Genomic DNA, 106557 nt, shown 5'->3' on the forward strand with positions numbered 1-106557 from the left:
TACATACCCCTGAAAAGTCACATTTATATATTGTCAGATACCCCACAGAGGGGTTGTTTTCAAATCCCTGCTACAGCACTACAGCCATTTGGGCAGAGGAAGCCCAAGCAATACAGATTTGTTTTAGTCTGTCTTGTGTGGGTGAGATGGCTAAGGGTGTCTCCCCCTCATTGTCTAAAGCAGTCAGCTAGGCACCTACAGGGCTGTGGGTGGAATAAGACAAATTCTGCACTCCTTCGGGAGTTAAATGAGCCAATGAAGCTTGCCGCATATAAAATAAAAACAAGTGGGTGCTCAGAGAATCTAGAAACATGCATATCTGAAAAGGTCTGGGCCTGTTTCACTCCTCCCAAGTTGGTGTATATAATTTGAGGAGGAGATATTAAGAATTAGCCTAATTGACCATGACTAAATGGAAAGTTAATGCCAGTAAAACAAAAATAAATAATTGTGAAGCATTGCTTTAAATTTGTAATAATGTCCAGTCAGATCTCTTATCGTTCAGGATTACAGTCGTTGCACTATAAACCCTTAGTTTATACACTGAAAAAACCTTCCTGGAAACCTGTGCATTTCCTGTAAGGCAGCATCATTAGGCAAGACAATGCTGTGTCAACACAGGGTCTTCAGAGTCTACAAATTTGGGAATGGAGGGCTGAAAGTAGGTCAGTAAATCCAGATGTCTGGTTGTGGATGTCCATTTGAGTTATGAGAATTTGACTTTATGCAATGTTTCATTTAATACCCCTACTTCATCTTACAAGGCATTTCTTCCAATTTAAAAGGATCATGTTTGTTTTACCTGCACCTCCCAACATCTTAAACATTCGCTCATTTAGCAGACACTTTGCCCCTGAAAGGAACTTACAGTGATCCATAACTATCTAGCTGAGAGTTATTCATTTAGCAGACTCTTTTCTCCAAAGAAATTTCCAACAAACACACATGCTTGTCCTGAGCAAAGTCGCGGTGAACTGGAGCCTAACCCGGCAACACAGGGCGCAAGGCTGGAGGGGAAAGGGACACACCCAGGACAGGACACCAGTCTGCCACAAGGCACCCCAAGCAGAACTCGAACCCCAGACCCACTATAGAAAGCCACCACAACCCCCTACATGCACACACACTACCAGCAAATGAGAGTCACTAGTTGACCTGTAACACGTCTTTGTGGGAAACCCACTTGAACAACGACAGAACACGCAAACTTCATGCCCACTGAGCAGGGATGACATGACTGTCCAGTCACACAGGCCAGGCAATGTGAGACAACATGTTAGTTTGTGAAATGAATACAAATTCATTTGCATTGTTTCTATACATTTTTTTTATCTTTAGGTTTTTATTTCTATTAAAGGATTATTTTATGTTTAGCTGACACTTTTCTCCAAAGCACCTTACAGTGTTAAGGTTATAATTATTTACCATTTATAGAGCTGGGTAATTTAGGATAAATACCTTGCTCAAGGGTACAACAGCTGGAGAACAAACCTGCAATTTTTGGATCCAAAGGCAGTAGCTCTAACCACTACACTACCATGTACTGTAAGGCAAGGGAAGACCGCATCACTCAAATGGCTGATTCATAAGATATTCACGTTCAGGCATTAAATAAACAGTCTACATACAGTACGTATGGTCGTTATCCACAAGTGTAAATTACACACACATTGTCTGAACTGCTTGTCCCATTTGGGGTCGCGGGGAGCCGGAACCTAGCCTGGCAACACGGGGCGTAAGGCTGGAGGGGGAAGGGACGCACCCAGGACTGGATGCCAGTCTGTCACAAGGCACCCCAAGAAGGACTTGAACCCCAGACCCACTGGAGAGCTGGACCCGGTCTAACCCACTGTGCCCCCCAAGTGTAAATTAATATACTTCTAATAACATAAGAAAGACTTAGGGGGTTAGCTCCACCTGGTCTCACCAGGCTCAAACATTTATTTATTCATTGAAAACTTTATGTTGAATTGAATTTTTTAAAAGCTATTTTCTCAACTTTTTATAGTAGCTGGTAGCACAATGGTTGCTGCTACTACCTTTGGACCCAAACCAAAGGTCATAGGTTTGAATCTCAGCTCTGGCTTTAGTACCCTTGAGCAAGGTATGTACTCTAAATTGCTCCAGTAAACAATTACCCAGCTGTATAAAAAAAAAAAAAAAATCTGTAAGTAGATTGTCAATTGCTTTGAGAAAGGCTAAATGGATAAATATCACATATCGCCTGCAAAGAAAAAGCGACCCTGCCTTACTTCACCCAGCCATTAGGTGGCAGTAAAACACTCAGAAACAGGACAGAATACATCTCGCCTTTAAATAATTAGTCTTTAATGACAACTGCATTAGCGTATGAAAATTCATACTTTTTTCACAATAGTCTTGGTATGCAGTCCTAATTAAGCATTTCCCCTGTTACACCATGTGATCAGTTGAGGTGGCCACATGACAGCAGGTTTTCACACACCTGATAAATTTTATTTGCAAATTCAAAATGAAGACGTAATTTTTAACAAGTGATGTTTTTCTCCTCAAGAAAATGACGAGTGTATTTCTGTCACAACTCGTCGGCTATCCCAAAGTCCCATCAGAATACTTCGCAACGGCTTAAAAGAAAAACATTGCAAAAAACGTTTCCGTAACGTTACGCTGCAAACGTCAGAGAACCCGGAAGGCACAACATTGTTGTGGCAACAGGAAACGAGCCGTGTCACGTGACTAAACCACAAGGGCCAATCAGAGGAAAGGAAGCTCGGGGGTCGTGGCACTTAGCGAGTGTTTAGCGTTTCGCTCCATTACTGGTTCGGCTGTGTCACTGACATAGAGGGAAGTATTAAAGCTTGGCAGTAGCGCTGCAGCAATATATTGAATAAAGCTGAAATTTTATTTTTTAAGAAAAAAAAAATGCATACTGACGCTTCAGCCAAGGTACAGGAGTTTTTCTTGAACTGTGAATGAGTTGAGTATTGTTGCGCGTTTGTGTTGAAACACAGACGGGAGTGACTGTCAGTGTGAGTTACTTTTCGTTCGATAAAACCGCCGCCGGCGCTGGTCCGATCCGCGTAACTACGTGACACACAGACAGAGAGTGTTACAACTTTTGCAAATGTAGCGTTCCACAAAGAATGGTGTGCACAAACTAAGACTTCACTTCTTGAGCACCTTTGCCAGCTTTGCGTCACGGTACGGGTGAATTAGCAACTCGCCAAGGAAGGATCTTGTGCACGCGCATTGCAAAACACACAGCCCGGCGCGTGCATCCGGAAAACTCGTCTTGACCGTTAATAACGGTAACTTGGGGGCGAGATACGATTGAGTGGTTTTTACTCAATGAACGACTGCGGAGTATTCCTTTCAGTACGTTTTTGAGGTTAGAGCTGATGGGGGCAAAAACGTATGGCGTGCAAAATATGATATAGTCAGTGGAAATGTAATTCTGTCTCTCTCCTCTCGTCCCGCAGCTGGAGTTCGCGGTGCAGATGACGTGTGAGAGCTGCGTGGATGCCGTTCGGTCCGCTCTGCTGGGGGTACGAGGTACGGGCATCACAGCAGCGCTTCGCACCGCACCTGGCAGCTTACTTGGGCTCAGTACAGCGAGCAAACTGGGGAAACTGGAAAAGTTACACTAACATGATTTATTGCACTTTTTTCCTCCAAACAAAGCGCCGCACACCTCAGAGAACAATACAAAAGTGCATGATTACATGATGAACAGGAGAGATTTAGATGCAGACACGTGATTGTACAGTGGTCAACGGATCACATACCGTATGAACCAGTGTACGTTGTACCAGTAGCTGCATGGATGTTTATCCATTATTCAGCAATTCCTTATGACAAAATTAAACACATAGATGTTTGTCATGCATATAAAAGATCGGGGGAGAAGTGAGTCTGAAAGAGTTTGGTGTTGAGACCCTTCTTCTTCTGTATGCAGTTTTTTTTTTTTAATTGGTTTTACTCATTCCTCTATAGTTTATATACCTTCTCTTTGTTTTAATACATGTACAGGTGGCACAGTGAGTAGCACTGCTGTCTTCCTTCACCTGCATGGTTTGAGAAAATGTGGGTTTGATTCCTGCTCAGTCTGTATGTTCTTTCTATGTCTGTGTGGATTTCTACCCACAGTCCAAAGACATGCTCTTCAGGTTCCCCTGTAGTGTGTAAGTGAGAGAGAGTGTTCCACTAATGTATGGATGAGTGACCCATTGTAAGTAGTGTATCTAGCAGTGTAAGTCACCTTGGTGAATAAGGTGTGTGGGCTGGTAACACTACATAGAGTTCATTGGAAGTCGCTCTGGGGAATACACACACAGGCTGAAGCTGCTTGTCCCTAGTGGTGTCGTGGCAAGCCAGAGCCTAGCCCGGCAATGCAGGGCGTAAGGCTGGAGGGGGAGGGGACACACCGAGGATGGGATGCCAGTCCATCACAAGGCACCCCAAGCAGGACTCAAACCCCAGACCCACCAGAGAGCAGGCATAGGCCAAACCTGCTGCGCCACCATACCCCCCGTTGCTTTGGGGAATAGCGTTTGCTAAATGAAGTAACGTAATACATTAAGCTGCATGAACTGTCAAATTGCTACCAACTTTTAGTTTAAATTTTTTTTTTTTTTTTTTTATTTCTCTGGTAAGCTTACATAGGTCATTAAAGCTAGGTACATACAATGAAGCTGTTTTCGTATAAGCACCACAGTTTGTGAATGAAAATGATGGCAATTCTCTTGCTTTAATGTTTTATAAAGTAATTCATTATTGCAGTGGTTAATGCCACGTGAACAATGAAACACATACGTTTTTACCTGTACTTCCATTCAAAGAAGCACCCTTTACATGTGTGAGCAGGAGTGCACTCAGTGGAGGTGGACCTCGCACGGGAGCAAGTTGTGGTAGAGTCTGTGCTGACATCGCAAGAAGTGCAGGCTCTTATTGAAAGCACAGGGCGGCATGCAGTGCTGAAGGGGATGGGCAGCACAGAGCAGGGTGAGCCTTCGCAGCTCTTTTCTGGACAACATGTAGAATTCTGTTCTTTTGGATTAAAACATTTGGGAAACTGTCACATTGTGCCTTTGGTGTGTATGTGTACCTTTGCAGGTATATACAGCTATTTGGGAATGGCTACGTTGTGTGTGTTTTCCAGACCTTGGTGCAGCTGTGGCAATCCTGGATGGAGCAAGTTCAGTCAAGGGGGTAGTTCGATTCTTGCAGAGTTCACCAGAGTGCTGCCTGATCGATGGGACTATTGATGGCTTGGAACCAGGCCTCCATGGCTTGCATGTTCATGAGCTGGGAGACCTGACATTGGACTGCCTGAGGTATCCCCAGAGAAATTTTAACATTTGTGGTTGGCGTCAGAGACATGTCAGTGGTATGAATGATCTTACTGTAGTGGTAGTTTAAATTTATAGTGTGAGTATACTGAGCTGACTTTTTTTTTTCCCAAAGCAACTGAGTCTTGAGCTACTTACAGTGATTTACTAATTTTTACAGCTTGGTAATTTTTACATGAGGAATTCTGAAATAGTGCCTGGTGAAGGATAACAAAAGGGGACTTGACACGGAATGTCTGGAAAAAGGGTGAAGGAAGGGCATGCTGTCTCGCTTCCCATTGGGCTGCACAATCATACACAGCTTTAGTAACAAATAGCCTTACAGGAGCATAAAAATGCTTGTCTTGGAATCAAATGGAAATCATGTTGTCATACATTTGTCTTCATGCATAAAAATACCTTTGGTTTTGATTTTTAAATTAATTTTAGGTGGCACATTTTTCATCTGATGGAGGGGTGCGGTGACGCAGCGGGTTTGGCCTGTGTCTGCTCTCTGGCGGGTCTGGGGTTCAAGTCCTGCTTGGGGTGCCTTGTGGTGGACTGGTGTCCCATCCTGGGTGTGTCCCCTCCCCCTCCAGCCTTACACCCTGTGTTGCCGGGTTAGGCTCCAGCTCCCGGCGACCCCAAATGGGACAAGCAGTTCAGACAGTTTGTGTGTGTGTGTGAGATTTTTCATCTGACACTTGATCCCTCCCAAAAGAAATAATGTCACCTCATAATAGGATTTTGTGTAATGGGGTGATTTCATTGAACAAATTAACCCTGTTAGTCCAGTAATGGGATTGTTCACTTTTTTGTAGCCATAGCCTTCTCTTTACATTGTTCCTGCTTTGAAGCAGTACAGGCACCAAAAAAAAGCTGCTTTTCTAATTTTAGAATTGATTTTTGATTCCTACAGATATGCTAAGCTGCTCTTAAGTAATGCCTGATAATCCTCAATTAAAATAATTCTGCTGGTGTTCATGTAGTTTTACTTGCTCAGTTGCAGCCACTCAGAATGAAATGAAAAAGCTTCCAGCAGGTCCATGAATGTATTTGTGACCCACCAATCTCACCACACTCAACCCATAAGACTGACAGCTGTACCTTTGATCAGCCTGGTAATGGGATAACAAACCCAAGGGCAGCCTGTTCTACAATAGATGTAATAAAAGCAGACATTGGGGAAGCGGAGAAGATGGTCCTACGGGTACAATTTGGTGATTGACATTGTGTTCTGTTTGTTGTGTTGCCTTTCTTGTATTATTAACTTGTTTACATTTTAATTGAAATATGAGACGAGTTGCAAATCCTCCCACATTTGTTCCCTGCTTGGGAACTATTTTGACCTGGCTCTCCCTGGCATGCTCCAGCATAATTTCTTAATATAATGATGATCTACAGTGTTTGAGTTTAATTGCCAGCTGTTGATGGCAGTCACTTGTGTTTTGCATAGAATAAGTTGCAAGTACCTTTAATGCAAGAAAGTCAGATAGTGTTCTTGCATAGTTTATGTGGTGCTTATTAGAACTTTGTGAAGCTGGCTACCTCTACAAACACCTTAAACGGAAAAAACCTAATGATTCATTAGTGCTGTGTCTATTTTGTGCCATTAAAATTAGAATCGGTGTCGTTTTTGTTAAGGCATGAGGAAGTTTTTTATTTTGCACCCAGCCCCCCGCAACGGCTTTGATACTCAAAGTCTAGTGTATTCTTCAGTGCTGTGTTTGTGCTGTTCAAACCGTAATTTTCTGTTTCACTTTTGAGATGTTAATGATTTTTATTAATGTTGTACAGTTTACATCATGATGTCTTCAAGAACAATTAAACTTTTAACAAAAGTAAAGTTCAGATTCGTTTTTCGAAAATGTACAAATGGACTCTATCCAACGCCTATATTTTCTTGTAAATCAATGCCAGTCAACAAAGAAGAGCTTGCTGATAAAATACTGTTTACATTTTTTCTATGTAATTTGTAGTGTTGATTATTGATTGATTAATTTTATTTTTAAATAAAGTTCCACTGGCTGAGAGGTAAGTGGGATAACCTTAGACGGATAAAAGTGAGCAGTCTGACTTGTCTGGAAATCATAAAAATGAGTGTCTGGAAATGTAAAAGAGATAGATGGTTTCTTGGCAATAGTACAAATGAAACATGAGACTTTTTGTTTTTGCTATGTGCGGAGGGCCAACTTCACAGGGCTGAATGATGTCAACGTGTCATAATCGTTAATATCTTAGAAAGTACAAGATAGAATCATGGCTTTAATGGCACAATTACAACATTAAAGAATGAGCCCAAATCCAGGTGTCAGTGCCATCATAGCAGATCTGGGTGGCATCATAGCCTGGCAAAATAATTGTGGATATCTTTAAAACAAAAATGGTACAAATTATAATTTTCATGGCACAACACGGGACAAACAGCACCAATAAAGTATTTTCAGCCTGAGGGTTTTCTCATTTGTTCTGTTTGTAGGGGGGTCAATTTCATGAAATCGTTTACTAAAAAATTGGTTTCTACATATGTTTGTAAACCATCTCAAAATTTCAATACTATTTTCAGTTGTATCAAATATGCAAAAAAATCTGAATTGGACAATGTGAAACTGGCAGTTTAAGTCAAGAGAATATCTCTGTAAATTTTGAACATTTGCCTTGCTTAACCAATATCATATTAAATATTTTCTGCTCATAGCAATAAGTTGAGCTCTAGTTTGTGCTTAATATATTTAATTTCTGATTATGTTTACAAGTGTTTGGAAGTGTCTTATGTAAGAACAGTTATGATGTTTTTTTTAGCATTACTTCTCTGAAGTTAGAGGCGGAGAGTGTATTTTGGTGTACAACTGTGGCTTTCATCTACCTTGTTCCGCAGCTGTGGAGAGCACTTCAATCCATTCAAGAAACAACATGGAGCCCCAGAAGACTTGGAGAGGGTACAACAAGCATATCTTTCTTTAAAGCTTATATTTTAAAGTCTTTCCATCCAATACAGTACATTTATATTGCACCATTGTATCACTTGAATTTTTCAGTGTTAATACATTTTGGTACAGTTTTGCGATGTGAAATATACAGTATCACTTCACTGTAGTAATTCAACGGTGTTTGATTTATGCAAAATAAATTTTTAGCTTCTTGTTTGTGCCTTTTAGAAACATGGAAAACTTTGGGGGAAAATGCTTGTAACAACTCTGTTGTTTATGCCTGAAACAGTGTTTGAAAACATGTGTATGTTTCAGCATGTAGGTGACTTGGGCAACATCCTGGTAGGACCAGATGGCAGAGCGTCATTCCGGTTAGAAGACAATCAGCTTAAGGTAGAATTCTCTAATGTGCAAACTTAATAATAAATCTATAATAAAAATCTACTTTATTCCATTGTGCCTTGTTCAACGAGGTACAGAAAATTACTGAGCTTAGATCTAACGTATTGGTGAAATTGTAATTTGTTGAAAGGTAAAGGGGAGACACAATAAATCCATCGTCAATATGCAGACACTCATGTGGGTACTGACTTATCCAGGTGTAACAGCTCTATACCCTGTCATTCAGACTTTTTGGTGCATCAAGTTCAGGGTGAAAAGTCTTTGATCATGCAAATATATTTGGCTACCTGCTCAGACTGGTAACTGCTATCAGTGGAAGAACACACAACAGGATGTTGGGAACAGACATCATGATCATGGCAGTTTAAGTTTACGTGCAGCATTGCATTCTGTTTTTTATGTATGTTTTCATTGATTTTGGCACTTTTTAATTTATTTTTTAAAATTGGTCTTGTGCTACTGTATTTGTCATTCTCATAAAACTTGCAGTTTGCTAGTACAATACCCATAACACCATTAGTGCTTTATGAATGCTGACAAAAAAGGTTTCATATTAAGTGTTCCTTATGGTTTAGAATAATGTTATTAGTGCTTGTTAACGTTATAGGTAGTTTTTTTTTTCTTTTTCTTTTTAAGGAAACCCGTTCAACAAATAGCTATGTTTTTTTTCTTCCTTAAAAAAAAAAAGAGTAGCTGCTTCTGTATCTGGACATTTACAGTTTATTTTTCTGACAGAAAAATGGGCTATAGAATTAGTGGAAAACCCATGTACTTCAAACTATTTTTGAGTATAGTGTACATAATGCATATGTAGTAAATTGACCTCGTACTGTTCTGTGGTGTTGCTTGTTCTCTCTTTAAGGTGTGGGACATTATTGGGCGATCTATAGTTGTGAGTTCGGGGGAGGATGACCTGGGCAAAGGGGGGCACCCTTTGTCTAAAGAAACTGGAAATTCTGGGGAGAGGTGAGGTGAAACACAAAATCATTCCATTGCTTTGCTTCACAGTGCTTTCTATGCATATGAGGCAGCTGGTAGTGTAATTGTTAGAGCTGCTGCCTTTGCACCCAAAGGTCACAGGTTCAAATCTCACCTCCAGCTGTAGTACCCTTGAGCAAAGTACTTTCCCTAAGTAGACAACCAGTCTTGGTCTCTCTCTCTTTTTTTGTATGTAGCTTATGTTCATGTCTGTCTCCTTTTGTTTAGGCTAGCATGTGGGATCATTGCGCGCTCAGCAGGCCTCTTTAAGAACCCCAAGCGGATCTGTGCTTGTGATGGAGTTTCTCTCTGGGAGGAGAGAGCGCGCACTCTTTCAGCCCTTGAACGCAGGGAAACCCAGACACCAGCAGCCAATCTGTGAAGAGACTGCTTTGCTGTAAACTGATTGGTGATAGACTGGAGACCTGCATTAAGAGTGATAAAATCCTTGCTGATACTCATCTAAGCTGGTGACAGTGATGGAGCTTTTGTACAGGTTTTCAGTATGACCAAGCTGGTATTTTCATTCACTTAAGCCACACTCAGATTTTCATTTGGATAATCTATGAATTTCATAACTAAAAAAGTAAAATAATTATTTTAAAATGTAGAGTTCTTGACTGTTTCTGGTTTGAGATACTCCGCAGCTTTGAGTAATATTCTATTACTCTGTCCTAATGAAAACAGATCAAAGAAGATTGTGATGCCTCGTGACTAATAATTTATACGTTAACGTTTCAAGCTGTAATAGCTGTGAAGAGCTTATTTGTTATTTAATTATCCTGGCATGGTTCTGAGACTGTTTCCCTTATGTGTTGACGTAAGGGACGCATCACTGTTTGCATCTTATAGAGATGAATGCTTTGACATATTCTATTTCTATTTCTTTTTTGAGCCTTTATACACAATTACTTTTAAGTGTCTTTTTAATATCTCTAATTCTTAATAATGAATAACTGAGCAATAATTAAGGCAAAACCTCATTTTCAGCAAGCAAATCAAATCCATCTTCAGTGTCAGAAACCTGGGCACAAAGGAGATGTTTTAGCTTCTTAGTTAACAGTTGGATGGGCTGCTACCTGCTGATTATCTATCAGGAGTCTGAAGTGATAACCTAGGAGTCAGTTCTCTAGCATATAGAAACAATTTTCGATGAGCACTACCATGAACTGAACTTGGAAATACAGCACTGGTACGCCCACCATCACCGTATCCATGAGTCTTGGCCCCCCCTCATAGCCCCATCTTTCTAGTGCTTATAGACCAATCTTTCCCAGAGCCTATTTAATGTTCACATTGCTTCTATATCAAACATTTCATGCTATATGTGAATCATATTAATACCATGCTTCTGGCTGCTGTCAATTCTGCCCGGTATTACCAGACAGCTTATTGCATATCGGGAAGAGATGTATCCATTTTCTGGCAAGCTTATCAGTATTTAATGAGACAGGGGCACTTGTACAGACAGCTTCTGGATCACTACTTTGCATAGATTGCGATAGTTGCGGTGTTTGCCTTTCTGTTGCTACAATGGCCGTGGGCATCTGCTCCTGTCTGGAGGTGTTTAACTTTCTGAAGGATAATTTCTTGATGAACAGCCTGATCCACTGACAGCTTCTGCTACTTAAGCTCAATGTCAGCTATACCCAGATAGCTGCGCAGATGGTGCGGGCTCTGGTCAAGGTCTATGACTTGTTTTTCTTTCACATAAGTGGTTGAACTCATGTGCGTATGATGCTCTAGTGTATGTCTCAGCAATACCCCAACCAACTGAAATAAAATTACGATGATGGTATGTTGCACAAAGCCATTAATGTCAATGACGTGCACATTATTCAGGATAGAGCTCTGCCTGCTGAACACAAAAAAGGCACGAGAGCATTGCATTAATTAGACTGAATAAATTTTAAGAATTCTATCAGTTATGACATGTTCCAGACTCTGTCTGTATACGGTGGCTTCAGAAAGTATTCGGACCCTTCCACCTTTGCGTTGTAGACTTATTTCAGAATGGACTCAATTCTTTTTTGCCATCTATGAACACACAAAACCCTCAAGCCACAATACAGCTCAGTCACTTTATCCTCACATACCTTTGCAGTGTACTGATCAAAGCTCTTGCTATGAATAGTTTCACAATGTGTGAACATTGTACTCTTTGGCATCAGCAAGCTGCTGCATTCAGATCAAGCATTTGTACACTTTTAAAGTAAAATAGTAATCCTGGGGATAAGGTGTCATCGGGCATTTGAGGACATTGCTGTGTAATAGATGTATTTACTGCATAACTTAGTCATTAGTGTGCTGTTAGTGCTAGTTCACATAATGCATAATTACAGTATTTAGTCACGGCTTAAAACCCACTCATTCATCATGTGGGCCAAATATTTGACACCCTCTGTTCTAAATTTTCTGCAAAGAGATTAAGGAGTAATGTGATATACAGCATGGACAAGTTTTACGTGTGCTGTCCCAGTCGGGAGAAAGCTTGATTCTGGAAATAAAAGACTGTTACAGGCCACACTATGCAGATCACACCATGCAAAGTCATACAAATTTCAGCTGTACTGTGAGATACAGTTCATGGAGATTAGAATGTTGCATACAGGACTCTACAAGCGACACACACCACGAATGAAAGTAACCAAGTCACTGGCTTGGCATAAGATGGAAGAGGCAGACAAAAGGAGTTCTTGCTTGAAGATAAGAGAGAATGGCTCTAAGATACCCAGATTATTTTGAACTGAGCTGTGAAGAAGGCCATAAATGCCCAGGAAGCATAGGATTCAACTGATAATGCAATAGCTGTCAAAGGACTTTGTGTTTCAGAGTTTCGTAGCAAATTATAGCAGGGCACTTCCATTTTTCTAGTCTTTTCCATGTTGTTATTGTGGCCACTCACTGACAACATGCAGCCAGTGGTGGCCGTAGGCCCAAGTGATGCCGTCTACAACGCCTGTGCAAATGAAATAAACAGCTTCTTGGTTCCAAGACCAAAAAAAAAATAACTCCACACTGTGCCAAAAATGTGCATTGCCTTTTTTAACATTGATGTTTTGCATAGTATAATATAGCTACTCTGAGAGTGTGAAAACCACTACATTTTTGGGCTCTCTGGAAGAAGGGTAGAAAATGGTTGTGAAGTGAGTGCAGCAGGCCCAGCAATCATGTCATTACGCATATTCGCCTGTGTGGGATGGCAGTTTGATCTGTACGATACAAGTCCACAGAAAGAGAAGTTACATAGCCAAGTGACAGAGTACTCACTAAAGGTAAAATTAGAAGTTCTTCAGCAAATACTTTATTTAGTTTTAGGTGGACATTAAGACCACCTGCCATCACCTTTATCCTTTCTAATTGCATTGCTTTGGTACAGTGGACCAACTACCTGAAAAGTCATTATCCAGAAAAATAAATCAGTGATGTCCACAGCGTACACTCTCCACACACTGCTGCACAACTGTTGGTATTAACATCTCTGTTTTGACTGAAGTGCTCATGTTTGGGAAATACCGCATGTGATGTGTTTCAGGGGTTGTTGAACATGCAGCTTCTTGGTATCTAATCTAAAGTGATGGATGTAGCTGTGCTCTGGACAATTGCTAACTGTCAGACAGTGAAACAGGGGAAATAGTGCTCTATAAAAATAGAAATATGTAATAACAGCCCCTGACACTGGGAGAAATAACGCTAGACCTCGACTGAATTTATGACCATAGTTGCTGATAGCATTCAAGGGGATGCTTAGCTTGATGTTCCGAAACTGCAAATGTAATTAGACACGTTGTCAGTTCTATTGTTTGAATTGATTTACTGTTCTGCAGAATTTCAACTGATGTTATTCATGACTTATGATCATGTTGTTCATCACACTTGCAAAGGATGCACATGCTGATCTTAATGTGCATGTGTGCCTTATGGATGTCCTGCACCTCACGCATGCCTGCATGTCCCATTTCCGTCCTTTAATACAGCTGCAGAATGTCTTCACTTGTACCCAAAAGAAAAACTGTCTTTTACTCTTTTGTACTCGCTGGTGGAATTTTATCAAACTGCAGTGGTGATTTCTTTCTAGAACTTTCTTCAGGTATTCATACAATGATGAAGAGAACCTAAAATAAACTTTGATGCTATTGGAAGAAATGTTGTTTGAGTCATATAGAAAAATGCAATGTTTCTTTGACTTAAGTTTCAATTCAGGTTGGTATGTAATGTGAAAAGATGTTTTGTAGATGAACTTTGCAATTACAAAATTTGTTTACTGTCCAGGTGATCCCTGACTTAGAACTGAGTTACATTCCGTGAAACCCATCGTAAGTTGAAAACATCATAAGTCGAAAATGCATTTAATACACCTAATATACACCTCTGTGTGACTGAATAGGAGATGCGAATCGCTGTCGGTGCCCAGCATCGCGAGAGAGTATCGCATTGCATATCGCTTGCCAGGTGGAAAAAAAAAAAAAAAACAAAATCCAAAATTCCAAGTATAGTTTCTACCAAATGTCTATCGATAGCTCATCACTGTAAAGTCAAAAAAAATTGTAAGTCAAACCATTGTAAATCCGGGACCACCTGTATTGTAGATTGTCAAAATCAATTCATTATGTGATGTCAAGTAGAACATAAGAAGTGCTATTTTGATAAAAGTTTAATGTATAAGGTTTTGTAGAGTTTTCTTCTTGATTTCAGTCATGCTCAACTGCACTGTTCTGCAGCCCTCTTCTATCAAAGGTGTTGCCTTATGCACACAGTTTTTACATAGCCACAAAATGAGATTATTCTCCTGCCTCCTCATAAGGGTAAGAATTGGTTCCGTTCTGAGCTGCAGTGAAAAATGCTGTTTGATTTGCAAATGATGCTTTTGGTTGAAACGAAGAATAATACTTCTTTATGTGCTCATCACATCTACACTAAAGCATACATAAATGTGAGTAAGGATGTTATTTTTCATGTGTAAAGTCTGTATTATGTATGTGTACATATTTAAAATAATGTGATAAAAAATACGCCTTTTTTTTTTTTTACATGGATACATTTTATTGCACCATAAACATAAACATCAGCAACATTTCAGTGATGACAAAATGGTTTAATGATCTCATTTATCTGTCATTACAAAGTAACTGCTGAAATACTTTTCATGAGAAGAATAGTGGCATGTACATATTACATTGCATCGTGGCGGTGGTTGTTCTGCCATATGCACAGCAGCTTTACAGTCCAGCCTAAGCCTATGTTTAAAAAGTAAAACTGATGATAAAAACATCAATAGATTCTGGTTCCCTACAGTAAGCACCTTAACCATTGGATGTATGCTGCTTCCGGACAGTGACTTTGCCTTGGAAATGGGTGACCATGATAACTTATCTCCTGTGCCATGAGGTGACAGCTTAACTTTGTCTGATGTGTCTGCTGTTCCAGCAGGTCCTACACAGCAGTAGGACACACACCTGGTGCAGAACACTCTGGTGGAAGGATTCAGATGGACTTCACGCTCTTATACCTCCTTTTACCCTACATTTGATGCATCGGTTGCTCCATGTCTGATAAGAGTACTGATTCTTTGGATGAATTCAGTTTTTTTTTTTAATTCAATTGTTTTATTTTTCCTTTGATTTCATTCATTTGTTGACCAAGTGGAGGTTTTGTTTTCTCAGCCTTCGTGAGATCTAACTCTTCTAGGTGGTCTCCAGGGAGAGGTCTATTCCAGATGGATATGTGGTTCTCTCACTATCTCCTGCTTTCTCTCAGCTTAGTCTGGGAGTGTCCGATGGCTGAAATATTCAGCCAGAAGTTCTCGAAGTCCAGTGAACCGTTTCCATGGAACAAGTCACGACTCCCAAATGACATTCGGCCGGACCACTACTTCCTCTACATCCACCCTGAACTCGCCTCGGAAACCTTTATGGGACGGGTCCAGATCCTGGTGACGGTGCTGAATGACACCAACATGATTGTGCTACACAGTAAGGGGTTGCGAGTACAAAGCGTCATCCTGGAGGACCTAACATCTATATTGCTGGAAGAGCGGAAGCTTGCGCTGCACATGGTGGAGTCTCATTCCACAGAGCAGTTAGCCTTCCTCTCCAAAACAACCCTGAAAACAGAACGCAAGTACCAGCTTTCCATCACCTACAACAGTACCATGTCCAGCAGCTTCTCTGGCCTCTACAAAGCCTCCTATCTGATGCCCAACGGTACTACCAGGTGGGCTGGTGGATGGAGAGTTAGTACAGCAACAAACTTTATCATCTTTTCTTTAAGCTAAAGGTTTCAGTAAACCTACTTCGTTTTGCCTTTTACCATTGCTACCAGGCAGTGTTCATGTTTGCTCTTACTACATGTTCACTTTGACTGCCCTGTAATTTCCCGTGATTAAGAGAGTAAAATAGTAACACAAAGGAAGCAGGATAACCGGATGTTTGCATGCACACTGACAGAAGGGGTAATCTTCTTTCCTGGCACTTAGGACCCTTGTGGCGACCCATTTCGAACCCACGTCAGCCAGGAGGGTTTTCCCTTGCTTCGATGAACCCAGCCTGAAGGCCGTGTTCTCTCTCGTCATTGTTCGAGAGAGGGAGTACATCACTCTCTCAAATATGCCCAAGGTGAGAAAGGAATGGGTCCTGGGACCAGGCACAGGGTAAGCTTTTCATTTCATTCAAGCAGCCACCTTCTCCTTCAGTTGTTCCAGTGGGTAGTAACAACCACTTTCTTGCCCAACTATAAACAACTTCTTTGCTTCCAGTATGCAATAATACTTAGATGGTAAAATGACACAGAGATTGATATGAGTAAAAAAAGCTATAAAACGTAAACCTTTGAAAGCTAGACGCTACAGTAAAAATTTGGAAGCCCCATTCAGTATTTAGATGCAGCTATAGTTTTAGCTAACAAGGCAGATGTACCTTTAAACCTACGTTGGATACTGCCATTTAAAACAGCCTTACATCTGTGATGATTTTTTCCACGGAACAATAACCATCTTATAACAAATTTTTAAAATTTTTTGCATGGAACTTCAACATCAGCAACCAAAACACATCTGTCAGAAACAATTCAATAAAAGACTTAAATTCAATACATCAATAAAAGATTTTATAATAGAACATATGCTAGATTCTCAACTACTCGAACACAACTGAGGCCTGAAGTCTGTTCTCAACTTGATTTGTTTGAAAGTCACTTGGTTTAGCTTGAAAGTCATTTTTACCACATCACCATATATCCAGCAACTGCTTGTCCAGTGGAGGGTTACAGTGTCTGCAGCCTCTACTGAATGTATCCTCAACAACATTACAGCCACAAATCACTGCACGACACTTTAATTTAAAATTATAGTTCATTTAAGCTTCAAAAATACATAAAAATTAAAACTCATTTAAACTGACTGAAAATAAAAATGCGTCATATCCACATCTCATTCAATGCCATTGACCTCACATGAACATTGACGATGTGCGTCAGCTAGGAGTTACTTTCAACTTTATCACCTACACAATCGATACATGCTTAATAAAACTGATATTTCTCAGTATCTGCAAATATATTGGATATCGCACTACAAAATAAAATTGCTTTGTAAGACATAACATTTTCATTAACTTTGAGCTACACTGAAGCTGAAACTAATTGTAAAATGACTGAAAATAAAAACGCATCCCCTTGACAAACCCGTATTCAAAGAAGATTGTTGGCCACTGTTTATAGTGTTGAACACACAGCAAACACTGCAGCAATGCATGGAATCAAGGCAGTCCTTTACCTCCTCGGTTCCTGTACCTTCGTGGTGTTTTTTTGCTACCAACTAGTGGCAGCAAGTGGAAGGGGTCATATTCACTCTGCAACAGAGGAATTTCTGAGAAAATTTTAGAGTGAAAGAAAAAAGCATTTAAAAATAAATACATACACTGGACAATGTTCCAATATTGAAAGATTCACAACTCAAATGTTCATGACATGAGTTATGTGGAAGGTTAAGGTTCCTTAAAATGAGCATCTTCATGGTACCTTCAAATACATTTCAGTCCTGTTCCCCAACATAACACACTGTGTAAAATTCAGTCTTCTTTAGTTACATGTAATTCAACCAGCACTTTAACAAATCTTGCATCCCTATTATCCATCCATCCAAGTTCAATAACTACATTTTCTGAGCAGGGTCATAGTGAACCTGACCCCATCCCAGAAGTATTGAATGTAATGCTGACAGGGGGTACACTGGTCCACTGCTCTTGCATCCCTATTACATAATTTCTAATTATTGTTTTTATTCTGATCTTTCAGTTCGGTGTTTCCAATATTACACACGCACATTGACTGAAGCCGCTTGTCCCAAGTAGGGTTGCAGCAAGCCAGAGCCTAGCCCAGCGATGGGGGAGGGGACACACCCGGGATTGGATCCCAATCTGCTGCAAGGCACCCCAAATGGGACTTGAACCCCAGACCCACCAGAGAGCAGGCACAGGCCAAACCTGCTGCACCACCACACCACATCACCATACCCCCCCCCCCCCCCCAATATTACACATGTGAGAGATATATAGTAGAGGCAGCTGGTAGTAGAGTGGTTAAAAGTGCTGCCCTTGTATTGAAAGTGTCAGCTAGATGAATGAATGTGGTCAGTCTGTGTTGATGCTCATTGCTTTTCCAGCAAAGATGAGGCACTGACACATTATACAGTGTTTATCTCTCAGCCTTTTCTGTTCTGTATCTCAAATAGTTATTTTCTTTCAAATATGTATATTTAATTCATGCAGTCCCAGCTTTAGGCAGGCACACTAGATTTTTTCTTGCATTAAAAATACTAATCATCTCACGTGTGACAACACAGTCTCAGATAAACTCTCAGTGACACAAGGTACAAGAATGGAAAATGACTGGAGTATTAATATTACTTACGGACAGTATTGTGTACATTGGTGTTCGTCGGCCTCTTTTATTTAAAACGTTTCCATTTCTAATTATTAGATGTCCTGTTATTGTTTCATGTTAACTCAAGCCCCCCCGTAGTGCATTCTGCAAGATTTATAAGGTGTACTGGACAATAAGTTTTTTTGTTTTACACACCATGTCATTCCCTCCATATATTGCAACTCCAAAATACAGACACATATATATAATACCTCCACAATGTTCTGTCCTCCACTCATGTCCTCAGGATTGAAAGACTGTGTCTTCTTTTTCCTCACACCTTCACAAGCATTATAGCCTTTTCAAGAGAATCCATTCTTCTCCGGGTGTGTCAAAAGTATGTTAGAATTACATTTACATTTACATTTATTTATTTAGTAGACGCTTTTCTCCAAAGCGACTTACAATGGATGCATGGATACATTGGTTTGTCCTTCTAACACTAAAAGTTACACAGAAAGCAAATTTCTCATACTTGACAATATTTTCTGTTTACTGTGCCTCCTGTTAATTTTTCCAGCCTTGATCCTGTGATACCTGACGATGTGAGAAATTTTATTATTTTTTGAACACACCTACTGTCCCTTACTAAGCATAACCCTTATAAATCTCAAACCGCAGGAAGGCTCAGTTCTTCCTGCTCCACTTAGTCAAAGTTTCCAGATTTGCTCCTGGCTGAAGCTCATGGCTTGTCAACCTTTTATACGAGTACTCTTTTAATGCCAAAACTTGAGTTGTGTTCACCATAGTAAAGCTAGCTGTGGAAGAAGGTGCTCACCCTTTAAGTTGCTTATATACAGTAACAACTTAAGTTACTGCTGATGCCTCACTTTATGGGAACTATTTCTGCTAGTTTCAGTCTGAATTTCACAGGGCTCATGCCTTATGGAACCGACTTTGTGAAGCAATGATAAAACTAATATTGTCTCCTACAGGGATCCATAAAATCCCGTCCAGATGGGCTCCAAGAAGACCACTATCTGACAAGTGTCAAGATGAGCACCTACTTAGTGGCTTTTGTGGTCTGTGACTTTTCCTTTAGCACTGCGGAGACAAAACGAGGACTGAAGGTGACTTGTGTCTGTGATGCTATGCTGTCCTCAAGGTACTATCAGATCCACTGAAAAGCACCAAGTTAAATGGCAGTGGCGTCACTGTGGTCTGTCATTGGCAGGTGTCCGTGTTTGCCCCAAGCCACCAGATCAACCAGACTTACTATGCTCTTACCACTGCTGTAAGGACTCTGAACTTCTATGAAGAATATTTCCAGATTCCATACCCTCTCCCCAAAATAGGTAGGGTATAAATGTCTACCCCGTAAGCGTGCTTGTGTACTGCAAGTAAAAACTCCCGAGCAACTTGTTCAAAAGTAAAATAGCTACATATTTCAGCAGTGCTGAATCTCCTAATAGTCTGCTTCCACTGATAACATTTCATTTAATTCATATCAGATCCATCAGAAATCAGATCCATCTATCTGTGTATTAGCCTGTCTGACTCTCTTTCAGTCTAAAAGATTCAGTCAAAAAATGAGAGCTACGGTTATCTGTTTCCATATCTCTTCATATGTCTGTGTATCTATAGTACTTACTATCAAACAAAATATCCATCTATTATTCACAACTGCTTGTCTGAGTCAGCATTTCTGTGACCCGGAGTCTATCCCGGAAGCAGAGGACGTGAGGCAAGGCACACATATGACAGGATGCCTATGCATCACAGGGCAATCACATTCAGATTCACTCACATAGACACATACTATGAGAAAGTCAGAGCCACCAGTTCAGTGGAGCCACATCTTCGGACTGTGTTAAGAAACCAGAGGCCCCGCTGGTAACTCACATGGACATATACTAAACATGTAAACTCCACAAAGACTGCGCTGATTTTAAACCCACAACCTAAGAAATGCGAGGCTCCAGTGCTACTCACTATGCCACCAAGCTAAGAATGAAATACAATGATACAACAAAAGGAAAACATGGAAAGATAATATCAGATGGAGTTCTAGCAAAGCCTTTTGGTCACGAATGTCATAGATGGCACTGCTAGCGATATGAACGTAAGTGTTATGATGATGCATTCTGTGTTTGCTTTTACACAGATCTGGCTGCAATCCCTGACTTTGAGGCAGGAGCAATGGAGAACTGGGGGTTGCTGACTTTCAGGGAGACATCCCTGCTCTATGAGCAGGAGACCGACACGCTAAGGAGCCAGCTGTGGGTCAGCCTGGTGACAGCCCATGAGCTCGCCCACCAGGCACTGACACCCCTTTTCTTTCTATGTACTCTTTCCTGATGTGCTTTTCAGGTATAGGCTGTGTTGTTCCTGCAATGCCACAGGATTGCTATTCAGCAAAATCCATAAATACATAAGCTGTGCCTAAATTAGGTGGTTATCATTATCCATATATCTCCAGAAAACCAAGTTTCCTTCCCCTCTATGGTGCGGTACTAGGGTTAGTTCACATCAGCTGCACAGCACATATTGAAACATGCAGTGTGTGGACTATGAACAAATTTTCCTTCCCATTGGTTCATTCTCTACTTAATATAAACTTCATCAGCCACCACCCCAGCTTTCCAAGTTTTCCAAATAAGTGATTGTGGGAAGACTAGATGGGGGCAGCTGGTAGTGTAATGGTTTGAGTGTTTTCTGTTAGAGCCAAAGGTTGTGGGTTCAATTCCCATCTCCAGCTGTAATACCCTTGTACAAAGCACTTACTCTGAATTGCTCCACTGAAAGTTACCCAGCTGTGTAAGTACCCTAACATCATACATCGCTTTGGAGAAAAGTATCAGCTCAATGAATAAATGTAAGACTTTCAATCCATTTTGCTCAAGAAATGGAGTTTCTTAGGACTGCTGTATCCTCTTTGTCCATCTAGTGGTTTGGTAACCTGGTCACTATGAAGTGGTGGAATGACCTATGGCTAAACGAGGGCTTTGCCAGCTACATGGAGTACACAGCTGTTAACCAGTTAGAGCCTAGCTGGAAAGTGGTGAGTTAGGAGCCCACTCTTCTTCTTGAAGATCTTTATATCTCCTGGTTTGATACGTCATTTCATTACTGCAACTTCTATTTCATGTCCTCCAATCTGTTCTGTAATTTATCACAGGAACTGATGTTGGTTGTCCTAGTAATGCATGCAATGTATCTGAAATGTGTGTTTGCTCTACAAAAGGAGAATGAACTTCTCGTCGTGAATGTGTTCAGAGCTCTAGAGAGGGACTCCTTCATAACTTCCCACCCCATCTCTGTGTCAGTGAGTGATGCAGAACAGATTCGACAGATGTTTGATGTCGTCTCCTATTCCAAGGTTAGGAAGACCTAATTCAATGCATTCCAGATGAAAATAGTGCTTTCACAGGACATTTTTATATTGCTTCTCATAGGTCTCTAGGTTCTCAACTTTTTCCTTCTTGACAGTTTGTGTACATTAAATTTACTATGAACTCCACTTTACAAAGTTATAAGCACTTTGCCAGACATTTGGTAATGTACTTCAAAAAATGGAATGGTGCCCAGAAAAAACGTATATCAGCTGATTTATTATTTCTGTACAAAAGATGCTTGCTGTGACATGTAGAGGAAAAGAGTGTTGTTCTCCAACCCATTTCCAACGACTAGTTGTGATGTTGCATGCATTTCTTCTGACGTCTAGAAAGCAGGATAAACAACACTAATGGACTGTTGTATTTTTCAGGGTGCAAGTGTAATCCGCATGCTTCGAGACTTCTTGACAGAGAGTGTGTTCATCAGTGGGATTCGGTACTACTTGCAACAGCATCGATATGGCAGTACTCAGCAGGATGACCTGTGGGTGGCCCTGTCCCAGGTATGTGGTAACTCTTCCCCATGCACAATATGCAGAAATCAGTCACATTTCACAAGGCAGTGCTTTGGTTTTCAGATGGCACTGGTGGTTGACAGGGTTGTGAATGTGAAAGCATTAATGGACACATGGACCACGCAGAGGGGTTATCCCATTGTATCCATCAAGATCCAGGGGACTAGTATTCATCTGCACCAAGAACTGTTTACCAAAAGCCCCCAGAATGACACGAGGTACTGAAATTAACATTTTAATTCCTATGACCTCTCTGGTATATTCTGTTTTCATCACTATATTATCCACTGAAAATCTCAGCAATCTTGACTTTTCTGTATTTCTCATCAGGTCACTCTGGCAGATTCCATTCAGTTTCTACACAAGCAATTCATCTAAAGCCATCACTCATTTAATGACCAGTAAAGAAGGTGACTCATGTGCAGACAAATCACTTTTATAGTTTTTTTATTTGCTTAGATTACACAGAGAGATTTTCATCAGTCAGCATCAGGGTACTTATTTTGCTTGAGTTTTAAGAGTTTTAAATCTTTTTATGGTTTTATCTTAATTTGGTCTTAAAAAGTATTAGTTTCAATTTTTTTTTTCTCATCTTTAACCAAAACTGAGTAACGTTGCAACCAAAGGTCACATGGAGTTGATTGTCTTTCAGAGGTCATTATTCTTGAGCATGAGGCTTCCTGGATCAAGGCCAACGTAAACTCCACTGGCTTCTACAGGGTGTTCTATGAGGAAACCGCTCTGTGGGCTTTGGTTGCCCAGTTGCATCGAGAGCCGAATGTCTTCAGCGGGGCTGATAGAGCCGGACTTCTGGATGATATCTTCCATCTAGCTGGGTAGGACATCCAAATAGCACCATACCTTTCTCTGGCACTAGTACAACTTATTTCTGTAATTCTGTAATTGAATTAACTGCAGATTTTTTACTTTATTTCTTTAATTTCAATAATTCTAATATTGATTATATTAGAAATCCTTTGCTTTTCAGACCTTTACTTTAAATGATTAATTGAAAAGCATTAAGCACATAGTTTTTAGTTTTGCTTTAGGACAAATAAAAATAAAAGAAATTTGTATGTATTGTGGCACTTCATTTTTATAGACTAAGATAAATCACACTTTTGAAAAAGTCTGTTGAGTCCTTCACGTATACATTTTGTTCTGTGAGGTCTGAATTATGTGAATAAACTAGCAGTTATAATTACCAACCAACCAACATTAAAATCAGCAAAACAGTGGTACTACGAGGACCAGGGTCAAATGCCCCTGCTTTAGATGAAATCTTTTGTTCAAGAAGGAGCTTCTTGAGTGATTTTTGTTTCTGATAACTGTATTCTTGCAGTCAGGGCTCAGTGAAGCACAGTGCAGCCTTCAATCTCAGCCTGTTCCTGAGGAACGAGAAAGAATTCCTTCCAATAAGTGTTTTCTTGGGTCACATGACCAACATGTTGGTCAGATTCTCCTTCAGTAGACAACCCTGCACCGTACGTCTGCTAAAGGTAAAAAAAAAAAAATCTTAAACCTTAATAAATGTCATATTATTATATCAAACATAACATTGTGATGATTAGTAATTTTATAGTGCCTATTAATAGTTCCTTCTAATTATTTTGAAGAGAACACTGAACAAACTGAGTTGTTGCCTTGCATCAATGATATTGTAGACTGAAATCTGGTTGTCATCAAACCTACAGTTTGTGACCAAACCTGAGTGAGTGTTTTACATTGCTTTGCCACATAAATGGGAGAATAATAGCAGGGAGTGCGATCTGTCTAGCATTGTAAATCACCTGGGACAAAGGTGTCAACTATATATCAGCATATATATAAAGCGCTCCATGTATCTCCTCTACTCATTTCTCTGCACTGGCTTCCTATAGCTGCCCGAATCAAATTCAAAACCCTGGTTACTTGTACAAATGCATCAATAGAACTGCTCCCAGCTATTTACAAGACTTGATCAACCGCTACACCCCAGCCAGGCCCCTTCGCTCATCTACTTCTGCTCTCTTGGTGGTCCTGTGCAGGAAAGGTAAAGCATGGAGGTTCTTAGTTCTGTTGTGGTGGAATGACCTTCCCCTGTCACTCAGAACTGAGAAAACTCTGTCTACTTTCAAGAAGGGTCTGAAAACTCACCTTTTCCAGATCCACTTTGCCCAAGATCTCTCTAGCTCATTTACGGTGTAACTGTTCATGCATTGTAACTCCATAAGAATCCCCAGGTACAACCTTTATTAGCCATTACTCTGGCATTATACTTGCTCATTTGTGTATCTTATAATACTTGGAAAAAAAAAAAAAATTGGTGGGAGGGTATCTGGATTTGTTTATCCTGTGTCTTATGCACCTACTCGATCGATCAACCTCAGTTCAGCAAGTGGTAGGTAACAAACTAGGTTTACTTGAGTCACATGTCTGCAGATATGTCTCTTTCTCTTAATGTAATGCATAAATTGTACTTTTGCTGAGATGTATGTTGCTTTGGACAAAAGCGTCTGCTAAATGAATAAATGTAAATGAATAAATGTAAATATCAGTTAATAATAATCTCTTTGGAGAAACCTGTCTGCTAAATAAATAAATTTACAGTAAATGATGTGAAATACATTAAATTTATTCATTTTGCTGACACTCTTCTCCAAAGCAACTTACACTATTAAGCTAATTACAACAACTTCCCATTCATATAGCTGAGCAATTTTACTGGGTCAGTACCTTGCTCAAAATTACTACATCAGTAAGTAAGATATGAACCAGCAACCTTTAGAGCCAAAGGTAGAAGCTTTACCCCCTAAACTAGAAGCTGCCCTGAATTGATAGTGTCAAACTGCATCCTCCGACAATTTCCACTGGACATGTCACTCCGTCTCCTTTATTTTAAACCATTCACAAACACACAAACTCATCTAACGCATTTGGTTAACAACAAGAATGGGATTTGAACCCACACCTGCAAAACATAATAGAGCCCATTGCCTTAACCGCTTGGTCATCTCATCACAATGGCCTCATATGTTATATGGTTCATGCTTTTTCTTTGTTTTGGATTACTGTGGCTCTGAATAACAGATTACGGATAACAGATGAATGTATGTATGTGCCGTTTTTTTCGAGGCATTTCTTGTTTTTGGCTGCTGTGTGATTGCACATGTTTGTCTCCTACCCTAGGAACATGTGTGGAGCATGCTGGGAAAGCTGGCACTGGCCCAGCACTGGGAGGACGGAGGCTCTCCATCAGACGAGAACAAGAGAGCCAGACTGCTGGCCCTGGCCTCCGGAGGGCCCTCTCGAGCTACAGGACGGCAGGCATTGCGTCTCTTTCATTTCTGGATGGCAAAGGATGGGAACCATCCGTGAGACATGTGATTTCTCTCTGGGGTGACAGAAGGGAATGCCACGTAATCGCTCACATACTTCAGTGCTAGTTATTTTTGCCTTGATTCTAATATTAAATATATTATCTTGCTGAAATTCAGCTGAATGTTGATATTCAAAGGTGTGGCTTTCACCGCATTAAGTTTGGGGGGTGCAGAAAATGTATTCTAAGAGAGAATGTGGAATAAGATGATGAAATAACGATTCAGCAATTGTTCGTGTTGTCCATAAGTGGTAAATTTTGCACTGGAAGATAGTTTTTAACTATGTTTTATCAGGATGCAAATCATATAGCAAGTAGTATTCGAAGAATCGTTTAAGAAACATCCATTCAGTTTCTGTCTGAATTTTTTTATGTGGCAAAGTCCGTTACTGCAGGGTTAGTCCATACTGTAAATGCAGAAGAAGAAGTGGAAATTTCTTGACCAGGGTGACAGTATCTCCAGTGGGCGTTACTGTCTTTTCCAAGCAGTGTGACTGTCATCGATCTGCAAACTAGTGTCTCTTGGGGGCGGGATGTCACCACTACATCCAAAATGCATGTCGGTCATTTTGTTATTTTACAGTCTACCCCGGACTCTGAGGGCCCTGATATTCCGTGTGGGTATCAGGAAAGGAAGCCACACAGAATGGAACTTTCTGCTGAAAAAGTACCAGCAGGCTGTCTCAAGCAAAGAGAAGCTAATCATGCTAAAAGCGCTCTGCCAAACCTCCTGTCAAAAGAAGAGAACATGGCAAGTAGCTCACTCTACACTCTGTACACCTATGCCTGTGGGGGAACCACACTAATGTTCCCTGTCAAGTATAATGATGACTCTGAATGTAGCTCATACAGTACACTTCTGTTCAGCTGGCCTGGACCGCTAAATCTGCATGACATTCGTCTCTGAACTATATAGACCTATGTTACACTCTTCTCTGCACTCTAAGGATCTACTTGACATCAATGACACTAGCATATTCTATGATATTTGAAAACATCATTTCTAGTTTGTCCGTTGATGTTATATTTTCAAGAATTTTTTTCATTATTGATAACCGCTTGTCCGATGCTGAGTCCGAGTTCTGGAGTCTATCCAAGAGTATATGGCATGAGACAAGGTACGCCCTGAATGGAGACATTCTGATGTCAGCTCATGGATGCTCACAATAAAAAGAAATAAAGTTCTCAAGATCACTGCTATGTCATGCTGCAATAAACGCAGACACTTATACTGTTGAGGCGCTATTGTAGCAGTTTGTTATTGTACAGAACCCTGGTGTACAAAGGGTGAGTCTATATATAGGAGCTGTGGCTGGCTGTGGGGCAGAAGCAGTCACGATGGCTGGACTGAAGGCACCGAACAGCATGGTTTTCCAGCCAAAACAGAACTTATTGTTAAAAACGCAGTGTCCAAAGAAAACAAACATGGCAACTTCAGCAAAAATATACCCCTTAAAATCAAATGCTCCCCAAGTCTTTAGGCCAGTTGTTTCCAAGTCCTTTAAATCCTCCTCAAGTGGATGCAGCTGGCTGTCATTATTCATTTAGGGTGGAGTGGGTCCTTGAGAGCAGCAGCTCCTGCCTTGAGTTGCATTGCCCACCCTCTCACACATCCCCTCTCTCAGTTTCAGGCCCACCTTGGCCTCAAGCAACTTCAGTACTGAGTGGGTGGGAGGTCAAAGTCTTTCCCTCCCAGTCTGGTGGCTCCTCTGGCATGGGGATTCTTGCCTGATCTCCCACACATGCTGACTCACAGTTCAGCTCATTGGGTTCAAGGATGCCAGTCAGGTCACATTCTGGAGGCCTGAGCCCCTCACTCAGGTTCAGCTCCAGAGACTTGTATCACCCACCCACTCACATTATATACACTGGTTCCTCAATTTATGAGCACAACGTGTCTCTGAATCTGTGACAGTGCTTTTTTCCCAGGTTGCTAAGAGCAGCTCTACGGAATGATATAATCAAGACCCAGGACCTTGCTATTGTTGTGGAGCAATTAGCATATCGCCCCAGCAGCAGTGAGCTTGTGTGGAAATTCTTGCAGCAAAACTGGGACACTTTGCTGAAGAAGTATGTAACTGTATAATAAACTGTGTACATATATATCTTGATTAGTTTGTTGTTTTGAATTTGGAGAAAGGGTTCTTAACCTAGGATGCATGGACCCCTTGGGGTTGGGTAGATGGACTTCAGGAGGTTCATGAAGTACAAGCATGCTTCGAAAAGAAGTCTCACTAAAAAAAGTAAAAAAAAAAAAAAATTAAATGAAAATTTGATTATGCCATTATTACATAATCTTAACCTGTGTGATGATAATGAATTTTCAAAGGGGTCCATGGCCTAGACAAGGCTAAGAACCACTACTTTAGAATTAAGTTTACATCTATTCACTTAGCTAATGCTTTTGTCCAAAGCAACTTACTACACTGAGCTACCTTACTTATTCAGTGCAACTACAGCAGGAAGTAGGTCTCAAACCTACAACCTCCGAGTCCAGAGGTAGCAGTTCTAACTATTGTGTCACCTGCTTAAACTTCCACTTGGAAGAGAACAAATAGTTAACTGAAATTTCATAATGAGCATTTTTAAGTTACTAACACGGCATCTTTACATTGTTAAAGATGCTAATGAATTCTGCAGCAGAATGGTCTTTTACAAGTAGACATTGTTAGTATCGACACCAACATCTGTAAATCATGGAAACAAAATTTAAATTTAGACATTTATAGTACATGTATAGCATTGGTTCACTTGTCAGTTTTTACTACTTGTCAACTTTTACTTAAAATGTATTTCTGTAGAAATATGGTTATTTGCTCAGCTTGACAGTACTTATAGTAAATTATTATACTTCCATAGGCACAGCATGTTTTCAATTTAATTTTACAGGAACAGTTTCTGACTTGGCACTTAATGCTAAATATTGTTTTTAACCATTTCTCATTCTTGTCATCCAGGTTCTCTTTAGGGTCTTCATATTTGTCTAGTACTGTGACATCCATTACATCAAAATTTAACTGCCTTGAGAAATATAACGAAGTAAGTAAAACAGATTCAGTGACAGTGTCATGCATAGCATATGATTAATTACAAGTTGAAAAATAAAAAAAAATATAGAAAAAAGTGACTCCTTGTTTTTCACATAATTGTGATTGAAGAAGAAGTCAATTTTTTTTGCATTCATGCTTCTGCTCTTTTTCTGTCCAGGTGTATGACTTCTTTGTCATTCAGAAGCGCCTTGGCCATATGTCCTTTGTCAAACTCTCCCTAGAAATGATCCAAATCAACAAGCAGTGGCATGCGACGCATGCCAGACCCATTCAGGCCTGGTTACAGAAGGTGTACACCAAAGCTTTCAAGGCATACCACCGCTGCCCGAAAGAAGTGACCTATCGCTTTAAGTGGGGAGCTACTATACGCTTTCACCTGTAGCTCTATAAACATACCACCCCATCCCCTTAACGCTGTTACATGCTTTCATCTGTATACAATAATATCAAATTAATGAATAAAAGGTTATAGCAATAAATTATATTGATAAAATAGGTATTTGATTTTATCTGAATAAAATTATGTCATTATTTATACATCAAATACAATGAAAATTGTTGAGAAACGATATAAAAATTTAATACTGAAAACTTTCTTTGAATAAAATTATCCAAATTTAACAAGGGATTTTGTATTTTCTTGAATTTTTTTTTAAGGAAGCACTTCCCTCTCCCTCCCTACAGCTATGTATGTACCCTCCCTTCTTTCTTTATCTACATCCAACTATCTTTCAAAAAGCCATCACACTTTAGGTGGAGCATTTGTACTCTGCACTCATGCTATGACTCACACGAACGAACGGTAAATACTGAGTCACTGGAATTTAAAGCTTTGAACACGTACAATTTCACAGAATGCCAGGTACAGTTGCACCTTGTGTATACACATCAGGGTCACCTGTAGACACTTTTTTTGTAGGGCTGCTCATTGCAGCTTTTGGTGCTAACCTGTAGATGCTTATAAAATGTAAGAGTACATTTTGTGCCTTATAGAACTGGAATAGTTTCCCAAATAATAGCAAAAATCTCAAATTTAGCAGCTACAGGGTGGAGCCCAGTTTTCAAGTCAACGTAGACAATAGCTGCTGATAAAAGGGTTCAACATAAGGACACAAATGCATGCTAAACTGCAATTCCTCAACCCATCCTTGAGCACACTAGGAAGAAAAAAATTTACTATGTTCTTGTTTGTTTGCATGTTTGCACTGAAAATATGCCATCACAGGGGCTGTGGTAGTGCAGTGGCTGTGGTGGTGCAGTGGCACAGTGGGTTTGACAAGGTCCTACTCTCCAGTGGATCTGGGGTTTGAGTCCTGCTTGGGGTGCCTTGTGACAGACTAGCATCCCATCCTGGGTGTGTCCCCTCCCCCTCCAGCCCTGTGTTGCTGGGTTAGGCTCCAGCTCCCTGTGACTCTGCATGGGACAAGCAGTTTCAGAGAGAGAGTGTGTGTGTGTGTGTGTGTGTGTGTGTGTGTGATCACAGACCAAAAATGACATCTTTCCCATAAAGCTAGTACACACTGCCATCTGTAAGCAGCAGCATCAACTGTGTTCCTTGTCCTCAGCATAAGCTGATACAGTACCTACCTGGTCCAAGTGCCCTTTACAGCTTATTCTTGTATATTAGTTGATTTACCACTGATAATTTCTACTTTTCTTGTTTATCACCGGCACTGTTGCAGGTAACAGCAATATAATTTCAAAGAACAAAGTAGCAAGATAGACTTTTAAAATGTAAAAATCAAAAGCTGCTTCTAAAACTGAGCCCACGACATGGTTTTTTGCAATCCAGCTTCAAGGTTCAAGGGTTATTGTCATAGGTACAAGTATCATGTACAAGTACCATGAAATTCTTCTTTGAGTGCTTCTCCACAGACTATGAACAAAACACACACACAAAAAAAGATAATACTGTACAAAACAAAACAATAAATGATGCTAACAATAACAAATACAGTAACAATAAATAACAGGAAATAAAAATAAATAACAATAGACAGCCGGAGTACTTAAAACTGAGAATACTTAAAGTGACAGTGCAATGTGCCGATGTGCTCGGAGGGAACAGTCCAACTTTAGTTACAAAAGTTTGGTGGCACATGGTGGGTGTTGTATCCAAACTGTATCATTATTAATTTATAACCACATATATATATTCATTTGTGTGTGTTTGTCCGTCCTTGTAGCAATTGCCATGGGTGCGCACCTAGGCGACAGGTGGACAGGTGCCTTCACCTGACAGCTGCCACGCCCACTTCAGGTGAGCGATATCCGCACGGCCGGGTGTGCGCGCTCTACCACACGTGAGAACGCGCGCAGAGAGGGAGCCGCGTGCTGTGTTTTCCGCACCTTCCTGGCCTTCTTTCAAATTCTTCCGTTCTCTACTTGCCTGCTGCGAGACCCTCCACCTATGATCCGTTCTGTGTTATATTTACGTTGTTATTATTGTATACTATTTATGAAGAGGAACACTTGAAGCAGGAAGGGACGAGCACCACGAAATAGTTCGGACACTTGGGTTGGGCTGGAGCACACGCTACACTTGCTGGAGGAGTTTCGTTGCGCAGCTTTTTCTTCTTCACTCACGGTCACCAGCGGGGGGGTCTTAGGACGGTTTGGATTTCGCACCTTCGCACAGCGTCACGTGGAGTCCGACTTCGACTTGCCGAAATGGAGCGAAGCGGCCCCCAGAGGCTCCATGTGAGCGAACCGCCGGGCAGGAGCGAGAAGGAGCGCTCGACGCGCGCTGAGCGCCGGCTTCCCGACGCCGTATTCGGCAAGTTGGCTGCTGACGAAAATGGCTCGATTGCCTCGGTCGACTTCTCGGACTTCTCGGAACCCTCCGAGGGGGTGTCCACGCACACGGACACGTCCTCCTCGGGAGAGCTCGCGCACGCATTGATTGAGGGTCGCGCGCCTGCCTGGGGAGAGTTCGAGGCGCGGATGGACGGCAGGACTGCCTTTCTGGGAAGGTACATCTTAGCAGAGACCCAGTCCGTCACCAGATTTCTTTTCATTCCTTAGCTTAGATGATAAAAATACCAGCAGCTTAATCGCTCAGTCACAGTACATCAAGTGGAGGTGCTTTGCTATTTGTCATTACTGAAGTAGAACAAGAACAACATACTATTATATAGCATACTATTGTATTCATAGAATCTATTATGAACAAATAAAAATATAAACATATAGTCAGAATGAGATGGAAACATTACTTTCATGGGTAGGTTTCATATACTTGAGTGAATTGATTTTTATTGGTTGTTTCTCAAGTGGCCCACTGAGATTTATTGTAGTGTAGCCTACTGTACTTCTGTATTTTAAGCACATGAAGTGGGGCAGCTGGTAGTGTAGTGGACTGGTTTGAATCCCATCTATTGCTGTGGTGTGCTTGAGCAAGGTACTGGCCCTAAATTACTCCAGTAAAATTACCAAGCCATTTAAATTGGTAAGTTGTTGCTGGTAGTGTAACAAGGAATGTTTCTTTGGAGAAATGTGAAGTATATTAATGAAGTAAACTTTTTTTTATTTTTATTTTCTAAGTGGGGGGGTTTAATGGTCTCCTAATTTCTCCCACCGTGTGGTTTTTGATCACACCTCAATGGACATTATAGTGGTGCAAATGACTAATATCAGCACCTCAGGCTATGATGTTCTCTGAGATATTTATGCAGTGTTAATGGTAAATGTGCTTTGTCTGAGTGGTAGATGTTTAACTGTGATTAAGACCTGGGTTTTTGGGTGTCCTTTTTTCATAACTGCTTACATACAGTATCGTTCCGAATAACTTCAAGCTTAGTGTTGGATACACTGTCATGTTATGAAGCAGTGAACATCTTGGGTGTTTATTGCATGGTGTTTGCCATTGAAACTGCATTCTACACCCGCTCCAGGAGTCAGGAGCAGCTGGCAGATCTGTACCAGCAAATCCATTCTTTAGCAGACACCTCCTTGCTCCAGCAGTATGAAGCACTGGTCGAAGCACTGGTGTGTGAGAGCAAGGACCACTTCCTGGAGAGACAGCAGCTGAAGGGTAGCCTGAGAAGGTAAGAAAGTGGGGCAGAAAGGCAGAACTTACTTAATTTTATATTTTATGCACCAGGTTGGAATGAAAAGTTTGAGCAGGTGTTTTAAGTAATGGCTCTCTAGAGTTACAGTCTAGTTGGGTTTTATGTAGGGCAATGAATCACCAGAAACGCATCTGGTTTAATGATCATTGCGGTGTTGTCATATGCTTCAGTTTAAAAAGCTATTATAAAACTGCTCATCTTGGTTCTCAAAAATGAACAGCTTTCTGGAGAATTAAAGGGAAGGGGTCTGGAAATTCAGGGTTGCCCATAAAACTTGTCTGGCCTGCAAACTTACTACTACAATGAGTACTGAACTGGGGCATTCTGTGACAAGAACTGGCAAATCATGAATGAGAAAAGTGCAAAGCTGACCACAGCTTTTTGTGAAATATTAAAACGAAGCTTGTGTAGATTTAAACGGATTGCGTCCGTACTACATGGGCAACCTGGTTTGGGACTGACATGGTCAGGCTGTCATAGAGCACAGAGTACATAACTAGTTGAAAGTTGCTTGCTGAGGTGTTCGCTGGCTGTCAGGATGGAGGAAATGACTTCAGGGCAGCTACCAGAAGTGGAAGAGGACCTGCAGCAGCAGCTCATCTTGGCTGAACTGAAAGTCAGGGAGGAGGTGAGAATCAAAGGTGGAGAAGTTTCGGATTATACTACACTGTTCTTCAAACTCGTTCCAAAGTAATAAGTACCAATTGTAAGAGTAATAATTCTCATTTATGGTCTTATGGATTGTGATTAAATATTTTTGCTTTGAAATAGTCTTAGGATATCAGTTTATGATGGGTTTTTGGGTGTTGTAATTCACAAGATGTGTATAACAGTAGGATTGATAGTATTTTTTTTGTCGCTTGGCAATATAATGGTGACCAGGAGAGAGATTCCAGGACATTCCTTACGGTAGCAACGGTCACCCAGTTCATGCAGTGCACAGCGTTGTACATTTCGCTGATGTGGCTGCCTCAGTTTTCACAAAGACTTCCTTTTAAAGTAGTGTAAATAAATCCTGATGTGTGGATTCCGCAGCAACAGGAGTGGCAGAAACCAGAGTGGACCACTGCTACACTTGAGAGGAGAAAAGAGAGTGAGGCAGCACACCTGCAGTCTGCTGTTGAGAGGCTTAAAAAGGTAAAACCAGTGGTGTCAATTTCTTGTTCAATGAATGGACTCACTAGGTTTTGGGATATTACGACACATTATCCCTTAGGAGTTCCTTTCATAAATGTTGCAATATTGCCAGTGATCACATGGAAGAGCCAAAATGGCATAACAGCACTGCCGTTTTAATGCCGCAACACCAAACTTTTCATAAAAAAACTTGGTAGGTGTGGTTTTGCTCAGAAAATGCCCTTACATTGAGTCACTTGTATGGCAAAATTTACATTTCCAAATGGTTTACAGAAGTAAGTGTGCTGAAGCAGTTCTGCTGTGAGTGCTTGGCTTAGTTTGAAGGGAAAGGAACAACAGGATGCTTAGTACTTAAAGCTGCTGCCTTTGCACCCAAAGGACCCAGGTTCAAATCTCACCACCTGCACTAGTACCCCTGAACAACTGTTCTGCTAAATAACCTGTGGACCACAAGTCCCTCTGTAGAGAAACGCTTAAGGTGTATAATTAAATGTTGACACCTCAATGATTTACTTACAACCTTATTTCTTCGTTTCCTTCCTAAAATAACTCTGACGAAAGTTAGGATTGTAACGTCGTAAGTTGATTTGGAGTCCGCTAAATGAATGAATTTAAGTGAATATGTAAAAATATAAAATGTTTTCAGTACCAAGAGGAGTCTTATAACGGTGATCTGAAACAGGATGCTTACCAAGTAAAAAGTCAAATGCATGAGTTGACACAGGTAAATTGAGAATGAATGTTAAAAAAATGAGAAGCTTGCTTTTGTCACCACCACAATCTATCGCTGGGTTGTTGTCGGTGCTAGCCATAACTGCCTGTTTCTTCCCAGGAAAAGGAGTACCTGCAAAGCTCTCTTACCAAAGCACAACTGAGTATGTCATTTCTACAAACTGAGCTGGACAAGATGAAAAATGAATCTGCAAACCAGAGGCTACCACAGGAATGGTGATTTATTTTTATTGCTTCACAACAGTTCTACATATGACCTTAAATTTTGTAAAAGGGTTTGAGCAATGGGCTTGAAAGTGCTTTAAAGCACAGTTTTCATGGAACTTGAGTCTCTGTTCTTGACCATTATACTACCTTAATATGTTAGATCAGTGTGTTTTTGTTTCCAAAACTGCCATAGAGGTGGAGAGTTTCTCTAATTTGGCATTGACAATGTCCAGCTGAGTTTCCAGTGTTTAGCTTCCTTAGCTTAACTTTCATACAGTTCAGTAGATAAACATCTTCCATAACACTTACAAGGGTCACTTAACCTTCTGAGAATTAAAGCATGAAGGTGTTACTTTAAAAAAGATCTAATTCCTGCTCCAGTGACATCACTGTCCTACAGTGAGTCACTGATATTTTCTCTTGATTGCAAGGTGTTATAAAACTTGACATAAACTTGTCATTTAAATATAATAAATGGATATTAACTGTTTCTCATGGAATAAATCTGCTCTTTTCTTCACTTTTAAAGCTGATGCCAAAGCATTACTCTACTGACCTGTTGTCTTTTAAGGGAAATGAATAGAAAATTGTATGATGGCAGTGATGACTTGCATTCTGCTCTTGCAAATATGAGACCAAATAGCAGAAAGGTAGGTGTCGGTGTGTTTCTCACCATTACTGAAAATGTCGAGACGGAAGCAGTTCTGTTTTGTTTAATCCTTCAAATTCCCTTCCCTGTAGCTGTCCCCCAGACTGGAAAAGTCAAGGCGGATGCCCATTCGACAGAGCACCCTGAAGAATATTAGGTGTGTCTCTATGAAATGTTTGTTTCTGTGTATATGGTCTGTGTCCAGATAAGTGTTAATTTTTACTAACTAATGTTAGCATGTAGAGTAAGCAAGCAGTTTGCTTTGGAACCTCAGATGGTTATTTTAACTCCTATGCCTTGAGAGGTTCCCTTTCTGCTATTCCCATGTGCTTATTTTTAACTGTAAAATATAATAATAATAATAATAATAATACAGTTTACTGCATGCCTCTGTGCTGTTTGCATCATTTCTTCACAGCACAACTTTGTGGAAAGGGCACTTCAGAAACAGTTACATAATTGTACTAAATTATGTACTGTGGGTGCTCATGTGCCAAAAAGCACTCATTTTTCTGAAGTGGCTGGGCAGTGTATCTGTCAGATGTGACTGATTAGGTGGAGAGTACTTTTGGTACCACAGTATGGGTGATGACAATTTCTACTGAACTGCATGGTTCAGTATTTATTGTATAGTGCAGTGTGTTAACTTTACCGTGTACAGTGAAATTTTCTACCTTAAAATTAACTCAACAAAAATCTTAAAAGCATCCATGTTTGTAAATATAGTTGAAAGGCTGCTGTTGGTGCTTATACTGACCAACGCTACCTGCGATGTAATTCTCTGACTGTTATCAGCGGTGCTTCAGATTTTTCAAACATTTGTTGGGTTTCTTTATTATTTATCAGGTGAGCAAAGCCATGGATAAAGAGAATTCACTGTTTAACATTGGAGTAATAGTCAAATGCATTTTCACTGACAGTTTCATAGATGAGGTAGACCTGAGCACTATAGACTCCAGAAACGAAAAGTATTCTCACGTGGCCACCTGGGCTGACAAGTACCTGGACAGTGGAGTATCGCTCACTATGGACCCAGCAACAAACTCTGACGAAGAGTACAGCAGTGATGGTGAAGACCCTAAAGAAACAGTGCACTGCAGTTACTCCTACATGCCCTCAGATGTTGAGGTGGGGACAAAATTATGGTTTTTCTTCATGCCTGTGCTGCCATTTATTTATTTACTTTTTGCCTTTTAATGCTTGCTGTTTCGGGCACAGGACCTAAAATCAGAGGCTACAGTTTCTCTGGCTCCCAGGCAGGATAGCTCCATTGCATCCTCCATACGCAGACGGCTTTCTGCTTTCCATTCTAAGGTAAGTCAGCCATGTCAAAGGACAAGTGATGTTAAGAGCTGAGTGAATCTTGAGCAGTTAGTAGAGTATTGTAACTGTAAAACACAGTTAACATGCTTGGAACAGAAGGCTATTGCTTTATAGCAACAACCTGAATTTCCCCCCCCCCTCTCTTGAATAAAACATGGCATATGACAAGTTTCCCTACCCCCTCTGTGTAAGCACTCTCTTGTGCTGGCAGATTATGTATTCATTGGTCTATGCTGTTACTAAATCTGTTATTCATTTTGGAGTATTCTTCACTCAAAAAAATTCTTAGTCATTAATCTGCTCTTTGGTTCAAGAGAACATGCATCATATACTTAGTTTGTGTGGATAGGTGTGTTACATGTGCACAACTGAACTCCCACCTTTCTTATGCAAGTACTTTTTTTTGTTTTTCTCTTTATTTCCGTATGAATAAGCTTTAAACAATAGGACAAGTCCACAAATGCATCAACTATTTTAATTCACCAGGGGCTGATCTTAGTATTGGTGATTTATTCAATGAATAGTTCACTTGAGGAATTGGGGGAATAAGCATACCAGAATCAGGATCTTCTGTCAAAAAAAAAAAAAGTTAAGGTTGCTGAAGTATATCTTTAGTTCTATTCATGAAATTTCCTTTTTGATATACATACTTAAAACTGCTGAAAAGAAGTTTTTCAGACACCTTCAATGGAAAAATAGTATTGGTTTTATTAGACAATAAAAAGTCTACAGTGCAGTGGCCAGTGAAATGACAGAGCTGACACTGAGTGGTTAAGGTGGCATCAAAACTCTTGTGGCTTCATACGGGAGCCATCGATTCTGAACTCATTATTGCTGTGAAGATGCTGCTGTTTGTATTTCATAGGCTATTCAGAGGAATTGCTTATTTAATGATTTCTAATCATAACAAAGAAGCAGTAAGTAGAAATGGTAAGGTGTAATGGTAACACTTGTAGTTTCAGGAAAAAAAAGTGAATTGCAAGCAAACAGACCTTGCTTAATCATGAAAGCACAACTGACCTAGCTCTGATTTATATAAGGTAACATTCGGATTATTAATTTTTAACTTGGCACACATTTGAACAATGTATTTAAAATAAAGCTTAACTCAGCATTATGTGACTATATGCACCATCTTTACTGGAAAAGGACTGTGTTTGTGTTGACAGCAAGTGGATCCAGGTGTCTATGATCTTGAAGGACCTGCCCCTGTATACAGATTGGTTTTAGCTGGAGATGCCGGATCAGGGAAGTCCAGCTTCCTACTAAGACTGAGCAAGAATGAATTCAGAGATGATATTCCTACAACACTTGGTAAACTAAGCTTTTTTTTAAAATTCATGTGTAATTTTATTAGTCTGTACTGTACAGAAATTGAAAGCATTTTTGTGGATTTCCTTCATACAAAATCATGTACACTGCTTTTTAGGAGTAGATTTCCAGATGAAGAAGATGTTGGTTAATGGGGAGAAAACAAGCCTTCAGATCTGGGACACAGCTGGACAGGAGAGGTACAGTATATCATGTTACACTAAATATAAAAGCACTTGAAGATCCTTACTCAGTCTTCAGCCGATAACTGTCAGATGTGTTCTCCACTTTCTTGTAATAGGTTTCGCAGCATTGCCAGGTCCTATTTTCGTAAAGCCCACGGAGTGCTACTTTTGTACGATGTCACATCCGAAATCAGCTTCCTCAGTGTACGGGAGTGGATGGACCAGATTCAGGCATGTTAGATATAATAATGAAAATGAACTGTCTCTCCACTGCTTAATGTAAGACCCAGTAGGTCAGAAAATGGTTATTGCAATTCCAACCTCCTGATATCCTTGTAGAAAGTGTTTACTGTAGCTTCCTGTATCTTTTGTATCATGCCATCTTATTTTTGGGAAAATTAAGTGTAAAATAAAACTTTACATCCACGTTTCTCTCATAGATGTCATTAGACATGGGGATTCATTTATCAGGTATATACTAAGTTTACAGTAGTTGGTTTGTTTATTTTCTCAGGAGTCCACAGATGAACCAATACCCATGTGTTTAGTTGGGAACAAAGTTGACCTACGTACTGAGCAAGTGGAAGGCACCTGTGTCAGTGCCGCCCATGGGGAGAAGTTGGCGAAGGTGGATTTTCTTATTGTGCTGCATGACATTGAACTAGGTTTGAGAGCTTAAGGACCAGTTTGGACTTATTCAAAACTGATCAATTGTTCTCTTGCAGACCTACAGTGCACTTTTCTGTGAAACAAGTGCCAAAGAAGGAACCAATGTAGTTGAAGCTGTCCTTCACCTTGCAAGGTATAAGAAATCCTCTAGCCCTTTGTTCTTCAGCTGGTTTAAGTGCACTAAACATGAAGCTTGGCTCAGAAAACATGAGGGTAGCCCCTACTGAACATTATATAAAATACAGTAAAAGCCCATTTTAAATGGCCTGTGAAAGTCAGTCCACTAATCATGATTCCCCCATTTGTATTTTATTAAAAGGGAGGTGAAAAAGAATGCAAGACTGAGGCAGAAGTCTGAACCATGGATGAGGGTGAAGTTGAGCATGGCAGATGGGAAGAAGGCCATCAGCAACTGCTGTGGAGTGTAGATGGATAAAGTGATTCCTCCTATGGAAGGAATTTCATTACAGTTACAGGATCCAACATTTCAAGACTTTAAAATTGCTGTACAATGTTTTTACTGTTTTCTAACTTAAATTTATGGGTCTATTTTTTTTAAACTCTGTAAACCTTGCTTCTATTTTAAGGCTACTGTCGATGAATCCTAGTTGAAAGATCATTCTGAAATGCTAAATTTAAAGAATATTCAATGAAATACATTTGTTACAAGTCAAAGGACAATCATAGCCATTTTGCTGGTTAATATTTTGAACATTGCTCACAACTAGGCATGTATTTTACAGAGGTTATCTGACTGAATTTTATATGTATATACATCTGTACTGTACAAGTTAATATAAATTTGTCTTAAATAAAATATTTTAATATCAGCAATTTTTGCACTTTTTATCCACCCTTAAGAGTGACTTCTTGAGACTTCTACATTGGACACTTGTAAACAAGCCTTTTGTCATTCTTGCTGTCCTTTGACTTCCTCTATGTCCCAGTCCTCTGCTACCTTGATCTTGTCTTCTCTAGAAGCTGTGATTGTCCTATCCTCTCCATGAGCCTGCTTCATGTTTCTGACCATTTACTCATCTCTTTCCAGTCCTTGCTGCTAACTCATCTTCTGCCTCTGCACCTGTTAGCTGCAATAAAAAAAGGAACCACCTCTATATACAGCTACTCACATAGTGTATGCAGTCTCAATGGTAGTCAATAAACTGACTGTACTTCAAGAATTGCGTGTCTGCATCTTTGTCTCTTGGTTTAATGCATGTTTTCTCTGACTTGTAGGTTGCTTTGGAGAAAAACTGCCAAACAAGTCTAAAATGTAAGTTCCCAGTGTGCCAGGTGGAGTCATAGTTTGATCTAGTAGCCTTGTTCTTATCCAGTTTCATTCTTTCTTTCTTCAGTTGTAGCTCCCTGGGGCTTATTACGTACCCGCCGGTTACACAATGTCATTCAGGTTACGTATCAGTCAGTTGATATTTGCTAGTAGCTGTTTGCTGAAAGAGATGTAAATGCGAGGTTTTATGCTATTCTTTCAAAGATGGACGTATGGAAATCCTTTCCAAGGAAAGGTCCGGATGTAATGACAGTTAATACACGTGATGTATATTTGTGCAATATATACAAGCAATTATCAGACATTAAAAACTATGCAATCAAGATGCGTACCCTGAACTGATACAGTAGTAGTTACCCTGCTGTAACTGGGTAAATAATCAGAAGTAGTTGTGTGCAAACCAAAAATCGCAAGCGACAGAGCTAATCTATCAGACCGTGTATCGTTTTTTTTTTTTTTTACTGTAAATGACATTTAAACTTTTTTTCCTAACTTTTTTTTTTTTTTTTTTTTTTTTTTTCCCCAAAAAAAATCTCCGTCAGAACGGTTTTGATCATTTTGATAATTTCACTGAAATTTTCAGCTGTGACTAGGGAGTAGCGATTACCACGGAAAAGAAAGGCTCTAAATAGCCAATATTCTCGGTTTTCGTTCAGACACCTTGACTTCATGAAGCTGGACTTGAAATCTAAACTTCAAGCCCTTTAAAAACTGCGTTGGGTAAATGGTATGCATCAACACAGACATCATTGATTACAGGAAGTAATTTCTCACCTTCGTCCGCCACAAATAAAGTTCCCCAGTACAACAAGGGCTCCACGCCATTTCACTTACAAAGTTACAATGATGTATAAATTAATATATTTAAGTAAATATATGAATTGAGAACAGAATGCTAAAATAAAAAGGACTGAGCATTTAAAATTAATTCTATCTCAGCAAAGAAATGAGGAGTAATAAGCTGAAATTGTTTTAGCAGGTTTCTAAAACTATGTTCGCAGACTATTAACTAGAAAAAGAATAAGGCAGGGAACAAAAGTCTAACTGGGCTCTAGCTGATTATCCGCACCATTATATGTAGGGAATCTGCCTGACATTCAGTGGATCATTTGTGTTTCCCCCCGAGTCTACGTACGTGACAGGACTCATTAAGTAAGCTTCAGTTGATCGATTTTAAAAAAAAGAAAAAAAACTGATTCAGCAAAACACAGAAACACGTCAAACAAGCCAAAGGTATCGTGTTTGGTTTTATTTCCAATTTCAAATTTCCCAGGTGTCCACCAACGGGGAAATGTTTCAACAAGTTTTAAGTTGTCGGTTTGTAACAAACTTTCTCCTGCCCTAGCTATGGACTCTTACATCAAGTTGGTAAATCAAAGTCAGGGGAGGGATCGTGTTTTCAGGTGAGCTCGCTGCCATGATGATGTAGCTACCTGCCTCCACCATTCTCATAAACAAAAGAAAAGCAGCTGCTTCATCATGTTTCGCAAATCGTCCGTCACTGCTTTGCTGGCTGGTGGTAGAAGTTGCGCTATGCCTATGGCTACTTAAAAACTACAGTACTGGTGCGGTTGGCCAAGCTCACGCATGTGCTCCTTTGCCGCAGAGCAACGCAGTACGCTTGTGCGCTTCTCCGACACCTGCTCAGAAATCATGCAGCCAGGAGAGAAGTGCTGGAAAAGCTGCGACGTGTGGAATCCAACATGAGTTCGGGGAGAAAACGTGAGTATTGATATTGTAGCGCGCGCTACGCTCTAGGTTCGGATGAATGGGCCGAAGAAAGACGCACGGACACCGCGCTCATTACAAGCGGTTATTGGAACACAAGGAATGAACAGCCGCCGGCCCTCGGTATTCGCGAGGGACTGGGGCGCAGCCCTCTCCCGACTCCAAACATTCCTGAATAATTTTTTTTTAACACGTAGTCTTCACTTTTTTCTGTCTCTTGGCATCACTTTTTCCTGAAGCTTTAGGTGCACTACGCTTTGGACCCATGACTACAGTTCAAAGTTTCTTGCACGAAGTTCACGGCACAATCTGGGCGGCGCGGTGGTACAGCGAGTGGCGCTGCTGTCTCTCAGCGCCTGGGTGGTGCGAGAGGACGTGGGTTTGATCCCCGCTTAGTCTGTGTGGGGTTTGCATGTTCTCCCCGTGTCTGCGTGGGTTTCCTCCCACACGGTCCAACAACATGCTGTTCAAATTCCCCAGTCACAGTGTATGGATTGAATGTGTATCTAGCAGTGTAAGTCAAGTGGTGAATAAGGTGTGTAGGCTGATAACGCTATAGAGTTCATTGGAAGTCGCTTTGGAGAAAGAGTCTGCTAAATAAATAAATGTAAATTGCTGCGAGAAACGCGAGATCAAACGGCCACTTCGGTCACTGCGAAAGAAACACGTGACTGATGTAGCTGCTGAGAGAGTCACGCGGCGACCACCAATCGCGTAGATCCCGAAATTCTGTACCGTACGTTGAGCTTTTAAAAATCTTTTCTATAAATCACGAATTTCTGTATAATCAATAGGAACATGTAATACTGTATACCCTATCCGATATCCTATGCTTTCATGATTTACTGAACGTTTTAAGTTTTTACATGATTTTGCTTTGCGTCGTCTACTGCAGTTTTTCGTATTCATTGGGCAGCAAATCTTAAATATCTTTAATACACTTTCGTACTGTATACACTGATAACCAGCTGGTTTTATCAATTGCTGAACGTTTCTTTACATTTTGTAGCCTGCTAACCTCTTCTGCGAGGTCGCCAAAAAGTCCCCAAAAAATTCCCATTTAATTAGTCTAGAGCAACTCGCGAATAATCAAATTTGCCAGTATGAAACTCGCGAATTGGAGGGCCGACGGTTATGCTCTCGATGGAAGACCCTGTTTCCTCAAAGACCAGCTTCCCAGTTTGCTTAGTGCTCGTCAGGCTTTTTCATTCGCCAACACAGTCAACGCCTTATTCCCCAAGAGTAAAATTCCATTTTACCCACAATTCAACTGTTTGCAATAAGATCATTTTCCCGCTCAAACTCGCAGTAACTGGGTCGTTACAGTATGAATGGTGACAGCGATTGAGGACTGATTAAGTAAACAGAATAACATAATTCTCTGCTTGTTTAATGATATTTGCAGGAAATCCGTTGTTTGCAACAACTCCATCTTTCATTGCCATTGTTTCTTTGTGCAATGTGCAGCCTCTTTAAGTTCTTGCTTCTTGGTCAGGTTTTCTCTCCTCAGATGGGTGACTTACATTTATTCAGATAGCTGACACTTTTCTTCAAAGCATCTTACATTCTTAATCTCGCTACAATTATTTATGCATTAGTACAGCTGGGTAAGTACCTTGCTCTAGGGTACTTCACCCAGAGGTGGGATTTGAAGCAGCAACACTAACCACTATGCTACCAGCTGTACCCTAATTGATTTGGCCAATTTAAAATGTTCTGATAAACATCCAAGTTTTAAGTTTTTTTTTTTTTTTTTTTTTTTTTTTTTTTTTTTTTTTTTTTTTTTTTTTTTTTTTTTGGCTGTCCTGCTGCATTTGAAATCAATATCTGTTTTTATATATAGTTTTTTTCAGTGCTGCCAGCTTCATTTTTTTAAGCAATAAAAAAAAAAAAAAACAACCATGCATTCCCAAACTGATACTACCTCCACCATGAATGAATGAACAAAACTTTATTAATCCCAGAAAGAAATTTGCTTCAACTACAGCAGCATACAATATACAACATACATACACGCATGCAACGTGTCTGGCTCCGATGTGGTGGAATGACCTCCCCCTCTCACTTAGAACTGTTGAATCTCTACATTTAAGAAGAATCTCAAAACATACCTCTTTTGGACTCACTTCTCCCTTGATGTCATAAATGTTCGATAACCGTGTGGGTGTTCACTATGCTTCTTTTTTTAATAACACTTTAACTGAAAACCCTATATGGAGCTTCTGGTGTAATGTATACCAGTTCATCTGGTGGTTTTTGACAAATTGACTTTACTCAAGAATCATGTGTCTGCATCCAAATCTCTCCTTCTGTTGATGTCAAGAACTTTTGTATTGTTCTTTGAGATGTACTTTGCTTTTGAGAAGTGTCTGCTAAATGAGTAAATGTGAATATAGGTACATTTTGTGCATACATAGCTAAACATACTATTTAGTGAGTCAAATAAGTTTTTTTTTTAAAAAAAAAAGTGCATGAATACACAAACATATTTAAATGCAAGACAGGAGGAATGGATTGAATTGAGATGATGAATAAAGTAAGTTGGTGCAGGGTGTGATAGGGTACAGAGAAAGCTCACTACCTTGTCATTAAGAGGTCATTGACCTGGCAGCATGAGGACTTATTGTCGAGCCTGATGGCTGCTGGTAGAAATTACCTCCAGTAGCTCCTTGGAACACCACAACTTGACCAGTCTGTTGCTGAAAGTGTTGTTTTACTACAGTGGCATGCAGAGGTTGTGAGTCATTGTCCATGATGGACTGGAGTTTGTTCAGAGTCCATCTTTGTGTGACCTCCACCAAAGAGTCCAGATTTGCTGCCAGGGTGGAGTCAAATTTCCTGATTAACTTACTTACTGAGTCTGCTGATATCTCCTGTGGTAATGCTGCTGCTCCAGCATTCTACTATAAAAAAGACTGCACCAACTACAACAAACTGGTAAAACATCAGCATCAAGGACCTGAGCCACTTTATAAAGTAAAGGTGACTGTCCATTTTTGTACCGAGCATCTCTGCTGTATGTCCACTCCAGCCTGTTGTCCAGGTGCACTCCCAGGTACTTGTATTTCCCCACCATCTCCACTTCCATTCTCTCAGTCTTTGCAGGGCATACAGAACTTTAGGGCCTCCTGAAGTCCACCACCACCTCGTTTTTTTTTTTTTTTTTTTTTTTTTTCCTTCCTCCTTTCAATATTGAACTGTTCCTGGTTCAGTTTACACCACTCAAGTTATTCACGAGGTTTCTGGACTTGTTCTCCTACCTTTTGCTGATGGACCTAACAATTGCTGTGTCATCTGATAACTTGTCCAGTCTGAGAACTTCTTCAGATGACACAGCTTGGTGTTGTACAGGAGGGATGCAGAAGTGGGACAGATGTTCTTTGGAGGTGCAGTAAGGCATGAAGGGTAGAGAGACTGGGATAACAGAGGAGATTTCCATGGAGAGTAATGGTGTAGACAGAGGTGAAGCTGAGGGAGAGGATATCCAGAAGTGATGGGTAGGGACTTTGGTAAAGTGCATTGCTCTAAGGTATGAGGTTGTGGACTGTAGAACTGCTAAGCTGAGGGCCCTTTGTCCAACCTTTTCTGTGAAGTGTGTTGGTAGTGGTACTTTAGATTTGCACCTCCACACTAGAGAAATTTTTCTATACAAACTTCCTGAGTACTCAGTGATTATTGGCTATTTTGAACTCTTGGACCAATACTCAGGGCACGTTATGTATAATTTTCCAGTGCATGCAGCAAGATATCAAAAACATGTCTTATTAGGTTATAGAAGCATATACATATATCCTTGAAGGCATTCTAATCTGTTGTCTAAAGCTCTATATGTTATTGCTCAAATGCACCATAGTCAAGGGTCTCAAACCAGTTTTCAACAGGTTCTGTGTGTTTGGTGTCAAATTAATTCCTTCCCTGGTTTAAGAAGTCAGTTTTAGTGCACCTGTACTCTTTATACAGACTCTTTAAAAACATTGAAATACATTTTCTGAATACGTAGAAGTGCAATATTCAGAAATCGTTTTTTTTTTTTTTTTATTTATTTAAAGAAATGTATGTAAATTACTGAATGAATTTAATGAACATATGTAGGATGTTATAATAAAAAGTGCATAAATAAAATTGGCCCGATGGATTTTAGTTTGGGATCCATAGAGTGCGAAGTATCCAAAGTGTGATGTTGTTAACATGGTGACAGCTTCTCTCACAGTCCCCATTTCTGTTCTGTCTCAGTGTTCAGACTAGGGAATACAGTGAGCTCCATCAGTGCTGTCAAGCAGACGATGCATCTCTCTGACCCCATGCTGCAGTTATGCTTGACGTCCACCCACCTCATCCGTGCCCTATACTTTGTCTGTGATAACATCCTTTGGGCCCAAAGTGTGGGGCTCCTTCACAGCATCAACAAGGAATGCTGGAGTCGTGCTGCATCCCGCTGCTACCTCATCTCACTGGTTCTAAGCTTGGCACGGGATGTGTATTTTTTTGCTCAAGTAACAGCATGGGCTGCACAGATGATGGAGCACCAGAAGAAGCCCCTGCAGCCAAAGAGCAAGGCTGGAGAGGCAGCTTGCTACCCCCTCCTTGGGTCTTGTATTCCAGCTCTCATTTACAAAGGATTGAAGAATAACCCACCACTCATCCTGGATGCACTGAAGAACATTTGTGATCTCTTCATCCCACTGGACACACTGGGCATTTATGAGACCAGTCCTGGCATGGTGGGCCTGTGTGGTCTCCTGTCCTCTTTCATAGGAATACTTACATTGCTGAAGCCCAACCTGAAGCTGACACCTTAATATAAAACTTTTCAGTTTAGTGGAATGGCTGCTAAAGTACATAGTCAAACACTGTGGTGACATACACTACTGTACCTTCAAGAGTTACTGGGTACCCTTTACTGCTTAAAAGGAAAAAGTGTTATTAATGGAAACTGTTCATTTTCAAAAATAGATTTTTTTTTTAGTAAATATAATTGATACACAACAGTAATAATTATAAGAATTCAGTGGTTGTAATGTTTGAATAGTAAGGGTGAAAAAACCATTTGCTGTAGCCTTTAAAAAAAAAAAAAAAATCACTCATATGGATGTGTAGATTTAAAAGAAGTTTATTTTTAGTTGATTGATGTAGAAAATATCCACAGCTGGACTAAATTAGATTAAAAGGTCTGCATTCTTTGCACATGCTTCAATCCAGGGCAGCTTGAATATTTAATGGGGAATATTTTACTCACAGGGACACCAGTCTTGGTTTACTTATACACTGTATTGTTGATTAATTTGAAAGTGCTACAGAATGCACTGTACTAAACCAACAAGTAGAAGGTAATTTCTGCATTGGTGATGGTGCTGTAAATATTCAGCGAAAAAATTTTCGATATAAAAAAACTGACAAGACATGCACAGTAGCAGCATCTATTAAACAACAGCATTCTACATTTTATTGTGGGCTTGTGTGTGTGTGTATATATAAATACACATACATGGGTTTTTCTAGAAAATTAATGAAATATAGTTTTTTTTTTTTTTTTTTTTTTTCTTTTTTTTCAAATAGGTGAAATAATTTGGATTAGTTTTACAAAAATATTTTCCATGGCTTTGCTTGTAGTACAATCAGTTTTGTTGGGTTATTTTTGTATTTATCAAGAAGGGTGGTAGAAGTGTAGTGTACTGGGATCCTGGTAGTAAATAGTGATGCAAACAATTGTCTTCCTCAGTGGATGTGCATCTTCACAGAAAAAAAATATTAATGTAAAAAAAATACTGCAGTACATTTTGCACCCATTCTCTACATAAGGTCTCATACAATTAAAAATCCTTACAGCTGCTTATAAGAACATATACAGTACCATTGTCTGATATAATGACAACGTGTTGTGTCTTTGCCAATATTGCGTAAAGAACATATATGGAAATTAAATGACAGCATGTGGCTAAAAATGTACTGAATTGTGAGGTCAACAGTTTTAGCCATATGCTGTTCTTTAATTTCAATATATGTTCTTTGCGGAATAGTGGCAAAAACGCAACAAATTGTTATTGTGATTTCCCATGACACAACCCTCATCCCCAGTTACTGGTTCTGAGCAGTCCTTTAACACAAGATAAACATGCAATAAACTGACATTAAAACATTTAGTTGAGGGGCAGCCACCTAGGGCTGCTTATTAACAGCGGCATTACCTGTCTGCTTCAGTCTTCCAATATACTTTCTAATGTTTTTTTTTTTTTTTGTTTATTGTGGGTTTAAGTACAAAGTAGTTGGATATGCTGTCTCACCAATGTGTAAGCTGGCCTAGTCTCGGGAACAAGTATGGTTGGTTAAATGGGACCCTCTGTTTCAACGAGGACTGCAGAACCCAAAATGCCCCCCGCCCTTTTTTTTAAACTATTATTTGCTAGAATATAAGAGAAATGATGTATGAATGCATGACAATGGCAGTCTTTGACCTTGTTGTGCCAGGTGGAGGCGGCTGACTGGTACAGTAGCTCAGTTTTAACTTTTTTCTTGTGTCTTTTGACTGCTGCTGAACACAGCCATACCAGCTGTGTTTATTTTTTCCATTCACAATGAACACAGAATGGCTGTGGAAATGGTTTATTGTTATTTTGACAAAGGACATATTTGAGGGATTAGTTGCTAAATAAAGTACATAAATACAATAAAACATTTGACAGTTTCTTAGAACACTTCACAAAAAAACACGAGTTACAGCTCTAAAGCAGTTTACAATAAATAATACCATTTAAAAATGACAACAGCAACAGAATGTATTATTAATGAGCACTTGTCCAGAGCCTTTCCTGGAAGCCTGTACATATTTCTAATTTCCACAGAGCTAACCAGGCCAGTGGTAAAGTGCTGAATTTCTGGAGATCAAACCCTTTTGCCGCTGGTATGAACCCGATGTCAATCATTGCAAGTAATCTGAGAAACGAGTGCAGAGAGGAAGATGGATGAGTGCACAGTGAGTGCTGAATATAATGAGGTGAAGGAGTCAAAGGACCATTTGAATGCCATGAATGAGCAGCTGCAGAAGACTAAGGCCTGTTGTGAGAAAAAAAGAGCTCTGAGGGAGAAAGGAGAAGCTGAGTGCAGAGAGCCCAGAGGCAGACTGGTTCAGATGCAGGAAGTACATGGAAGCCCACTAGCGGACCAACGCCCTCCTCCCCACCTCTTTCCGCATTCTGAACTGTGGAGGAGATGAGGTGTGCTCACCTTCAAGAAGCAGAAGTGAGGGAGCATGACATGGCGAATTCTGAGGCAGCCATCTCAGGCACTTGCACCAATGATGAAATCTGTCCAGCACTGCTCCTGGCTCTTCAGTCAGGAACAAAATGGGTGAACGTGAAGAGACATACTCAGGGATATGTTACTGCATATCCCCACAGAACCTGAGAAAGTGCGCAAGTGGTCCAAGGAGTTGCCACATCCGAAGAAAGGTGGTCTGAAAACAGAGTAAGAACTGTATAGACTTAAGAACCTATATGGCCTACATCCACTAGATGGCGTACAGCTCCTCATAGTTATCACATCCAAGCTACAGAAAAAAAAGCTGCAATGGCTTGTGTCCACAGCACTGGAAGAAGATCCGCAGAGGTGGCTGACGGATGAAAGGCTTAAGGGGTGGTTGCTGGAGTACTCCCCCACTAACATTTACTGGAGAGAAGTTGAACCATGTTAACAAAAAGCCACTGAAGAAGTCCCTGACTTTGTGGAATATTTTAGGTGTGGTTTGAACATTTTGGTGTTTCTGAGATTGCACCAGACAACATTTACAGCAGCTAGCATGGCCCTTTCAAGAAAGCCTTTTGTCTATGGTCTCAGACCTGAGATGCCGAAGATGTTGAAAATCATGAACCTGTAATGGGATGAATGAAGCACAACATATACACAGTTGGTTGACTTTGCCAGTCGATTGGAGAGGAACATGAACTCCAAGGTCAGAAAACAAGCTCCAAGGGTCCACCTGGCAAATGCCACTATTGTGGACAAATGGGTCATCGAGTAAAGATCCGTAAGGACACATCAGGCCAGGCTCATGGAGCAAACATGATATTCAATGAAACCAAAACCTTCACGTATTTCCAATAGTTCACCCATGATCAACAAGAGCAAGTCCTTACAATGGCAAAAAAAAGAGTAGGCACATCACTGTAGTCCCTGCTGGCACTGATCCAGTAAAAGAAGGATGGCCTGTACAGTGCTACTTGAAAGCATGTAAAATCTTTGTGTCCCTTATTTTTACCATGAAACCACTATTTACAGAGAAGCAGTCTTTCTAATCTTACACAAAAGGTGTGAAATGACCAATTCCATATGTTGGTTAAGACAAAATGATGCGTGTCGTCGAAAAACAGAAGCAGTGCATGTGAACCCAAAGTTGCATTGGTTAAACCAAGTATGTAAGTACAATCAGTTGTCTAAATCATAATCATTTATTTGTATCATAAGTTTATTTTAAGATTTAAATTTTGTAAGTTAGTTTTAATATTTTATACAGGAATAATGGCCATTCCTATGGGGTTCACATACTTTCAAGCAGCACAGCAGATGTCACACAGTTAAATGTGTGACATCTACAATAACATTGACAAAGTAATTTATTTCAAACTAAAAGACCTTAAAATGTCCACAATGTTTTTTTTTTTTTTTTTTTTTAATAAAAGTTCACTATTGACCATTGAATTTCACTTCCACTGTTTGCATCTTCCTGAATTCTCAGGGCAGGTGGAAAGGATGAACTGAGTTGTCATTAATGAAAGACTGTCAAAGTAGCACCAAGAGGAGACACAATGGGTTCAACCACTAACAACTGTATTCAGTCAATATGAGATCATCACATGGAGAGGCCTACAGTATGTCTCTCCGTGGCTCCACTAATGTAAGAAACGCAGACCTTAACTTAGCTAGTATCGATTTGGTGACCTGCTGCATCCGAAGCCAGGAGTTATTCATCTGATATGTTTGTCCAGCCCTACCATTCTTATGTTTTTCTGTCACAGCTCTTTGTTTCCCTGACCATTACTGTACTCACCAGTTCTTTTCTTCCTCCTGTTTTTCTTAGCACATTACATCACCTTTGGGAGCACCAGAGTCACTGAAGAAGCCTGTGGTTGGACCTGCATACCAATTCTTCAAATCGAACATTCCATACTTGGACTCGATGACCACTTTACGCCATCTACTGGATTAGGCACCTTAGGACTGAACCATAATTTTTTTCTTTATAGACAGTATTTCTGTGTTGAATTTTCAAACAAGCCTTCCTAAAACAGCGCCATTGTAATAGACTTAAGTGCTTTGGAGGGGTGGGCAACTACTGTTACTTGAACTCCCAGAGTGTTTTTTTCTCCCTTTCTTAATCATATTCATAAAGCTGGAATATGATTTGTAAGATGCCAGAAGTAGTTTTTAGCCTTAGCTAGAGTTAATCTTGAAATGTCAAGTATTAGGATTTTAAAGCAGGAACTGGACATATTCCAGGTTTTTAAATTCAACAGTCCACTAGGCTGTTTAATTAAGCACTCCACTCTGTGGCACTGCTAGAACTGGCACTTATGAAGTGACTGACTCATATTTCTAAATCTTTTCCTTTGGATTTCAGATATTTGAAGAAAGCTCACAAACATTTCTTTAAAAACGTCTGAAGGGCTGATCTGCTGACAAGCAATGTAATGCTGTATCAGCTGTCAGTTAATTGTCTTTAGTGACTCTAAACAGGGCGATTTCAGTACCGTGGCAGAGGTGAGAACCAGATTGAAATACTGTAATTTGTCTTTTGTGGCTAAATACAAGAGGGCCTGTTCAGTGACAATCCTTTTCAGGGTTTTAGAAATAAAATGTTGTTCTATAATTATTGAGAATGGAAGGATCCAGGGTGGATTTCTTCAGAAATGCAGTTTTCTGACTTCATTTTTATAGCTGCGGTTTTCAGCTGTTTCAGCTACAGCTAAGTCCGGAACCATCACAGATGACAGAAAAGTATTAATTATGCTCAGTATAGGCTAGAGATGTAATTGAAGATTTTTTTTTTTTTTTTTTTTTTTAGTTTTATGAACAGGGCAGGGGCACAGTGTGAGCACGGGGGCAGTGAAACCCAAGGCAGGAGGTGGGAGCTCCATGACGGACGGCTTTCAAAGCCCTGCCCCTGCCCTCACTGAATAATTATGTCCAGCTGCGCCCACTTGAGGGGAATTTAAAGGACTTAAAAGCAGCTGGGCTGAGGATAAGAGGAAAATGGCTTGGGGGGGTGGGTGAAGTTTTCCTGTTTTGTACAGCTGGTAGCGTAGCAGTTACAGCTACTGCCTTTAGAGCCAAAGGTTGTAGGTTTTGATTTCCACCTCTGGCTATAGTACCCTTGAGAAATATACTTATCCTTAATTGTGCCACTAAAACTGCTAACATGGGTAAATAATTGTAAGCACCTTAATATTGTAAGTTGCTTTGAAAAAGTGTTGGCTAAATGAATAAATGTAATGCAAATGGTTTAGTGTGTGAGGGTTTTTTTGTTGGTCGCCGGTAGAAATGGCCAGGGCCCTATCATAAGGTCCTTTGACCCTGTTTAGTTAGAAAATAAAATATTTTGTTGTGGAAACCTGCTGTCCTGCACTTCTGCCCCACAACCAGCTACATCGAAATGTAAGAGAAAGAATCAGTTCACATAAATTTCACACTGCACTGTTACAACTCAAGCAGACCATCACACCATTATCATTGCAACTTATCTCCATGCTTTTGAAGCATTTTGCTTTTTCAACTGGATCTGACATCATTGCTTCTACCAATTAAATCTACTTACCAACCCAATGAAGCCTCTTAAAATGTCAGCTACTTTATTAAGCTTACTTAAGCTCTTATATTCAAATCCTTCGGCACAGGCTGATACAAACAATTTTATGTCTTATTCTCTTTGGGAAGATCATGCCAACAAGACTGTTCTTTTTCCCCTTTACTATTCACTTACTGTTAATATTTATTGTATGACTGAATCTTCTGCAGAAGCTATAAGGAGCAATAAAGATATAGCCAGTATAAGAGTAGGAGAAGAGGACCATTGTATTCCTCTCTATGGACATATTCAGTACTGGGGAGGTAACAACTCCAGTCCATCTGATTCCAACCACAGTCACTCTGAAGGCAGAGTCCCAGCTATTAATTTAGTTGCTCTAGCTACACATTGGCCTATGGGTGGTTAACAGGCATAAAACTAACTGATACCCCAATCCAGACCAGAAGGTGAACAGTGGATCCCTATCTGACACATTGTCCTCTGGCAGACAATCAAAACATGTGATTAATAGCGGTGGGTAACCCCCTGCAGGTTATCAAATGGTATGCTCTACAAACGCAGTTGGATAGTGCTGCAACTGTGTGAACCTGAGAGATCCGTGAGGAAATCCATTGAGACAGGAAACCATGGTTTATTGGGTATGCAGAGGGGTTCCAGCAGCTCCACCAGCTGTTGTTGGAGTATGCTGGCCTCAGCCCAAACCTCACAGATTGCAAGGAATGAACACTGATGTCCAAGGTAGGATTTTACTCACCTCTGGGTGTCCAGAGTTAGAAAAGTCATATATCTTGTGTAGTAGAACTGTTGTCATGTTCTTTTCCACATATTCCATGGTAATGGGTTGATTTTCAGAGCTCAGATCCTGATCCTGGGCTTCTAGTGGACAACTGCTAGAAAGCAGGAGACAGGTAGGATAGTATTTAGCATGTTCCTTCCCAAATCTGTGTAAAAAGATAGTGTCAAAGACTTCAACAAGATTCAAAGCAATGCAAACTGTGCTGCCGATAGTACCTTGACTGGTAACAAAAACTTCATGTGAAAATGGCAAGCTCAATGTTCAAGTAACACTCAAACCCTTCTTGCCATGTTATAAGGAATGAATGATTATGTAGTAGATTACAAAACTCAACAGAACTAACATTATTTGCAATATTATTCCAGTTCTTAGGTCCTTACATTGGCTCAGAGTGAGATGTAAGGCAGTTTCCTAAAAAGGCTATTAAAGGTTTAGCTTCCATTTAATTATTAGAATTCATTTAACTGCTATGGAGGGGGGTGTGGTGGCGCAGTGGGTTGGACCGGGTCCTGCTCTTCAATGGGTCTGCGGTTCGAGTCCCGCTTGGGGTGCCTTGCGATGGACTGGCGTCCCGTCCTGGGTGTGTCCCCTCCCTCTCCAGCCTTACGCCCTGAGTTGCCGGGTAGGCTCCGTGACCCCGTATGGGACAAGCGGTTCTGAAAATGTGTGTGTGTGTGTGTGTGTGTGTGTGTGTTAACTGCTATGTACAGGATGTAAAGCATGCTCATATCTGCTTCCTGATAATTCCTAGAATAAACAAATCAGCAGGATGGGTTGACTTATTTTCTTTTTCCATTGTAGCTCCAATGCCAACAAAGTTCAGTATGTGTAAAAAAAAAAATCAACCCAAATCTGCCCATTTCACGAATATGAATATTTGTGATAAAATGTTAAGGAAAACATTCCAGCCTGCATATCACAGCTTTATATTTACATTTACATTCATTCATTTAGCAGATGGTTTCCTCCAAAGTGACAGACATCTCTGAGAGCAAAACTTTAGCAATCAGTCCAGGGATTAATGAACCCATTGGTGTTCCCCTGGAATGCTGTTAGACATGGCCATTCAAAATGAAATGTACCCTAAGATGCAGGTCAATAAGTGCCATCATGCTGCTACAATGTATTCATTTTTCCCCTTTTGACCCATCCTTCAGCAAATGTTCTGAGACTGAGCATTTTGGTGAGTTGTAGGTCAGCTTGTATGAAAAGGGATGTGACCTTAATTAATGCCATTTTCGTCAACCTGTATGTTCTCCAGTTTGGACAGGACCTGAATCGAAGAAGGGACCAGATGTGGACAATCTAAAGGCAGATGTTTGAGGTGCTTAAGTAAGTCTTTGGAGAAGTTGTACATGGGGGTTCAGGTATTGAAACAAAGGATGTCTTCTCTGTGACATCTGGTGAGATCTACAACAAAAAAAAAAATAGCTGCAAGAAGTCATTAGTCGTTTTTGTATTTCTTTTGGGGGCGCGGTGGCGCAGTGGGTTGGACCACAGTCCTGCTCTCCGGTGGGTCTGGGGTTCGAGTCCTGCTTGGGGTGCCTTGCGATGGACTGGCATCCTGTCCTGGGTGTGTCCCCTCCCCCTCTGGCCTTATGCCCTGTGTTGCTGGGTTGGCTCTGGTTCCCTGTGACCCTGTATGGGACAAGCAGTTCTGAAAGTGTGTGTGTGTGTGTGTGTGTGTGTGTATTTCTTTTCATTTGCATAAGTACATCCCAGAGGCTCACATATTAATCCCTCTGTACTGCTAAGTGTTGAAGAAAACAGGCTGCTGTCTTATTGTCACCTACTGCCTCCTTGAGCACATCATAGTCAGTGTTACCAGTTCACTTGTAATGTGACCCTGGATGTTAATTTTAATTGCTGCTGTCTGCTGTGTACAGTTCAGTAACTTCAGAAATCAAGGTGACAGCCTACCCCGTGTAGCCTGCTTATTCGGCAAAATAGTTAAAAAAAAAAAAAAAAAAAAAATATGAATGCTTAGATTAAAATTAATCTGTCCATATTTTTAGAATAATTTTTTAAAGAATTTGTACATTTGTAACCTACGTTTCAGATAACAGCCTTTTTCAGTTTTTAATTATGTTGTTTACATTTATTGATTTAGCTAACACTTTTCTCCATATATATAAAGTCGATTTTGTGAATTTGAAGATCTGAGGTATGAAGTTTTTTCTGTTGGCACTTGTCTGGGGGTCAGTATGTAGCCAGGATCTTAGTGTTTGGATATTGTTAATAACCCAGGTCACTCCCATTTAAAATCTGTTTACAGTCATGGCTCGGATTCCAGAGATTCCAGACAATATATTGACATGTTCTACAGCAAATAAAATTCTATTGGTCTGCTGACTTAATGAGCAGCATACAAGTTACATTCACATTGAGTTAATGTACCCTACTCTAGGTTATACTCTTCTATAACCTTCGTGGAATTCTAATGTTATGGTTTCATTGTTTCATTGCCTTAAACAAATAATAAGACCTATAATATCTGATGAACAAATAAAACTGATGTATAACTAATATCTTGCCATGAACCGTAGTTTTGTTGCTTCAATCTCCAACATTCATTACTTCAGTGTAAATTCCAAGCCTTATTATCGAAAGTTGCCACTGTGCCATTTATCAGCCCCCCACTAGCAAAGTTATGTGGTATGAGTTTGAATGATTTGGCAAATAAATCTGTGCTTTTTAATGCTTCATAATCCAAGTCTCATCTGTTACTGTATCCCAGCATCCATCCATGAAGTCATCAGCTCTGCTCCACAAGCTTAGCTGTTGCTATGGTGACTGTACAAACATGGGTTGGAAGGGTTTTCAGTCACTTTTGAGAGCTCTCTTAGCATCACTGTAACAGAAATATATTTTCTCAGCATGAAATTCCGAGCAATGTTTGGGCCACAGATTGATTGCCGTAAGCTCTGTCTGCTAGTATGTCCTAATAATCATGAACAGGCAGTTTGGTTACAGATTTTGAAGTAGATCAGCCTATCAGGACTCTTGTGCTTCTAGTCAAGTCTATGTTAATGCTAATCAGATTGAACTAGCAGTGTATGCTTCTGTCAACAAATGTATATAACCTCTACAAGATGTGGTCACACCCTGACGATGCTTCGAGCAAGAGAAGCGAAACGTTGGAACCAATGTCCCATACGCGGTTTAATGCAGAAGAACAAAACCTCCAGTCAGTTGACTCTAACCGCGGAAGCCTACGGATTTTGATATACTACATAATGTTCATTTTGTGAGCAGTAAAGCTGTACTGGTTGACAATGCTGTCACTGACAATAAAATACATATCCTTACGTTGTTGGAAACATGGCTTGAACCAGGTGATGCTATTCTGCTAGTTGAGGCCTCCTATTGTTCTCTACCTCCATAAGAGCACTTGCTGTGACGGAGGGCTGGCTGTTATTTCTAAGGACTGTATCCAGATTCCTGAAAAAATGGATTGTCACTTTCCTTATTTCAGATTAATCTCTTTTGTCCTACAATCAAATGTATCTATTACTATGTTGCTTATTTATACTGTAGTCCATCAGGACCTTACACTGCATGTCTAACAGAGTTTGGCAACTTTCTTGCTGATTTGATAACAAACCCTGATAGTCTTGTAGTTCATAGTGACTTCAATGTTTACACTTGTGGAATCTGACATATATGGGAAATCCTTTGTGCGTCTTTCGTATTCTCTGGGCCTCTCTCAACACATCACTCGTCTAACCCACAACTGTTAACTACATACTGTATTTATCATCACCCAGGGCATTACTGTACAGAATCTGTTCATTTCTTCCACTAGTGAAAGAATTTTGGATCAGTGCATTTGATTCGATCTCTGCCTGCCTTCTACTGCCACCAGTCCCAACAAGATTATTAATTATGATTCTTAAACACAGCCAAAATATAGGCTGGTTTAGAGGTAATCAATGTTTCAACATTTCACTGTGGTGATGATTGGGGGATGTGGTGGTGCGGCAGGTTCAGCCAGTGCCCGCTGTGTGGCGGGTCTGGATCTTGAGCCCTGCTTGGGGCGCCTTGTGACAGACTGGCATCCTGTCCAGGGTGTCCCCCCTCGCCCCCTCGGCCTTGCGCCCTGTGTTGCCATGCAAGGCTCCGGTTCACCGCAACCCCCCTTGGGACGAGCAGTTGCTGACGATGGATGGACTGTGGTGATGGACTTTTAGTGTACCCACTGACAGGAAAAAAAATTGTTTTTGAAGGTAAATCTTCATGATATAATGCCTCTTAGAACCAAAATAATTGCAGTTAAAAGGCTATGCCATTGGTTTAATGAAGCAACATGCTTGCTTAAATGTGAATGTGTTCCCTAGAGTGTCATTGGAAATCAACAAAAAATCAGCTTTGGGACTCAAGGGGAACTGTGGCTTAATGCTTTGGAGCTGTCAGTTATGATGTGGATATTTTCGGCAGACTAGATGCAACAAACATTGTTGGGTTGCATACGCTAGATGAGTTGGGTTGGATAGGGATGTTCCACAGGCAAGATAGAAGACTAGGGATACATGAACTGAGCTGGGGTTTCACTGCCCTGAAACAGATTGTTTTTGGTGCTGTCAGGCTGAGTCAGTCTACTGAGCCTCAGAACCACTTGGTTGCAGGGACTCTTCTCCGTGCTATTTCTTGTCTGTGATTTTTCAGGGCTTTAAAGAATTGGGGTCACTCATTTGTATGTGAACTCTTTTTTGTATTTTGATAAGTCAGGGTATCAATTCAACCCTGCATGCATTGTTAAATGCCTTCCTGAGCAAAACTCTGCATACATACTGTAATTCCAGTTGCATTTTTCGTCCCATTTTTCAAATTCCTGATTGATACGTGGAGCCCGCACTTTGCTGCCTTTTTCACATGTATAGTTTTATAACAAATCTGAAGTTTGTTTGAAAGCCGCACCTCTGCCTTTTCACCAAGTATGAGAACCTTTGGTCACCCATTTAATGTAGCCTTAGTGAACCAACCTGAGTTTTAACTTTTGTTGAGCAAACTTCCCAAGGTGGCATAGTCAAGTTAGGCGTGTTTATCTGTTTTAGTTATTGCTGTCCTTTTATTTATTTTTGCTTACACAAACACAGCTTAGGGCAGGGAGTGGCCCAAGGTGTCAGGCCACATTCTATCTGCAAAGCACTTGCCTCAAAATATTTAAAAGTATATCAACAATATATGGTACAGCACAGTATTGTATACCATGAATAATATAATTATTAAATGCAATATTCTATGTGTTTCAGAACCGACATTTTAAATGGTGCTAAAACATATACACCCGTGAGGTGTCATTATGCGTGGGGAGTGGGGTCTATTTGACATTCGTATTTCATATAGGTAAAACTGTATGTAAATATGAAAATGTGAAATTTTAGATAGTATGTTCTAGCTTTCTCTACAAATGTTTTATTTAGTCACTTTGCTGTTAGGCAGTCATTATGGAAGTGCTTGATGTGAGTGAATTGGTTTAAAGCTATAACCGTATTTTACAAAATATGTAGAATACAGTCAGTCCAGTCAAATAAGGTAGCATTTGTGAAGAAAGAAAGAAAGAAAGAAAGAAAGAAAGAAAGAGTGCTTCGAGTGTCGGCCCCCGGGCTGGATGTCCGCAGTCTGCAGTGTGTGCTCTAGCGCGCGCGCGGACGACGACACAGCGCCACGCCACGGTCCCGCAAAGCATAAGAAGAGCAGCAGTGCAGGGTACATGTCACGTCAACCGTACCCACGGCCAACGGCATCGTGGCAAGCTGCCTGCTAAACCGCCCGAGAACCGCTTTAGCGCTTTAGCACCCACCCCAGTACTTCAGAAAAATCTCACAGTGCGTGGACATGCCACGAGCGAGGGAAAACGGTGTCTCGCACCCTCTCGCTTCCGCAAGAACGCCGTCGGGGAGTCTGCGTGTTCCGGCGTCCGGGTGGCAATGTGTCAGACCTGTCAGGGGAGAGTGCTTCGGACGCTTCCTTTCCATTCACACACAGGCATCGTGAATAGCTATAACTCACTGTGTGTCCAGAGAAGAGACTGCATGCGGGTTAAACAGGGGGCTGCGCAGGGGAATCCAATCGGGGCCCCGTGTTACTCATCTCGGAACTGAGTCTCCATCGCTTTCGTTTCTTGCCACGACACTGACTGACTAAGTAGCCGCCGGCGGTGCTCTTCACGCGCGTCGAGCCGAGGAAGGAGGATGCAAGTCAAGAAGCCACGGTGTTCGGACGCGACGACGAGCACCGGGCACGAGCAGACAGATGAGAGCCAGAAGAAGACCTCGTGTTTCTCCAGCATAAAGATCTTCCTCGTGTCTGAATGCGCTTTAATGCTGGCGCAGGGCACGGTCGGGGCGTACCTGGTAAGCGCACCTCTTTTCTGGGCTTCAGTCCCGAACTCGGGGACGTGGTGTTCGCTCTCTCCCGCCCCCCCCCCCCTCCTTGTTTATTATTTCTCATCTGTTATATTCTTCTCCGGACCCCCCGCTTCAAAGCGTTTCGAAGTGGAAACATCAACTTACCATCAACTTAACTCAGTCAGTCGGGTTCCCGGAACGTCGATGATGTAAAGGCTAAACCGTTCAGTAAACGCGAACGTCGATGTTTGCCCAACACTGGGCTGATCTCGCGGAAAAAAAAAAAACGAAAAACAGCGTGAACTTGTTTCTTCTGAAACATACGGCTTGTTGTTCTGTCCATCGCTACATTTTAGCGGCCGTCAGGTGAAAAGCTGGCTGTGAGGCAGGAGGCGCCAGTCACACTCACACTCACAGTCAGTCACTGCGTCCTACGATTGCGACTTAACTTCGCGCAAATGTCGACCTTCCATCGCCGGCAAATGACGCGACGGTACCCCGCGCTGCGCACAATGTGAATGTTGCAATGAATGCAACTATAATAACGCATAAGCCGGAGCACAAGGCCAGCGGCAGCGCGCCGGAGCTCCGCTGCTGAGGAGAAAACGCGTTTCATTCAGCGCGAAGCGAAGGACGCGGATCATGATGATGATGATGATGACGGTGATGAGGCGGATGACTTTGCTGCTCCGTCGTCCGTGCGGCAGCTGTCATAAAACACCATAAGGTCAATTATTGATAGATGATATCCGATAATATTATAGTTCTGCTGTGTTAAGTGTTTACACATAGCGCATTTTAAAACACATTAGGTGACACCTCACCACACACGACGTTGATTAGCTATTTAATTAATATATCATACCAGAAAAAGAATCTTTGGAAATTAATTATATTTAAATGGCAGGGGGCAGCTCCTGTTTTCTGTCATAACAGGTGATCAGAATCATAGAAATAAGCCGGGGGTGGGGGGTGGGGGGTGCACTGGCCTTCAGCAAGTTCAAACAAGGCTCCCCCCAGTATGTGTGTGTGACCTCCGCTGAGTTCTGCTGCTAATATCCTTTGGCCGCCTCAGTGCCTGATAAGTTGTTGCCAACACTATGGGTGCTGCCACTATTTTTGTTGTACAAAGTCTGTACAACCGCGGAATGTGTGGAGTGCTTGGGGTCGCTTCTGGCGCCTTTCGGTTTTGGTATGAACTATTGCAGATAGCAGAGTTCATGGGTGTAAAAACGTTTTCGAAAATATGCTTGTGGATGCGGAAGGAAATTCGCTGTTGTGAGTTTAAAAAGACGGAAAATCCTCTTGCGCGTTGTCAGAAACCCTCTAAGACTTCGGCCTAACGGTCTCGCTCACCTGTCGTAGTTCGTACGTTACGAAGGTCATTTTAAAGCTCTTGTAAGCGTACGTGTTTTTTTCAGTTGCGTAGCTCAGTGTTCAGAGGGGAGGTTAAATGTTGTGCTTGTGAAAATCAAGTGCGTTTGACAAAAATGAGACAGGAGAGACCGAACGAGTGTGTATCTGAGTTGAGTGGAGTGTTTAGTCACAAATGGGTATGTCGGTGCAGTTCTGAGCGTTCTCTTGGGACGTGGGATCTAAACTAAGATGCGCTGCCCTTATTTGTAGTGGAAAGACTAAGGCATCTGAATTCCACTGGCTTGCAGCCTTTCAGGCATGAGAACAGAAAAGACAGCAGGAGAATCAAACCCCTCCTGAATATTTGTCACATACTCATATCTCTGACTATTTGTTGTTCTTTTCTTTCTAAAAGTCAGTTTGATAGTGTTTACATATACAGTTAGTTTTTTTTCCCTTCGAATCTTTATGGTAGCCTGGAAGATCTAGCCCCTTTTCATTTTTGTGTCTTGTTCATGTTTGTTGAGGAAAAGTATCTTGCTTAAGGACACTAGAGCTGCAAGTGGGATTCAAACCTGTGACCTTTGGGTTTGAAGGCAGTAGCTTTAACAACTACACTAGCAGCTACTCTGGTTAACTGCTTATTTCCCTATCAGGCAAATGTATGGTCGTTACGCTGGAAGAGACAGAGAATACGCGTTTAAGACAACACATTCTGCTGGTCAGACAGTATGACTGCAAGAAGCATCTCCAGCTGAACAGCGTTATTGGCCCTTTGAATGGTCAAAGTGTTTTGTTTGTTACTTTATGCTCAAGCCAGGCATTACTATTTATTTCCATTATTATTGCCTGTGAAGCTGATGGGCCCTCAAACATATGTCATGTAGTTATTTAATTACTGTTTAGTTGTTTTCCCAATATTTTGATCCAAAACTACTTAAAATGTGGATTGAAAAAAACAATTATAGACACAAGAGGTCTGACAGTAAAATTACATTTGTGAAAAACATCCTGAGTAAAGTCTACAGGTATATTTTCATAATTTTAATATATTGCTTCCCATCATTCATGTAAAGAATTTGACTTGAGAAATTTAATGCCACATAATGCTGTGCCGTGTGTCTTGTTATACAGCATAAAGCCACACTAAATGGATGTGCAGCAGGTGGATTAAATTCATGGGTCAACAATCTTACAAACCTCCCATTTTGAAATGTATTGAACTGCACTTGTGGATCTTGGTGTTATGTTTATGGCTATTATGCAGCTATTCTTCATTTAAGTTCTTAATTTTTGTTGGAATTAATTTCTGTAAATGTTTTTAAGAGTTTACGGACTTTAAGAGCGTTTAGGAGTTTACCTTTTCTCGTTTGAATTTATAATCCAACGCAGTTCTTATAGTTTCTTTACTGAGCAATTTGTAGATGCATCTAAAATGATAAGCTTTCTTAACAGCTCAAATTTGACTTTGTTTTTCAGATAAAACTTTGTGGATTTTTTAAAGGTCAATTTTGTGCTGAGTTGTAGAATGAAAAAAGTGAATATTTACTCTGAAATATAAATTTTCTTCTGTGTTTTTTGTTTAAGTATATGAAGCCTATTGCTTGGCATGAATGGAATTTGGATTAATCTCCACCCAAACTGCTGGGATGATTCATTGCTAATGTAAATGGCTGCAGTCCAAACATTTCAGTCATTCCTCGGTGATGTGTCCTTTCACAAAACACAGTCCTCATCACACAGTTAAATTGCTCACTCAACCTTCCCTTTTGTGAGCTGCCAAACCTTTACATGTTTTCTGGCATTTTGCAAAGAAGTCGTATGCATATTCTTTTTCCTTACAGCGTCATCGGGATTCACCAGTGTAGTGTTTTTCTCTTTGTATTTGTGGTTCAAAATAAATTTGAAACTTTTATGTGCACCTTTTGAAAAGAAGTCTGTTGACAGTAATTATAATTGCATCTCCAATGATGTATTTACAAACTTCTTTTCAGGCTTTATAATCAGATATGCAGTGTGTGCCAGTGATGGTTCTGACTGCCTGGAGACACACTGTGCATATTTTTGTTATCTGGATTTATTCTAAGCAAAGTGCATATATAACTGGCATTGTCTACCCTCGGTTGTTATCAGAGTTCTCCTCTTTTAGATTACACCTTCTTGCTTTCGTGGAATAAGACAGGAGTTATGTAGAGCCCATTGACCCCTGTAGTGCCCCACATCACGACCCCTCCGTGCCAAGGTGTAAGCTCCCACACAGGTGTGTTCGGTTGTAGTTGAAGCTGCTGTGAGCCAAGGGACCTTTTTGCTGCTGCAAGTGACCCTGCCTGAGAGGCTGAAAGAGTACTCACCGATGGTCTTGATAGATGAGCAGTATTCACCTGCCCTAGGTTGAGAGACTTGATCAACCAGCAGCTTCAGTAGGTTAAGGGATAACAGTGACTAGCAGCCCTCACTACCTGAGGAGGAGTGGTCATCGATGAGTAATTCTGAGTAGATAACCGCCAGCACTGATACGCTGCTAGAGAAAAGTCGCAACTGTCTTTGTAAGTCAAGATCTATAACTAGAGGCCCTGATAGGCAAAAGAGGTTCAGACTGTTGTAGGCAGCAGTGCAAAGATAACTTTAAGCAATGGGCATTGTAGGCAGGGAAAACGTGGTGCAGTAAGACACCACAGTGTGGACCTCTTCTTAATCGGCAAAAAAAAGCTGAACTGCAAAGACCAGTTAGACTCTAGGAGCAATATTTTTCCTCATGCGAACATCTACCAGTTATGAGCACTTAGTGTTCTGTTAGTATTATATTAAGACACACCATGCTGAAGAGTTCATTGACATTGAGCAAATCAAAATTTTATAAGATCTTTTCGGCAAATGAAAACTTCAGATATTTTTCTTCTAAAATGTTCCATTACTCTCTTTTAACATCTGTTTTTGATGCACTTTTTTGTTTATGTGTATGTTTGTAGGGGAAGAAAGTAAAGGCCTCAGAGAAAATGTCATATATCCTAAAATGATTACTGAAACAAATGACTGTGGTCTGTCCCTTCGGGGTTTACGTCATTCGCTGTTACTTTGGATAGATACAGCGGCTCACTGAAGGACGTGCTTGGTCTGTTTGCTTTCATGTTCGATCAGTACTGACGAGTAGACTCAGCAGGGCCCTCACTTCACTACCTGTCCTTCTGCAGCAAACAAAACTCATTCCTCAATGCTAGTAAAAAATTTTTTCATCGAAAGCAAGATAGAAAACATATCAAATACGTACAGCGCAGTTCATTTCCTGTGATAGGCTGATTTGGTTCATATACAGTATGTGGCATATGTGAAACGTTTTCACGATGAACATCGGAAGAGCTCTATTCTCATTTCTGCAGTTCAGGGACATCGACTGTATTCGTTTACGGGGAATGATCCAGTCCAATCCAATCCAGTCCAATCCAGTCTAATCCAGTCCAGTCCAATCCAGTCCGATCCAATCCAGTCCAATGCCTTTTGGTCTTTGGTGACATATTTTGTTGCTTTTGTAAATATCTAAGTCACAGGGATTTGAAAAAGGAATAAGTTTGAAGGGTGAAGGAACACAGGGAGTGTATAATATCAGTGTAAAGACTTGTGTATGACTTTGGATGGTTAAGGTTGTGGTTTTCTAAATAAAACAGGCATTGCCGTATAATGTTGTGTACTGTTGGATTCAAGATTCTACTGTATTTATCTCAAACAAACTAAACATATTGAGTCTGCAAACTGTTACAGCCACCGGACCCTATTAAATAACTTGGAACAATATGGGACCTGCATGTGTACAAATGTGCAAGCCAGGTGGGATAGATCAGCAGTTTTGCCACTTTCCATATGCCCCACATGTACGCTTACACATGGGTTGATGATGAGATACAGGTAGGGCCCTAGTGGGAATGTCATAGACTGGGAAATGAATTACATTCCACCAGTATGACAAGTTCTCTCTTGTAGCTCTTGAGAGACCTAATGTGAAACTCAACTTTCCCTTAAGGGCACTACCTCAGTTACCCATGTGTGGGCATGCAGATATGGGACCCATATGATCAAGTGACCAGCCTCAGCTGAGTTGCTGATTTGTTTCTACTGTTAGGACCACATGAACATCCAGCTCTGACAAGTGATTTAAAAAACATGTTTACTGTGCTGTACTTCTTTAAAAAATAAATTCATTTCGTGCTCAGCTGATTTTAACTGAGACCCAGTGGCGAGTCTTGACCCCTGAATGTCTTTTTTCCCTCTTTACTGAACCTATTGTACCAGAGGCAGTTAGAGCTAAACACCTCTGGGAATCGGACATGAATGTGCATATTCTTGTACGTGAGGCAAAAATAGTTAGAGAGTTCTAGTTAGAGCAGGGGATGTGGGATATGGCACTGTAGTCCATTCCCAGACATTGCAGACCAGCATATTTTTAGCCACAACTAAATCCTGCGGAATCTGTTTATCAAATAATAGTAAAGAGTATTTGGAAGTGGCAAGGGAACACAGGGTATATGTCATCTCCGAAACTGAATGTGACCGGACTGTGTTTCCAAGACTCAAGGTGGTCTTGCAGCACCTGCATCTTGAGGGCTCCAAGAAGCCTTAAGTGAAGTAAAGGCTAGTGTATTGTAGCATTGAAACACTTTCGCTACTGTGCTTGTGTCTGACCTATATGCACTGAAATAGAGTTCAGCGGGAGGCTGGAGAAACACTAAATATGTCTTTGGTGCAGCGATAACCAGGAAGGCTGCAGAACCACCACCGGCTGTCTGTCGTATTAGGGACTGTGTAAACATGCAAGATGTACCAAGCAAAGACAATACACAATAGGTCTTTATCAGCACTTATGCAAAGTAGTTGTTCACATACAGAAATGATTGCTTTAAATAAATCGTCAACCCAGATGGGGCGCGGTGGTGAAGCAGGATTGGCTGGGTCCTGCTCTGGTGGGTCTGGGGTTCAAGTCCCGCTTGGGGTGCCTTGTGACGGACTGGCGTCCCGTCCTGGGTGTGTCCCCTCCCCCTCCAGCCTTACGCCCTGTGTTGCCGGGTTAGGCTCCGGCACCCCGCGACCCTGCATGAGACAAGCGGTTTCAGACTGCGTGTGTAGATTGTCTACCTTTGTTAAACCTGCGTTGTTTCTATTGTTTAACAGGTCAGATTAATCACAATTTACCATTTATAATAACATTATTATATTTATGCTGTTATATTTTTCATAGACCCTTTTGATAGCATTTCTTGGATACAAAGGATACGAACTGAAACCATCATGTATAGTAGTGAAACATGTTTTTGGCTGCTTTTAGAAATTAAGGTAGAAAGGAATCAATGAGGTTGAAACAGATACCTGCATGACAAACTTTCTTAATTTGTTAATAAAGGAAAGAATTTTATTCAAATTAAATAATTGTGAAACACTGCTTTCAGAACTGTTCACTTTCCATTTAAGCATTTTATACCCATTGCAGGCTTATGCTTATCACTTCTGTACAGTTGCACTCTACTGTTATCAAAAGGGTCAGCATGTTAAGAGAGTTTGTAAGCCAAGTTCATCCACATTACATTTACATTTATTCATTTAGCAGATGCTTTTCTCCAAAGCGACGTACACTTCAGCGAAAATACAATTTGTGCGCTACGTTAGGAGAAAGAGAGACATAGTTGCAGACGTGATTCTTAAGTAGTTAGTTTGTTCTCTCCTTGAAAGAGAGCTCCAGATGTAAGGAGATGCTGGAATTAGTCCAGCGTTCCAGTTTAAACCCAGGAAGATCCGCAAGGCTTCGTCAAAGAATTTATTTATAGAGAGAGGGTCCTTCAGTGTTATTTTTAGATTATTCCACACTTTAAATGTGATTTTGATGCGAGTCCTACCTATCTGAGAGATTCTACCAAGTGGTCTGGTGGAGCTCCCATTCTTATCCTCTGCCTCTCTCAACTGGTTTCCTGCAGGGCTCAGTACTGGGTCCTGTGCTCTTCTTGATATACACCTCCTCCCTCGGCCCTGTCATTGCCTCCCGTGGATTCAAATACCACTGCTACGCTGACGATACCCAGCTCTTCCTCTCCTGTCCGTCTGGAGCATCAGACATTTTCGCACACATCGCTGCCTGCCTGTCGGACATCTCTGCATAGATGTCTGATCACCACCTCCAATTCAGCAAATTCTCCAAAACAGAGATTCTTCACCTCCCAGTTGGCCTGTCCTCCTGTCACAATCTCTTGATCAAACTGGACAACTCACTCATTTTGCCTACCTCATCAGCTGAGAGTCTGGGAGTGATGATTGATGATGATGATTGATGATTTCTCTCAGCACATCAAAGCCACAACCCGGTCCTGCAGATTAATCCTGCATAATATCCGCAGGATCCGTCCCTACCTCACAACTGACTCTGCCCAACTACTTGTCCAGGCCATGGTGACTTCCTATCTGGACTACTGCAACTCTCTCCTGTGTGGCCTTCCTGCTACTGCCATCAAACCTCTACAGCTGATACAGAATGCTGCTGCACGAGTTGCGTTTGACTTGCCAAAGCGTTCCCATGTATCTCTTATACTCGTTTCTCTGCACTGGCTTCTTATAGCTGCCCGGATCAAATTCAAGACCCTGGTTATTGTGTACCAATGTATCAATAGAACTGCTCCCAGCTATTTACAAACTTGATCAACCACTACACCCCAACCAGGCCACTTCGCTCGTCTACTTCTGCTCGCTTGGTGGTCCCGCGCACGAAAGGTAAAGGGCGGAGGTTCTTAGTCCTGGCTCCGTTGTGGTGGAATGACCTCCCCCTTTCACTCAGAACTGCTGGAACTCTGTCCGCATTTAAAAAGGGTCTGAAAACTCACCTCTTCCACACTCACTTTGCCCCTGATCTTTTAAGGTCATATAAGGTGTAAATGTTCATGCACCATAGGTTTATGATCATGCCCAGATAAGCCTTTGCACAGCCGCTACTCCTGTATTGTATGTAAATGTTTGTGTATCTTAAAAGTAATAAAAAAAAAATGTGTGTGTGTGTGATCATGAATCCCCTATTCTAAGTTTTCTACTCGTGTGATGAACATTGGCGCATATAGTGGAAAGAAACTAACTTAAGAATCACACGTCTGCAACTATGTCTCTCTTTCTCCTAATGTAATGCACACACTGTATCCTCTGAGATGTACATCGCTTTGGAGAAAAGTGTCTGCTAAATAATTAAATGTAAATGTAAATTTCAATCTCGTGTCTATTTTCACCTTAACAGCAGTATGTATTTTTCAGTCTTTCCATCGGTAACAATTAAATTTACTTTTCAAATTAAGGATGTCAGACATGATTATTGTGATTATTGTTGCCAGAAGAAAAGCTTCTAATTGAGAAAATCCGTTTTTCTGCAATGAAGTGGTAAAGTGAATCACATTAGCATAGGTTTTGGTACTCTTTTCGGTAGTTATTGTTTATTTCAAATAGTTATTATGAATCCGTGGACTGAGTGTCTCAGACATGGTGCTTGACAGACTGTGATCATGATGTGTTCTTTTGCCATGCAGGTGAGTGTCCTGACTACTCTGGAGCGGCGGTTTAACCTTCAGAGCGCGGATGTGGGTGTGATCGCCAGCAGCTTCGAGATAGGGAATCTGGCCTTCATCCTCTTCGTGAGCTACTTCGGGGCGCGAGCCCATCGGCCGCGCCTGATCGGCTGTGGTGGCATTGTGATGGCGCTGGGAGCCCTGCTGTCGGCACTGCCTGAGTTCCTGACCCACCAGTACAGGTACGAGGTGGGCGAGGTCTGGCACGTGGAGGAGAGCCGTGATGTGTGCTCCAACAACTCACGGACTGAGGCCAGAGACCTCGGTGCAGTGTGCGGGAACCGGACAAACACCAACATGATGTACTTGTTGCTGATTGGGGCCCAGGTGCTGCTGGGGATCGGGGCCACCCCAGTGCAGCCACTGGGTGTGTCCTACATTGATGACCATGTCCGCAGGAAGGACTCATCCCTGTATATAGGTGAGTATGTCAAGCACATTTCCTGGAGCTCTCTTTGGTTTTCCCTGGCACTCTTATTTTTTGCCCCTATAAGCTTTATTTGTAGTTCCTTTGTCCTTGAGGTAATCCTGATTCAGTACCTGTGTTATCCATATCATACTCCTTGTGTTAGTCAATTTATCCTTGCGTTAGCCTTTGCTTTAGTTCTTATGTTACCCCAGTCACGATGTACATTTTTATGTGCAACAAATGATTGTACTGAGAACATCCATTTCTATCAAAGTGAATATTTGTGTGTCCTTTAATCTTCATGAATGTGCATAAATAGCTTCCAAGTAGTCATTTTTGTACTGAATTGGATGGTTATTTGCTCCGGAATAAGGAACCCTGAGGGCAACCTTAACAGTAAGATTCAGCAAGATCATTAGCCAGGTCATTAGCAGTATCTAGCAGTATCTGCCAGTCTCTATACACTCATGTCTCCAGCTCAGCTCTGCTCACTCTGCCTCCACATCAGCGTGCTCTTAATGTGCAATGCACATCACACACAGTAGTTGCACGAACACATCTCTGCTTTCGAGTGCTAAAAACAAGGAGATAGCTGTTTCATTAATTATTTTTATATTAGCTGATAAGGTCTGAATTAAGGGTGGGGTCAAAGGGAGGGTCAAAGTCAAAATGTTTGAGAAGATAAAAAATAGCAGAGAGGATAATCTCTTCTTGCTCTCTGTGGTTTGAGTCATGGCTCTCTGGTTGTCTGTTGGCACTAGAATGCATCACAAGGCATTCAAAAGACATGCAAAACAGAAATGGGCGATTATTGTTGTGGGAGATGCTCTATGATCTAGCATGTAGCTCTTGCTCTTTTTATTATTCAAGTGTTCATTTCTTTGTTCATACTAACTTGGGCCAGAAAGGCTAGGTTTTGAAAGGCTTGCTGAATTATTTACCATGTTTTTTCCACACCTTTATGGTATTATAGTCCTCACTTCACCATGGACTCATGAATACATCTTTATGATTTATCTTTTTGGCCTATAATCATTCCAGGCCCTCTGGGGGAAACTGCAAAGAGGACGTTGGTCCCAGGGTTGAGTTGAGAGCTGGCACCAGAGCCGGACAAAGAATTTAGTGACGTCCGTATGCTGTGGTATCTGCGGTGTACCAACAAGTGAGGAGCAACAGTAAAGTGCATTTTATGAGAGCCAGCGTATGCTAGCTATTGGGTTCACCTTCCCTCGCTCTGGTGTTTCTCAAAGACTGTGGCCCAGTGTCTTCTGTACCTCTGCTTTATCTCCATGCAAAGACAGTGTGTTCAGATGCTCTCTTATTTGCGTCTGCTATAATCTGTCTTCTTCATGTCATATGCACTGACCCTCTTGTTTTTTTGATCAGTTCTTCACCTGCTTGTTTTCTTGTTTTGGTGAGGACAAGTTTGGCTTCCTGTTTAGATGTATATCACACACTGAGTCAACACATGTTGAAGGAGCAACTACCCCATGATGCCATTTAAATTCTAAAACACAATAGATAGGCTCCTGTAAAATCTTGTACTTTGGACAACTGTACAATAAAAATAACACGTTTCATGCGTTGTGTTTCTTCGGCGGGCCGCTGCGTTCAGCTGTCCTACTACATTGCCGTTTCTTGGTACTGTGCTAGCTGAAGGCTTGAGTATTGTTGGATGATAGACTATTATTGTGTTATAGAATGGCTGAAGAAAATGACAGGACAACTTTAAGTACATGCAGTGCTATTCAAAGTGCAAATGCTGTAATACATTGTCTTCTGCTTTCATAATTTCAAAAAAGAATGGCAGTTTCATATAAGCCATTGTTTGTAATGTGTTCCACTACATTTGAGTTAGTCTAGTTGAACAGTTATTAACTTTGTATGCTCAGCTCAGTAAAAAAAAAAAAGAATAAGGACTTCACACCCAGGAGCACTTAGAAACATTCATGCTAATGCCACCAGAGATTCTTATGTCCTTGGACAATGATGCGGTGACATACAAGTTGGCAGAGACCAGGGACCTACTGAGGGGACCACCTATATTTTAATTTGGGGCAGTCTTTTCTCAGATTTTCCCGAGAAGCAGTGGGAGCTCAGATAAGATTCCACATATAATTTTAGGCTATGATCTTCAGAAACTAAAATGGTTTACAATTACCCATTTTTCATGATTGTTGTTTGTTTTTTTTTGTACTATACTGTTTAATTTGCAACCTGGAATATCCTGTTTGGTTGGTGTTTGATGGCTTGACAGCTGTATTAGTTATAGTGTTTCACTGTTCAGTACTGCTGAGTGCTGGTCTGCAGTATCTAACTCCTGGGCTGAAAGTGAGTCGTATGCTGTCTGTAAACCTTCCTCCCACAGGATTGTCAGCTCTATCATTATGACTGCTGTAACTGTTGCAAACCATACAACAACACAGTCTGGCCTTGGAGGGATTGTCGTGATTTTGTTGGGGAACTGGAGTTGTCAGTTCAGGTCTGATATTGTTCTGATTCATGATTCTAGGAACAAACATTGTTTTATTCCCCCTCTGCCCAACGTTATCCCTCCTTGTTTGACAAAGTGGTTAATCTTTGTTTGGCCGATCCTTGTTTGCTTCCACTCTGCTTGGCTCCAGGATCTCCGCTAGCTTCCACAGGACTTGATCGTACCGCCACCTGTACCAGACTTGTGACAGCGTAGTTCAGCAGCTAGATAGGATGTACTGTAGGCTTGTGTTCAAGGCATTGCAGAGGGGACACTTCTTGTCAGAGCCGTATCTCTGGCACAGGTTTTTGGGCCTTGGGATGGGGTTGAAGGTGGACCTGTTGAGGAAGCCAACTCTGTGGTATATTCCCAATTTCATGCCTCCACATGTTTCCCAGCAGCCTTTCTCATGCTGCCTGCCAGCCTTGATTTAATAGTGCACCGTTTCACTGGGTACACTGTGGCGAGTTGACAACTTCTGAGACCACCATCTATTTCCTCTCCTTCTGGAATTTGAGGACCATAGTGTGGGTACCAGTGTCAAGCAGTGACTGAAGTATAGCAACTACTGGAAAGTCAGTAGCTGGGCCCACTAAGGACACTACGGTCCTCTGGAAGCTGAGGACCATACTGTTTGCTCAGTGTCAAGCAGCAACTTGAATATAGCAACTAGGAGCTGTAACTAGGTGTATATATTTAGGTGATACGGTGACCAGCATGGTTAGCAGGTGTAGGTATCAGTGTTTGTGTGATGTCCCATATATGGAATTGTGTTATGCGCCGTAGTGAAGTGTTCACGTCTTTTGTATGTGCACATATTCTGGTTCTATGTGTTTTGGTTCTTTCTTTATTCTTACTGAAGCAACACAGGGTAAGTTCCTTGCTCAATTGTACCTCAGCACAAGTGCGGATTTGGAAAAGGGACCTTCAAATCGTAAGGCAACAAGCCAGAACACTGCACTGCCTGGTGCCCCAGTTTACCATGGTTTGATAATTAGAGAGCTATTACCTGAGCAGATTTGGCAATGTCATTAAAGAGCATGCTGCCTCCTTTTAAATTTGATAATGAACAGATTGTGACTAGTCGCCTGTCTTTCCCCACCTTTGATGCGAAGAGGGTGCAATCTATGTGACTACAGGGCTCACAGCATATGGAGAGAGAGCAAACAGTTACATACGTGGGTAGAGTTGTATCCATGTGCTCAAAGTAGCTTTGTTTGAGTTCCTCTCCCATTGTACTCCTTAAGCAAGGTACTTTCCCTGAATTACTCCAGTAAAAATTACCCACTGTATAAGTGTGTAAATCACTGTAAGTTGCTTGGTATAAAAACCTAACACTGGAAATCATTTTGGGGAGAAGAGTCAACTAAATGACTATGTTGACACTCTCACTTTGACCAGACCTACTAACCTTGTTGAAAGTGACATATTTCACTGAGTTGAAAGCTTTCTGTGGGTTTTTGCTGAAGTTTATCAAAGCATGTCTGTTTAGTCTGAATAACAGTTACACAGAGACACTAGGTTTACCATGGATGGTGAAAGAATAACACCATGACAGGGGTAACTTCTTACAACCTACAACTTGTGAAATATGAAAACTAAATATGTTCTTTCTCATGAGGGGTAGAATGAAATTCTCTCATTTAGTAGTCATTTTGTATATATATTTTGATAGCAATTTCTTTTTTCCATAGTCCTGAGTGGAAAAGTATGACTTTTTAAAAAGTGATTGAGGAAAAGACAACCTCATTGAAGTGCACACAGTAGGTAGGAGCCAGATTTCAATTACAGCCTAGCAAGCTAGAGCACCACTGCAGAAGCCATGGGGTTGTGCTTCAGAGATATGAAGGAGGGAGGGCTGTTGGCCAGAAAACAAGCAGCGTGATGCAGAGAACAATGTTGTATTGAGGAGGTCTTGCTCTCAGCTGATCGTCTTAAGCCCCACACTTTAGCCATGTCATGTGCACTAGGCCTGTATGAAAAGAAGATTGTTCCAGTCTCCCTGAGATTTTCACTCAAACATTATAATGTTTTATTGGTAATTATTGATTGCATTTAGCTCGTACCTGTGAGGTAATGTGTAAAGACAATGTAAGACATTTTTTTGTCAGTAGACGTGTCATTTTTGTCCATTATTACGCCACTGCTGTTCCTACATTTTGAAATAAGTTTGTGAAATCTTTTTTGAAGAGTGCCAGAATTGTACTGTAGTTTTTTTCTTTGAAACCTCATGCCAAACACTGTCCTTTTTGATGTAAATATCTAAATTTCTGTAATGGAAAAAAAAACACTCTTTCATCATTGTGGAAAGATGTGTCTCTGGTTTCTGTGCCCACCTGATTTTGAGAACAGCCTTTTTCAATTCTTTTTTCAGTATTGTCACAACACAACATAGATTATCCTCTCTCCTAGAGTGACATAACATAGTAGTAATCTTGTCTGTACTTCTATACAGTATATGACTATCTGTATCAATATATGATTATCAAATGTACTATGTATATGTTTAATTTAGCAGATGGAACTATTCTGCAGTCACAGTGTTTATTATTAAATGAAAGTCATTATCTCTGTCTTCTACTGAGAGAAAGATTTTTTTTACCATAATTACAGTTTATTCTACATCATTGCTTTTGTGTGACAGGTGGGGGTCATGTTATTGTGTCAAATTAGTTTAAGAATTGTCCTTTTGATGAGCATTATTAATTAATTAACTTAGCGTGTTTAAAAACTATATTGTCTATCCAGAGAGCTTATTTTGATGCAGGTGAATGAATTTTGAGAAGCATAACATCTCATAATACTTAGCAGTAGAATTTAATGGATAGCAATTTTATTTCCCTTTTTTAAGAATATGACTCAACATCTAGTCTGACACAGGCCACTCCATGCAGGCCAAAGCAAGAGAAAACAGTTGTTGCAGTAAGTAGACCGCTATAAGGAGATGGTTCTGCTGGCAAATCTCTAGCAACAACATGTGTAAGGTTTCTTGCCAGTGGGAGAACTGCTACTGTTAACCGGTCTGAGTAACTGTCAGGCGCTCAGAACGACTGTTTCTGGTGGAGGGAGTGGGATCTGGAGGCTGCCACTGCTCTACAAAGTTCTTAATATTTCTAATTCTGGTGTAGACAGTACATTTGATAGTCTGGTCCAGGCTACGGCAGAAAGAAGAGCAGAAATGCAATTCTCAAAGCACGATGAGTTTATGGAGTGGTTAGAAGATCAAGAGAGAAGTAGAACTGGAAGAGATTTGTTTTCAGACCCTTTTTGAATGTGGAACTGCTTTCAGTAGTTCAGAGGGAGAGGGGGAGCTCATTCTGAAACTACAGAGACACAAACGTGAGCGTGCATTTATCTGTCAACAGCCTGTTGCAGGATACTAATGATGCTAATAAGAGAAGGGTGATAAGGAAAATGATGGTGGCAGGTGTCATTCTCAACAGAATTCTTCACAGTTAACAGCATCCCGAATGGACGTTGGGAGTCTTCCAGGTAGGGAGGAGCAGTTTTCCAGCTCAGATGAAGTGCACAACTTTGTGAACAAGATTAGGGATCAGGAGTTAGTGTGGGAAGCCCTGCAGTTCTCAATAACCAATGTTGCAAAAGCATTTATCTTCTCTAGTGCTGCATATGACTTTTATCAGGCATCTGGGAAGAGTTGTGACTATGTTACTGGATGTTTGAAGAATTAAGACTGGGGTTTGCAGATGGCCTTCTGTGTTTCTGCCAGTATTTTGTCACCTACATTTTAGAGAGTCACTGTTTCGTAATGTGAGTATTTCTTCAGGCAATAAACACAATGCAGTCGTTCCATTTTGTACATCTAAATTCAAGCACTCGTTTGAGTCATGTAGCCAAATATCTCCAGAGATGCCAGGTCAGGCAGCAAGGTCTGCTTTCCAGCAGCCTATGTTCTTTCACAGTCCACTTCTAACTGTGGTACATCCCCAAAGAATGGGTGTGATTAGAGAGGACCTTAGAGCCGGCCACCATGGTGTAAACACACAGATTACAAGCCTGCTCCAGGCAAATAGGGAGGCATGTTTTAAAGGGCTATTCTATAAAAATTCACTTCCCTTTGTTTTTCCCTTTCTTTACCGTGTTGGGAATCTACACCAAGTTAGGCTTGTTAATTAGCCCACGCTTTTGGGTTGTTGTAATTAGCAGTTTCAAGCAATTACCAGAGAGGTTTGTGGTACTGGCATAAAGCATGCTATATTATACATTCATACACACACACATATTTATAAGGAAGTTAAAATTATTAAGTTAAATTATTCCAGAAGCACGTCCCGTCCTGGGTGTGTCCCCTCCCCCTCCAGCCTTACGCCCTGAGTTGCCGGGTTAGGCTCCGGTTCCCCGTGACCCCGTCTGGGACAAGTGGTTCTGGAAATGAAAAATTCCAGAAGCAGGGGGCGTGGTGGTGCAGTGGGTTGGACCAGGTCCTGCTCTCCAGCGGGTCTGGGGTTCGAGTCCCGTTTGGGGTGCCTTGCGGCGGACTGGTATCCCGTCCTGGGTGTGTCCCCTCCCCCTCCGGCCTTATGCCCTGTGTTGCCGGGTAGGCTCCGGTTCCCTGTGACCCCTTATGGGACAAGCGGTTCTGCAAATGTGTGTGTGTGTGTGTGTGTGTGTGTGTATTCCAGAAGCTAAAAATATGAATAGTTCAATGACAGATGCAAGCCAAAAGAAGGTTGTTAACACAAAAAAAAGATCTGCCTACATATTTTATGACACCTTGTCTGATTTGTTGCACAGATCGCAGTGCTGTTGCTCTTTATCACGTTTAGCATTCTGAAGTTGGGCAGAGGTAAAGGGTTAATTGCCTTGTCCATTCTCATTAAGTAGCAAGTTTTTTCCAGTAACTGAACCTCTTAAAACAAAAAGTCTAACCAGGATAAAAAGCATGTTGTTATTTGTAAATAGATAAACAAATATAATAACAGTCAAAAGTATAGGTACATCTAGGCAAGCTGGGCAATGAGACAAACTAAACAGTACAGTGAAAGCAGAGCACCCACATTTCTAGTCTAGTCAAGTTTATTTCTGTAGCACATTTTCAAACACAATGGTCATTCAGAGTGCTTTATTTATAACAGGAAAGCCAGTGCAGGGATCTAAGAGCTGGAGTAATGTACTCTCTCCTCTTGGTATTTCTTAAGATTGGTTTTCTCTTCTCCTTTTGGATTTCTATGAATTGTTACTGAAGAGACTGGAAGGCATAGGGTCATATCCTACTGAAACTGGTCTGTTTAGACAAAAAACGAGTGTTCAGCAAACTTACTGTAGCTTTTGACTGGTACTGTATATGATGGCACAGCTGTAAGAGTAAAACAAAGTTACATTCCATTGCCTGCTTCCGTTTTGAGCCCCTGGTTGTGTGCTGTTGTCTACTGGCTATGCCTGTGGTGATGTAAATGGACATGACTAAATGACAAATATGGCAGTAAATGTGTTATGTGAACAAGTAATGTATATTAACACTTGACACAGCTGGGTTATGGCTGTGGTTCAGGGCTCCTCAGCAGGTCCAGAAGATAAAGGATAGCCACCCTCCTGAACTCAACCGTGCTGCTTGTTCAAAAAGGGTCATCAGAAGTGAAGAGAATATGACGTCAGGTCCACCGTCCCTTACTTCTCCCACATCTGCAATCCCCAAGGCTATAATAAGCACATGGCTGCATAAACTTTATTGCCTATCTGGGTCAGACCCTGTCAATGCTGATTAAAAAGAGGAATTTCTTTCCTTTATGTGTGATCATAAAAAAACACCAGTTGGTTGTTGCTAGGGAAACATGTGTTTGTCTTCCTGGTAGTACTATTGGTTTCAGATGCTAAATCGTTCCCATTGTGTTGTACACTAGTATCCGTGAGCCATTGTCTAAGTACTCTTTGTTCCCATACTAACTCAGCTATGATTTGGACCACTGTGGAAGATTTCCTAGTTCTACGTATGCAGATTAATAGTTTGTAACTGAAAGTACATTTTATAAAGGCATATATCTTCTGTCTCTCAGTTGATGTCACTACTGTAAGCAAAGAGGCTGTTTGCTATTACTGGATAAATAGCCATTTCAGGCAAAGACATTGACTATGTCAGAATGCTCCACAGAACCACACTAACACCAATTACAGTGGTGCTTCATACTTGCTAGAGCTCACTGATTGACTGGGACTGAACTTTATGGCTAGCTATGGGACTGAAGAGTTTTTTTTAAGTCTTCATTTTTCTCACTTATTAAAATATTAATTTCCCTATGCTTCTTGTGCATGGCAACCTACACTGCATGAAGTGAACAAGGCCAAGCCGCCTGGTTTACTGTTAACAATGCTGTTACTGATGTCGTCATTATTAACCCTATCAGGGCCAAATTAATACTAGCAGTAGGAAAAATCTGTCCCAGTTGATGCTAATTTCCAACATCTGCCTGGAGAGGGTTAATAAACTCACACCCCTCACTTTACTAATACAAGACAGACAGGAAGTCTGTTTGTTTTTGTTTGTAAGACCAAAGTCCCTTTTACCACTGAGTCACAATCAATGAAAGCTTAATAATACAGGTGTTCCTCAGTTTAGTTGGTGGTTAGATTTTTTAACATTTGCATTTATTTAGCAAATTCTTTTTGCCAAAAGTGCATTACAGCAACAGTCAGAGAGATCTGGATGCATACGTGCCATTGTAGAAATGGTCAGTTTGTTCTGCACTACCTTAAAAACCAGCATACCACAAGTAGCTGCATAGTGTTTTTTTTAAGATGATAATGTAGTACACGTTTATCGCAGACATAAGAGATCTGGGGAGAAGGGATTCCGAAGGCGATGTGTTTCGAGAGCCTTGTTCAATGTTGAGATTCCTTCAGCAGGTCTGGGGGGGGGGGGGGTCATTCTACCACACTGAAGCCAAAACCAGAATCTTTTCTGTTTTTGATTTTGAACCTCTTGTGCATGGGACCACCAAGCAGCCAGAAGTGGAAGACTGCAGTAGTAGCAAGTGATCAGGTCTTGTAGGTATCATGAAGGAGCTCTATCTAAGGTCGTGTAGGCCTTAACCAGAGTCTTGAATTTGATGTGTGCAGCTACAGGAAGCTAATTGAGAGAGATAACAAGAGCAGATACAGGGACACACTTTGCTAACTCAAACACAACTCATACAGCAGCATTTTGTATCAGCTGGAGAGGGTTGATGGCAGAGACAAGAAGACAGGACATGAGAGTTGCATTAATCCAGGGGAGATTATCACCACAGCCTGGACCAGAAGTTGCAGAGAGTTCTTTGTAAGGTAATGGTGCATGCTGTTGATTTTATATATATATATATATATATATATATATCTATGTGTATGTGTATATATATATGCTGTTACTATCCATAGAGTTTTCGTGGCAGGGTACAGAAGTAGATTGCCAGGCCTTTCTTCTGAACAGTTAATGTTGGTGTTGTTGCTGTTGTCACTGAAAAGTGATCCTCCGCTGTCAACACTGGCCCATTCTGCTAATATTCAAAGTGGAACAGATCAGGAAGATGGAGAGGTAGAATAAAATATTCCCACTTGGGATAGATGAGCAGACCTGTGCCTCCACCCCTGCCAGAGGGATGAGGGGTGTCAGTGAAGGAGTAGTTGGTACAGAGTGTTGCAGGTATAAATGTATTTTCTGAGGTGATTCAAGTTTCTGTCACAACCAGGAGTCGACTGGGAGGTGGAAGGCGTAGGCTGAGATAAAGTCAGACTTCGTCACAAGAGACTCGCAGTTACGGAGGCCAATGGAGTAACTCAACGAGGATGGACAGTAGTAGATAGAGGGCAATGTACCAAGTTCCTGTTGTAATGCAAGCATCTGGGTCTGTGATGACAGTGATGGTGCTTGGCTGGGCTGCTGTAGACAAATGAATTTATTCTGTTCTGTAATGTTGATTAATATCAAATATATTCGCTGCATGATACCTCGTAGAACACGATCTGGACAATAGAACTCGCGTAATAGCCGACTGTGACCACTGAGGAAAGGACTTGAACTGAGGCAATCCCACACTCCTGTTCCATCTGAGTGTGTTTTCTGTAGCACTGTGGTCCTGGAGGAATGTTGTTTCATTTGACTGTATACTGTACCAGCTATATGTGATTAAAATGACAATAAAGCTCCTTTGCCATCTGATGACTGGATGTAATAACAGGTTTCACTCTGCAACAGACATAAATTTAAGAAAATGAATAAGAAAATGTAACTAAAAATAAATGTTTGAATCTTCAAAAAGTCATAACACAAGCAATTGTAACAGAAGGAGCCACTATTACTTTTAGTACCGCATTAATTGAGCAAAGCCAGAGCCATTTCTGAGTTTGGATACTGTGTTTGGATTGCCATATTGCTGTATTTAATCAGCTCTATTAATTAATCTCTCACCAGCTGCAACAGGATAGATAATTGAAGAAATGCACATGCAATTATGCGAATGTCACTGGTCAGCATATGAAAAAAAAATTAGTACGTGTGTTGGTACGCTGGGGTTCCTAGACATCCAGTTAATTGTCAGAAAAAAAAAATATGGCTGGTCATGCTTCAGTATTCAAAAGTGAATTGGACACATCCCTTCCTGTTAAAATTTGACTGTTAGGACATTGGAGCATGTAGGTAAGTATGCATAGAGCTGTTAAAGCTTCAACAGTCATGGCACATTTGGAGAAGCGCTCTTCAAAAACTAGGACATGCAGCATACACTTTCACCGTGGGGTGAAACCTGTGGATGACCTTTTTCTTCTGTGGAGATATTGTGCAGTAGTTGCAAGCAATGGGCCTGTGGTTTTAAAAGTGGCTGCTTAGGGTGGAAGTGTATGAAGGAGCCTCCATAAATCTAACTGCTATCAACAGACGGTTCACAGCTAAGTGGTCTGAGAAGAGCCTGAGAAAGTTGGTCTTCCCGTTTAAAGTGTGACATTTTCTTCTCTGCAAGGAGGAGCTATTGGTCACCACAACTGAGAACTGTGTGCCCTGACAACACCTCTCACTGACACAGCTGTAAAAGTGCTACCTTAACAGGGACCATTCTCTGCATGTGGTGGGGTTACATCAAAACAATGTTCCAAAGATCCATCTGAAACAGCAAGACCCAAACGTGATGTAGAATTTTAGCTAATATTCCAACATAAATGCTTTTTTAAAAATATCAATATGAGTCTAGTTTGTAGGCACATAGTCTGCTTTATTAAAGGACTTGATTCTGGCTTCTGTGCATAGCTACGGTAAATGTAGTGTGTTTGATCTGTAACCAAGGTAAACATTGAAACCACCATGGAAAGACTTTTTTCAGTTTACATGCAAAATCATCACTGCTATCATTTGCCCGTAAATTAATTGTTTGATCTTGGTTTCCTGACGATGGTTTCCTGAGCGGTTGAGTCATCACACCCTTGTTGCTATAAACTGTCAACAGCTCCATCACTACGGAAATACTGATGAGCACAGAATACAGAACCCAAATTTGGCTAACAGCTGATTGGTTAACAAACGGATGATGGAAATACTGAACTAATATTGTTGGCAAGATTCATTTATTCCTAAGACAGATGATTAAACAACCTTAAGTTACATGATAATTTTTTTGCACATTTCACTGCTTTAAAATCCCTTTTTTCTCCCAAACAGAGTTACTTGCCCTTAAAAAAGAGAAGGAAGCATGTAATTAGGGATGACATTTTAGACTTCCTAGTTCAACAAATCCTCTTCAGTGGAAGTGACAGTGTTTAAATCAATGTCCTCACTTTTGTTCAGCCTTTTGTTCCCTGAGTTTGAGAGGGTGTTTTGAGAGGAATAGAACAGGGCTCCTCTTTTAGCGTGCTTGTTGGCCAGTTGTGTTTTTGCACGTGAATAATTTCTTCACAGCCAACTTATGATGTCAAAGCAGTTATTTTTAATTTGAGGCTACAGTTTGTGGAACACAGTGCAAGCAACATTTGTGGACACTAGCCTTACTCTTGCATTGTAGGTCTTCAGGGACCATGTTTGAGATGCAGGTCCAAAGACCATAGATTGTAGATGAGGAGCTGCTCCTCATCATTGATATGCTCTTGGCTATGAGTGTTCACAATATCATTGACTGTTAGTGTCGCCCACCCATGTCATTGGCTAATAGTGTGACCATTAAGGATCATTACTTTAATTTTCATAAACTTGTATTATTCTCATATTATAATATTATGAAAGCTTTTGCATGCTTTTCAGATACTCTGTCAAGAAAAAGTGATCTGCCTGTTGCTAGAAGTTTAATATATTGACACAGTAACTTAGAACGTGTTAAACAGTCTCTCACACACGTAGACTGAGATTCTACCGCTATTTCCATGTTTCTTATTTCCATGAGTCCCAGGGGTGATCAGTGCATAAGAGAGAGAACTTGCAACCTGATGGATTCTGTCACAACCACGATAGATTCTTACTGTACACACCACCATCTTTAGTTTTCTGTTAGTGGGTTTCTGGTGTCAACACAGAGCTAAGCATAGCTTTTGACTGTTTTTGTTGGTGCAGGGCTTCTGGCTTGAAGCACAAAGAGCACAGTCATTGGGAGAGACATTGCTGCCTGGAGGGAGACATGGAAGCTCTAGAATAGATGGCTCCAGGAGGTGGGATTGAACAGTGAGACACTCCAGTAGGTGGAGGTGCTTTGATAGTAGACGTTAAATGTAAGGGGGAATGTGGAGGCAAGGCTGAAGACATTAAGATTAGGGAAGATATATAGAGGGTAGAAGGAAGGCATTGAATCTAGTGTTAAATATTGACACTTAAGGCAGGGTAATGGAGATTAGGAGGGGATGTTGAAGCTGATCATGGATATTGAGAGCCAGAAATAGGCCAGCTCAGCCTGCAAAATGGTACAGCACCATTCCCCATTTCTCACTGCCCAGCCAGGTGGTGGTCATTCAGTCTCCAAAAACACGTTAGCACCACTATTCAAATGCTCATAACCCATCTTGGTAGCAAGGGATTTGGGACCACATACTGCAGCCACATTTGTGCTCCTGCAGACAATTTGGTTTGATTACTGCAGTGCCATCTGGATGTCTCTGTGCAGACCTTCATCCAAAGAGAACATCATTCCACATTTTAACAGAATTGCTTTGAGTGGGCTGTGACGGATACGATAATTACTCCCATATTGGCAGTTGTTCCAATTAAGCTGCCTCACATACTAAGCGGGCATTTAAGCAGAAACACAAGGATAATATAACTGCTCTGTCACACTAATCTATTCCGTCAGTAATTCTTAGAACGAGCCAGTCAGATTTCTTCATTTCTAACTGGATATCAAAAGGAAAAGAGTGACAGTATGATAGATCTCTAATGCTTTTGATATCCATTTTGACAGCTTGTCCTAATCAAGAGTCTTGAATTTTTGAAAGAGTACATGGAAAATGGAAGAAAACAAAACTAAACCAAATACAAAACGGCTTACCACTCTGTAATATGCTGTCACACTGGAACATTTAAAATTCTCATTTAATTTTAGATTGTTTAACCAACAATATAATGATTTTAATATCAACTTGATCCTCAACTTACATACACACAGGTGGGACTGGAAGTTTGTCTGTATTTCCAAAGTCACTTTTACCACAATCCATAAACGCATAATGCATACATCCCTGCAGTTATCAAGTTAAGTTCAGTAAAAACTTCAGGCAAAGCTTTAATAAATAAAAAATACTTTGTAACACTGCCATTTATTATCAGAATCAGAATCAGAATGGGCTTTATTGCCAAGTATGTTCACACATACAAGGAATTTGGAACAGAATCCATCAGAATCCATCAGGTTGCAAATTCCAGGAATTCAATAACCTCTTGCACAACACAGGGTACAAGATATACCCTGGATGTGATTCCCCTACATTACAGTGTAAGGATTTTATTATTAAGTTAACTTAAGGGGGTTGCAGTGGTGCAGTGGCACAGTGGGTTGGACTGGGTCCTACTCTCCCCTGGGTCTGGGGTTCAAGTCCTGCTGGGGGTGCCTTGTGATGGACTGGCATCCCATCCTGGGTGTGTCCCCTCCCCCTCCAGCCTTACACCCTGTGTTGCTGGGTTAGGCTCTGGCTCCCTGTGACCCCTCTATGGGACAAGCTGTTTCAGATAGTGTGTGTGTAAGTTAACTTAAAGATACACTAAAATTAAAACTTGTTTAAAATTACTGAAAATAAAAATGCATTAACTCCACAAGTACCCACTCCATGCTGTTATTTGATTCATCATATAAGCATGTTCCTTGTCAACTTTGGGACATTTTCAAACATCCTTATTATCTATACAGTCAAAAAATTTAAAGAAACAGATATCCTTTTATTTATATACAGGTACGATTATATATATACTTGGATATAACTATAGTAAATAAAATAACTGTAAAACTTCTTATTTCCACTGTGAGGGTATGGATGACAGACAGAGACAGCAGTGAAGAATTGAAGTAGTTGGACCAAAAAGGTTTATTTTTCTTTACTTAAAAGATGTTCATCAAAACACATTGGTAGTGCCCAAGGACTCCCACCTAGAAATACCCCAAATGGTTCACTCCATCTGGTTTGCAACACACACACACACTTTCCGAACCGCTTGTCCCATACGGGGCCACGGGGAACCAGAGCCTACCCGGTAACACAGGGCGTAAGGCCAGAGGGGGAGAGGACACACCCAGGACGGGACACCAGTCCGCTCCAAGGCACCCCAAGTGGGACTCAAACCCCAGACCCACTGGAGAGCAGGACCCAGTCCAACCCACTGCACCACCGCGCCCCCGGTTTGCAATACAAGGTACCAAAACACCACAGAATGCCCAACAGCCGAATGGTAAGCAAAAGGATTACAGAAATGATTTTTGAAAATAAATGTATTTACTTTTAACAACCAAATGCATATACTTGCCATACTTTTATTAAAAAAAAAATGTTCATGTTAATGACAAACAAACAGATACTGGTAGGCTTTTCCCGGCACCCAATCTAGTTCAAACAAAAAATGTTAAGTGGAATACTGGACCAAAACAAGCAGTGTAGCAGCACAGGGTAAAATGCATGTGAATAAGCAACAAGAGCAACAAGGTTCAGCACTTCATTGATGGTATTTTGCCAGCATCTTACTGATTCCTTGCTACCAACACGCCTGTCACAGCTCAGTATGTGACATCCACATTTTTTATTAACTTCATATTACATGAAAATTAAAACTATTCTGGTATGTTATGAACATTCAGGTTACAGATTTTTGGACACACACATTTTCTGAACCGCTTGTCCCGTATGGGGAACCAGAGCCCACCCGGCAACACAGGGCGTAAGGCCGGAGGGGGAGGGGACACACCCAGGACGGGACGCCAGTCCGTCGCAAGGTACCCCAAGCGGGACTCGAACCCCAGACCCACCAGAAAGCAGGACCTGGTTCAACCCACTGCGCCACCGCACCCCCTGATTTTTGGATATTTATTCTTAATTGCCTTTTGTTCACTGTTCTGTGTTCTGAAATACCTGCTGAGGAGTGAAAATGACCAGTGTTTCTACTTGGCGCTATGAGCTGTCGGCAAAATGCACTGAGGCATGAGAGAAACCCCAAAAGGAGCTCGGGACTGCCTTCATTCCACAAATGTCCACCAGTGTTTAGTGTGTACAGTTTGTGTCTGGTGATCCTGAATTTGGTGATCAGTAAAAAGATGAGCGACACTGGGCATCATTATGAACAACTATCAGCACTGAATATCAGTTTATAGAGAAAATGCATTTTTAACTCCTTAAATTACGTTTTAAATTACTTTCAGTTTACTGTGGTGCAAACTTGATTTTAATAAAAGCCTTGCAGTGTATTTTTAGAGTATTATCTCATAGATTAACAGAAACCACCGAGTGAATAAATAGAGGTACATGTCTATTATTACACTTCTTTTATTGTATAGACTAGGGGGATGGTGGCGCAGCGAGTTTGGCCTGTGACTAGTGAGTCTGGGGTTCAAGTCCCACTTGGGGTGCCCTGTAATGGACTGGCATCCCATCCTGGGTGTGTCCTCCGGCCTTGCGCCCTCCGGTGCTGGGCTAGGCTCCGGCCCACCGCAACCCCGCTCGGGACAAGCGGCTTCAGACAGTATGTGTGTGATTGTATAGAGGAAAGTGATAGTGACCAGAGAGGCAAATATTGACACCTAGTTTATATAATGTCATTGCCAGTTTTGTTGTGTTCTTAGTTGCAAATGAGAAACACAGTTGGTATTTGAGGTGTGTGTAGTGTAACTACCATTGTAAGTCACTTCAGGTGAAAAGGAGGCAGCTAAATACTACATGGTGTTCATTGGGTATTGCTTTGGCGAAAGGTGTCTGCTAAAAGAATAAATGTAAATGTGCAACTAAGAGTCAATAAACTGGAAAAAAGTTAATATCTCTGAAACTTCATAACTCGAGCGTGTGTGACACAAGAACTAGCGTACATACAGCCGTCTGAAAGTAGGTTTGTAGTACCACTGTGGCCCTGCAAAGCCCAGACGACAACCCTTCTCCGGGGCAGCAGGTATTGTGGCATTTTGGTTCAGAACATTCACTTGTAACTCGAAACCCTGAACCCTGTGGGCTTTATATGAAAATGCCAGCCAGGAAATGAAAAAGTCAAAATTGTGACTCATGTCCTGCATGGTCAGACTGGAATTGCTGGAACGCTGAATTATTTCACAAATGTCTTCTGCATATAGTTGGTAACACGCCCACTGGGTTCCTTCTCAGTGTGGTGGACCAGTAGCTGCCTCTCCATCCAGAATCTTCTGCTACTCCTGTGCACATCTGTTCTGCCCTCTGCTTTGCCCTCTTCCCTCTCAACAGGGCAGCTCCATCATTGGCAATTTTAGATTTTCTTACATGTCATTTGCTCCCCAGTAATGAGTTGCACAAACAGAATTTTCCATGGGAAAAGATTTAATTTTCTCTTGATAGTTCAAAAAAGCAGCTTATTGTACACGCAGCAGTGTCACATAACTGCACTAATTCATTATGTGAAAAGAAGTCAAATTACCATTCTTTGTTATGGAAAGATGTAATTATGTAGAAAAATAAGACATTTAAAATTAAAATAAAAGAATACAGTGGTTTATGCATGACAGTGACAACACTAAAATATTGTGTAATATTGCAACAAAATTATTAAATTTAGCTTACTTTTTTGTGTAAAACTTAATTAGTTCATTATTAGTAACTGCTTTTCCAGAGACAGTCCTGGAAACATGGTGTGAAACTGGGTACACCTTGGATGGAGACATTTTAATAATTGGACTCAAGGACATGTATGATAATATATAGTGGTAATATAGTGTATTATGTAGTATTAATATAGTGGTTAGAGCTGCTGCCTTGCACTCAAAAGACCCTCTCTTGAAATCTTGCCTCCTGTTGTAGCACCCTTGAGCTGTTGTACCTTCCTGAACTTGCTTCAGTAAAAATTCCCCAGCTGTGTAAATTGCTTAAACATTGCAAGAAGATTAAAACTGTAAGTTGTTCTGGAGAAAAGCATCAGCTTAAAGAATCATTCATAGTACTGAACCGCTATTTCAGATGTAATATGAGATTTGTGGTTTGCACTGTCAGTGTGATCTGAAGTAGTACTGTCTGTAGTGTCTTTACCAATATTGCATAAAAGTAATGACAATGAAAAGATGCTGTTATGTGTTATATGCTGAAGAAACCTGCTGTGTGGGAAAGGTTATGTATTTTCATAAGCCATCGCAGCTGTTCCACTGGAGCCTGTTAATGAAGACTGAGTGCGCGCTGCGCAGAACACAGAACGCTCCCCCTAGCGGTTGACAACGGGACCTGCAGCGTTAAGAAAAGCGTCTCGGCTTGTTGCTCCGTCCGTCAGTAGCTTTATTGCGGCTTTGCTTTCGTCTGAAGTTGGGCTTAACTAAAGTTCGACTAAATTAGTGTTAAAGTTAATAAATAAATTAAATTAAGTAAATAATAAATATAGAAAATTAATTATAAGAAATAAGTAAAAGTTCAGCCACTTCTGAGGTTCACCCGCACCTACGTATGAAACCAGCTGTACTATCCAGTTAAGTAAGAAAGTAACTCTGCGCAACAGTTGCATTTTAACAAGCACTTAATGTGAAGTCTCGTAAATTATACATGATACATCACTAGACTAGTTTTATGCTGCATTCAGGATTTGTATTAATGATATATTAGTATGTTGATATTAACTTATTTTAATGCAAACTAAGCTTCGCATGCTGAAACAATTGAGATTTTCTCACAGGATAGCGAAGCAGATACGCAGTCCTGATAAGTATTTCAAAGCAGTTAAAGGTTAGATTTGAGGAAGAGGCCTTAGGGGGGGAGGGGAGGGGTCGTCCTGGTGAGCGCGGCTCCGCCCTGCCCTCCACACTTCGTGACGCCCTTGCAAAGGCCCATTCGCTTTAATAAAGACCGGAGAACAAGGCGCTGCTTCGCTGAGTGGACATTCGGTGTATTTAAGAGGCGTTTTTCATGTCTCTCCTCTCTCTTTGCCATTTTCATTTCAATACTTTGTGGCGCCGGTGCCTCACAGATCGCGAGCCGCTCGCTTGGATGCGTGTTACAGTTCTTGTTCAGGCTGTGTGGAGATTCGGTGTTTTCTCCCCCTCTTCTAAGCATTATGACATTGTACCGTAACGTAGAATCATCATGAAAGGCACCGGTACATCACTTCCATAGTCTCCTTCAGCAATAAAACCCCCATGAACGGCTCACTACTGTTTCTACTTCCCTGTTGATGAGGGTGGGCGAATGGACGAGGGGGAGGGGAGCGGGAGGTGAGCTGTGATGGCGGGCAGGTAGGTGGGTCGGCAGGGGGGCGGAGATGAGCACAGCTCGTACGAGGCCGGGGCTCTGGTTCTCATAAAAGAGCTGATGGACACGGCGAGGAAACGGGACCGTTTGTTAGTTCTGCATACTGCGGGGCGTTTACACGCTGGAAGTTGTCGGTCGTGCGTGGAGACGGACATACATCATGCGCGCCTTGGGTGTCACAAAGGATGAGTGGTGCACTGCAACATACATTATTCTCCATATCGTGCACGATGTGTGTCTGCTGCGGGTTTAAGTGTAAAAGCACAGCACGAGAGAGTAGCCAATCGTGAGCTTCGTCAGAGGCGTCATATCTAGACTAGTAATTAAGAGTTCATACGGCGAGGGAACAAAGGGATTATTTCTCGCTCATTATATCGTCGAGAAGTCCTGTCTTCTCGGCTCATCTGGTCACGTGCAGCGGTTCGTCTCGCGCCTCATTGTGCGCCTCCATTCGCCGTGTTTCACCGGCATTCCGTCTACACGAGTGCCGTTGGCGCCACCATTTCCACCATTTTGAGGGCTTCAGTTTTACAGTCGTACACGTCAAACTGGCTCATTCACTACGTCAAAATCGTCAAATTAGACCGCATAACCCAAAACTCGTAAATACCACATTCGTTTTAGGAACCGGTTTGAAACACACTTAAAATACCACCCCCTTTTTAAATTCTTTTCCCCCACCATACCCTTTTTTTAACTAGTCATTTGCCTTACTCGATGCTAACATCACTTTCTACTGTCATTGCTCTCCACATGGATTCACGCAGCCGTCTCCGAAGTGTTGGTACTACTGCCTTTACACCCACTTACGTTTACATTTACAGTGTTCATTTAGCAGACAATTTTCTCCAAAGTGATGTACATCTCATAGAAAATACAATGTGTACATTACATTAGCAGAAAGAGACATATAGACGCGTGATTCTGAAATGCAGTAGTGTCTTTCAATCAATCAATGTACATCACACACGAGTATCTGCATAAAACTTTATCCTAATGTTGACAGTTCCTTGTAATATTTAAAAAAAAAAAACTACATTACAGAGTAACTGTACTTAAAGCACCCAAGCAGCTTTGTGTTACCTTCTACCTTATACTCTTGACATGCCATAGCCCAGGCATGCCATAGTACAGCTCATTAGCCTACAAACTCTTAAGTTCTGTACAACAAGAAACCGACGCTACTACCGATGTTTCCAAACATCACTTAAATCAAATCCAATAATACCTGGTTTGTTTTCCAGTCCCGGACTCATATTCTACTGTTCTATTAAGAAAACAAATTTGTCCCAGCTTGTACTCTTTTAAATGTTATTAAATTTTGTGAAAAATTTCAAAACCAAACAGTTTAATTTGTTATGGGTTTATGAGTCTTTGCAAACACGTGTTTATGTGTGTTTGGAATGTGTTTAAAAGTCCAGAGCATTTATTTGTCTGATGTGAGCTCCAGCTTCTGTCATTGAAATGGTTCCCATAAAAAAATATAATTATTTAAATCCACTGCATATAATGCATGGTACTTCCTGAAAAAGGTTTCAGCTTGCTAAGACCCAGACCCGAACCTAACTACTGAAAATGAATGGATTTTTTTGTAAGTATTCTCTCAGTTCTATGTATTGGTGACCATTACTTTTTTCTGTGGATTTTACAGGTATCTTGTTTTCAACACTGGTTTTTGGGCCTGCCTGTGGTTTCATCCTAGGCTCACTTTGTACAAAATTCTACGTGGATGCTGTTTTCATCGACACCAGTGAGTCACTCTCAGATTTTCAGTCTGTACACTGCACTTTGGCACCTGTGTGGTTTTCCATCTCTATATCTCACCTTGCAGTCTGTGCATTGGACAGCTATTGAGTTACAGTCATAAGGGGAAACACATAGTATTTTAACTCATCTGTTTACTAACATATGGTATGGTATGGTATATATTGTATATGGGATGACTATTACTTAACAATTGAAAAATGTAAGCATTAAAGTTACATGTCAGTTGCAACAGTCAAGCTTCCTTCTATGGATTAACGGTACTAAAATAATATCATTGTATTTCTTTCATTCAGTTTTCAAATAAAAACTTTTTTTATATATACATAGTTTTTTTTTTTTTTTTTACAAACTTTATTTAATAAAGTTATCAATAATACACACAACCAAAACAATACATTAAAAATCCACAATCAAACAAACCCGACACCATTTTCCTACAGTTGGTCAACAAAATTACTGAACAACCATTACATAAAATACATTGTCAAAACAAAGTGTTTCCCATGACAATCCCCTTTCTGGCTTCAAAAATATAACTGACCCCTGTCTTCCCCACACCAGCATACCCGCAAAAGGACTGTCCCCCAAAAGCAGCTCATCCGAAGTCATCATATCATAATACATGCTTCTTTTTTTATATATATACATAGACTGTATTTTATATATACATATACTGTATTGTAAGAGACGAGACAGGAGATGCAGTCGCCCATCACTGTGGGCTTTTATTTGCCTTTAGACAGGGGAGAAGGAAGGAGATGGGAAAGGGGGACCTGGGAACAGGTAGGGAGAGGTTTCGTGCTGGTCAGGGGGGCTGGGAGAGTAGGGTTGGTCGGGACGCGGGCTTCGTCTCGGGGATCGGGTTCGCCTCGTTCTCCTCCTCGGTCTCTTCTCCCTACTGCTGGGCACCGGGGAAGAAATAGGGAGTGAAATCAGCCCCAGCTGTGGCTGCTTTGCTCCCATCTCCGCCCCCTCCCTGGGCAGCCTCGGCGTGCTATACGTATATACACAGCAAGACTTTTTTGAAAAAAGTTTTGTATATACAAAATATATTTATATATGTTCCACTGTCTGTGTTAAAAATAAGATGCTATAATTAAAGCGTGACAGCACCATACCTTTATTTGTAGATTAAACCCTTTGACACCATAGCTTTGCGTTTTAACGCTTGTACAATTTCTTAAACCTATGCACTGCCAAGTGACTGCACAACAGTTTGCACAATGTGAAACCAGCCTGACCACATCTCATCTCTCCACAGGCATGCTGGAGATCACCCCAGATGACCCCCGCTGGATCGGAGCCTGGTGGGGAGGCTTCCTCTTGTGCGGTGCCTTACTCTTCTTCTCTGCGCTCTTCATGTTCGGCTTCCCACAATCCCTACCAGAGCATGACACAGACCCTGGAGGCAAGAGCGAGAGAGCCATGCTCCCGGATGGCCTGGCGTCGGATTATGAGCACGGCAAGCCCAGCAATGGGTCCGTACAGGGCCATGAGCCTGGGACTAGTCTCTCCTGCTGCCAGCAGCTCAGAGGTGAACCTCCACAGTACAGTTTATACAAGGGTGGACCCACAAGAGAATGTGTTATCTGCACAGTGCAGGAGCTTGGAGGAAGGAAGAGAAACAAATGCCCTTCTGGCTTTCACAATTCATATATACTTGATCAATGAATTTATGGAAGTGTGGTTCTTTTATATTTACTTCTGTCATTTGAAAGACAAAACACAGGTTGGCTAAATGTAAATCAGGTTAACGCTAACAGTGTTCATTGCATTCAAATGTTCAGACTTTTCTTTAGCCTCTTTATATCTGGGAGGGTGGAAGCAAGGGTTTTCTGACAGGGAACCATGCTGTAACAGGGACTGAGGTTTCTCTTTGCCAGTACATATGTAAAATTAGTGATCCCCTTACTTCCCACTGACAGTGTGGGAAGTAAAAATATTACAATATGTTTTCAGTATTTGTAAACTTCAAATACAGGTTCAGGAAAAGTGTCAGAATATCTCAACATATGAGAAAGGTCTCAAATCACATCTCTTTTAGACCTCCTGATCGCCAACCTTGCTCCGAAAGCTTGCACTATGCTGCACGTTAAAATAAAAATGGTGTTCCATATGAATTCTTTTACACTGGCAAAAAACGGTGGTACTGTACTGCACTACTGACCACTAAGAATTGCATGCTTGCATCTGTATCTGTATGTGCGTTGGTGAAATGCACTTTTGTTTACTACTTTGGGGAAAAGTGCTTAATGAATAAATGTAATGTAAATGTTAGTTAGAAACTAAGTATAAATTTGTATTTCTCGATTCTCATCTTGTTGCACTCCTTCTCCAGTAATTCCCAAGGTGACCAAGCACCTTCTTTCCAACCCTGTGTTCACGTGCATCATCCTGGCAGCTTGCATGGAGATTGCCGTGGTTGCTGGCTTTGCTGCCTTTCTGGGAAAGTACCTCGAACAGCAGTTCAACCTCACCACATCCTCAGCCAATCAGCTTCTTGGTAAGTGACCTAATGTCACCATCGCATGGTTCTTCGCAGACAAACCCATGAAACTCATATCCTCCCATTATTGACCTGTCTGAGAAGTGGAAAAACATATGCTGACCTGCATGTGTTATGATGGGCTGTCGTTCTGGGCTAGGACTTCTATTATAATATGCTAGTCAGAATTCCCGCCAAAAATCCCAGACATGCTCATGTCTCTAACATTGTTCTGTCTTCCTTCTCATTTAGTGTTTTAATAAGCAGTTTGTGACCTGTAGGGGCGTCTGGTCCAGGAAGCACCTAGTAGGGGGAAGCAATGAATGGATTTTCAGGGTTTTTAATTTTTAACTCATAACAGAAAAAATTAAGCTTGAGGCATCCAGAATAACAAAATCAAAACTTTTTAGCCAAATAACTAACTGTAGAGGCCTTTCAACTCCAACACTCTCAAAAGAAAGTAAAAATGAACAAAACTAGAAAGTATCAAAGATGCAAAAATACAGGAACCAATTACAATCTAATATTTCTAACATATGACTGGTAATTAATTAAGAGTCTAATATATAATAATGGTCACTAGCTATGTCACAGATGGGTTTGAGGTCTAGTTCTCTATGCATCTTAACCTGTGTCAAAGACTATGCCACATGATAAGCCACAATAATTAATGATGCCTGTTCTTAACAGTTAGTCTGTTGACCTCCTGGCCTGCAGGCATGACAGCCATTCCATGTGCCTGCATGGGGATATTCCTGGGAGGACTGCTGGTGAAGAAGCTGAGTCTGTCTGCCCTGGGAGCTGTCCGCATGGCCATGCTTGTTAACCTGGTCTCCACTGGCTGCTATGTGTCCTTCCTTTTCCTGGGCTGTGACACTGGTCCTGTTGCTGGGGTGACCATCGCCTATGGGAATGAGTAAGATCTTCTTTTCTTACCTCTGTTGTTCCCAAACTAACTCCAGTAGCTGATGTGGCACAGTAGGGAGGAGCTTCATCAAAATACTTATATGAAGGATGGATTTTCCCATATGTGCTTCGGAACATGCTCTTCTTCAGTTCAGTGAATTCACTTGGATTTTCAGATTAGCATTCCATTATTTCCAGGTGTGAGGTGTGTCCCGTTTTAAATAATTTACATTTAAATGATATTCTGTATGTATAATTTACATTTGTTTTTGTCCTCTGAATTTAACCTGAATGTACTAACATTCAATTTGGGTATTTGGTCTTTTGCTTAAATTGTCTTATATTCTATTCAACTCCCCATTCATAGTGACTGAAAACATCTTATTTTAAAATGGTTTTTAACAGTTAAAGGATCTAATTGTTTACTCGATGCAAGCATAGTGAAATTATAAAAAAAAATATGTCAGTCATTTCTGAGAATATGAGTATAAGGGGATTTGAGGATGCTGGTGTGAAAGATGTATTGGAATTGCATGGTGAGAGTTTCATTAGTTAAGATTTAAGAACTACAAGAGTTGGCACAGAATGGCAGAGTAATTGAAGATAAAGGAATAAAATAAAAACACCATTTACCACACCCACCTTAAGCATCTGTCCTTCATCTTGTCTCCAGGGGGATCCCATGCTATGTGCACACGTGTATATTTCAGTTTAAAATAACCTATTACAGTAAATATGTATCCATTTATGCAGTATAATTGTACTGTATTAATGACCTCTTGCAACACTTTCATTCAATGCGCCATTTATCAAGAATGTATGTAGAGCACTAATAGAGTTAGCGTATTTGTAAAAGTGCAGTTTTGTGTGTAATGTTAGAGGATGGCTGAACTTTAAGCCCCAACATGGTTATGGATGTTGTATGTTCCTCTTTCTCCAGGAAATTGCAAACAGGGCAGCGACCTGAGGCTGCCTGCATCCAGAACTGTAACTGCTACACGGCCTCTGTTAGCCCTGTGTGTGGATCAAATGGAATCACTTACCTGTCTGCATGTTTTGCCGGCTGCACCCTAGCCGTGAGTTCAGGCCCAGTGCCAACCAAATGCTGGAGGAATTTTCATCTTTGACAGATAATGAAGTCTCTTGCAAACATTACATTACATTTTCTTAACACCAAACAGTTATACAGAAGCCACATGATGTTCCAGAAAAAAATTAAGCTTTCACATATGTTTATTTTCACAATCAAACACTTACTACCTAGATCAAAAGTTAAAACAACTTTTTTAGGTAGTGTAAAACTTGCACAGTAAAATTGTCATATGTATGTGTGGATCATTATCTAAATTATGTCTGAAAATGTATCAAATGCTAGCAACTGAATGCAATTTCAATAAATATTGCACATAAGGTACCCACTGAACAGTTAAATGGAGGTTTAGTATTTTGACACAAGAGATTGTAATTAAAAATATATAATACCTTTGCTGGACAGGTTTCCCATTTAGGGTATGCCCTGCTTCATTCCCTATGCTTCTGGTATAGAATCCTGGCCATCTCGACCCTGCTTTGGACAATTTGTCAATGGATGAATGAATAATATAGATCGGTATGGATAGATGAGTTATATGTAATGCACAAAACAATTTACATACTGCTCTACATTACATGAAAATATGTCCTTCCTGGAACTGTACAAATACAGAATTGCAAAGAACAAACCTAAAAACAGACCTAAAATTCCAGTCACAACTACTACCATTGTCACAAAGTCCTTACGACCCTTCTTTGATTCATTCACAAAGTACACACACCAGTGCAGGTTCGCAAGGAAGGGTCATTGTTAGTATTAGTTGTTTGCTATCAACTAATGCAGCAACTAAGACCAAAAATGAATCCACCATCAGAAATGTAGTGTTTTTGTTGCTGCATATGAAAACATTCAGTAGTCTAGATAAACTGAAAATCAGTTTGAATGTTGAGCCAAAGTCAGTCAAAGCAACATTTTCATACTGGTGGTACTAACAAATTAGACATGACCCCCAGGCTTCCAATGTATGGACCATTGAGATTGAAGGTCCTCAGTATCATCCTCCTCTCCCCAGAACCTGACCGGCTGCTCGTGCATATTGGCTGACAGCGTGAACATGACCGCCATCCCGGGGAAGTGCCCCAGCCCTGGGTGCCAGGAGGCATTCCTCATTTTCTTGTGTGTCATCTGTGCCTGTAGCATGATTGGAGCCATGGCTCAGACGCCCTCTGTTATCATTCTCATCAGGTAAAACCCACCAATTCCAGCTCACACTGATCATCAGTTTGTCAGTCAGTTTCCCTCTTGTTCTATATTTTATGAGTCACAGGCTAAAACATGGATTTACAAACATGCCACATGGCTTTCTAACTAAACTATGTCATTGTAGATGAATTACAAAAATGAATACAGATAAAGGCAAAAAAACCCTAGTAAAACTAACTCTTGAAGTCAAATAAACAGAATGCAATTTTTGAATGATTTAACTCCCACCTTTATTATCAGAAAATCTATCTAATGTAGTTTTACTGTAATCTCATGTCAGCAGGGTGGTAAGGTTAAAGTACATATCTCTGAGTTAAAGAGTAATTTGTTTGTTGCTACAACATGTGTATGAACATAGAATTGCTACTTTTTGGAATATGTCCAATATGGCTGCAGATAGATAAAACTCAGTCTAGTAAGTAATTATAGATTTTTTATACATTCAGGCAAACTGATTTATTTTAGGCCAAAGACTAGACAGCATTTTAAGTATATTTGTACAGTACTGGTGTCCTGTCCATGATGTACCCCGCTTAGCCTAGCTCCCCAGGATAGGGTCCAGACCACGTTGACCCTGACATAGATAAAAAGATACTATTAGTGATTAAGATTCTTCCTTTTTTCTGTGAACTGTATGATTTCCCCCTTCTTGTTTCAGAACTGTAAGTCCAGAATTGAAATCATATGCTCTTGGTGTTCTTTTTTTGCTGCTACGACTACTTGGTAAGAGTTGTTACATTTCACTTGTTTATTGTAGTAGTTAATGTATATGTTTTAATCTTTTGTCTTGATATTACCAAGTTGAAGTTACATTTTAAAACATATTTTGTAATGTATGGTTTTACATAGTCTTACATATGTCTGATCTTATTCACTACTTCCTCTTAAAGTAGGGCGTGTCTACCATAGCCTTTTTTACCCATTAATTCTATTCTGTAGGTTTCATCCCTCCTCCCCTTATTTTTGGTGCGGGAATTGACTCAACATGCCTCTTCTGGAGCACGGTGTGTGGGGACCAGGGAGCTTGCATGCTATATGACAATGTAGCCTACAGACACCTGTACGTGAGCATTGCAATTGTACTCAAGTCCGTTGCCTTCCTCCTTTACACTACTACCTGGTGGTGTCTACGTAAGAACTACAAGAAGTACATCAAGAACCATGAGGGTTACTTGACCCCCACTGAGCTCTTCCCCTCTAATCTCACACTAGACAATTTGGGGAGGGACATCAGCCAAACCCCAGCCAATAGGACAAAGTTTATATACAACCTGGAGGACCATGAGTGGTGTGAAAACATGGAGTCTGTTTTGTAAAGCTCAATGAATAATGGGACTACTGCTACGTATTTTATTATTTTAAAGAATCCAAATACAGTTCTGTATTCTTTTTCTTTTTTTAAACAAAAAAAAATTGTTTTTAAAATTCCATTCATTTTAAGCCTCGTTCCTGATGTCGACATGTTGACTGCTACAGTTGTTTTCTCTGGAATCAGACAGACTTATTATTCAGCTCTTCCGGTAGTGGCCTCCCTTTCCTCTGACAGTCAGTGATAAACAGCCATTGGCACATTCAGTCCTGATCTCGCTGGTGATCTGCAGGGTTCACTGCTTCAGCTGCCAACTCACATACGGAGTCATTCAGTGGCATTGGTAACCATGTGCTTGCTTATAATTACACCGAGGGTCATTCACTAATTTTAATTTTTTAGGGTTGAATTCCTTCATTTCAAATAGTTAAGAAGTGTGAGTTTGGAAAAATATTTAATGTCCTTTAATGTCAGTAAAAGTTGAGAGAATTGGTTTTAACTAAAGGCCAACTTTGTAACATTATATCATATATTTCAGATGTGTTTCAGGTATGTAGTTTCTTCAGACATAAATCTCTTTTGTACCCTAAATCAAATCAGTCATTCTTACAGATTGTATTATTATTATTATTATTATTATTATTATTGTTGTTGTTGTTATTACATTCAGGAGCAGTAACACAATATTTATTTTAAAAACCTGCTCTTGACTTATGTATTCTCTTGAATATCCACATAAGAACTTGTATTTCATAAGGCATTAGTGTTGTTACACAAATTCTTTCAAATAGATAACATTTGTTCTTGATTGCTGTTATAGGACTGTAGGACCAAGTAATAGTGTACTTTGCTCATGGACTTATATTTTTTAATTATAGCAATAAACTATTTTTTTCAGTGGCACTGTCACATATTGTTTCAGATAAACAAATATTTTGTTTATTTTCTCTGCAGGTTGTGTTTGATATAAGTTCACTCATTTAGCTGAAGCTTTTTTCCAAAGCAGCTTCCAACAATTATTTACCCATTTATACACATGTGTAGTCTTTACTGTAGCATTTTAGGGTAAGTACCTTGCTCACATGTACAGTGGATGAGATTTGAACCTGCAGCCTTCAGGTTCTGAAAGCAACAACTCTAACCACTACACAACAACCTGGCCTGTGTAGTTTGTTTAAAATTATATCTAATGTCATTTAAGGAACGCTGTCATCTATTTCAGTGATATCCACAGCGGTATTTTAACAAACACAAATATCAGTCAGATTCAAGAATTAATGGACACGTCACTTGAATCTTAACTGCTTTGTAGTTTTGTTGTAAAATAATGTTTAACAAGTGGTACTTTGAAGTTCAGTTCAGTTCCATTCAGTTTATTTTTATCTTCTCCCAGAGTGACACAGAGCACTGAACAAGGTTACTGAAAACTACTGTACAAAATACAGCTAAAACACATAAATAAATAACAATGCAGTAAGCCAGCTGGCAACAGTGGAGAGGAAAAGAAAAAAACTCCCAATCACAACCAAAGGGAGAAAAATAAACCTCTGGAGGTTCAAGTACCAGTGGCTGCCCACCCCTCCTGGACATTCATTCCACTGTGTTTACAGAGATCATGTGTAGATATGTCTAACTCAAAGAGCAGTACACCTTCAAGGCTACGGTACAATCTATAGAGCATATGATTTGTTGTCCAGTGTGTTTTGTCCTTGTTTCTGGTTTTACAAAACTGTTTTACGAAGGAGATTTCTTCCATGGACACTTCCATGGCAGACTGGTGTGGAATAAAATTATTCTGCTGCAAAAATCCTATTGCTCACACAGAAAGAGACTCTTAACCGAGGCAGAAATGCACTAGTCATGCAGCATATTAGCCTGCTGCAGAATTGTATATATTGTCTTGTGAAATGCAGTGAGCTCTTTAGAACCTGCTAGGGATCATTTGGTCAAAAGTTAAAATTTATTCTGATCATTTCTAAAGACTGTGTACAATATAGTAGAATTTCAGTTGTAGCAGTGATTTATATTAAAACCCACATACAGTATGATGTGGAATTTTGTCATCTTGTCCAACTTTCTAAAGAAAGGAAAATTGATTTCTATCTCAGAGAGAATTTTACATAATAGCACATTATCACCAACCAGGCTTGCCTTAATTTTCATTCTTTCAGCTGAAGCACGCATTGCTCCGATGGCAATCAGGCACTAGGTTGGAAAGGCACTGCTTACACAATGACTCTGTGCAAGTCATGGACCTCTTGAGCAATATTGGGTTTAAGGGTCTGGAGCCGTTTCTGATGAACAGAAACCAATCTTTAGCAATGCCTGTCTTAATTTACTTTTTGTCTTACTGGGACAATTAGATCCTCTGTAAAGTTTGCTTTCTGGCATTTACTGCGCCATGCTTCAGCCTACCAGATCATTTTCTATTGAAAATTTAAAATAATGGACACGGAATGTTGAGAATGCAAATAAACCAAAGGATGTTTTTTTCTTACTTGTAATGTATTTGTTATCTTTAATCAAGAAAAATGTTGGCAGTGTGGGTCATGCTTGATATCTTTTTGTGTACTAATATAGCAAACATTTGTAACAATATAGAAAAAAGTTTTACAGTTTGAGTAGGAGTCAAATTGTTATCATACAGGAAAAGGCAATAATATATCACCCACACACATGGACATTTTGATCAGATGTCAGTCTTTTCAGGTCAAATGAGAATTGTTTTATTTATTTGTTTATTTATTTATTTATTTGTGTATTTTAATTTTTCACCAGCAAACCCTAACCTAGCCATAGCTGTGTGCCACTCTTTCATGTATATTGTTTTATAAAGCTCGGCTCCAAGTCAGTCCAACACCACAAAACATATAATAATGCACGTGTATTAATAAGGATCTTAAATAATTAGATAAGGCGCAATAATAGCAGCAACACAACAGGAACTATTCTGCAGCCTCTGTAAATGGCAGCAACATAGAAAATGGTCATGTTGTAATGTTTTTGTAATGCTTTTTTGTAATTTTGCCCTTAGATGATCTACTTAATGCCCCTCAAATATATTAAGTATTTAAGCTAAAAATAACACATCCCCAGTATGTGCCTGTTGCCAAACAAGTGGAAGTGTAATGCAATGGTGTCATTCTGGAATGTGATAAACTAGGAATAGTGATTTTTTTATTTTTTTTTTAAATTAACTGCTGTGACTTTTCTAAAGCTCTGCTGGAACAATGGAAAAACCTGTTTTTATCTGCACACATCCGTGTGTTCCTGTAATGGTTCCCAATTGTATTCAGAGTGCTATATGACATCATGTGCTGCTCTCAAAGTGTTGAGTGAATTTTGTTCTCTACAATTCTTTACAATGATCTTAACAAAGCATAAATTATAAATATGTAAATTTACTCAAGTCACAGATAAAGTAACTTGTATGACTGTATGCAAATCAGCTAGACTCACCACTACAAAATGAGTGGTCTTGTTTTGCTATCTGTAGTTTTGTTTTACTTTTGTTCAGTTTGTAAGGGCTGATTCAGAATTTTTCAGGAGGATCTCAGAATCTTTGTGCTTTATGAAGAAAAATACAACATAAAACCCTTTATTTCCTTCTTCAGTGTTTGTGTTAAAATTGTGTGTATACTTGCGCATCAATTTGAATTGATTTATAACTATAAAATTATTTTATTTTTTTAAAGAGTGCAATTGTTACAATGTGCAGGTTCACTGAATTCAGGTGCTCCAAGCATTTACTTTTACATTAGATGCAAGGTTTTCCATACTTTGACTGTTCGAAACCAGCCAGCACCTGGAATAGGCTTGCCTAGGAAAGTAATGTTTAAACTTCACTGGTATCTTCTCATCAAGTATACTCTTGTTGAAAGCAATAGATCAATTTGCCTCATGAAAACTGCTTTACACTGTGGGCCCAGGCCTCTCCATAGGACAACAACAAACTGTGGATACATGTCGGCAGTTTCGCCTCTTAGAACTTCGACCGACTTTCTCAATGAAAGCCCAACAAAATATTGTCATTTTCACAGTATAAGATTTTTTAGTTATATTTGATTCTCTCCTTTTGTTTTTCTATATACTGTTTTAATAGAAAGTATGTGATGTATGTTTGCTGTGAAATAAATTTAAACTATTTTCACTCCCGTGGTCCTGTTCTTTTGAAACATTATTTACTACCACGAACCTCTTCTCTCTATTGATGTTTTCATATGCTGGGTTCTGGAAGCATACAAAAAAATTCCATTGATTTTTTTCCCAGGAAAATGTGCAATTTTGTCAGGGATCTGAAAAATTTTGCAAGTCACTGTGAGCAGTATATATATATATATATATATATATATATATATATATATATATATGTACAAAAAATGCAACAGTGGTGTTTTAAAGTTTATTTCACGAATACAACATTTACTGACAAACAGCTACTTTTAGTGTAAAAAAATAGCATTATAATAACTGTTGTAAATTGATCTGATAAAATTTAACATACCATATTAACAGAAACATACAAAATGATGGAGGACAAATGTTTCTGTTTTATTAATTTACTATAACCTACTTTTGGGAGGCATGGTGGCATAGCAGGTAACACAGCCACTTCACAGTGCCAGGGCTATTCAGGTGTCGGTCTCAATGTGGCTCAGTTTGTGTAGAATTTGTCCTCCAGTTGTCTGCGCAGACCTCCTGCCGCAGTCCATAGATACACAGTTCAGATGAATTGGTAATGCTAAATTACCCATAGTGTGTGAATGAGTGCGTGTGGTTACCCTGCAATGGTCTCGTGTTCTGTCCAGGATTTACTCCTCCAGCCTAGGCCGCCCAGTGTTTCTAGGATAGGATCTGGACCGCTGCGACCCTGACCGGGACAAGTGGTTAGCAAAATTGAGGGATTATAACTTACTTTTTCTAAGAAACACACTTGACAATGTAGCAAACAAAATGCTGAAGTCTAAAGTTTGATGAAAAACAATCGTTCATACTTAACAGTTCTAGTATAATAACAGAGAAAATGGTGATATAACAGTGCTTCCATGTGTCTTACCTTAATATTGGGTTTCTTGTACTTAGACATGAAAATACATTGTGAATGAATGATTCATTTTGTCAGAAGTGACTTTTAAGTAGTCTCATCCTTACAGGATTCTTTGTGGTATTGTGATATAGTATTTAGTTATACATTGCAGATTCTCAGATTTGAACAAGCATTACATTTACATTTACTCATTTAGCAAATGCTTTTCCCTAAAGCAACATACATCTCAGCAATAATACATCTCCACTGATGTAAACTGGAAGTTTACTTCACTATTGGCTTTGGAGAAAGCCACAAATATCTGGAATATTTTCTGTGTATTTGAAAAAAATACAGAGTAACATTTCTTAAATCAGCATAAGAATCTTTACAGCATGCCTTGACTGCAAAGAATAAAATGTAAACACTTTATGTTATGCAAATATGTGAACATTCAAAACATATTAGAATTATACTCCAAGTAAGCCAGCCACTGACATAGAAATTCAAGGGCCATATAATGCTGAAAACAAATTATGTCTGGTTTCAGTTCACCAGCAATATATTGATACTGTAAATTTGCATGAGGGTTACAACAAAAATGGTGATGAGTGAAGACTTACTGGGATTGTGCTATAATCAAATATCAACAGTAACACAAATTGCAAAGAATCACAAAGCTTCAGCCATTATTTCTGTTGGCCTACTACTCACATCAGCTTCAATGTACAAATTAATTGTACAACTGAAACTGATGTCAGTGACATTCCAGACTTTTTCCCCATCACAATATAAAAGTTATACAAGTGAGTTATTAACAATACACCAGTTCAAAACTGTACTTCTATCACCTATAACAAACGGATGAATAAATCAAATAGCAGGGAGAATGATTTTTATTCAGAAAAACTCCTCAGGAGCAAATTTTGATTGGTAAAACCAAAGCAACGAGGTCACATGATTAAACAACACAAGCAGGTAATTTGCTAACATACTCTAAATTATACAGGTCCTCTGAGTCTTCGTAAAATGTAATATGTAATATGATTGGTTAGATTGATATATCGGAGAAATAAAAAAAAAAACAAAAGATTGATAGTTCATGAATGTACACTCTGAAGACTTCCAAACATTATATAAAGAATGTCCCACAAGTGTGTCCTTCACCTGAAAATACAAAAAAATCACCTGGTCAGAACATAAGCTCTAAAATACATCCTTTCAGAATAACAAATGGGCCCCAACATTTTATATTACAACTCTATACTACTCCTAGAAAAGGATATTTCATATCTGCCACAACTTTTGTTTTTCTTTGAATATTTGTGTAATTATTTGTGGAGTTTTTTAGTTTCAAAGTCAACACATCATTACCTAATTCTGACAATATGATAGGCAGTCATTTCTTTCCGCAGAGTTAAAAAATGTGATTTTACAATGTTAAATACAACAAGTATTTCATTCACTCAACTACTTGATTGTTTATATTAGTGAAGAAAGGGTTATGTTGAGAGGGATTTCCCTGGACTGAGCTACAATGGACATTTGAGAAACAGGAAGCAGTATATCACTAGCAGGAAGTGCAGCATGTTTTAGAACAATTGAAGGGACGGAAGGGAGAAGTCTTTCACTACCACACACCAAATAACAACATTGTCTGCTGGAAAATTCAGAAATAGGTTAACAGCTGAAGTAAACACAAATCCACATGTTAATATCCTTTCCAACTTGCACTGAACTTTATCAAATTTAAGATATCTTCCCATTAAAGTACAAGCTACCACAGAGAAAGACAGAAAACGTTACTTTACTCTTTAAAAAAACGAGTTGAGGATGAGTAGAAATTCCAAATGGAAGGACGATTCAGAGTTTTTAACACTACGTCACTGAATTTAATACTGCTCTAGAATCATTTTTAAAAAAATCTTCTGCAAAAACTTTGTTTTGTCCACTCTAAATTCCAGTTGAACCACAAGGCAAACTCTGCTTTTGATTAAGTCACGGAACATTAGTTGATCACTTACACATTTGAGCAAGAAATGTATTTTACTGCTACACTCACCAGCCACTTTATTAGGTACACCTGTTGAACTGCTCATTAATGCAAATATCTAATCAGCCAATCACATGGCAACATCTCAATGCATTTAGGCATGCAGACATGGTCAAAGTGATCTGCTGAAGTTCAAACTGAGCATCAGAATGCGGAAGAAAGGTGATTTAACTGACTTTGAATGTGGCATGATTGTTGGTGCCAGATGGGCTGGTCTGAGTATTTCAGAAACTGCTGATTTACTGGGATTTTCATGCACAACCATCTCTAGGGTTTACAGAGAATGGTCAGAAAAAGAGAAAACACCTAGTGAGCAGCAGTTCTGTGGGCGAAAATACCTTGTTGATGCTAGAGGTCAGAGGAGAATGGCCAGACTCGTTCAAGCTGATAGAAAGGAAACAGTAACTCAAATAACCACTCGCTACAACAGAGGTATGCAGAAGAGCATCTCTGAATGCACAACACGTCGAACCTTGAAGCAGATGGGCTACAGCAGCAGATAACCACACCTGGTGCCACTCCTGTCAGCTAATAACAGGGAACTGAGGCTATAATTCGCACGGGCTCACCAAAACTGGACAATAGAAGATTGGAAAAACGTTGCCTGGTCACATGAGTCTTGATTTCTGCTACGACATTCAGATGGTAGGGTCAGAATTTGGCGTAAACAACATGATACAAGGCAGGATGGATCCATGCTTTCAACGGTTTAGGCTGGTGGTGGTGGTGGTGGTGTAATGGTGTGCGGAATATTTTCTTGGCACACTTTGGGCCCCTTAGTACCAACTGAGCATTGTTTAAACGCCACAGCCTACCTGAGTATTGTTGCTGACCACGTCCATTCCTTTACGACCACAGTGTACCCATCTTCTGATGGCTACTTCCAGCAGGATAATGCGCCATGTCACAAAGCTCAAATCATCTCAAACTGGTTTCTTGAACATGACATTAACTTCACTATACTCAAATGGCTTCCACAGTCACCAGATCTCAATCCAATAGAGCACCTTTGGGATGTGGTGGAACGGGAGATTCGCATCATGGATGTGCAGCCGACAAATCTGCACCAACTACGTGATGCTATCATGTTAATATGGACCAAAATCTCTGAGGAATGCTTCCAACACCTTGCTGAATCTATGCCACGAAGAATTATGGCAGTTCTGAAGGCAAAAGTGGGTCTAACCGGGTACTGGCAAGGTCTATCTAAGAAAGTGGCCGGTGAGTGTATATTCCCCACTAGAAGCTTCTTCTACAAATCTATGGTTGACCAAAGTACTTAACTGTCTTCCTGTATAAAAGCAAATGTTAATGACAACATTAGCATAATAATTCAAACAAATTCTGGAATATCTAGCCACCCTTCTGAAACTTCTCTCAGATTGCTACATGACCACCCTGATAAATATTGCACCTTTTCAACTTTGCATTGTTTTATGAATGTGGAGGTGTTTGCAATTTCTCTGTATGCCACTTCTGACTCTATGATGCTGTGTCCCAGTTCTGCTGTGCTGTCAGTCGAAAAAACTCACTCTAGAAAGTGCCTCCCCACATTTTTATCCAAAAACTAAACAATTTCGACCTTGTGTGCGGGTTCCCGTTTTCCAGCCCTTCACATAAACAGACACAAAGAGTAAAAATACGGAACAATACAAACAGTATAAATACTGAGAATGCTTTTACATTAGCGGCTTTTCGAACTGCAGATCCATGTAACACTTTTGAATTGGGTTTTCGAATTGCTATGTTTTTTTTTCCAGTTTTGTCACTACAGGTTTGGAGTAAGGTTACTTCAGAATTTTACACTACCTGCCTTATCACACACACACACACACACACACACACACACACACTTTCAGAACCGCTTGTCCCTTACGGGGTCACGGGGAACCGGAGCCTACCCGGCAACACAGGGCGTAAGGCCGGAGGGGGAGGGGACACACCCATGGACGGGACGCCAGTCCGCCGCAAGGCACCCCAAGCGGGACTTGAACCCCAGACCCACCGGAGAGCAGGACTGCA

At 40.5% G+C, this 106557-nt stretch overlaps 5 protein-coding genes and 1 long non-coding RNA gene across 7 annotated transcripts; 5 read left to right on the forward strand and 1 right to left on the reverse strand.

The window, feature by feature from the left end:
- Positions 1–2765: 2765 nt before the first annotated feature.
- Positions 2766–12624, forward strand: ccs (copper chaperone for superoxide dismutase). Of its 2 annotated transcripts, none has more exons than XM_018739486.2 (8): positions 2766–2925; positions 3459–3531; positions 4843–4980; positions 5138–5312; positions 8185–8245; positions 8552–8629; positions 9501–9604; positions 9845–12624. In XM_018739486.2, the coding sequence occupies exons 1-8, from the start codon at positions 2902–2904 to the stop codon at positions 9996–9998; spliced, it is 807 nt and encodes a 268-aa protein (XP_018595002.1). In that variant the 5' UTR covers positions 2766–2901; the 3' UTR covers positions 9999–12624. The 2 variants fall into 2 exon arrangements, with proteins under 2 accessions (XP_018595002.1, XP_018595004.1); XM_018739488.2 differs by having other exon boundaries at positions 2883–2955.
- Positions 12625–15264: 2640 nt separating this feature from the next.
- On the forward strand, positions 15265–29190 carry LOC108926575 (endoplasmic reticulum aminopeptidase 1-like). The gene is made up of 17 exons (XM_018739314.2): positions 15265–15829; positions 16092–16230; positions 19471–19605; positions 19710–19830; positions 20640–20794; positions 21423–21536; positions 21720–21854; positions 22242–22373; positions 22449–22603; positions 22716–22795; positions 23038–23221; positions 23728–23884; positions 25554–25738; positions 26327–26494; positions 27673–27813; positions 28701–28782; positions 28951–29190. Exons 1-17 carry the CDS (start codon positions 15333–15335, stop codon positions 29173–29175), a joined length of 2805 nt encoding a protein of 934 aa, XP_018594830.2. The 5' UTR covers positions 15265–15332; the 3' UTR covers positions 29176–29190.
- Positions 29191–31243: 2053 nt separating this feature from the next.
- On the forward strand, positions 31244–39688 carry LOC108926588 (ras and EF-hand domain-containing protein-like). The gene is made up of 15 exons (XM_018739337.2): positions 31244–31765; positions 32687–32839; positions 33401–33491; positions 33899–34000; positions 34833–34948; positions 35511–35589; positions 35681–35745; positions 36509–36716; positions 36807–36902; positions 38081–38225; positions 38341–38422; positions 38524–38638; positions 38922–39035; positions 39133–39209; positions 39396–39688. Exons 1-15 carry the CDS (start codon positions 31464–31466, stop codon positions 39502–39504), a joined length of 1854 nt encoding a protein of 617 aa, XP_018594853.2. The 5' UTR covers positions 31244–31463; the 3' UTR covers positions 39505–39688.
- A 1576-nt stretch (positions 39689–41264) lies between these two features.
- Positions 41265–47039, forward strand: pex11a (peroxisomal biogenesis factor 11 alpha). Its single transcript, XM_018739398.2, has 4 exons — positions 41265–41597; positions 41710–41767; positions 41971–42086; positions 46326–47039. Exons 2-4 carry the CDS (start codon positions 41712–41714, stop codon positions 46889–46891), a joined length of 738 nt encoding a protein of 245 aa, XP_018594914.1. The 5' UTR covers positions 41265–41597; positions 41710–41711; the 3' UTR covers positions 46892–47039.
- A 1478-nt stretch (positions 47040–48517) lies between these two features.
- Positions 48518–60634, reverse strand: LOC108926612 (uncharacterized). Its single transcript, XR_001965484.2, has 3 exons — positions 60199–60634; positions 53642–53777; positions 48518–49542 (listed from the first exon to the last, which is right to left on the reverse strand). It is a non-coding gene; the product is annotated as an uncharacterized LOC108926612 (long non-coding RNA).
- Positions 58961–98037, forward strand: LOC108926610 (solute carrier organic anion transporter family member 3A1-like). Its single transcript, XM_018739397.2, has 10 exons — positions 58961–60039; positions 68931–69390; positions 90345–90443; positions 91722–91994; positions 92799–92963; positions 93663–93861; positions 94792–94927; positions 95957–96129; positions 96806–96870; positions 97087–98037. Exons 1-10 carry the CDS (start codon positions 59878–59880, stop codon positions 97461–97463), a joined length of 2109 nt encoding a protein of 702 aa, XP_018594913.1. The 5' UTR covers positions 58961–59877; the 3' UTR covers positions 97464–98037.
- The last annotated feature ends 8520 nt before the right edge of the window (positions 98038–106557 follow it).

This window comes from Scleropages formosus, chromosome 7, assembly GCF_900964775.1.
Source record: "Scleropages formosus chromosome 7, fSclFor1.1, whole genome shotgun sequence".
NCBI lineage: Eukaryota > Metazoa > Chordata > Actinopteri > Osteoglossiformes > Osteoglossidae > Scleropages > Scleropages formosus.

Coding starts and splice junctions, on each gene's coding strand:
- pex11a (XM_018739398.2), top strand. CDS start 41,712: ATGGACTCTTACATCAAGTTGGTAAATCAAAGTCAGGGGAGGGATCGT. Junction 41,768..41,970: donor GGGAGGGATCGTGTTTTCAG/GTGAGCTCGCTG, acceptor CCTTTGCCGCAG/AGCAACGCAGTACGCTTGTG. Junction 42,087..46,325: donor CATGAGTTCGGGGAGAAAAC/GTGAGTATTGAT, acceptor GTTCTGTCTCAG/TGTTCAGACTAGGGAATACA.
- LOC108926610 (XM_018739397.2), top strand. CDS start 59,878: ATGCAAGTCAAGAAGCCACGGTGTTCGGACGCGACGACGAGCACCGGG. Junction 96,130..96,805: donor TCTGTTATCATTCTCATCAG/GTAAAACCCACC, acceptor TTCTTGTTTCAG/AACTGTAAGTCCAGAATTGA. Junction 96,871..97,086: donor TTTGCTGCTACGACTACTTG/GTAAGAGTTGTT, acceptor TCTATTCTGTAG/GTTTCATCCCTCCTCCCCTT.
- LOC108926588 (XM_018739337.2), top strand. CDS start 31,464: ATGGAGCGAAGCGGCCCCCAGAGGCTCCATGTGAGCGAACCGCCGGGC. Junction 34,001..34,832: donor CTGTTGAGAGGCTTAAAAAG/GTAAAACCAGTG, acceptor GTTTCTTCCCAG/GAAAAGGAGTACCTGCAAAG. Junction 38,639..38,921: donor AGTGGATGGACCAGATTCAG/GCATGTTAGATA, acceptor TTATTTTCTCAG/GAGTCCACAGATGAACCAAT.
- ccs (XM_018739486.2), top strand. CDS start 2,902: ATGCATACTGACGCTTCAGCCAAG. Junction 3,532..4,842: donor CGCTCTGCTGGGGGTACGAG/GTACGGGCATCA, acceptor ATGTGTGAGCAG/GAGTGCACTCAGTGGAGGTG. Junction 5,313..8,184: donor CTGACATTGGACTGCCTGAG/GTATCCCCAGAG, acceptor CTTGTTCCGCAG/CTGTGGAGAGCACTTCAATC.
- LOC108926575 (XM_018739314.2), top strand. CDS start 15,333: ATGGATATGTGGTTCTCTCACTATCTCCTGCTTTCTCTCAGCTTAGTC. Junction 19,831..20,639: donor ATACCCTCTCCCCAAAATAG/GTAGGGTATAAA, acceptor GCTTTTACACAG/ATCTGGCTGCAATCCCTGAC. Junction 23,222..23,727: donor GATATCTTCCATCTAGCTGG/GTAGGACATCCA, acceptor GTATTCTTGCAG/TCAGGGCTCAGTGAAGCACA.